The sequence below is a fragment of the Rhinolophus sinicus genome, chromosome 8, assembly GCF_057876585.1.
Source record: "Rhinolophus sinicus isolate RSI-liver-muscle chromosome 8, RSI-T2T, whole genome shotgun sequence".
In the NCBI taxonomy this organism is placed as follows: Eukaryota; Metazoa; Chordata; class Mammalia; order Chiroptera; family Rhinolophidae; genus Rhinolophus; species Rhinolophus sinicus.
The window spans coordinates 33,076,111-33,198,006 of NC_142508.1; the positions used below are offsets into that span (position 1 = coordinate 33,076,111).

General features: G+C 45.3%; 5 protein-coding genes and 1 pseudogene across 11 annotated transcripts; 3 read left to right on the forward strand and 3 right to left on the reverse strand.

Annotated features, from left to right (window-relative positions):
• The first annotated feature begins 58,086 nt into the window (after positions 1–58,086).
• LOC141567659 (olfactory receptor 10A7-like) lies at positions 58,087–59,286 on the forward strand (annotated as a pseudogene).
• A 7,715-nt stretch (positions 59,287–67,001) lies between these two features.
• Positions 67,002–67,946, forward strand: LOC109437567 (olfactory receptor 6Z7). Its single transcript, XM_019716865.1, has one exon. The coding sequence runs from the start codon at positions 67,002–67,004 to the stop codon at positions 67,944–67,946; it is 945 nt and encodes a 314-aa protein (XP_019572424.1).
• A 1,208-nt stretch (positions 67,947–69,154) lies between these two features.
• LOC109437566 (olfactory receptor 10A7-like) lies at positions 69,155–78,997 on the reverse strand. Its single transcript, XM_088800718.1, is given in 7 exon segments — positions 69,155–69,366; positions 69,369–70,014; positions 70,016–70,190; positions 78,177–78,238; positions 78,339–78,438; positions 78,542–78,761; positions 78,931–78,997. Coding segments are annotated over 7 exon segments (1,482 nt in total).
• A 2,514-nt stretch (positions 78,998–81,511) lies between these two features.
• On the reverse strand, positions 81,512–96,020 carry LOC109437565 (olfactory receptor 13H1-like). The gene is given in 5 exon segments (XM_019716863.3): positions 81,512–82,056; positions 82,059–82,216; positions 82,218–82,459; positions 94,787–94,839; positions 95,993–96,020. Coding segments are annotated over 5 exon segments (1,026 nt in total).
• Positions 94,690–99,900, forward strand: ZNF835 (zinc finger protein 835). 7 transcript variants are annotated; one of them, XM_019716910.3, is made up of 4 exons: positions 94,690–94,966; positions 96,045–96,135; positions 96,927–97,017; positions 97,911–99,900. In XM_019716910.3, exon 4 carries the CDS (start codon positions 97,956–97,958, stop codon positions 99,558–99,560), a length of 1,605 nt encoding a protein of 534 aa, XP_019572469.2. In that variant the 5' UTR covers positions 94,690–94,966; positions 96,045–96,135; positions 96,927–97,017; positions 97,911–97,955; the 3' UTR covers positions 99,561–99,900. The 7 variants fall into 7 exon arrangements, with proteins under 7 accessions (XP_019572469.2, XP_019572470.2, XP_019572467.2 ...); XM_019716911.3 differs by having other exon boundaries at positions 94,690–94,937; XM_019716908.3 differs by having other exon boundaries at positions 94,690–94,882.
• A 2,865-nt stretch (positions 99,901–102,765) lies between these two features.
• SMIM17 (small integral membrane protein 17) lies at positions 102,766–115,961 on the reverse strand. Its single transcript, XM_019716927.3, has 4 exons — positions 115,764–115,961; positions 110,276–110,524; positions 108,065–108,141; positions 102,766–104,586 (listed from the first exon to the last, which is right to left on the reverse strand). The coding sequence occupies exons 1-4, from the start codon at positions 115,909–115,911 to the stop codon at positions 104,476–104,478; spliced, it is 585 nt and encodes a 194-aa protein (XP_019572486.1). The 5' UTR covers positions 115,912–115,961; the 3' UTR covers positions 102,766–104,475.
• Between the last annotated feature and the right edge of the window lie 5,935 nt (positions 115,962–121,896).

A 121,896-nucleotide genomic window follows, 5' to 3' on the forward strand; every position in this document is an offset into this window, starting at 1 on the left:
ACAACATCCATTTATGATTAAAACACTTAATAAAATAGGTATAGAAGGAAAATACCTTAACATAATAAAGGCCATATATGACAAGCCCTCAGCTAATCTCATAATTAGTGGTGAAAAACTGAAGCCCTTTGCTCTACGTTCAGGAACACGACAGGGCTGTCCCCTATCACCTCTGCTTTTCAACATAGTGTTGGAATTCCTTGCCAGAGCAATCAGGCAAGAGAAAGAAATAAAAGGCATCCAAATTGGGAATGAAGAAGTTAAATTATCACTCTTTGCAGATGACATGATGCTATATATAGAAAACCCTAAAGACTCCACCAAAAAGCTATTAGAAACAATCATCGAATACAGTAAAGTTGCTGGCTACAAAATCAACGCATAAAAGTCCATTGCCTTCCTATATACTAACAATGAAATCTCAGAAAAAGAAATACAAAAAACAATTCCTTTTGCAATTGCAGCAAAAAGAATAAAATACCTAGGAATAAACTTAACGAAGGATGTGAAAGACCTATATGCTGAAAACTATAAGACATTTTTGAAAGAAATTGAAGAAGACACAAAGAAATGGAAAGACATTCCGTGCTCATGGATTGGAAGAATCAACATAGTTAAAATGGCCATATTACCCAAAGCAATATACAGACTCAATGCAATCCCCATCAAAATCCCAATGGCATATTTTAAAGAAATAGAACAAAAAATCATCAGATTTGTTTGGAACCACAAAAGACCCCGAATAGCCAAAGCAATCTTAAGAAAAAAGAACAATAATGGAGGTATCACACTTCCTGACTGTGGCTTGTACTATAGGGCTACAATAATCAAAACAGCATGGTATTGGCAGAAAAACAGACACATAGACCAATGGAATAGAATTGAGAACCCAGAAATAAAACCACATAAATATGGACAGATGATTTTTGACAAAGAAGCTAAAAACATACAATGGAGGAAAGACAGCCTCTTCAATAAATGGTGCTGGGAGAATTGGATAGCCACGTGCAAAAGAATGAAACTGGACTGCTATTTGTCACCATGTACCAAAGTTAATTCAAAATGGATCAAAGACTTAAGCATAAGACCTGACACAATGAACTGCATAGAAGAAAACATAGGTACTAAACTTATGGACCTTGGGTTCAAAGAGCATTTTATGAACTTGACTCCAAAGGCAATGGAAGTAAAAGCTAAAATAAACGAATGGGACTATATGAAACTTAAAAGCTTTTGCACAGCAAAAGAACCATCGACAAAATAAAGAGGCCACCAACTGAATGGGAGAAGATTTTTGCAAGTAGTGCCTCTGATAAGAGGCATATACAAGGAACTCATGCAACTCAACAACAAAAAGAACAAACAACCCAATTGAAAAATAGGCAGAGGACTTGAAGAGACATTTCTCCAAAGAGGACATACAAATGGCAAATAGACATATGAAAAAATGCTCAACATCACTAATCATCAGAGAAATGCAAATCAAAACCACAATGAGATATCACCTCACCCCAGTCAGAATGGCTATCATCAACAAGACAAATAGTAACAAGTGTTGGAGAGGCTGTGGAGAAAAAGGAACCCTCATACACTGTTGGTGGGAATGCAGACTGGTGCAGCCGTTATGGAAGGCAGTGTGGAGGTTCCTCAAAAAATTACGAATAGAATTGCCATATGACCCAGCAATCCCTCTCCTGGGTATCTACCCAAAAAATCTGAAAACATTTATACATAAAGACACGTGTGCTCCAATGTTCATTGCAGCTTTTTTTACGGTGGCCAAGACGTGGAAACAACCAAAATGTCCTTCGATTCATGAATGGATAAAGAAGTTGTGGTATATATACACAATGGAATACTATTTGGCGGTAAGAAAAGATGATATAGGAACATTTGTGACAATATGGATGGATCTTGAAAGTGTAATGCTGAGCGAAATAAGTCAGACAGAAAAAGAAGAGAACCATGTGATTTCACTGATATGTGGTATATAAACCAAAACAACAAAAGAACAAGACAAACAAATGAGAAACAAAAACTGGTAGACACAGACAATAGTTTAGTGGTTACCAGAGGGTAAGGGGGTTGGGGGGTGGGAGATGAGGGTAAGGGGGATCAAATATATGGTGATGGAAGGAGAACTGACTCTGGGTGGTGAACACACAATGGGATTTATAGATGATGTAATACAGAATTGTACACCTGAAATCTATGTAATTTTACTAACAATTATCACCCCAATAAATTAAAAAAAAAAAATTAAAGTCATAGAAATGTCCATATTGCCTAAGGCAATATACAGGTTCAACGCAATTCCTATCAAACTACCAAGGACATTTTTCACAAAAATAGAACATATAATCCTAAAATTTATATGGAACCATAAGAGACCCGGATAGCCATGACAACCTTGAAAAATAAGAACAAAGTGGGAGGTGTAACAATACCTGACATCAAATTATGCTACAAGGCTATAGTAATCAAAACAGCATGGTACTAGCATAAAAACAGACACATAGATCAATGGAACAGAATAGAGAGCCCAGAAATAAATCCATGCCTATATGGTCATTTAATCTACAACAATGGAAGCAAGAATTTATGGTGCGGTAAAGATAATCTATTCAATAAATGGTGCTGGGAAACCTGGACAGACACATGCAAGAAAATGAAGCTGGACAACCTCCTTACACCATATACAAGAATAAATTCAAAATGGCTTAAAGACTTAAATGTAAGATCTGAAACCATAAAACTCCTAGAAGAAAGTATAGGAAGAAACTTTACAGACATTACCTGGAGTAAGATTTTTACTGATATATCCTCTTGGGCAAGGGAAGTAAGAGAAAAAATAAACATGTGGGATTACATCAAATTAAAAATTCTTTTCAAGCAAAGGAAACCATCAATAAAGCAAAAAGGGATCCTACTGAATGGGAGAAGATATTTGCCAATGATATATCCAATAAGGGGTTAATATCCAAAATTTATAAAAAACTCACTGAACTCAACTCCAAAACAACAAACAACCCAATTAAAAACTGGGCAGAGGACATGAAGAGAAATTTTTCTAAAGAGAACAACATACAGATGGCAAACAGACATATGAAAAAATGCTCAACCTCACTAATCATTAGAGAAATGCAAGTAAAAACCACAATGAGATATCACCTCACCCTAGTCAAAATGGCTATCATCAATAAATCAACAAACAATAAGTGCTGGTGAGGATGTGGAGAAAAGGGAACCCTTGTGCACTGTTGGTGAGATTGCAGATTGGTGCAGCCACTATGGAAAACAGTATGGAAAACAAAAATCTGAAAATGGAACTACCTTATGACCCAGCAATTCCACTCCTAGGTATCTACCCAGAGAAATCCAAAACTCTAATTTGAAAAGATTTATGCACCCCGATGTTTAGTGCAGCACTATACACAATAGCCAAGACATGGAAACAACAGAAATGCCCATCAGCTGGATTAAGAAACTGTGGTACATTTATACAATGGAGTATTACACAGCCATAAAGAAGAATGAAATCTTACCATTTGCAACAATATGGATGGACCTAGAGAACATTATGCTAAGTGAAATAAGTTAGACAGAGAAAGACAAATACCATATGATATCACTTATATGTGGAATCTAAAGAAAAGAATAAATGAACGAACTAATCAGAAACAGTCTCAGAGACATAGAGGAAAAACGGGGGTTGCTAGATGGGAGGGGGGTGGGAATAAGGGGGAAGGTGAGAGGATTAGAAAGCATAAGCGGTAACCACACGATTGCCACAGGCATATGAAAGTCAATTTGGGGAATGTAATCAATAATGTTGTAAAGATTTTGTAGGGTATCCGATGGACACTTGTCTCATTAGGGAGACCACCTCAGGGATGACGTAGATGCCTGATTACAGCACTGTACACCTTAAGCTGAACAATAATGAATGTCAACTACAATTTTATATATATATATATTTACAAGAAGTGGAGCACAACATTAGGAATAGAGACAGTGGAAATGTAATGGCTGTATGCGATGTCAGAGGGGTAGTAGATTGGGGAAGGGGGGTTATTGTGTGAGGGATATAAATGATAAATGTCTAACTATTACATTGTTTTGTACACCTGAAACTAATAAAAAACGTTTTAAAAAGTTGAATATTAGTAAAATGGGCATCACAGTCTTATGTAATCTTCTAATATCTGCTTTTTAAATTCAACCTTAGGTTACCAAGTTTGTTGCGTGTGATTGTACTTAATTAGTTTGTATTGCTGGAGTATTATTCCATTGTATGACTACACCAAAATATATTTATCTCTTCTACTGTATATGGATGTTTGTGCCATTTCCAGATTTTGGATTTTACAAACAGCACTTTTATGAACATTTCTAAGTACACATGAGCAAATATACGTAGGAATAGAATTTCTGGGTCCAAAGTGGTTTACCAATTTACATATTTCTTAGAATCTTATAAGAGATCCTGTGGGCTGACATTCTAGGTAACATTTGGTACAGTGAGACTTCCTAACTTTTGTCAGTTGAATGGGTATAAAATGGTACTTTGTCATTTTGATTTGCATTTCTCTGTTTATTAATAAGACTTAATTAACTATCTCTTAGTATTTATGAGCTTTTTGTGTTTTATGGATGAGTCACTGAGGCTTAACCTACCCACACTCGCAAAGCTTATAAGAAAAAACAGAGCCAGAACTTGAACCTAACTCTCTCTGATTCCTGAGGCTAAGGCGTTCCTCCAACCCAAATTTGTAGTAATTAGCGGCAGGAACTATCTTAGAAATGTTCCCCCTTCTCTCAGACTACAAGACAAGAAAGATACATGGCTAGGTCCCTGTAACCTCCAGATGAGAACACTTGGACTAGAAGCTTTCTGCTGGTCTGAACGTCAACTTCACATTCAGCCCTCTCTCGTCAGGCTGCTTCCCCCCTGGGATAATTTCTGGATTTTGATCATTTGTGATTGTCTTTGGTGTTTTAGGAATTGGTGACATTCCAGGATGTGTTTGTGGACTTCAGCCGGGAGGAATTAGCCTCTCTTAGTACTGCTCAGAGGACCCTCTACAGGAAGGTGATGCTGGAGAATTACAGGAACCTGGTCTCCTTAGGTAAGTCTGCCTTCTCCATGGAACTTGGCTTGTGCCCCTTGGGGCAGTGGTTTTCAACTCTCTTCTGTCCTTTCAGCAGTGTCAGTGGTTCACCATGTTGATGAGTCTCAACCCAGATCAGAGGCAATATTGTAATATCAAATTCACTGTTACTCATAATGTAGCTAGCATTTACTGAGCAGTTAATGTGGGTCAGGTATCAGTCTAAGAACTTTATACGTCTGAACTCCTTTAATCCTTAGACTAGTCCTGTGAAGGGGCTATACTTCTTGTTATTATTATCACCATTTTTCAAATGAGGAAACTGACTCAGAGGCAAGTTATGTTACTTGCCCAAAGCCACTCAGCTACAAAGTGGCAGAGTTGGGATGTCACTCCAGAATCTGCTCCCTTAAACTCTATTGTGCTGCCTGACGGGTTTGCTTCATCAGGTTTCTGCACAATAGGAATTTCAGTTATTTTCTTTGAATGAGTGAAGGAATTGCTGAAAATTCCAGGAGCTCCAAAGGTTTCTATTGACCTTGAAGTTTAAGAGTCAGAGATTGCCAGTCTCTTTTCACATCCAGAGTCAGGGTTGTTTACCTTTCCCCATATGCTAAATGTTTTTGTTGTCAGTTCCAGGATTCTCTTTTCAGTGGTTTTTTGGGGTCCAAAGGGCTCCTGAAAAACACAAAACCAAACACCGTTCCACTGGCAGTAGGCTGGTGCTTTTATCCTTGTGAAGTCAGAGACCTACGTTGGGAAATAGAGCCTTACCTCAAACCTGGGTATGTTAAGTTGAACCACGACTTTTATTGGTCACAAAGAAGGCACAATGGTGTGCCTTTTGCAATATAACTCTTCTCTCAGTTACCACATTTTTGACTTACAATAGAGAGAATAAGTCAGTTTTTGTTTCCAGTCCTCATGCAGTAACCTGGAGGCATTTCTGGCTTCTTGTATCACTGAAGGTTTTGGGTTAATGGAGATTACATATTACCCAGGACATTTTCTTCCCAAGTGCGGAATGAGTACAGTGGGTTATACAGATTATTTTAGGTGGTACATGGACAGTGTGAAATAATCCTTCAGTCAGTTGGTGCGAAAGACACTCCTCTTCTAATTGTCTTTCAAACCTCTGGTTATATCAGGTAGAGAGTGTCATTTTGGTGCTAGCAAGTCTCTGCATCTTGTTGATCTTTTGTTTTGGCAAAGAGAGAGCAGACATCAAGTCTTGAGCCTTTGGTAGCAGAAGCTAGTGACAACTCTTAGTTTCTGCTGTATCTATATTATGTTACCTTCAGTTTTTGTTTGGTTTTGAAAATGACAGTAGTTTCTATTTCTAAGGTTGATATAAAGTTTCCATTTAAATTAAGTGTATTCAAGTTAAAAAGAGAGGCCATCTAAAAAAAAAAAAATTAAATAAATACCAAATACTACTATAAATGGTACATTGATAGGGTCAACATGTGAGGGTCATTCATTCATCAGTGAACTCACAATGTGCCAGGTACTGTTATAGCCAGTGGGGTTATGAAATGGGTGAGAATTCCTGTTCTCGTGGGTGTTACATTCTAGTGGGGTGAGACAGATAATAAACAAGTAAATAATAAGGTGTTGTCTTAGTTTGTTTGGTCTGTTATAACAGAATACCACAGACTGGCTAGCTTCTAAACAACAGAAGTTTATTTCTCACAGTTCTGGAGGCTGGAAGTCCAGGATCAGGGTGCCAGCACAGTTGGGTGAAGGCTGTCTTCCAGGTCTCAGCCTTCTCATTGTGTCCTCACACGGTGGAGGGGCGAGGGAGCTCTCTAAAGCCTTTTCTATAAGAGCACTGATCCCATTCACGAGGGCTCCATCCTTATAACCTCAGCACCTCCCAAAGGCCCCACCTCCGAACACCGTCCCATTGGAGTTTTCAACACAAAATTTTGGGGGTGATACCACCATTCAAACCATAGCAGGTGGTATGCAAATGATTGAAGTTTGGGAAACACACAACTAGCAGAGGGGGAGAAAGAGCGTTTTAAGACTGAGGGAATGAAGGTTGTCAGAGGAAGAGAAGAAGCCTGCGTTGCTCACTTTTTGAGCAGCCGCATCAGCAGATCCCCGTGCTGAAGCAGGGAGCCCACCCAGCACACTGCCCTCAACTCCTGTCTCAGTTTTGACTCTAGAACAGTTTCTCAGCCTCGGCACTATTGACCTTAGGGCCACATCACTCTTTGCCAGGGTGTCCTGTGCACTGCAGGATGCTTAGCAGCACCCCTGGCTGCCACCTATAGACATCAGTAGTACTCCCTCCTCCTCCCAAAGTTGTGACGACCAAAAATGTCTCCAGACATTGCCAAAGGTCTCCTGAGGACAAACTCATTAGGAACAAGTTTTTCTTCTGTGTGAATTTGCATCTTTCTTATTGTCTCAGAGCCCTAAGACCCCAGGCTGGGTGTCACTGTGGGTGCAGCAGAACCCCAAGTCATGAATTTCCTTGTTCAACAGGGTACCAGTTCTCTAAACCTGACATTATCTCACAGCTGGAAGAGGAGGAGTCATGTGCGATGGAGAAAGACAGTGATACAAAGATATGTCCAGGTGAGCAGTGAGGGGTGAGCTGTGGAGACTGGAGTCATGAGAAGACAGTGCCCCCAGCCAGTCTGCAGCGGGTCAGGGAGTGTTCCTCAGAACCCACTCAAGTCAGGGAGAAGGCTGGTCGGTTTCTCACCTCAGGCTCACAAGGCGCCACCACCCCATGTGCACTCAGCACTTTCATCTCTCTGAAGCTCGTCTCTTCCTACAGCATAGGTTCCGCTGCCGCGCAGCTTCGGGGAGGTCAGTTTCACTTTTTTCTAGCGCCCCAAACCCTCCATTCATCCATGACTTTGCTCTTGCAGCTAGAAATCATAGGTCTTTCCTCTTTGAGACAAGCAAGAAACCTTGGTGTGATACCACTTCTCTTTCCAGCTGCCTCTCATTTTCCCTCATGCTAACTCCTCAGACTTGTTGACACCCAAAGGCTCCCTCCCCTCCCTCCTTAACCCTGTAGTCTGGTTTTCATCCCCCTACCTCTCCCCATACACACTCACACACATGCACTCACACTGTGTTCTATAACATCCCCAAAAGTTCCCTCCCAACATCCTTATGGCTCAAAAACAAGAACCTTCTAGATTTTACCTTTTACAAACTCTATGGCTACATGTGATAACGTTTACCATCTTTATGAACTCTCTCCTTTGAGTTGGGTCATCACGTATATCAGCCGGGATCATAGTTGTCCTTCAGTTGCTGTTAGCAGAAAACCACACCCAAACTTGCATAAGCCATAGAGAGTTATTAGCTTCAATACTGGTCTGCTAGGTTTCAGGGATGCTTGGATGTAGGGGCTCTGTGATGTTAGCAAGACCTAGTTTCATTTTCTCTTTTCACTCTGCCAACAAATCCTAAATGTGCTTTCTTGTTCCTGTCTAAAGACAGCATGACAGAGAGCAGGTGTGTCCAAGAAGCATTCTTAAGAGCAAGGAGGCTTCTTTCCTAGAAGCGCTGGACACATCTTTCCTAATTTTTCAGTGTTCCATTTCAGTGGGTTACATTCCTGAAACTGTAGTTGTGTCTAGTGCTAATCGACACAGCCCTCCCGCCATTACCTGTGGCTGGAGAAGCAGGTGCCCAGACAAAATTCAGGGACCGACCAACCGGATTCCTCTACCTGCCTGTCTGTTTCTTTCATTGTCTTCTCTCCTTTACTCTAGTTTGTTCATTCATTCTTTGATTCATTCAATCATTCCACAGATATTTATTGTGTCTCTGCGGTGGTCCAAGCACTGTCCTACAGTAATGGACAAGACAGACACAATCCCTTCCTTCATGGTGCTTGCATTCTAATGGGGGTGAGAGGTGATAAGTAGACAAATAATAGAATATGAGTGTAAAGCAGACAGAGAGCCACAGGAGGCTGTTAACGACGGGAGTCAGGAAAGGAGTCATCGAGGAAGGTTTGAGAAGTCACTGAGCCAGGGAGGAGTTTGAGGAAGGTGTGGCAGGCAGAGGAACAGCAAATACAGAGGCCCTGAGGTCAGAATGAGCTTGGGTGTTCCAGAAACAGGAAGAAGAGGGATATGGTCTGAGTGAAGAGATGAGGTCACAGATAGACCCGAGCCAGCCTGCATGGGGATATGTTAAGGAATGTGGGTTTCATTCCAAGTGAGATGTGAAAAAGGTATTTGAAAGTTTTGAACCAGGGACTGAAATAGTATTATTGACACCTTAGAACTGTGCTGCCTAGCGTGGCAGCCACTAGCCACATGTGATTACTTAAATTTATACTAATCAAAATTACATAAAATTTAAAATTCTGTTCCTCAGTTACACCAGCCATATTTCAAGTGCTCATTAGCTACATGTGGCTAATGGCTACTGTATTGGACATAAAAGTATAGATCATTTATATGACTGCAGGGCATTCTGTTGGGCAGCGCTGTTCTAGAAAGATCCCTCTGACTATTCTATGGGAAATGGGCTTTAGGAAAACCAACCGAGAAGCCAGTTAGGAGGCTGTTGAGGTCCAGCAGGCTAAAGCGAAAGGAAGCTGGAGCCGTGGTTGTGAAGTACTCGGTTTGCAATGTTCCTTGAAAGGGGAACTGGCAGAACATGCTGGAACACTGGCCGGACAGCAGGCAAGGAAAACAGAGGTTTCAGTAAGGACTTTTTCAGAGACCATTTCCTAAAATCTAATCCACTGTGATGGGTCCAGTGTCCCTCTTCTGATGACTTCCTAATCTGTGTTCTTGCTCTGCTGTTTCACCCATACTCTGCTCACTTATCACGAGTGTCTGTGGGATGTTATCACTGTGTTCATTGTTGTCTCTTCTAAGTTACAATCTTGTATTTTATTTCCTTAGCTTCAGTTTCTTTCCCACTCAGGGAGTTCCCTTTATAAAGCACAAACTTTTGACCAGCTTCTTACCCCCTCAAAAGAAAGTCCAAACTTTTAGCAAAACACTTAAATCCCTCTCAATCTCCTTAAGGTCTGTCCTATTATTTTTAATCCCTTTTTTTCTGTCTCTGCTATAATGATGTGTCTCTGTGAGTAAAAAGAGTAGAGGAACTTCTACCTTTCTTTTAGATTGGGAGAAAAGACCTGAGACCAAAGATCTAATTCCAGAGCAAAGCCTGCCTATAGAAAACTCACCCTTGGGGGCAGGAATGGAGGATTTGCAAGTAGGTAACTTTTGGCTTATAGGAGACACAGGAGAGCCTTCTGATGATCCATTGGATCCGTACCAGGTCAACCAGGAGAAGCTTGCAAGCCCTGTAACAATGAGTGAGCCCAAGACCCTCACTCAGGAAGTAAGCCAGGACAGTGAGGAATCTATGAGAAGTCCACATCTTACTGAACAGTCAGAGCATCCTCTAGAAGAGGTTCCCCAGGAATGTGCTGCTTCTGGAATTCGCACCAGTCCCCCACCAGTGGTTGAGCCTTCCCTCCAGGAGAACACACGCAACAGATGTGAATGTTGTGAAAGAACCTTTGGTTCTCAAACAGCCTGTGAGAGATATGAGCAGATCCACACTGGGAGGAAACCCTTTGAAGGTAAACAGTGTAGAGAAGCCTTCTACCTCATGCCATACCTCACCAGACACCAGAGGACTCTTTCCAGTGAAAAGTCCCCTGGAAAGTCTTTCATCCAGCGTGCAAATATCTGTGGCCGTGTAAGAATCCATAGTCAGGGCGACTACTATGAGTGTTTCCAGTGTGGCAAAGCTTTTATCCAGGATATGCATTTTTTTCACCATCTCAAAGCCCACGAGGCAGACGTTCTCTCACCTAGGTTGCCCCGCATCAAGAGGCACTTAATTCGCTATCAGCGGAAACATGACTATGTCGGAGAGCGAGCCTATCAGTGTTGTGACTGCAGCAAAGCCTTCAGTCGGAGTTCATATCTCATTCAACACTATCGGATTCATGCCCACGAGAGGCCTTTCCAGTGTCAGCTATGTGGGAAATGTTTCAGCCGACCCTCATACCTCACCCAACACTATCAACTCCATTCTCAAGAGAAATCCGTTGAGTGTAATTGGTACTGAAAAACCTTCCATCAGAACACTCTGAACCTTTTGCCTTCATCCTGAAGAGAGACGCTCTGAGAGCTCTGAATGTGTGAAGGCCTTCCACCAGCCCTCACAACTTGTTAACAACTTGAAAATTCATTATTGTGTGATCGAAAAACAGGGAATGGTTGCAAGAGTGTAGAACAATCTTTTGCAAAAGGAGATTCAATACATGTGTCAGTAGTCGCACAGGCCAAAAACTTACAAAGAGTATTTTTGTTCCATAGGAGAGAAGCTAATAGATTACACCCCTCTTTAATAGAATTCAGAGAATAGAGAACCTTGATTTTGACATCCTGATAAAAAACTTGTGACCCGTAGTTGGGCTCCACACAGGCAATCTGTTGCCTAAGTTTTTATAGAAGTGTTTCTGTACAGTGTCTTCACACAGGATGTATCAGCACACGGCATGGTAAAAAGATTTTTGAGGTATACCTCTATTGAGTCATCTACAAAGCTGATTTAACTGGTAATACATTTACATAGGACCTCCCAATTTACAGAACATTGCCACACGTATTTTTTTTTTTTTCATCTTTTAAGGAATGTTGCTATGTACCTAGTGAGAATATTTATTCTGTTTTTCAGATAAAGCAAACTTAAAGTTCCCAAGTTGTCAGTTGATTTAACTTAGGTTGTAAGTGATGGAGCAAGAAACTGAACCCAGGTTTTTGGGGTCTTTTTGTTGTTGTTGTTTGTTTTTTGTGAGATTCCATGAGATAACTTATGTTATAGCTTAATGCTCAACCCAGGTTTTTAAAAATCTCTGCCATATCCTCACGGTACCATACTAACTGCAGTCATATTCCTCTATATGCCCAGCATTGTTTCACGTTAAATCAAATAAGGGCACTTACAGTGTCAGATTCAGAAAGCTTTCTTAGGGTGAAGTTCTGATAGCCATTTCTCTTGTGATTTAGGATAAGACGATGACTTTTTGAGACACTAGTTCAGGGAAGTAGATATTTTTGCTAAACACTTTCTTATAATTGTTCTTATAGATCCTAAAGCTGTTACTGATCATGTTTTTTTCTTTTTTTTCTTCTTTTTTTTTTTTTGGCAGCTGTCTGTAGTTATTTGCTTGGGGGTTGGGGTTTCTTATTTTCCTTTTCCCTCCTTTTAAAAGTCCTGTTTGTAAAGAGTAGTTTTGCCATCTTGGACTCTGGCATCATCAGCATAGCCAACTTCACCTAAAATCCTAGTTCTGTGCTGGACATACTTCACGCTTTAAAGATATGAACCCTCAGTTGCACTAAAAATTTCTTTCCTATCATATTGCTATAATGTCAAAAACTTTAGTTACTGACTTGAATGGTGGTCAAATACAAAGATACATGGTAACCAGTTGGACCTGGAGTCCCAGAACCTGATTACTAGCCTGGAAGTACGGGTTGTTGCTCTTGCTATTCACTGCCCTGCTTCTCCTCATCCAGCCATTTTTGAGGTTAAACTATGATGTGGTTCCAAAGCCATGAAATTAACAACAAACGTGACTTGTCAGAACCTACACCAGCCAAATGAGAGTTAGCTACATAACCCCTCTTCTTCGTTTCCAACATTCTTGACCAAAGAGTCCTCATTGGCTGGCCCTGTTTTCTCACCACGGTTCACTCTAACCCAACCCACTATAAATTGGTTTCTGATCCTGAGGGGTCATGCCTTATTGTTGGTGGTGTTAATTAACCTCAATGCTTGGACTTAAAGTGGTATTTGCTGGGTTTTAATGCTGTAAAGTTACTATTTATTTCCCTTTATAATTAATTAATACTTTACAGGAGAAACTTTGAGACCATGCAGCTATCCAGTTTCTCCTCAAATTTTCACCCACTAAATTCTAACACCTCGAAAGTGGATCTTTCCTACAGCTATTACTCTGGTGTGGTAATGGTGATTTTTTATTTCCCTCATTCCTTCTACACTTAGTAATTAGAATTCTGTGAGGAACAGTCATGCTCCCTATTTATTCATTTATTTATTCAGTAATTTATTTATATTGGTATAGATTCATAGATATTTATTCTATGGCTGTAATTCAGTACTAGCATTATTTATTTTGTTGTGCAAATTGTTCCAGCCCTGGGCATTGGGAGCCCTTTCAAGTTGGCTCCCTGCCTTTTCTGAACACTTCTAACTTTCTCTGCCCTCCTTAATTTCTCTCCCTTCACCTCCAGGAAAACCCTGTCATGCCTTTATGATGGTTTCTACCTTGTCACAGGATTACTCAGGCCCTTATCCATCTCAGTCATTTCATTTCTCCCTTCACCATTTTTCCTAATTCTGCATTCTACCCAAATACATTTCCTTTCAGTTGTCTTATCTCTGTTTTCTTAAACTTCAATACATCTACTTAAAAAGGAAAATTTTAAATCACCCTGAGCAAAGGATTTCACTCAGGTCATAATCAAATTTCCCTGAAAACCTTCAAGTTGGTTTATTGCAGTTGGCTCATTTGAATCAGATCCTAACATGGTCCACAGATTGCATTTGGTTGTCTGATCTCTTGAGTCGTTCTTAATCTAAAGCAATCTCCTCTCAATTTTTTAATGCCTTGTGTGACCCCAAGGATAATGTAGGGATACACTTCCTTCCTCTCTCCACCCAATTCCTAATATATCTGTTTTGGCACTTTTCCAATATTCCAATTTTTTTTTTTTTTTAATTTAGAAGCACTTATTTTAAAATAAGTTTTATTTTAAATTGTGATTAAAAAACAACAGCACATAATTTATCATCTCAAACATTTTTAAGTATACAGTTCAGTAGTGTTAAGTGTAGTCACATTGTGCAACAGAACCCCAGCACTTTTTCATCTTGCAAAAACTACAACTCTACCCATTAAACAATAATTCCCTATTTCCCCTTCCCCTCAGTCCTGGCAACCATCATTCTAGCACTAATTTTTTTTTCTTTCAAAGCTTTGTGTGATTATGCAAGTCATACTGGAAGAAACTGGGTCAGTTTAGTTGTCCTGTAGAATGTCCCCCATTCTAAATCTGTTTGCTTCCTGTGGTATCCCTAAGCTCTTTCTTCTCTCCTCTGTATTTTCTGTAAAGGAAAGTTAGTTCTACATAAACCCTAGAGACTTAATTAGATTCAGCTTCAGCTTCTTTGGCGAGAACACCTCACAGGTGGTTTTGTGTGCCTTTTTTATACCGTATCCTGTCGGGAGGCACACAGTTTTGGCTTCTTCCAGAGGCCCAGCCTTTTAAAGTCATTCTCCAAGCAGCTGCACCAGTTTCAGACAATGAGGCTTCAGTTTCTACATGATTGGATTCTTTGGGGGGCCAGCTGCTGTAGTCCCTTCTTCATTACCTCTTCTAAACTTCTCTACATTCTTCCCACTATCACTCCATCTTGGTGGACACTTGAATGAAGAGGTGGAGACTCTTTGAGGGATCTGGGTGAAGAACCTGGGCCAGGGCTTCCAGCTTCTTGAGGAGCCTTTACTAGAGAAAGTCAGGGAGCATCAGATGTGACTAACTTTATCCTGATGCTTCTTTCATACCACAAATAGCAGTGGTGACAACGTGGAAGGTTAGCCCTGCCTGTCACCCCTGGACTATTTGGAATATATGGAAGGTGCACGAGCTGCTGCCTCCATGTTTTACACACATGAGCTGACTGTAGTGGTGGAGCCCCCCAGCCTGTCATTTTGACTTTCAGCTTGCTGCTGTCCTAGTACGTTCCATAGGACCATGGTTCTCTGCTCCCCTGCATTTCTCATCCAATTCCTAACATGTCTGACAGTTTGGGCACTACTCTTATGTTCAGGTTAATTTTTTTTTAATTTGGAAACACTCATTTTTAAAGCTTTGTGATTATGCAAGTAATACATATTCCTTGAAGATTAGCAAATAACATGTTTATTTTTTCTTTGAATATTTGTATTTCCCTTTCCCAGATATACTTGCTGCTAAAAGGGGTATAAAATTATCCATGTTTTCCTATGCATACATCTATATAGATTTTTAAATAAGATAAAGATACATTTTTATGAAATAACATCATACCCTTAACACTGTTTTGAAGGTTGTAGTTTTTATTCTAATACATCATGAATATCTTCCCATACCCATAAATATGCCCTCGATTTCATCTTTCAGGACTGCCTGGTACTTGGTTGCATAGATGTGTCCTAATTTATTTCACTAGCTTTCTAGTATTTGAAAGTGGGGTTACTGTTATTTATCTCTATGTGTACATTGCTGTTGTAGTTATGCTTCCTGTCTCCCTTGGGCCTTAGCATTTCCCTTCTCAATTTGCTCTAATGTCTTTGCAGATGGTCGTGTTTCCTAAGAGGAAATTCCTAGCAGTGGAATTTCTGGGCCAAAAGGTATGTGTATCTGGAAGGCCTTGGAAACACTCCTGACCTCATTCCAGGGAGGTCTAAAAGTTATGCTGATTGTTTCTCAACGGAACAACTAAACTGCGCAACTCTCTCCACACCTCCTTTCTCCTTGATGAATTTGCGCTGTGAACCCATTTTAGAAAATAACTGGACTAAAGTCCGGCCTGTAAAGAGCCACAGATGAAGAAGTTTGTTAGAACCCTAATTTTAACATAGTTTTATTAGGTTAGTTTTCCTCACTAAACAAATAATATTAAGCACATTAAAATTTTAGGAAGCAAAGACAGCTGGTAAACTTCCTAATAGTCGCAGACACTCAAGTCCCAAGCACAGGAACACAGTCATGTTCACGGGCAGAAGGGCCTTGGCAGAGAAGGGAGAGTGTGGGCCAGGCCGCTGAAACCCAATCTCAGCCTCTCCTGAGAAGCTGATTAAACCGTGGTTTCTTGGGAAATGGGGTAACAGTGCCTCCCCCTAGAACTGTGGAAGGGCCTGGAGCTCATCTGTGTGAAAGAGCCTAACAGTGCCTGGTACATAGTAAGCACTCAGTACCCAGTAGCTGATATTACGGAATATTTTGTTTTCATAACCTTTCATTTACTTTTTAAAGTTTTCTTAGTGACAAACATAAACTACAGAATTTTAAATGAGAGCTACACATCAAAACACACCCACATTTTATACTTTAGTATCTCTGTACAATTAAGTCTTTCATATACATGTCACAAATTTGAAGTTCTCTTTTTCTCACTTATTTTCGAATGACAGATTTTAATGACATTATATAAAGGTTTGATTAACAAAACATAAAGCACTGTATTTAGCTTTCTTAGGGTAAATTTCCAGAACCTGTACTACAATGGTATTACTAGGCAAGATGTGATAAACATGTCTATGGTTCCAAAGATCCTGTTGAGTTTGTTTCCTCAGGGGCTCTGCCCCATATGAAATAGGTGGCAAGCTGTCCCTGTCCCATCCTGAGTCAGTGACGGGGCTAATCAGTCACACTCTCTGAGTTCCGTGCACCCGAAGAGTGTTTCTAATAGCTCTTCAGGCTAACAAGACAAGCTGAGCAGTGTTTGTACCTGCAAAGAAATGTCTGCCACGCCTGGTATAAATAAGCACTTTAACGGCTTTACCAGCACTGGACATTTATCACTTAAACCAACAAAAACGTTTGCCTCTTCGATAAGCCAAAAAAGTGATTCTTTGCTTCCTAATGAATTATTTCTCGCTCCCCTTCTCCCGCCCCCGCATGCTTTCAAACTTCTTCGGGTATGATCTAGGCCCTTTGCCTACTTAGCTATTTGTCTTCTTGTTTGTTCTTACTTATTTATATGAACTCTGTTTTCTTTTTTAAAGTATGCATTTCTGAAGGATGAATGTTTATTTTTCATTTTAAAGTATACTTGACTCATTAAAGACAATTTCTGTTTTACCGAAAGGTAGTCCTCTCCCCCTCCTTCTGCACCTCCCACCCCCAAATACACCATGAACACATTAACATTTTGATTTGTTTTCTTGTAATTTAAAAATAATTACCAGAGAGTAGTGGGAAAAAATGTAATTTTCATGGCATCTCTGTGCATTTTCACCTTTTACCCATGTAAAAGGTGTTTAGGTATTACCCATTTAAAGGTGTTTAGTTTTCACATAGCTATGATCATTGTGTGTGCAATAGTATCTTGTTTTTCCACCCAGTCCTACAGTTTACACACTGCTCTATCACCTCCGAGTCTGTCGTTATCAGTTGCCAATATACCCAGAGCTTTGTATGTGTGGCTCTCTCTGTTTGAGTGTTTAATTTAGTTCTGATTTTTCCTAACTATAAACAATACCGTAATGAACATTTTGGTGCTTAAATATTTTTTCAAATTTAGCATTCTTTCCTTAAGATAGATTTAGCCAAAGGGGAATTTCTGAGTCAGGAGGGGTATAATTGTTTTAAGGTTCTTCTTCTTTTTTTTTTTTGAAAGTTTACAAAAAAAATTTTTTTTGTTTTATTGGGGAACAGTGTGTTTTTCCAGGACCCATCAGCTCCAAGTCAAATCGTTTTGTTTTTTTTTTTTTCAATCTAATCGTGGAGCGTGCAGTTCAGCTCCAGGTCAAGTTGTTTTTTTCCAACCTAGTTGTGGAGGGCATCAAACCGGCCCTCCACAGCTCACTGGCCCATGTGGGAATCGAACCGACGACTTTGGTGTTATGAGAACTATACTGTAGCCACTGAGCCAAACGGCCGCCCTTGTTTTAAGGTACTTGATAATATACATCCAAGCCCCTCTGAAAGTTACACCAGTTTGCACTGCTGCCTGGAATGTAGGGTGTGTATTCACACGTCCTCTCTGTGTCTATTGTGATTAGAAGCACTTTCCACCTTTGCTAATTGAATAAGGGGAAGGGCATGTAATTAATAGCATGTATTTGATTGTTAAGGAAGTTGAGCATTTTCCTCTAAGCTTGTTAAATGATTATATCTCCTCCTCCTATCAATTTGAACAATCTCTTTATATAATAAAAATACTCTTTGTCTTCATTTTGTCCATAAATATTTTTCTGTTTGGCATTTTCTTTGAATTATTTTTTTTGACAAGGTTTCCATTTTTATATGGCTCAATCCTTTTCCAAGCCTACAAAATCTAACCTTCTGTAAACATTAGAGTGTTTTATTCTACAGTTTTCATTATTTATGCTTTAAACGTTTTTGCTTTTACTTTTGAGTATTGTGTGAAGAGGATCAAAATTACCCGCCTATTGTTAATTGCCCTAACTCCAATTAGTAAAGGATTTGTACATATTATTTTACAGTGTATGATCTATGTCTGGACCATCTGCTTTGTTTCATTGGCTTGTGGCCCTATTTTATCCTAGATCTATCTTTGAATTTTTATGCCTTATGTTTAATGAGTTTTCCATCATTGTGCCTTTAAAAAGTATATGTATGTTTATATGAAAAAATGTATAATTTTCCGTAATTCCTCCAGAATATTTATGTTTATTCTTTCGGAAAATTTATCAATTAAAAATAGCCTTTTGATGATTATGATTACTGAAATGAACTTATAAATGAATGAGGAAGAATTCATACTATTACACTCGATCTTAGCATCCAGGAACATGATACTGTCCTTTCATGCATCCAAGCTTTTATATCAATCAGTAAGGTTTTGTAGTTTTCTTCTCATAGGGCCACACATTTTCCTTAGTTATTCCTACACATTGTTGCAGTTGTGGGCTTCCTTGTGTAGGGTTTTTCTTTTTTTGTTATATTTCTCATAAAAAGCCAGCATCCCATGAATGGGGTCACTTCAACCCTGCTGCACTGCATGCATTCAAGCCAGCAAAACCCCAGGCTTCCAGAAGTAGTTGGGGGCCACAGATGCTCTTGAAATGTTGATGAAAGCTGGAGACCCTCTCTCCAGGAAAATGCAGGGAAGCCTAGCAGTGTGGGCAGGCCTGTGGGTTGCGAATACCACCTCAAGGGGTCAGCCATGCCCCCATCCAGGCCTCAGCCTGGAATCTCCTCCTGTTGACACTTCCAGATGAGAAGCTCCGGGTCCAGGGCTGGTGCCCAGTCCCTCTGATAATCAGATCTCCTCCAGGTGAGACCTTGCAGGATGGAAGTACAGGACCCACTGCAATGGTACCTGGCCCACTTCAGCCTTTCAGATAAAAAGAGGTTTGGAATGAGGAGAAGGAAGGATGCAAACTCATGCACCCAAGGGAGCCAGGTAGGTAGGTTGGAGATGTGGTGAAGAGGAGGGGTAATTCTATCCAAAGGAACCCTTGTTACCAGATGTTTTGGTTTGTTCAGAGGGTCTGAAATGCTCAATTTTTATGGGAAGTCTCCTAATGTTTTTATGTGGACAACTAATTTTTAAAAAGCCAACTCAGGACTATAAAACGTTTGTGGGCTACATCTGGTCCGTAGCCACCATTTTGGGGCATCTGAACCGCTCTGGGTTTATGTGGTTTCTAATCCCCACATCCAGTTAGGTGGGGACAGTGAACAGGTTGGGAGATGGAGTGGAGTGATTTGCTCAAGAGCACAGGGCTGGAAGTGGTGACTGTCAGACTGAATTCCAGCCAGGTCTGTGTGACTCCCAAGCCTTGCTGTTACCTAGCCTGTGGTTTAAGGCAGTGCTTCTCCATGTGTGGTCCCTGGATCAGCAGTACCGTTACCTGGTATAGTAAGCTAATTGTGGCCTCTAATCCCTGGAACCTGTAAGTGTGACCGTATTTGGAAAAAGGGTCTTTTCAGATGTGATGTATTTTGAGCTAAGATTGTCTTGGATTATCTAGGTGCACACTAATGCCCTTTATACATATCCTTATAGAAGGAAGGGAGAGGGAGATTTCTCTCTCTCTCTCTCTCTCTCTCTCTCTCTCTCTCTCTCTCACACACACACACACACACATACACACACAGATTTGAAAACTGGAAGGATTCAGCCACAAACCAATGAATGCCAGCAGCTACCACAGCTGAAGAGGCAAGGAAAGATCTCCCCCAGAGCCTCCAGAAGGAGTGCAGGCCTGCTGACACCTGGATTTCTGGCCTCCAGAACTGTGAAAAAAAAAATTTCTGTTGTTTTAAGACACCCAGTTTGTGGTATTTTGTTAAAGCAGCAACAGGAAATGAATATGCCTGGGAACATGTTAGAAATTCAGATTCTGAGGCTGCACCCCAGACCTACCGAATCAAATTCCGGGAGTGGGGCCCAGCACCCTGTGTTTTAACAAGCCCTCCCCCAGACTATATTGAAAGCTAAAGTTTCAAAAACACTGGTTTAAGGCAAGGGCTGAAACTCAGGTGACTTGCAGGCGCCAGGCACTTTGTGCAATTGTGTGAATGGGCCTGTGGCAGAATCAGAGAGGTGCTTGACCTAACGGCATTCACACGTTTGCACAAAGTGCCTAGCCCCTGCAGGCATCTGATCTTTTGACCCTCTCCTGAAACCAGTGTTTCTCAAACTTGAGTATGTAATAAAGAAAAAGGCAGTAAGCAAAACAAGGTGGTGGTGCTACAAAGAAAAAGGAAACAGTAAGGAGGAGAGGAAGTGACAGTGGGAGAGCTAATTTTATACTGGGTGATCTAAGAAAAGCTTCCTGAGGAGGTGGCCTTTGAGCAGAGACCAAAGGGTGAAGAGAAGTAAGCCATCAAACACTGGGGAGGAAAGTGTGCTGGGCAGAGGGAAGGCTTTCCCGCACTCGTTACACTGATGGGATTTCTCACCAGTGTGAATTTTATCATGGAAGATGAAGGCTGAGCGTTTGCCAAAGGCTTTCCCACATTTGTTACAGAGAAATGGCTTCTCGCGGCTGTGGATGGTCTGGCGCACCCTGAGGAAGGAGCCCCACCTGAGAGCTGTGGCACAGTCCTCACACTTGTATGGCTCCTTTCCAGAATGGACCCTCTGATGCTGACTGAGCTTTGCCCTCTGGCTGAAGGCCCTCGCACACGTCCCGTGTTTCTAGGGCCTCTCCCCCATTTGGATTCACCGGATTCACTTGGAGCTGAAGGCTCTCCCACACTAAGGACATCCGTAGCCTGTCCTCTCTGGGAGGCTGGTCAGAGATTTCACTGGGGTGGACATCTCTGCAGGCCTTTATGAAGTTCAAGTCCCAAGGTCCTTTCTTTTGGGGCCTAATTTTCGGGGATGGCTCTTGAGAGATGTACTTGGAAGGTGTCCTGTTGTCAGTCCTGCTGCCCCACTCTGCAAGAAACCTTTAAAAAATGCAAATTCTCTTAAGAGACAGGACACTGACAAGAGACAGCTACTCAGTCACCTTAACTCATCAGCCTGGCCAGGCTCTAACACCAGTCATTCAGTCATATACTAATCCAGGTGTTGCTGTGAAGGTGTTTTATAGATGTGGTTAGCATTTACAGTTGATTGACTTTAAGTAAAGGAGAGTACCTTCGATAATGTGGGGTGGGCCTCATCTAATCAGGTGAAGGCCTTAAGAATGAAAACAGGTTTCCCAGACAGGAAATTCTGCCTTCAGACTGCAGCAGCATCTTTTGTCTGAGCTTGCCAGACCCACAAGTGCATAAGGAATTTCTGAAAATAAATCTTTTAATATATATAACTCATTAGTTCTTCTTTGGAGAACTCTGAGTGACATACCAGCTTTCTAGTGAGGCTGGACATCCGGGTCCAGGCTGGGAAAGCAGAAGGCATGCACAGATTATAACATCTGGGAAAGCAGGTTGACCCACAGAGAAACATGGCAGCTCACCGAGGGGTATGAGAAGCAGGAAAGGGCAGGCCAGAGTACTAGGCCCCCAGAAGCCTGTGGACTGAAGTGAGCTGCCACCATCTCACAGCCAGGTCTCAGAGGAGTTGGGCAGACATTCAATTTCAGGCAGTTGGGACTCTTCAATGAGTCACAAAACTAATTTAGTCAGGTTCTCAACTTTGGTACTGCTGACATTCTGGGCCAGGTCATTCTCTGTTGTGGGAACTGCCGTAGGCCCAGCAGGATGTTGAGCGCGTCCCGGGCCACAACCCACTAGGTACCAAAAATACCCTCCCAGCTGTGACAACCAAAAATGTGTTCACATGTTGCTACATGTCTGCTCAGGGCAAAACCACTCTCAGTTGAGACCACTGCTTTAATGGTTCTGATGGGAAGTTTTAAAAAAACGAAATATAGAATGGACTGTAATAGAACATATCAGAGTGCATTGTGTGTAATAAGGCTAAGTATCGTTCTGTAAAATTTTTGTTTCAATTGTATCAGATGTGTACCAAGTCTGTGCAGTGGGCTGGGAAGTAAAATATACTTTTTACCACGGGTTACGGTAGAAACAAGTTTGAAGAACACTGACATAAGGTCAACTCTATCACAGGGACAGAGAGACTGGGAGATGGAGGAGCATAGAGGAGCAGAGACGAGAGGGGGGCAGCGAGAGAAACAGGACTTTACATCGAGCTAAGATGTCCACTCTCTGTGGGCCCCCACAATCAGGTTATTGCTGACCCTGCCAGCCTCATCTGGGCACTCCTTTCCCCTCCCTCTCCCACCCGAGCCGCACAGTGGCACATAAGGAGTGTGGAGTAGCTATCAGCTAGCAGTAACGGCAACCTGGGTGTGGCCGATTAGAGAGCTCCATCCCCTGGCCTCAGCCCAGGATGGTCTGAAGGAACATAGTGTCTAAAATGTTTTTTCAACCAAACAGCCAGTGTTTGGATTCTGTGTGACCTTGGAAAAATACCTTAATCTCTCGAGCCTCAGTTTCCTCGTAGAATGGGAGAAGGCAGTGCTATGACGGTTCCATGAGGTAAGGAAAGGAACGTACTCTCCTTAAAGGTTGGCCATTACTGTTATCGGGTTCTCTGTAATGTGCGTTCCTTACCTTTCTTTGCATTATGGTCCCTGATCTGCTGAGACTGTCAGAAAATAGGCATGAAAACATATCTTTAAACTTAATGGAGAGTACTAGTGCCTTTCTCTCTTCTCCACTCCCTGCCATTTTCACTTCCATGACTGGCAGCTGGGCACTCACCTGGCTTTCCCACTTGAATCTTGGTGGTCTCCTGTGGGACATAAACAGCCTCACTTTGGTGGTGAGAATAATGTCCCCCAAAAGATGTCTATGTCCCAATCTCTGAAACCTGTGAATATGTGACCTCATATGGTGATTAAGTATTTTAATATGGGAAGTTTATTTTGTGTTATGGATTGTGTCCTTCTCCCAAAAAAGATACATTGAAATCCTAACCCCCAGCACCTCAGAATGTAACCTCATTTGGAAATTGGGTCACTGTAGATGTAAACAGTTAAAAGGAGGTCATGCTGGGGTAGGGACCGGTGTCCTTAACAAGAAGACAGCCATGGGAAGACAGTGACACATGGGAAGGGCCATGTGAAGATGGAGGTGGAGACTGAGGTGACGCACCTACAAGTCAGGGGACAGCTAATTGCTGGTACACCACCAGAAGCCAGGAGCAGGCATGAAAGCTTCCCCACAGGCTTCAGAGGGAGCCTAGCCCTGTTGACACCTTGACCTTAGGCTGCTGGCCTCCAGAGCTGTGAGAAAATACATTTCTGTGGTTTAAACCACTCAGTTTGTACCTGGTTATGGCAGCCCAATGTGGGGACAGAGCCCCAGAAAGTAGTTTACAGGCTCTCAGCCTCACGTGGAAAGGTGCTGGCTTGGGTGGTGGATGGCCGTCGGCTGTGGCTGATTGGCCGTCGGCTGTGGCTGGTTAGCCGATTGGCTGCTAGTATAACTGCTGCGGCTACCGAGGAGAGCCGAGGAGAGCGGAACAGAGTAGAGGAACAGAGTCGAGGAGAGTCGTCGGTCGGTTGGCGGAAAGGCAGACAGCAGGTCGCGCGTCCGGTGGGCCCAGCCTCCAGTGAGACCATAGTGGTATGACTCCCCTACCTATGGCTCCGTGGATGTTCCTTTTTGGCCTCACCATATCCTGCGTTCTTATGTGGGGAGCAGGACCGGAGACACCGCAGGCCACCCTGCACGACAAATGGCGCAGCGAGCAGGGTACGGTACCGGCCAAAACCTACCAAAGCATGGTGGAGCGGTTTGTGCGTGTGAGAGCCCAGCTTCGGAACGCCCAGGAGGAGTCACACCGGGAAGGGGAGGCGCGGTCTGCCTGGGAGACTCGAGCCTCCAGCTGGCACACCACCTTCTTGGCCATAGAAGGCATTGTCCTCCTTTTGTTGATCTGCTGCGGCCTTAGGATCCAAGGGTGGTGGACATCTTACACCGAGGCCTCCACCCACTCAGACACCTGGCACAGTGAGCAAGATTCCAACCAGGTAGGAATGGAGTCTGACTCTGGGCAGGAGGACGTGTGGCCCCCACACAGTGTATGGTGTCCGGTGGCCACTGTTCTCAGGAGTTGGAACCCCCAAGGAAAGGTGGGAGGACATGGACGGCTCTCTGGCCAGTGTGGAGAGGGCCCTGCAGGCTCTGGCTGAGCGGTTGCCGGAGGAGGAGAAGGCTACAGCTGGCCGCGCGGGCTGGATGTTCCTCACGGCCTTGAGTCTCAACACGGAAAATGGGCTTAATGAAATGGCCCGGGTGCCGAACCATGTGTCCCGGTTGGAAGCGCTGGAAGCCCGGGTCCGCCTGTTAGAACAGGGGCCCCAAGGTGGAGACTCTGAGGCAGAGGCGGAGGAAGCGAGTGGAGACAAAGTAGCTCCCAACCCCCAAGCCCGGCCAATCTTGAAGCAAAGGGTAAAACGTGAGCAACCTTTGGGCCCCGGGGGCATTGCTGCCGGCAACCCAGCTGTGACTGAGTTCATGACCTACACGCCATACACTCCCACTGAGTTGCAGGAGCTGGGGAGGCAGTACAAACAGCGCCCTGGGGAGCCAGTCTTGGCTTGGCTATTACGTTTATGGGATGAGGGAGCAGACAGCATTCTCTGCTCCCCAGGCGAGATGGAAAAGCTAGCCTTTGTGACAGCGCATCCAACCTTGCGACAAAGGTTACAAAACTGCCATAGATTGGCCAACAACCAGGGCAACCATTCTCTAATGCAGTGGCTCACTGCTGCGTTACGCACAGTATGGGGACAGGCTGGCGAGCTGCCAGACACTGTGAGTCAATGGCAGTCATATACAGAACTTACGCAAATAATCCGTGAAATGGGTATGAGACATGCTATTTTTAACCTCAACATGCAGGGCCCAGATGACAAGCTTTTTACTGCCAGCATGAGAGATCTGGTTTTGGATACTGCACCTGCAAGTGCTTTTGGATCCTTGGTTGCTATTCTTACACTATATGTAGGGCGACGGATCCATGAAGTTACAACTGCCATGGCCACCCTAGGGGATGTTGAAAGCCGGAGGTGAAGGAAGTTAAGACAGGAGGTCTGCACAGTTTAGACCTGGAAGCCCAAAACAAAGGTAAAGGGGCAAGGTCGTGGGCCTCAGAGAGTAACACGCACACAGATGTGGCGTGATCTCGTGGCAGCAGGGGTCGATAGGAAGAAAATAGACTGACAACCCAATGCACTCCTGCTTGAACTTTGGAAACAGTTGCGTCCAGAACAACAATTCCAGAGAAGCATAAAGGAGGAGTCTGGCAAAGCGTGACCCGTGTCCCTCCAGGACTTCATGCAGCCGCTTGAGGCCGACTCCTTTCAGCTTGATTAGGGGTGGGGCCAAGGTACCCGGTCAGAGGGGACAAGCAGGGACTGGAGGACCCACGTGGAACTGTCCATACATTGGTCCCCTTCAAATGTGCAGAGGGTTTTGGCTCTAGTTGACACTGGTGCCGACTGCAGTCTCGTTTATGGGAACCAAGAACTGTTCCCTGGACGAGCAATCTGTATTGATGTCTACAGGGGAAAAACTGTGACTGTGAAAGCCATTTCCTTACCACTGGGTATAGGAAGGCTTCCTCTTCGTACCTACAAGGTTTATGTCTTCCCGGTTCCGGAGTATATTCTAGGGGTGGATGTGCTACATGGCCTCAGCTTACAGACGTCGGTAGGAGAGTTCCGTCTCCAGATCCGGGTGGTGAAAGCGGTGACACGCGGGCATGCTCACCACCCTCCTCAAGTGTTGCCACAGCCCTGGCGCGTGGTTACAGTGCGACAGTACCGCCTGCCAGGAGGACAGGAGGAGATTGGTCGTACAATATTGGAATTGGAGAAGGCACATATTGTGAGGCCAACGCACAGTCCCTTTAACTCCCCAGTATGACCTGTCAAGAAGCCAGATGGGACCTGGCGAATGACTGTGGACTATAGGGAGTTAAATAAGGTGACGCCACCCTTGCACGCTGCAGTGCCTTCAATTCATGATTTAATGGATCGTCTGCCTGTCTGCCTGGGGACATATCACTATGAAATGGACTTGGCCCTGGCAGGTCAAAAGCCCCCACTGTCGGTGGTTGGGTCTGATAGCCCCATGGGGGGCCGGTTTGACTCATGATTTGCAAGTGACGCCAGGGGTGGTGGCTGAGTGACCACCGCCAGTGACTGTAGTATACAGAGGTCCCGATACCAGGATGATTTTGCGAGGAAACTATGTGCTCTCACTATGGCCTATTATGGAGTCCCCTGTTCTGTTACATGTTGAAACTATGCAAGGGACCCCAAGCACTACCATAAAGGTCTGGTACCACAAACTGGGAAAGGTGCCAGTGGCAGCGACCCTCCTTTCCCAGGACAAAATGCTAGCGTGTATCCTCCCAGATGGAAGGGATTTGCCATTGTTGGTTCCTAAGACTACCATTTCTTTTCGTCCGTAGGTGTCAGTAGGCTAATACGGCACAGGGAACCTTGCGGAAGACGCTTGTCACGTAGATTGTGAGGCAAGACCCTGTAGGGGTGGAGTGTGGGGACAGAGCCCCAGAAAGTAGTTTACAGGCTCTTGGCCTCACGTGGAAAGGTGCTGGCTCGGGTGGTGGATGGCCGTTGGCTGTGGCTGATTGGCCGTCGGCTGTGGCCAGTTAGCCGATTGGCCACTAGTATAACTGCTGCGGCTACCGAGGAGAGCCGAGGAGAGCGGAAGACAGTAGAGAAACAGAGTCGAGGAGAGTGGAGGAGAGTCGTTGGTCGGTTGGCGGAAAGGCAGACAGCAGGTCGCGCGTCCGGTGGGCCCAGCCTCCAGTGAGACCATAGTGGTATGACTCCCCTACCTATGGCTCCGTGGGTGTTCCCTTTTGGCCTCACCATATCCTGCGTTCTTGTGTGGGGAGCGGGAGCAGAAACCCCAGAGGCCGCCCTGCCTGAAAAATGGCGCAGCGAGCAGGGTCTCCCGCACGACAAATGGCGCAGCGAGCAGGGTCTCCCGCACGACACCCCAGGACACTAATACACTGGGTGAAACCAATGTAATTACAAGGGTCCTTGAAATATGGGAAAGGGAGGCAAGAGAGAGAAGATGTGACGACAGAGCAGAGACCAGAATCCAAGGAACACGCCGGCCTCCAGAAGCTGGAAAATATAAGGAAATGGATTCTCCCCTGGACCCTTGTCATGTGGGAGACCCTGCTCGCTGCGCCATTTGTCGTGCAAGGTGGCCTATGAGGTCTCTGGTCCTGCTCCCCACATAAGAACACAGGATGTGGTGAGGCCAAAAAGGAACACCCACGGAGCCATAAGTAGGGGAGTCATAACACTATAGTCTCACTGGAGGCTGGAGTCACACGACCTGCAACCTGCTGTTTGCTTCTCTGCCTGCCAACCAACCGACTCAACTCCCGACTCTCTCCCCACTCACCAGCGCAGCAGCGGCAGTTATATCAGTGGCTAATTGGCTAACTGGTAACAGCTGAGGGTCAATTAGCCACAGCTGATGGCCATCTACTACGCAAGCCAGCACCTTTCTACGTGAGGCTGAGAGCCTGGAAACTGCTCTCTGGGACTCTGTCCCCACACTCCACCCCTACAGGGTCTAGCCTCGCAATTTACATGACAAGCGTCTTCCGTGAGGGTCCCTGTGTCATATTAGCCTACAGACACCTACGGACGGAAAGAAATGGTAGTCTTAGGAACCAACAATGGCAAATCCCTTCCATCTGGGAGGATACACGCTAGCTTTTTGTCCTGGGAAAGGAGGGTCGCTGCCACTGGCACCTTTCCCGGTTTGTGGTACCAGACCTTTATGGTAGTGCTTGGGGTCCCTTGCATAGTTTCAACATGTAACAGAACAGGGGACTCCATAATAGGCCATAGTGAGAGCACATAGTTCCCTCGCAAAATCATCCCGGTATCGGGACCTCTGTATACTACAGTCACTTGCGGTAGCCACTCAGCCACCACCCCTGACGTTACTTGCAAATCATGAGTCAAACCGGCCCCCCATGGGGCTATCAGACCCAACCACCGACAGTGGGGGCTTCTGACCTGCCAGGGCCACGTCCATTGCTGCCGTTCCCCTGTTTTCAAGCATGTGGGTGCTGGCAGCAAAATGTTTCCATTTCTGCGGTAGCCTGGCTTTAACAGTCTCCCTTGTGGTAACTTGTAATTGAATGGGAGCAGCTGTTCGATGTAGCAGAGCTTCTACTGGTGCGGGCCCTCCCTTCTGTGGTCTCTCATTCAGGACTCTCAGGATGTCCCATAGATGAGAGGCCCAGTCACGCATCGTGGGAGGGTGTTTTGACACCCAGAGGCCTTGCTTCAAAAGGCCGTTGTAGCGTTCAATCATGCCAGCTGCTTGTGGGTTATACAGGGTATGAAACAACCATTGTACGTCCATCCTGGCAGCCCAGTGTTGCACTTCTTGCCCCATACAATGGGTACCCCTGTCACTTTCAATGACTTGGGGGCGCCCATAGAGGGCGCACAGCCATGTAAGGGCGACCACTGTATGCCTCTGATCCACAGCCGGACACGGCCAAGCAAACATCAACCCCGCAGCAGTGTCCACTGCTGTGAATGCATACATTGCATTGCGGGTCTTAGGCAGTAATCCACCTACCAGCGAGGAAGGGGCACCCTCCGTCGTGTAATCTGCTGTGTCTGCTAGGGGAGCTTCCACCTTTGGGGGCTGTCCTGGGCACAGACCGGACAGTCATAGCAGGCATCTGCTATCTCCTCCATTTCAAAGGCAGACCCCAGCATCTTCTCACCTTCCACATGGTTCTGCCTCCAGCGTGCTGCAATTTCCTATGCAGCCAATGGGCCACATCAGTGGCAGGGGCCCGTTCTAACCATCAGACCCATGCTAGGGCATCTGCTTCATCATTACCTGGGGACACGAAGGGGGAGTGACTTGTGACATGCATTAGGGTCACCTCCTTTCCCTGCCCTAGGTCCCAGAGGTCCTGCCAAATGGCTTGACCCCACAGTGGATGGTGTCCTACCAACCAGTTTTGGTGTTTCCACGTAGGGAGCCACAACATTAGGCCCCGGAACACTGCCCAGCTGTCAGTACAAATAACTAGGGGCCCAGGCTCGTGGCTGATTACCATCCACACAGCCCGTAATTCAGCCCACTGGCTACTCTGGCCCATCCCAGTATCAAACCAAATGGTGTCTGTTTGGGGCTGCACACCAATAGCCGTCCAAATGGCTGCAGCCCCTTGGCTAGAACCATTGGTAAACAAGGCATCCTCAGGAACTGGGGACTGTCCTTTGTAGGGCGAGGGCTCCAAGTCCTCCCCTCTAGGCAGAGCATTTGGCTCAGCCTGGGCTACAAGCTCCACAGGCCCCAGGACCTGTTGTAGCTCTGTGCTCAAAGGCGTTGAACTAAGGGTGCTACGTTGCTCCAAGTAGGCACCCCACTTGGCGAGGGTGGTGATCTGTGCCACCCCCATTTTGGGTCCCTGTGTCCATGTACAGACCCACTCCTGGACAGGATAGGTTGTTCGAATCAACACCCGTGCCATTCCTGTGATGGCTTCTGTGGCCACTAGGGCTGCGTACACAGCAGCCAGCTGTTTCTCTATTAGAGAGTAGCGGACTTCTGCTTCTTTCCACAATTGGGACCAAAATCCCACTGGCAACTGGAGACACTCCTGCCATTGCCAGAGGCCCCAACCATATCTCTCTTGGGTTACGTGAACATCAAGTTCAAATGGGCAGCCGGGGTCTACTATTTGTAGAGCCTGTGCCTGCTGCACTGCCCATTTTGTGGCAACAAAGCCTTGCTCTATAGCCTCTGTCCAATCCCATGAGGCTCCCTTTTTTATCATATTATACAAGGGCCTTGCCATTTGTGCTAAATGGGGTACAAACACCCGCCAATATCCTAGCAGACCCAAATACCTCTGCAGTTGGGAGACCTTGGTCGGCTGGGGAAAGCCTTGTATTTTGTCAATAATTGCCTCAGGTATGTCCTTTGTCTTACCCAACCACACAACACCCAAAAACTTGACGGATAAGCCAGGGCCTTGGAACTTTTCCTCATTCACCGCCCAGCAATGTGACTTCAGGTGGCAGAGAAGAGAGGGAGCTGCTTGCTCTAAATCTGAAAGAGAATTAGAAGTTAGTAATACGTCATCAACATAGTGAAACAAGATCACAGAGGATGGGTGATCCCACTGTGCCAAATCCTGGGGCACGAACCTATGGCAGGTAGTGGGGCTGTGTAAGTATCCTTGCGTAAGGACTTGAAAAGTCCACTGCCGCTGGTCCCAAGTAAAAGCAAACTGCTCTTGACTCTCGCGTGCAATGTCAATGGAAAAAAAAGCATTGGCCAAGTCCACTACATAGTGATATGTTCCCAGGCGGACAGTCAGACGATCCATCAAATCGTGTATTGAAGGCACGGACGCGTGCAAAGGTGGTGTCACCTTATTTAACTCCCTATAGTCCACAGTCATTCTCCAGGTCCCATCTGGCTTCTTGACAGGTCATACTGGGGAGTTAAAGGGACTGTGCGTTGGCCTCACAATATGTGCCTTCTCCAATTCCAATATTGTACGACCAATCTCCTCCTGTCCTCCTGGCAGGCGGTACTGTCGCACTGTAACCATGCGCCAGGGCTGTGGCAACACTTGAGGAGGGTGGTGAGCATGCCCACGTGTCACCGCTTTCACCACCCGGATCCGGAGACGGAACTCTCCTACCGATGTCTGTAAGCTGAGGCCATGTAGCACGTCCACCCCTAGAATATACTCAGGAACGGGGGGGACATAAACCTTGTAGGTACAAGGGGGAAGCCTCCCTATACCCAGTGGTAAGGAAACGGCTTTCACAGTCACAGTTTTTCCCCCCCGTAGCCATCAATGCAGACTGCTGGTCCAGGGAACAGTTCTGGGTTCCCATAAACGAGACTGCAGTCGGCGCCAGTGTCAACTAGGGCCAAAACCTTCTGCACATTCGAAGGGGACCAATGTATGGAGAGTTCCACGTGGGGCCTCCGGTCCCTGCTCGTCCCCTCTGACCGGGTACCTTGGCGCGACCCCTAATCAAGCTGAAAGGAGTCGGCCTCAAGCGGCCGCATGAAGTCCTGGAGGGACACGGGTCACGCTTTGCCAGACTCCTCCTTTAGGCTTCGCCTGAATTGCTGTTCTGGATGCAACTGTTTCCAAAGTTCCAGCAGGAGTGCATTGGGTTGTCGGTCTGTTCTCTCCCGATCAACACCTGCTGCCACGAGATCATGCCACATCTGGGCGCGTGTTACTCTCTGAGGCCCGTGACTTTGCCCCCTTATTTTAAATTTGGGCTTCCAGGTCTCAACTACTCGGACCTCCTGTCTTAACTTCCTTTGCCTCCAGCTTTCAACATCCCCTAGGGTGGCCATGGCAATGGTAACTTCATGGATCCACCGCCCTACATAGGGCGTAAGAATAGCAACCAAGGATCCTAAAGCACTTGCAGGTGCAGTATCCAAAATCAGATCTCTCATGCTGGCTGTAAAAAGCTCGTCATCCGGCCCCTGCATATTAAGGTTAAAATGTCTCATACCCATTTCACGGATGATTTGAGTAAGTTCCATATATGACTGCCATTGACTCACACTGTCTGGCATCTCGCCAGCCTGTCCCCATACTGTGCATACCGCATCAATGAACCACTCGATTAGAGTGTGGTTGCCCTGGTCATGGGCCAACCTATGGCAGTTTTGTAACCTTTGTCGCAGGGACAGATGCATTGTCACAAAGGCTAGCTTTTCCATCTCGCCTGGGGAGCAGAGAATGCTGTCTGCTCCCTCATCCCATAAACGTAGTAGCCAAGCCAAGACTGGCTCTCCAGGGCGCTGTCTGTACTGCCTCCCCAGCTCCTGCAACTCAGTGGGAGTGTATGGCGTGTAGGTCGTGAACTCAGTCACAGCTGGGTTGCCAGCAGCAACGCCCCCAGGGCCCAAAGGTTGCTCACATTTTACCCTTTGCTTCAAGATTGGCCGGGCTTGGGGGTTGGGAGCTACATTGTCTCCACTCGCTTCCTCCGCCTCCGCCCAAGCGTCTCCACTGTGGGTCCCCTCTTCTAACAGGCGGACTCGAGCTTCCAGCACCTCCAACCGGGACACCTGGTCCGCACCTGGGCCACTTCATTAAGCGCTATTTCCATGTTGAGACTCAAGGCTGTGAGGAACATCCAGCCCACACGGCTGGCTGCAGCCTTCGCTTCCTCCGGCAACCGCTCAGCCAGAGCCTGCAGGGCCCTCTCCATGCTGGCCATCCATGACCCCACCTCTCCTTGGGGGTCCAACTCCTGAGAACAGTGGCCACCGGGCACCACACACTGTGTGGGGGCCACACATCCTCCTGCCCTGAGTCAGACTCCATTCCTACCTGGCCGGAATCCTGCTTGCTGTGCCAGGTGTCTGAGTGGGTGGAGGCCTTGGTGTAAGATGTCCGCAACCCTCGGAGCCTACAGCAGCACCCCACCAAAAGGCCAATGATACCTGCTATGGCCAACAGGGCGGCATACCATCCAGATGCTCAAGAGGACCACCAATTCACCGAGGGGTCATGTCTCTCTGTGGGGACAGAGCCCCAGAGAGTAGTTTACAGGCTCTTGGCCTCACGTGGAAAGGTGCTGGCTCGGGTGGTGGATGGCCGTCGGCTGTGGCTGATTGGCCATTGGCTGTGGCCGGTTAGCTGATTGGCCGCTGGTATAACTGCTGCGGCTACGGAGGAGAGCCGAGGAGAGCGGAAGAGAGGGGAGGAACAGAGTCGAGAGAGTGGAGGAGAGTCGTAGGTCGGTTGGTTGGCGGAAAGGCAGACGGCAGGTCGCACGTCCGGTGAACCCAGCCTCCAGTGAGACCGTGGTGGTATGGCTCCCCTACCTATGGCTCCGTGGGTGTTCCTTTTCGGCCTCACCATATCCTGCGTTCTTGTGTGGGGAGCTGGAGCAGAGACCCCGCAGGCCGCCCCTCCTGAAAGATGGCGCGGCGAGAAGGCCTCCCCGCACGACAAATGGCGCAGCGAGCAGGGTCTCCCGCACGACACTCTCCCAGGCAGACTACGCTCCCTGTCTCTGGCGCGGCTCCTCATGGGCTTCCCAAGACTAAGACTCTGTTTTCACACGCACAAACTGCTCCACCATCCCTCGGAGGGTTTTGGCCAGCACCATACCCTGCTCTCTGTGCCATTTGTCATGCAAGAGACCCTACCATTTGTTGTGCAAGGCGGCCTGCCTGGTCTCTGGTCCCGCTCCCTGCATAAGAACACAGGATGTGGTGAGGCCAAAAAGGAACATCTACGGAGCCATAGGTAGAGGAGGCATAACACTATAGTCTCACTGGAGGCTGGAGTCACACGACCTGCAACCTGCTGTCCGCTTCTCTGCCTGCCAACCAACCGACTCGACTCCCGACTCTCTTCCCACTCACCAGCGCAGCAGCGGCAGTTATATCAGTGGCTAATTGGCTAACTGGTAACAGCTGAGGGTCAATTAGCCACAGCTGATGGCCATCTACTACCCAAGCCAGCACCTTTCTACGTGAGGCCGAGAGCCTGGAAACTGCTCTCTGGGATTCTGTCCCCACAACACTCCGGAAGAGGATGCAACCCTGCCAACACCTTCATTTCAGCCCAGAGCAATCCATTTTGGACTCGGGATTTCTAAAACTGTAAGAGAACGTGTGTGTTGTTTTAAGAGACTGTATTTGTGGTAATATGTTCTAGGAAATTGCACAGTCTGCCTCTGTCCTCAGCTCTCCTTTTATTAGCAGGTTCTTTGTCCTCGTCGTGAAGTGGAGCCTTCCCATATGGAAGTAAAAGTAAAAACACAGCCCAGAAATGCTGCTGATGCCATTTCTGCCTCCCCCACTACCATGAGATGGTCGGGAAAGAAACACTGTAACCGGGTTTCCTTCAGCATCATACAGGACCCTGTGAGATAATTTTAAGGGGTAAATGGATGAACACTGCTTATTGTCTAGCTGTGATTTATTTTCAGGTGTGTCAGACTTACTACTTTTCAGATATTATGCTCAGAGAGGAGATAAAATATACATTGATATTCCCAAAACAGCCAATGAAAAGAAACGTGGCAACATCTGTTACTCTCAGAGGATCACCACGTTCCAACAGAATATAGCTTGCGGATTTTATACCGCTCCACCAAATCTAATTCCATACACCTGGGCCTATTCATCTTGCCTTCTCTGCATGTGTTTTCTCATCTCGCTCACATGTTTCTCAGAACTCCCTTAAAAAGAGAGATATGGCATTTTTGCACGTATCACTTGGAAAGGAATGAGGTTGTGCACTGGTACCTGATACTCAACATATAATTGCTAACCCTCAGCCCTTGCACTTATTATTATTATTACTCCTGTTCCGGCTTTCTCACCTGCAAACTGAGGGGCTTGCAAAGTAATTTCCAAACAGCTCCGTGGAGCTTATCTGGCCGGGATCTGACCCTTTTCTTCAGCTGGGGCCAGTCCCATGTTTATCTATGCAATTGTTATTGGATTATTGACTCAGCTTTCATTGGATGACAGGATCCTGCTGTGAAAAAAATGAGTTTGAAAGTCACCAGCGCTGGTACTCACAACCAAGATGCTGGTTGTGTCATGGTTTGTGGCACAGACTCTGAGGGGGACTGCCTGGGTTCAAACCCCAGCCCTGCAACTTGCTAGCTGTGTGACATTAGGTAGGCAGGTCACATAACCAATCTGTGCTTTGGTTTCTTAACAATGACATCTCCCCCATGGGAATGTCATGGGGATTAAATGAAGGTCTTAGAACAGTGCCTGGCACATGAAACACGGTGTGTGTTGTTATTTTCTCCAAATGTATGAGGCTATGTTTGTCAGAACTGTGTAGCATGACCTCTTCCAGGATGTAAGTTAGAATACCACAAACATCATAATCTGAGGCAAGGGAGAGGAGCCAGAGACCCCAGACCTGAGCCGTCAGCCATGGGAGAAATGAGCCTGGCTCATCAGTGACACAGAAGCATCGCTTCCTGTGTAGGATGAGAGTTTAGGATCTGCCTGAGTATCTGCCATTGTGTTTCCACCCTGCAGTCTCATAGCTTCAGCTTACATGCCTCTAGTCACGGGAAGCTCACTTAGAGCAGCGGTTCTTAATTGACGATGATTGTGTCCTCCCCAGGGGACACGTGGCAATGTGTGGAAACATTTTTAGTTGTCCCATCTCAGGAGGTGCTCCTGGCATCTAGTGAGAAGAGCCCAGGATGCTGCTCAACATCCTGCAAAGCACAGGACAGCCCCCAAAGCAAAGAGTGACCTGACCCCAGAATGTCAGCACTGAGGTTGCTTTGAGTCCTTTATACCACATTAGCAGAGTGCCAACCAGCAGTTAGATATCACTTCCTGACAGCCAGACCCTGACCTGAGTGCTTTTTATGCAATCCACATAATTCTCTCAACCACCCTGGAAGTTTGGAGCAGCCTGACCCACCTGGCTGAGTGCCCTGGACACTCCCCCCAGCAGCAGGTGAAGCCCAACATCTTCGAGAAGCTGAGCTGGGCTAGTGGGAGGCCAGTTCCTCCAAGGGACTGAAGTGATAAAGATCCAGGCTGGTATTGCTTGCTGGGGGCTGGCTCCCCACGTCTAAGCTGTGGACAAGGGAAATGTGAGGGATGGGCCAGCATCAGCGACTTTGGGTGGGGTTGGCTCTGAGCCAGCCCATCCCCTGTTGGCCGTTTCTCTCTCATCTTCTTGGGAATTCATCAACGGTTACCTCTGGGACCTTTCTGTTCCACGGTGGCTCCAGGCTCTGAAAAGAAGACTCTTTGACAACCAGGGCAGCAGCCGTGCCTCCTGGTCACAGCCTTTCTAGAGTGTTCTGGTAATATCAAAAGCCATAAGAGTCCATGCTATTGAACATTATTAATACTGTATAGTACCAACAAACATTCTTCTGCAATGTGCATTTTTGCTTTATATGTCTAGGATATATTTCTGTTGAATAAATAGGGATCACATAGAAACATGTCATTCTTTTTGATGGCTTCAGGGTGGGCCATGCTTTGGATGAAAAATTAAAATTAATGTAGCCGTCCTTACATTGGTGGACTTTTAGGTTGTTTTCAACTATTTTTAGCCAAGACAATCCTGTGATTAGCATCCTTGTACCTTCCTCAGACATCTTATTTTAGTCTTTCAAAAAAGTTTTCTTTTTAAAAATAATTTTCTTCATGTCAGTGTTGCATACTTTTTTTCCCCTCAATAACTTAGAGTTTTGGTGGCTCTTGTGAATGAGATCTAATTTCCTATGACTTTTCTAATTGGCTATTGCTGATATTCACAGGTTCCATTAGAGTGAAACTGCCAAATTGAAGGGAATGCCCATTTTAATTCTGGTTAATTATGCAAACTCAGCATAAACAAGCTTTATCAATATATACCAACTATGTAGAAGAGTGTCAATTTTTTTGTCTTTCCAGCCAATAGTGGATATATCAGTTTTAAATTTATATTCATCTGATCACCAAAAATCATCTCATTTTTGTTTTAATTTACATTTTAATGGTTTCCAGAGAGGCTGTCCATCTTTTTATATGTATGGCTATTTGTACGTAGTCTGTGAAATACCTGTGCATGAAATGTTTTCTATTGGCCTCTTTGACTTGCCTTATTGACTTGTAGGAATTGTTTTTTATATATTATGGGTATTGATCTTTTCCACAAATTTTTTTCCCCAGGCTTTCAATTTAAACATTTTTCTTTAGAATAGTTTTTATCTTACTGAATTTTAACAGCTTATATAGTCATATCAGCTTATTGTTTTCTTTCTAGATTTTACATCTTTCTTAAGCAGCAGTGCCCACATGGACATTACAAAAATTATCTCTATTTTCTTCTTGTGTTTCTAAGTTTTCTACATTGCATTTATCACTTTAATCCATCTGAAATTTACTTTTTTTTGTGTGGTGCAAATTAAGACTCTGTTTATTACTTTTTGTCCAAATACAAAACGAAGGTGTGTTAATTATCCGTTGCTGACTAATAAATTACTCCAAAATGTAGTGGTTTAAGACAACAACAGTTATTATCTTATGGCTTCTGTGGTCAGGAATCTGGGACAGCTTAGATAGGGGTGCTCATGGTCTCTCATAAAGTTGAAGTCAAGGTAGAGCTGGTGAAGGATGAGCTCCAAGATCATTCACATGGTTATTGGCAGGATTTCCCGTTGGCTGCTGGACAGAAGGTCTCAGTTCCTCTGGCCACTGACTGGAGGCCCCCCTCAGTTCCTGGTCACATGGATCAGCTGACAACATGGCACCTTCTTTCCTCAGAGTGAGTGAGAAAGAGAGCCCAATATGGAGCCCACAGCATTTTGTAACCTAATCTCGCTAGTAACATCTCATCACTTTTGCTGGGTTCTCTTCATTGTCACAAGTCTGTAGGTCCAGCCCAACCTCAAGGAGCAGGGAATCCCACAAGGAGCAGGGAGGTGCAGGCCAAGAGGCGGAGCTCCTCCGAGCTGTGTTGGAGGCTGCTGACCACACAAGGACAGACCGGTGTTCCCATGCCTGCCTATTTGTTCCCGAGCTCTTCTTCTATTCCCTTGTTCTATTTTTCTTTCCAGCAGCTCTCAGTATGTACCCTTGGGACCCCTGGATACCCCTAAGACTCTTTCGAGGAATAATCAAGATAAAAACTCTCAGTATTGCTGACGAAATTGATGGTGATACTGGTGAACGTGATTTTTTTTTTTTTTTATGTTATATAATGTAAAGTGTTAACATCTGGAAGATCTTCGTGACGCGATGAGTCCATTTTTTTTCTCCCAAATGACCAATGCATGCTGTGACAAAGTCATGCATTGGTAAAAGATCTATTCACATTAGCTCAAACAAGGAAAAAATTATGATAGTGCTTGCTATGACAGCTCTGATGATGAAGATCTGAGAATAACTTTGAAAAGAAATAATGCTTTTTTTCTTTTTGCAAAAAACATCTCTTTCATGTCCTGTAATCTTTGAACATTCCTGCACTCTGCAAAACACTTCACTTATCATTTATTTTTTTGTTTTTACACTATTGACTCAGTGAACAAATACTTTTTGAGCACTTCTGTGTACTAGATAGTTCATTAAGGACCACCATAAACCAGATCTCAGATCTCTTAAATTATGGATGTTATAGTCTTCTTGGGGGTCAGACAGTAAAAAGTAAACAAATCAATATATTTTCAAATTTCAGGTTGTGGTATGTGTATGAAGAAAAATAAAGCACAGTAAGGGGCATAGAAGGACAGGAGGGTGTTTATTGAGTCAGGTTGATTGGGGACAGCTTAATGAGGTGGTGACAACTGAGCTGAGACCTGAATGAAGTGGCAGAATGAGCTGTACAGGGAACTACGGAGAGAATATGGAAGCAGAGGAAACAGCATGTGCAAAGGTCTAGAGGTCAGGAGGCACTTGGCAGGTTTGAGCACTGGAAAGAAAAGCCTGATGTGTCTGGAGCACAGTGGAGGGTGAGGAGTGGCAGGAGATGAGAAGTAGGGAGTAGGGAGACCACCTGGGTCACCTTGGCCATGGCATGGGTTGGAGTGTAAGCATGATAAGGAAGGCTTAGATGAAGGTGTGACATGGTCTGAATTATGTTTTTTAAAGACAGTTGTAATTGTGGTGTAGAGACTTTAAGTGGGTAAGGGTAAAACCAGGGAGTCTGGGTGGTCTGGCAGGGTCTGCTCTGGCAGGGGTCTGGCCAAGGATGATAGTGGCATGGACTAGCATGGAAACAGTAGAGGTGGTGATGGGTGGGCATAAATGTATGTATTTTGAATATGGAGTTGAAAATTCTTGCCAATGGTTGCATATGGGCTGTGGGAGAAATAGTAGTAATATAATACATAACAATATGTAACATAATGGCAATATAGTAATATAATACATAACAATTCATAACAACAATAGTAATATACATAATAGTAACATAATACATAATATAGAACAATAACAATATAGGAATATAATATACATAGTAGTAGTATAATACATAGCAATATATAACACAATAACATTATAGTAATAGGATAAAATAATAGTAATGTAACACCTAACAATCATGAATACATGCTTACGTTGTGCCATACACTTATATACATGACATATATGATTATATACGTATATAGTTACACACACACACACACACACACACACACCCCTTTGGTCCTCACAATAGCCCTATGTGGTAGGTCCTAAAATAGTCCCATTTTACAGATGAGGAAACTGAGGCAGAGAGAAATTGTGTCCAAAACCACAGAGTAAGTGGGGGAGCCAGATTTGAACCCAGCCATGTGACCCCAAACCTTTAACCATCGTGCTTTCGTGTTGGGTGAGTTCTAGGCTTTGGTCTGAGTATCTGGGTGAACAGTGATGCCATTTACTAAGCTGGGGAAAACTGTAGGAAGAGGAGATTTGGGGAACCTAAAGTCAAGATTATACTTTACTAGTATGTTAACTGTGAGATGACTGTGGAGAACAATACACGGGATGGGGGTGATTGGGGAGGTCCTGGTTTGAGTTATAAATCTGGGGGAGTCGTCAGCATATCGATGTGAAGTAAAGCCACGGGGCTGGGTGTTTTGCTTGGGAAATCATGGCAATTAGAGAGTACACATCTTCAGTGTTGCTACTTGGGCTGACTGTTACGTTTAGTCTCTACAGAGAGGCGAAGTAACTCATTAAGAACACAGAAACACAGCTAATGCCAGTTCCTCACTAAGTGGAAGCTGCTGGCGGCTCCCCAAGGATGAGAACTCTGCTAACACACTCAGTGCCCAAGAGGCCCTGCCCAGCGATGTGGAGCTGTGGTCCAGCAGGAGAAGCCAGACAGGATGGGGATAATTGGCCTCCACTCACCTCTGACAGCCACTGGGGACCAGGGCCTCTGAGCTCATTAGGAACAGGTGGCCCAGACTTGCTTGGGAATCCTGAAGGAACTTTCTGACTTGTTGAACTCATTAGTAAGGAACCTGAGGATGTGGCAGGTGCCCCCACCCCCATTTCCCAGGGGCAGCGGTTCTGGCTTTGTGCTGAGGAAACACATCCCAGGGTTGTGAGAGAGGAAAAGATTTTTCAGCATGACCCAGGGTAACACTGTTGCTGTGTGTATTTCAGCTCTTTGAGGAGTAACTGCCTCTTCGTAAAATGAGCATGTAGGTGAGTGAGGGGATTTGATTGTCTGGTTTCCTCTTGGCATGTTCAGTGCCAAGAATGGTGCTGAGCTCCCAGCACAGACTCAGTGAAAACTTGTTGAATGACTAAAGGACCGAAATTATCTTATTTGTTTCTTCACTGCAGTGGCTCTCAGTAGGGGTGACTTTGCTCCCCAGGGGACACTTGGCAATGTTTGGAATACTTTCAGTTGTCACAACTGGAAAGGGGGCTGCTGTGGGCATCTAGTGGGTAGAAGCCAAGGACGCTGCTCAACATCCTATGACACTCAGGACAGTCCCCACAGCAGAGTGACAGCCCCAGATGTCAACAGTGTTGAGAAACTCTGATTCACTAGCTTATAATTCTCATCCCTCCTCAGAGCATAAGATCCACATATTTTTGTCTGATTTACTGCTGCTGTCTTTCCAGCAAGTAGAACCTTGTCTGACATAGTAGATGCTTCATAAATATATACTGAATGGAATGAATAATAAGCCCATCCCCTGCTTCAGAGTTTCACTCTTCCTTCTCTTCTTTCTTTTCTTTTCTTTTTATTTTATTTTAACCTTCTCTCCTTTCAAACATTCATTGAGTGTTTGCTCAAGCAGGTCCAGGCTGTGCTCTGGAGATTTGCAGGTGAGCTAAATATGCCCCATTCTCTTAAGAAGGGCTCATTCTGGTGGGAATATATAACTCCCCATACACGAGCTTCAGAAAAATAGAACTGGAGATAAAAATACATCGCAGTGACAAGGGCATTTAGCTTCCGTGGTGTTTCTTCTCCAAAACACACAGCCCCAATCTGATCATCACAGAACATCAGATCCCGCCAGTGGGCCACCGCACAATGTACCCGACCAGTTCTTCTCAGACCTGTCCAGGTCACCAAACACAAAGAAAGTCTAAGGAACTGTTGCAGCCCAGAGGAGCCTCCAGGGACGTGATGACTAAATGCAATGTGGCATCCTAGATGGGATCCTGGGACAGAAAAAGGACATTAGATTAAAACTTAGCAAATCCCAACAAAGTGTAGACTTTGATTTTGTGTCAACGCAAATGGGCCATGGGATGCCCAGGTGTCCGGTTAAACATGACTTCTGAGTGTTTGTTTGTGAGGGTGTTTTGGGAAGAGATTAGCAACTGAAGTGGTGGACTGAGTAAACCATGCCCCTCCCCGAAGTAGGTGGGCATTGGCCAATATGTAGTCAGTGTTCAAAGTCCCCAGTTGTCAGTTTGATTGTTTGATTAAGTGTTCTAATAAGACCCAGCCATTACACTTGGTATATCTGTCTCTCAAATTTATTTTCTTATTTTTTTTCACCCATCTCACCTGCTCCTCCCCTTTGGCAACCATCAGCTTGTTCTCTGTATCTGTGGGTCTGTTTCTGTTTTGCTTTGTTTTCTTTATTCATTTATTTTGGTTTTTTAGAAGCTACATAGAAGTGAAATCCTACAGGATTTGTCTTTCTTTGTCTCACTTATTTCACTGAGTATACTACCCTCTCAGTCCATCCATGTTGTTGCAAATGGCAAGATTTCATTCCTTTTTATGGCTGAGTACTATTCCATTGTATATATGTACCGTATCTTTATCCATTCCACCTATCGATGGACACCTATGTTGCCTCCATATCTTGGCTGTTGTAAATAACGCTAAATGCATATCTTTTCAAATTAGTGTTTTTGTTTTCTTTGGAAAAATACTCAGAAGTAAAATTTCTCGATCATACAATAATTCTATTTTTAATTTTTTGAGGAACCTCCATACTGTTTTCAATAGTGGCTGCACCAATTTACAATCCCATCAACAGTTCACGAGGGTTCCCTTTTCTCCACATCCTCACCAGTACTTGTTGTTTGTCGACTTTTTGATGTTAGCTACTCTGATAGGTTTAAGGTGGTGTCTTATTTCTTTTAAGTTTCTTTTCATCTATAAGGACTTCCCTCTACAAATTTTCCTCACAATTAATTTATTGAAAATATGGTAAGGCTCTTGCTATCCTGACAGTATAGTGGTGAAGTGCATGGGTTCTCAAATAAAATAGTCTAGTTCATGTTTTAGGAAATTTTTTATGCCAGTGTTACTTACATACAGAAAAGTATATGAACCACAATTGTGCAGCTTGAATCTTCACAAATGAACACACCCAGCAACCAGACCAGGAAACAAATTGGCATCCAGGAGACGCTATTGTTTTACAAAGGTAACCAGAATCCTATCTTAACATCATCAGTTAGTTTTGCCTGTTTTTAAACTTTGTATAAATAGAATCATACAAAATGTTTCCTGCCTTCTTTTGCTCAAATTAGGTTTGTAAATTCATCCATATTGTTGCTTGTAGCAAAAGTTTGTCCTTTCTCATTGCTGTATAGTATTCTATTGTGCGAATACACCACAATTTATTCAAGTACTATATTGTTAACAAGGGCAGTTTCTCATAAAGTTAATTATACAGCTGTCCTATGACCAAGAAATGCCACTTCTCAGGGATAATGATAATAGGATACATCTTGAAAAGTATTTGGGTTGCATTTGTAAAAACTTATCAAAAATTATCTTGAAGATCTCTGCATTTCACTGTAAGTAAATTTTATCTCCAAAAGAAAGAAAAACATCCATGAATATTGAACTATTAACAAATAGCTAATGATGTGCATGCTGAAATACTGGCAGATAGTACACCGATGACTAACTTATTTGGAAATGCATCAAAAATTAAGAGGCATTGATGGGTGGATAGATGATAGACATGTGGTATAACAAGTATAGTAAAATATTAATTGTGGGATCTAGGTTTAAACACGTTTGAACATTTTCATAATAAAATGTTGGAAATGATAATTATGTAATGTGATAGAAGTGCTAACTATCGCTACAATGGCGATCACATTACAATATATAAATGTGTCAAATCAACATGTCATATACCTTAAATTTACACAAAGTTGTATGATAAATATATTTCAATAAAAAATTAATTTAAAAAAATTAAAATTAAAAAAATAAAGATATTTTTAAGAGTTCTCCATGCAGGAAAAGTGTTGGAAATATATTTGTGAATGCACACTCTTTTGAGTGACACAGATAATTAATCAAATGATCATACAGACAGATACAAAAATGCATTTGTGAGGGACGTTCCACTGGAGAGATACATGCTGCAATATGAGCTCCAAACTGAGGGGAAATTAAAATAGTTGGGAGGTCAGCGATGGTGTCCTCGAGAAGGTGATGTGTGTGGAGACTCAGGGATGACTTGGCGTTAACTAAGGGGAGAAGACCAATAAAGAGTTTCAGGATTAGAACAGGAAGCCAGAGTGCCAATGAGATCACTAGTTTAGACAGTGATCAAGAATGGCTTGCTAAGAAACACGTGACATTTGAGGTGAGGATTAAACAAAAAGAAGGAACCATGTTGTCACAAGTGGTCCTATATCATCTTTTCTTACCGCCGAATAGTATTCCATTGTGTATATATACCACAACTTCTTTATCCATTCATCTATCAAAGGACATTTTGGTTGTTTCCATGTCTTGGCCACCGTAAACAAAGCTGCAATGAACATTGGAGCACACTTGTCTTTAGGTATAAATGTTTTCAGATTTTTTTGGTAGATACCCAGGAGAGGGATTGCTGGGTCATATGGCAATTCTATTCGTAATTTTTTGAGGAACCTCCACACTGCCTTCCATAACGGCTGCACCAGTCTGCATTCCCACCAACAGTGTATGGATCTTGAGATTATAGTGCTAAGTGAAATAAGTCAGACAGAAAAAGCAGAGAACCATATGATTTCACTGACATGTGGTATATAAACCAAAAACAACAAAAGAACAAGACAAACAAATGAGAAACAAAAACTCATAGACACAGACAATAGTTTAGTTGTTACTGGAGGGTAAGGGGGGGAGGGGGTAGCAGATGAGGGTAAAGGGGATCAAATATATGGTAATGGAAGGAGAACTGACTCTGGGTGGTGAACACACAATGGGATTTATAGATGATGTAATACAGAATTGTACACCTGAAATCTATGTAACTTTACTAACAATTGTCACCCCAATAAACTTTAATTAAAAAAAAAAAAAGAAGGAACCAGCCACGTGAAGGGGTGGGGAGACAGTTTCATCACAGAGCCACACTTGTTTTGATATGAGTGATATCTCTGATTCTTGAATATTTCTCAAATATTCTGGTGAAGTTGGCACTCTGTGTTTGACCAGGGACTGGCACAGGGCTGCATGTCTTAGCAGAGCTTCAGAGGCTGATAGGAAGGTGGCTTTTCAGTTGTGTAGGGGTTCAAGACCACCTGCTACCCTGTGAGCTGTTGAAGCCTGGGGTGTGTCTGCCAGCATTCCTCGCTGCCATTCTCCATAGTCCCTGTGGTCCAGATCACAGCGTTCTGCCCCACCTGGCTGCAGTTGTGGGCATGTGATCCAGGCTTGGCCAATCATAGCATCTTGTCCATTAGTGACATCTATGGTTCTCAGTGCAGGCCATGATACAGCACAGTTAATTAGTTCTTTGTAGGGTTGACTGAAAGATTCTGGGACAATGAAAATTTTTCCAGAGTTAGGGGAGATGCTAGCCATATTCCTTCATACCTAGCATGTGAGAGATTGAGTTTAATCAATACATAGAAGTAGAGACAGGTATAGGAGATAAAGAGGAGAGGTGGGAGGAGATAGAAAGATGGAGCTATATGGAGAGATAGAGATGGTGAAGGAGATTCAGGGGGAGATATGTAGGTAGGTAGATAGGTAGACAGGGAGACAGATGGACAGACAGATCTCTGGAAGAGTGGATCCCTCGTTCTTCCAGTTACAATCCTTTGCAATCTTTCTTTGATTCTGTGACCTCCCCCATTCTTCCCAGTTACATGATCCAGGAAATTCCTTTTCAGCTTAAGCTTATTTGAGTTGGGTTTTGGTCACATTTGCTGCTAAAAGAAACCCGTCAGTCTTTGTTTTTGTTTTCTTAGGTTTTAATTACTTTATTGTCTTTTTGGGTTTGCTGAATTCCTTTTATTTGTAAATCTTTGCCAGGTCTCTCTCTCTCTCTCTCTCTCTCTCTCTCTCTCTCTCTCTCTCTCTCTTTTTATTAGTTTTAGGTGTACGAAACAACGTAATAGTTAGACATTTATCATTTATATCCCTCACACAGTATTAACCCCTCTCCCCCCATCTACTACCCCTCTGACATCGGACACAGCCATTACATTTCCACTGTCTCTATTCCTAATACTGTACTCCACTTCATATATATATATATATATATATATATATAATTGTAGTTGACATTCATTATTGTTCAGCTTCAGCTTCAGGTGACAGTGCAGTGGTCAGGCATCTACATCATCCCTGAGGTGGTCTCCCTAATGAGACAAGTGTCCATTGGATACCCTACAAAATCTTTACAACATTATTGATTACATTCCCCAAATTGACTTTCATAACCCTGTGGCAATCTTGTGGTTAACGATTGTGCTTTCTAATCCCCTCACCTTCCCCCTTATCCCCACCCCCCTCCCATCTAGCAACCCTCAGTTTTTCCTCTATGTCTCTGAGAAGGCTTCTGATTAGTTCGTTCATTTATTCTTTTCTTTAGATTCCACACATAAGTGAAATCATATGGTATTTGTCTTTCTCTGTCTGACTTATTTCATTTAGCATAATGTTCTCTAGATCGATCCATACTGTTGCAAATGGTAAGATTTCATTCTTCTTTATGGCTGCGTAATACTCCATTGTATAAATGTACCAGAGTTTCTTAATCCAGTCATCTACCGAGGGCATTTCTGTTGTTTCCATGTCTTGGCTATTGTGTATAGTGCTGCAAAAAACATAGGGGTGCAATAATTTTTTCGACTTAGAGTTTTGGATTTCTCTGGATAGATACCTAAGAGTGGAATTGCTGGGTCATAAGGTAGTTCCATTTTCCATTTTTTGAGATACCTCCATACTGTTTTCCATAATGGCTGCACCAATCTGCAATCCCACCAACAGTGCACAAAGGTTCCCTTTTCTCCACATCCTCACCAGCACTTGTTTGTTGATTTATTGATGATAGTCATTTTGACTGGGTGGGGTGATATCTCATTGTGGTTTTTATTTGCATTTCTCTAATGATTAGGGAGGTTGAGCATTTTTTCATATGTCTGTTTGCCATCTGTATGTCCTCTTTAGAAAAATGTCTCTTCATGTCCTCTGCCCATTTTTTAATTGGGTTGTTTGTTTTTTTGGAATAGAGTTGAGTGAGTTTTTTATAAATTTGTGATATTGACCCCTCATCGGATATATCATTGGCAAATATCTTCTTCCATTCAGTAGGATCCCTTTTTGTTTTATTGATGGTTTCCTTTGCTGTGAAAAAACTTTTTAGTTTGATGTAATCCCACATGTTTATTTTTTCTCTTGCCGGAGGAAACCCACCAGTTTTACTACCAAAATATACCCCAACCTCTCCACCTTTTCCCACTTCCACCACTGCCAAGCCATCGCTGTCTCTGCCTGGACACCTGCATTCACCTCCTGTTGGCCTCCCTGCACCCATGCTTGCCCTTGTGCAGTGTCCTCTGCTCTTCCATCAGAGTGAGCCGGCAGCTGTGGAATCTCTAAATGTCAAATACGGTCAGACTTCCAGGCAGATCCTGGGGAGAGAACAGTTTGACCATTATAATGCCATAGATGAGTCAGTGTTTCTAGATCATTCGATTTATTCCCTCACTGTACGTAAAAGGAAAAGTCTCAGAGTGGGTTAGTAACCATATCACCAACTCCAGCGTTTGGTACAAAGATCTAGAGCCTTCTTTCCGACCACCCCCTTCCTTCCTGATTTATTAGCACTGTACCAGATGGGATGCTTTTGCCTACATGGAACAGAAAGCTGCAAAGAAAATCAGCTTAAATAATGAAGGTGCTTGTCTTACTGTATAAGGAATACAGATGTAGGTGATTCCAGAGGAGTGTTGATAGCATATGAATGCCATCGAGGACCCAGGATATTCTTTTTCCAGTTTTCCATCTTTAGTGGTTTGTTTATGGTTTTTCTGGGGAGCCACTGTGGCACCAAACCTCATGAAAATGATCAAAAGCAGGACAGGAGCAGGCAAGGAGGCAAAAGATCTTTCTCGTCACAAAGCTGTTCCCCAAGTACCCAACAAACTTCCCCTTATTTCTTATTGGTCAGAATTGAGTCACATGATCATCCTTGGATGAATTGGCAAAAGGGAAATGAGATTGTTGTGATAGGTTTGGATCAGTTAAATCCTCTGGGATGGGGTATGTTACTGCCTGAGAAAAACTGGAGTTGGTTAGGAAGCGAGGATGGAGAAGTGGATGTTGGGTAGGTAATAGGAATGTCTTCTATGAATCAGAGATTATGATTGGAGCTTGAAGAGAGGGACATAAGAGAGTAGAACACACAAGGGCAGAGAGGATGATGAGGTCAAAGAGAGAAGTGGCATGGAGGAGAAGAGAGAAGAAAAAAATCATTGATAAGGAGGAGAGGAAGGAGAGATGAGATCAGGAGGAGGGGACAAGCAAAGAAAATAGGAAAGAGTCATTTGAGAGGCAACATAAATGTGAGATTTCAGCCTCTGCCAATCAGGATCAGAGACACGGTTCAGGGGTGGAGCATGTGAACTCAATCTTGAATTCAGCATCTTTTTTTTTTCTTTTTAAAAAGATTTTTATTAAGCTAACATACAATGTTCTATTAGTTTCAGGTGTACACCATAGTTATTTAACATTCATATACCTAAACAAGTGATCACCATGATAAGTCCAGCAACCATCTGACACCGTACCACGCTGTCACAATATTGACTATATTCCCTATGCTCTACATTACATCCCCATGACTTATTTGTTTTATACCTGGAAATTTGGACCTCTTTTTCCCCTTCTCCCTTTCCCCCTTTTTTAAAATTTTCAATTACAGTTGACATTCAATATTATTTTATATTAATTTCAGGTGTACAGCATAGTGGTTAGACATTTATATAATTTAAGAAATGATCCCCCTGACTAGTCTAGTAACCAGCTGGCACTATGCATAGTTATTACAATATTATTGACTATATTCCCTATGCTTTATTTTATATCCCATGACTATTTTGTAACTACCAGTTTGTACTTCTTAATCCCTTCACCTTTTCACCCTGCACCCCCAACTCCCACCCATCTATCACCCCAACAAATCTAGTGCCCATCTGACACCATACATAGTTATTACAATATTATTGACTATATTCCTTATGTTATACCCTACATTCCCATATCTACTTTGTAAAAACCAATTTGTACTTCTTAATCCTTTCCCCTTTTTTCACCCACACCCCCAACACCTCTCCTACCTGTCAACCATTAAAATGTGTTCTGTATCTATGAATTTGTTTCCATTTTGTTTGTTTATTTTGTTCTTTAGATTCCATACATACAAATGAAATCTCATTGCATATATCTTTCTCTGACTGACATACTCCACTCCGCGCAATACCTTCCAGTTCCATCCATGCCACCACAGATGGTAAGAACCTTTTCATGGCCGAGCAATATTCCATGTCACCTCCTCTTTCATTGACAAACACCCAGGCTGCCTCCACAATCTCGGCCATTGTAAAATGCTGCAATGAACATATAGATGCACACATCCCCTTGAAGTAATATTTTGAGTTTCTTCCGATAAATACCCAGAAGTGGAATTAACTAGGTCCTTCCTTGTCTCTTGTTATAGCCTTTGTTTTAAAGTCTGTTTTGTCTGGTATAAGTATTGCTACCCCAGTTTGTTTGTTTTTGTTTTGTTTCCATTTTCATGAAATACCTTTTTCATCCCTTTACTTTGTCTTTGTGTGTCTTTCAATATGAAGTGATTCTCTTGTAGGCAGCAAATGTAAGAGTTTTGTTTTCTTATCCATTCACCCCTCCTATGTATTTTTTTTATTGTCCAGTTGGTACAAATTCATAATGAATAATCCCTCTGATATCAAAAAAGGTTAGCAACATCGTTGCAACAAGTTTGTGAACTTAATTGTCCGACCTCATATATATACTCCTAAGCAGTGTATCCTTGAAAATAAAATATTCTGCTCATGATTATATTTTAGGGATATATTAATAAATTACAATCTTAACTAGAGTGCTGTAATAGCCTCCTATTAGGTCTCCCAGACTCACCTCTTGGCCCTTTCCAATCTCTTTTTCACTCCATACAGCAGCCAGAGTGATCTTAAAACTTAAATTAGATTGCATCACTCCTTTTTTCAAAATGTTTCAATGGCTTCCATTAGCACTTAGAATAAAATAAAAGAAGTTGTGGTATATATACACAATGGAATACTATTCAGCAGTAAGAAAAGATGAAATAGGACCATTTGTGACAACATGGATGGATCTTGAGATTATAACGCTAAGCGAAATAAGTCAGACTGAAAAAGCAGAGAACCACATGATTTCATTGATATGTGGTATATAAACCAAAAACAACAAAAGAACTTGACAAACAAATGAGAAACAAAAACTCATAGACACAGACAATAGTTTAGTGGTTACCAGAGGGTAAGGGGGTTGGGGGGTGGTAGATGAGGGTAAGGGGGATCAAATATATGGTGATGGAAGGAGAACTGACTCTGGGTGGTGAACACACAATGGGATTTATAGATGATGTAATACAGAATTGTACACCTGAAATCTATGTAACTTTACTAACAATTGTCACTCCAATAAACTTTATTTAAAAAAAAGAATAAAATGTAAAATCCTCGTTGTTGCCAACAAAGTACTGTGTAATCTGGCTCTCCTACCACCTCTCCCTCAGGCTCCAAATTCACCTGATGTCTCTTTCCTTCTGACTAACTACTTTCTGGCCACACACACAAAAATTTTTTTTCCTGATTTCTGAATGTTCACAGCTTTTTCTTGCAAGTCAAGAAATGAAAGAGGAGCAAGAGTAAGCCAAGAAATGAAGAGTGTAACCTGCCTGTTGAACACATCTGATGCCAGTCTTGTGATCAGAATGCACCTTTCATCCCCCCCCCACTTCCTTTTCAATTTCATTCAGGAGGAATGACTATCCCCACCCACCCCACCCCCAACACACACAAATAAGATAAAGATTCGGGCAGACCTAAAAGTTTTCTGACCACTCTGAGATATTAAAAATTCTTCCAATTACTTTTAGTAATGAAAACCATTTCATTTCAGTAGTTAAAATGTCCTGTTGTGTGTGTCTCCAAGTTCCACCAGAGAAATCGAATCAATAGGCTATATATAATAAGAAATTTATTGTCCAAAATCTACAGGGCATGTCTTCAGGGAGGGAATTCTCAGACACAGGCTGCCCTACCAAGTAGAATTTCATTTTCCTCATCTGTCTTTTGATTGGAGCATTTAATCCATTTACATTTAAAGTAATTGTTGATAGACATGTAGCTATTGCCATTATATTATTCATAATTTTGATCTTTTTTTTCCCATCTTAAAGAAGTTCCTCTAACATTTCTTGTAAAGCTGGTTTGGTGGTGATGAACTCCTTTAGCCTTTTCCTTGGCTGGGATGTTGTCCTGTGAGGATGGGACACTGGCAGCCATTTTGTAACCTTAAGGGGGACACTTAGAGACTCACAGAGAAGTGAATGTCAAGCGCTGGTATCATTGATATGTTGAATTTCCCAATCCTGGAACTACCCATGTACGGTCTTCTCGTTATATGAGGAAGTAGGGTAGCTAGATTTAGCAAATAAAGGTGCAGGACGCCCAGTTAAATTGGAGTTTCAGATAAATAAACTTTTAAAAAAGTATAAGTAGGTCCATGCAATATTTGGGACATACTTGTGCTAAAAACTTATTTGCATAATTATACTGTTGTGTGGGGCGCCCCACATAAGAATGCAGGATATGGTGAGGCCAAAAAGGAACACCCACGGAGCCATAGGTAGGGGAGTCATACCAGTATATTCTCTCTGGCGGCCGGTGGAGACACACACAGTAGTAGCCACAGGATCTGCAGTCTGCCATTCACTTTTCTGCCTGCCAACCAACCAACCACCCAATCAACACAGCCCCACAGTTACATCAGTAGCCAATTGGCCACCTGGTCACAGCTGATGGCCAACCAATCACAGATGATGGTCATTCACTACCATAGCCAGCACCTCTCCACGCCATGCCCAGAGCCTGGAAACTGCTCTCTGGGACTCTGTCCCCACATATACATTAAGGAAAGTTGTTTATATGAAATTGAAATTTAGCTGGGTGTCCTATGTGTTATCTGGCAACCCTGACAGATAGCAAATTCATATTGTTTTGAGAGGCAGTAGAATGTAATGGATGTATGTTCTCTGGAGCAAGACTTTGTGAGTCCAAATCCTGTTTTTTGTTTGTTTGTTTGTTTTGTCTTTTACTGGTTTTGTGGCATTGCACCCGTGACTTATCCTCTCTATGACTCAATTTGCCTCATCTATAAAATGGGGATGATGATGATGATGATGATGATGATGATGATAATCAGCCCACGGTATTGTTTGAGAATTTAATTGACATACATAAAGGCATGCACTAGGCAATGCATGCTTTAATTTTAAGTTGGTTTTTGGCAGCTTGTCCACCAGGGTGACTGTACGTTTGCATTACCACCAGAAGAGCAGGAGAGGACCAACTCACCTACACTCTTGCCAACGTCAATCATTTTTGCCACAAAACTGGGCTTTTCTGTGGTGGAGAGGTGACTCTTCTACACCTGTGTCATAGAAAAAGGGGGTGAATAGAATGGAAGGGCCATTTCCCCACTGCTTGTGGTTGGGCACAGAGGGTAGATAATGAGCCCTGATTCTGAGGTCTTCAGGGAGAATGACAGCCTCAAAGTCCCTGGCCCTAGAAGTTGATACCTCGTTGAGCCTGCCGTTAGCCTCTGAGGTGTGGACACAGTGGGAGCTGGCACTTCCTCTTAGTCCTCCTTCAGACCAGAGCACTTTTTGGTTGTTCAGGGAGAAAAGGGTGGTTCTTCTGAGGAGCTGACTGGGGCAGTATAGATGCCCTTGCTTTGTTTTGTGAGCTGGTGAAGCTACCTGGGCTTCTGTTTCCTGCTTCATCCATCATTTGAAGATAACCTTACAGAACAGAATAATGGTAGGAGCATGGAGGTGGGGAAAGAGGGCTGCTGGGTCATATGGGCAGAGACGGGCCCTCTCATGGCTTCACTTCTTCAGGTCTGAAAATGAAGAGCATTGACTAACCTTCAAGAAAACTTTATACTCCATAACTGTAAAACAATTCCTTCCTGTCTGCCTTCTTCCCTCCCTCCCTCCCTCCCTCCCTCCCTCCCTCCCTCCCTCCCTCCCTCCCTTCCTTTCTTCCTTCCTAACTTTTGTGCTAACTTCTGAACTTCCTCTTTCCCTCTGTCCCTCTGTCCCTCTTCCTTCTTTCATCCCTCCTTGCCTATTTCTCCCTCTCTCAGTTCTTTTTCACCATAATTCACTTTTAAAATAAGACAATCCCAAAGTTTGTCTACAAAGATGTCCATTGTAGCATTCTTTAGAATTCTAAACAACTGGGCACAACATGATCATGTAATAATGATGATAATAAGACAGCACTTGTTAAATTCTTGCTATATGCTAGGACCCTCCATGTTAAGAATTTTAATACGTGAGCTCCATTCATCCCCACCACAAGCCCCTGAGATAAGTACTTTCACTCACCTCATTTGGCTGACAAGAAACTGAAGCTTTTTCATATAACTTAGAATTGGTTAAATATTACATGCCAACGCCATATAACAAGATATGGTGCACCAATTAAACTCACGAACATTTTTATTTAACGTGGAAAAATATTCCATGGATGAAACACACGAAAATGCAAAATATGATTAAAAATCAATTGCAATTTTGTTTTAAAAATGAAATCTATATCCAGTGCATCAAACATTCAAAGGGATGATCTATGGGTAATGGAGATACTGGCAAATTTTCATAAACCTAATTATTTTCTGATTCCAAAGTGTTAGATGGTGTTATACTACAGTAGGAGTCAAATCATATAAAACTTTTCATGAAAATAACAAATATCTGACAGTTATAAGACAAATGATCAACCCTGGAAGCAGGGATTGATTTCTGGGGGATGCTGTCTTTCTATTTTATATATCTCTGTGTTATTTCAAAATACTTAACTTTTTTATTTTATTAATTTGTGGTAAAATACTCATAGCATAAAATTTACCATCTTAATCATTTTTAAGTGTACAGTTCAGTAGTTTAAGTACATTCACATTGTTGTGCAACCAATAACCACCATCCATCTCCAGAACTTTTCCATATTCCCAAACTGGAGCTCTATCCCCATTAAACACTAACTCCCCATTTCTCCCTCCCCCAGCCCCTGGCACTCACCCTTCTACTGACTTTCTGTCTCTATGAGTTTGACTACTCTAGGGACCTCATAGAAGTGGATCAAATATTTTTATAGCAAATTTGTTTGTTTGTTTACAAACACTGTCTACAGTTTTTGCAGAAGCAAAACTTTGAGAAGCAAAATACATGTCCAAGGACAAAATAAAAAATGTTCCAAGGATATATGATGACCAACGTCTCTTCTCTGTCTGACCCCCAGTGAAATTCTCCAAAGGCAACCACTGTTAGCAGAATCTCATGTGTCTTTTCAGACACACTCATTGCATTTATAAATATATACAGAGGGTGCCAAAAAATGTATACACATTTTAAGAAAGGAGAAAACCGTATTATAATTGTGATACTCGATATATGCCAATAACAAGAGATGAATACAAGCCATGTGTATACATTTTTTGTCATCCCCAGTATATATATATATATATATATATATATATATATATATATATATATATACACACACACACACACACACACACACACACACACACACACTGGGGATGCCAATGCATATATATACATATATATGTATATATATATGTGTGTGTGTATATATATATAATAAAATGACAGTGGAGGTTTGAAGAGGAAACAAAAGTGTCCCAAGGTCACACAGCTAGGAATGGGCATCTGGGATTATTATTTTTTTAAATAGTTGATGATAATAACAATTTCTGAGCTCCTACTCGGTGCCAACCCTCGTCCTATTGATTAGTCTAGGTTAACTCTTTTAATCACCATCATGAGGAAAGTATCATATTGTCCCCATTTTGCATGAGATAAAGCTGAGTAGGATATTAATAGTATAGGAACACATTTTCCCTGAAAAACCTTAAAATTTTATGACCAAACTAACATCTCATTTAGCTACAACCCACACGTGTCCTCTGCCACTACCCAGGGTGTGTTCTATGAAGCTGAGTTTGCAGTGCATGCTGGGTGCTGTTCCAAGTCTATGACATGCAACCTCACTGGATCCTCATGACCCTGTGAACTGGGTCTCTAACAAAAAAATTTTCCCCCTCCAGTTTATTCACTAAGGAATGGAAGTTCAGAGATGCAAATGCCCTTGCCCACGATCACATGGTCGGAAAGGGTGGAGCCCAGATTTGAACCCAGCTCTATCTGAGCTCTGCTCATGACCCCAGTTCACAGGGAGTGGAGGACATAATTCGTAATTGTCACTGGGTAAGTGCAAATGACTTCATCTACCAGGACTGAGGGAGGCAAGGGGTGGGGGTGGGGTGTTCTGTGTGGGTTTGGGGGAAATAGGGGTGTACAGGGGGCCAACTCATGTTTTGTGTGTGTGTGTGTGTGTGTGTGTTAAATAAATTATGTATTGTCTACTGTGGGTAGAAGCTGCATGGGATCAAGCTTATCCCAGAGCTGGCTGGACACTCTGGGTTCAGACCCATGTTTTTCCATTGACGTGGGCAAACTCACTTAACTTCCCTGACCCTCAGTTTCCTCCTATAAAAAACAAGGATGATAATAATAGTACTTCATATGGTAGTGAGTGCCCAGTTAGAACACCAATTCTTATGTCCTCCTCTTATTACAGAGGAGAAAATGGAAATTGGGAGGCGTTAAATCAACATCATCTTTCTGAGTCAGCTCATCCAATCCACGACTTTGAAAAGTTTCTCTATGCTGACACTTATCCCCATCCTGAGCTCTCATCTGAACCCAAGATCTGGAAATCCAGCTGTTTCCACTACAACCCAACTGAGTGTCCCACAGAGCTCTCATAATTGTGTCCCAGGCTGAACCCTCATTCTCCTTAGCCCAACCCCAAACTTGACCATCTCTGACTCTTTCCATCTCAGTAAATGATATTATCCCGTTGCTCTGCACAAACATCTCAGCCACCCTTTATTCCCCCTGACCCTCCATTCCTCATATCCACTCCATCATCAACATCTATTGGCTCGACCTCCAAAATTGATCCTGAAAATGGTATGTCTCATCATCTAGGCATCTACCCCTAAGTCCCAGCCACTGTCACCAGCACCAGGACTGCTGCAACTGCCTCCTGATTCTGCTCCCTGGTTCACTCCTGACCCCCAACAGTCTGTTCTCTGGAGAGAAGCCCAGTTAACTAGCACATTTCTGGGATCAGAATAGGTGTTCAGTGAATATCAGTTGAATAAATAAGACTAGGGATAAATTTTCAGAAGAGTGGAGGCAGATATGGGTCTTTGGAGAGTTGATGGGAACCTTTGTTGGTTCGGGTAGCAGAAGACAAATCTAAAATGTGTCCATCAGCAGACTACAGTCTCCTGTCTGGAATGTAGAAGCCATGCTCTGTGCTAGGCACCCAGTTATTTTCCACAATGAGTTAAGTCATATTGCTCTGGTAGGGAGTAGGTTGGGGCTGGTGAGAGCAGAAGCAGAGGGGCCAGGTGTGAGCCCATGACAGCTTTTATGTGAAGAATGATCACAGCCTGGACCAGGGTGGTTGGCATGGAGACACTACCATGTAGGACCATCGTTAGTTGTACACAGTGGCTTTTTCATGGCATCCCCAACTTTGAGAAGGGGGAGTGTCAACCTGGTTGATGGAAAGGCAAGAGCATGAATCTCTAGGCTACTGTTTAACAGCTGTGTGACTCCGGGAAAGTTATTCAATTGCAGAGTACCGGTTTCCTCTTGACATTGAGCCAGACACTTACATTCTCTGGGCTTAATTTTCTTCATCCAGTCCTGAGACACAAGTTTTCTGTTTGTTTGTTTGTTTGTTTGTTTGTTTGTTTGTTTGTTTGACAATGTAACCCACTTATAGATGAGAAAGTGAGGTTCGGAGGAAGTAAGCACACTGCAGCGTTAGTAAATGGCAGACTCAGAGCTTCAACACCTCATCCTTGACTCCAGCCTCATTACAGTGCTTGGGGAAACTATGAAAAGAATGTATTTAAGTGGAGAGGAGCAATGAGAACCTAGAGCCTCTCTTTAGTTAGCCAACAAACACTTTTGTGCCATACGCTGATCTCTGTCCTGGGGAATGTGACATAGTCACATGTGACAAGATTGATATTTATTCAGCACCTACTACAGGCCAAGCATTGTGTTAGGTGCCTGGGATAAAATCATGGGCAAGATAGAGGTTAATGCTTGCAGTAAGTGTTGATGGAGCGTCTCATTGAGCTAGACATGAGCCCGGGGTAAGGGCGCCATTTTAGGAAAACCTCTTTGCCCCCCTTCTGAGGAAGCCATCTCTCTGTTCTCCCAAAGCATCATGAGACCAGGGAACAGCTCTGATTTTCCTGTTCACCCCCGAACCCCAACTCAGTGCCTGTGACAGTGCCCTGTGCAGTGAATACACTGTGGCTGACATAAAAGCATGAATGCATAAAAGCATGAATGCATGGGCTGTGCCTCCAGGAGGCTTGAATGCCATGACAGCATATTTAAGTTTCTTCTTGCAGGTAATAGGAGCATAGAAATGACATGGTGTGGGTTTTGAATTCATTTAATGAACACTGATGCCCATGACATGTTCACCACACTTACTGAGCACCTGTAAGTGCCAGCCCCAGTGCTAAGAACTTGTGTGTGTTCTCTCATTTATTCATCACAAAAACTCCTGTGAGAGAGAAGTTGCAGTACCATGCAATGGAGAATAAAAGCTGCAGGGTATTACATGGAAAAGTGTATAGTCCCATGGTGTTCACGGTCTCTGAGGGAAATAGACTTTATTGAGCACAAACTGAATTCAACTTACTTCCAAATGTAGATAGTGGGGGGGGGGCTGCACACGTTATTTTGGCCATCAGGGGAGGGGATCCTGAAAAGGGGGTATTTGAATGAAGACCTAGAGGAGGAGAAAGGCCAACACCACCAACAGTGAGGGGGATGGGATTGTGCAAGTGCAAAGGGCCTGAGGTGAGAAGGACATGGCAGGTATCACGGTAATGAGGAGGTCTTCCACGCTGGACTTAGTGAGGGAAAAGATTGAGAGGAGATGGGATCAGAGAGGTAGTCAAGAACCAGTCCACCCAGGACCTGTAAAAGGGAAACAGTGATACAAACACCCAGGGGAAAAGCATTTCCAAGGGAGAGAATGGCCAGTGCAAAGGCCCGGAGGCAGAACAAGCCATTGTGGACACACTCAGTGGAGATGAACTCAGAGAGGTGGATGGGGCCCGGCTGGCCAGGGTCCCATGGGCCTTGGAGAGGCTGTTGGCTCTCATTCCAGGTTCACGGGCAGGGGCATTCAAGGAGGCCCAGCCTGCACTGGGGGGACAGGGCGAAGCAGGCGCAATTCTCCACCTGGTGCTTCTCCTTTCCTCTTTCCTCCCCAGGCTCCTCTCCACACTGGGCGCGGTCGCCTCACCCGGGTCCATGCCTCTGGCCCTGGGCCCCCCCGGCGCCCCTGCAGCCCCACCCTGGGCCAACCAGAGCTGGGAGCTTGACTTCGTGCTGCTGGGCTTCGCGCACGTGCCCGCGTTGCGCCCCCTGCTCGCTGCTAACCCTAACCCTAACCCTGACCGCCTTCCTGCTCACGCTGCTGGGCAACACGCTCATCGCGCTGCTCACCGCGCTGGACCCCGCCCTGCGCACGCCCAGGTACTTCTTCCTGCGCCAGCTGGCCCTGGTGGAGATCTGCTTCTCGCTGGACATCGTGCCCTGGCTGCTGGTGACCCTGATGTGGCCCGGGAGGGGCGTGTCGCCCGCGGGCTGTGCCCTGCAGCTGCTCCTGGTGCTGTCCTGCGTCACGTCCGAGTGCTTCCTTCTGACCGCTACGGCCGGGGACCGCTACGTGGCCATCTGCTGGCCCCTGCACTATGGCGCCATCGTGAGCCCACGGCTCTGCCACGTGCTGGCCGCCACGTGCTGGCTGGCCGGGGTCCCCGTGTCGCTGGTCTTCACCATCTGGCTGCTCCGCTTTCCCTTCTGTGGGCCCCGTGGCGTCCGCCACTTCTTCTGTGACGTTGCACCTCTGCTGAGCCTGGTGTGTGAGGACACCCGCGTCTTTGAGGCCAGTGTGTTGGCGGCCACAGTGCTGGTCATCATGGTCCCTTTCTGTCTGATAGCCACGTCCTACACTGGGGTCTTGGCCACTGTCCTGCGGATGCCATCGGCCACTGGGCGCCACGAGGCCCTGTCCACATGTGCCCCCCACCTATGGTGATGGTTCTGTTTTATGGAACAACAGGGGTCATCCACTTGTGGCCCAAAGCCAGCTGCTCCCTGGAGAGCAAGCAGGTGGTGCTCCTGTCCTACACCCTGGTGACCCCCATGCTCAACCCGCTCATCTACAGCCTTCAGAACAAGGAGGTGAAGGCCACCCTGGCGCGTGTGTTTCTTCAAAGAAGAGGGACCCATGGTCCATGGCTTCCATTTCCCTGATGCTCAGTGAAGTTGAGCACCTTCTGCTGCACCTGTTGGCCATTGGTATATCTGTTTGCAAAAACGTCTATTCAGTTACATTTTTCATTGTATCTGTTTGATGACTTGGTTAATGTCTGCCGGTCCCTGCTAAGCTGTAAGGTGGCCATATCTACTTCTACTCATTATTTTATCCTCAGCACCTGGCACTGTCTGGCACATAGTCGTCACTCAATAAATGTGCTCCAAATAATGAATGTCAACTATAATTACATATATGTATAACATATATATGTATAACATATATATATATATATATATATATATATATACACATATATATATATATTTACAAGAAGTGGCGTACAGCATTAGGAATAGATGTGGTGCAAATGTAAGGGCTGTGTGCGATGTCAGAGGGGTAGTGGATGGGGGGAGGGGGTTATCACTGTGGAGGATATAAATGAGGGATATAAATGATAAATGTCTATTGCATTGTTTTGTACACCTGAAACTAATAAAAAATAATAATAACGTGTTCCAAAAGAATGAGTGACTATTCAGATATACCCTCAGGACAGTCCCTCTTTGAGAGGACAGAGTCTCCTGCCAGAGTGCCCACAGGGCAGCAAGCACTGGCATTGGACCTTAAGACGGCTGGAGTAGAAGACATCTGCAGCGATGTTTGCCCATCACTCACTTCCCTTTCTCCTGGCCAATAGCCCCTCCAGTTTTCTGGGGGAACCAGTGCTCCTCACTCTTGCTGCTTCACTTGGCATTGACCCTTCACTGGAGCCACTACTATGTTTTATCTCCATGATCAATTTTTGTCTCTGAGATTAACACAGGACTCAGGCCAGTACAGTCAGAATAAATCTCCATATCTGTGCTGGACCTACTGAGGAAGCCTGGCTGTCTTTCTGCTGTATTTAAGACTGGTGGGATGTAGATCTGGACCTACCAAGAGGCACCTAAAAGGAACATATCTGGAATAAAACCCATATAGAGGCCAGAAGATTCATGAGATGGAGAGACGCACCGAGTCCTGATGTCATTGTAAGAGTATCTGGATTTCTCTAAGCCATATTACCCTGGATGTTCAGTTCATGAATCAATAAATTCCTGTTTTTGTCTTCATTTTGAGTTTTATTTATTTATTTATTTTGGCACCGTACGGAGGCATGCCATGAGGTCAATGAAGACTTGTCAGAGTCCTGAACTGAGTCCATGCCCACCTCCTCCTCCTCCCTGCCTCTTACAAGGCCCCACCTCATGGTCTGCACACAACTAGAGTTTGGAGTTAGTGTTCATCCTTCAAGTCCACTTCCTGTTATGGAAATTCATGCTCACCGTACTCCACATTCTTCTCAGAATAACTCCCTTCATTCTCTCTTTCCCTTCTGTAGTGGTATTTATTCAGTGGTCCCAGTGCTGTGTGCGAAGGATGAAAGACGGACAAGACCATATCTTGTCTTCAAGGAGCTCATGGCATTGTACTAACATCCTTATCTGATGGTGTTCTAATAAGTCTTTATTAAGAATATTCTCTTCTCTCATTCACTATTGATAGGAGGGTACATCAAAACAAATTTCTAGGAAATAATTTGGCAGCATCTCTCAACATTTATACCGTGTACTTCATTTGATCCGAAAAATGCCACAACTAGGAATGTACCTTACAAATACACTTGCACAAACACATAGTACATTTATACAAGAATTTTCATTTTCAAATTGTTTAGAATGGTAAAAAAAGGGGGAAACAACCTAAATTTATATCATTGGAATTGGTAAAATAAGTTATGGTGCTTAATATACAATGTGCTACTATGTAGCTATTAAAAAACATGAGGGAGACCTATATATGGTGATACAGAATGAAGAACTATGATATAGAGTTAAAGAAAGAAATTGTAAAAGAGCATGCATGGTATGATCCCATTTATAAAAACAAAAGCATATATATAAATTTTGTATAGAAAAATTTCTGGAAAGATATATAACAGTTATTTCTTATATTATCTCTGGACAGTTGATTAGGAATGGAAAAGGGCATATTTACTTCTATAAAATTAAAACATTTTATAAAAAGCAAATATTTGTTTTATAATTGAAAATTTCCTTCAAGTACGTTGACATTTCTCCAATATTTTTGTACTGGTAAAAATCCACACCAAGACCTCAACTACTAAAGTATGAAGATATCAACTAAATTTAATACCAAAAAAATACAGATATAGGAGAAATATTTTCACACAACTAGTATCTGGCATAATTAGGATTATAAATTGAGTCTCCCTCCAAAGACCTCACTCTTATGGTTACCTGACTTAGATGTGGATTGCCTATGAATTCTTATTTTGTTGACCCAAATTTTTGAGCTGACATTTTTGGATAAAAACAGGCACCATAATTCTCCTCACCAGAACCCATCAGGTATTCAAAACCACTGTCATGTCCATGAACTCCAAGTAGGTCTGAGTCTAGCCCTACCAGCCCCTGACCTAAAGACATCCAAGTAGCCCCAGGCAGCATTGAATAAAAGGATATTGGGGTCACAAAATAATTGACAGCAGGGTCTTAAAGAGATACTCATACATCCATGTTCATACCAGCAATATTCACAATGACTAAAAGGTGAAAGCAGGCATTTATTGACAGAGGAATGCATAAGCAAAATGTGGTCCATTCGTGCAATGCAATATTACTCAGCCTGAAAGGGAAGGAAACGCTGACACAGGCTACAACATGATGAACCTTGAGGACATTATGCTAAGTAAAATAAGCCAGTCACAAAAGGACAAATACTGTGTGATTCTACTTATATGAGGTCCCTATAGTGATCATATTCATAAAAAGAGAAAGTAGGTTGATGATTTCCAGGGGCTAAAGGGGGAGGAAAATGGGGAGTTATTGTTTAATGGGTACAGAATTTCAATTTTGCAGGATGAAGAGTTCAGGAAGTGGATAGCAGTGATGGTTGCACAGCAGTGTGAATGTAATTAATATCACTGAACTGTAGACCTAAAAATAGTTGATTGCAAATTTTGTGTTATGTATATTTTACCAATTTGAAAAATCCATAAAGAAAGAAAGAGAGGTTGGGGTCAGTAATAAAGGGGGTTAGTGATAGCTTTCCCAAGTATTTTACCTTAAGGGAGGAATCTTTTCTGCAGGAGGACAGGGGACAGGGGAGGGCACTCCTAGCAGAAGGGTCAGAACACACTGAGCTGCAGAAGCATGAAAGGGAACCACGTGTCCCAGGCACAGGGACGAGTCAGAGATAATGGAGACCACATCAAATGAAGCATGGAATCTTGCTTGGGCACATATTGTCTAGGGCCTGAAATACCATACTAAGAAATTCTAAATTCATACTGAGGACAAAGAAGAGAGTATGTTTTAAAAAACTTGCATATGACGTAGCACGTGCCTGCTGTACACAGTTTGGAGTTTCTTGCCCGTGCCAAGGGAAGGTAATCCAACAGGCTTCCGGAAACTTCAACTCAGTTACCATATTCTCTTGAAAGGCCCCTAAAAATTCGTACCAGACTAGTCTCCTTCCTCTGCTTCCTCAATTTCTGACCCTCATCTATTTCCACATCCACCTTTGTCACAGACCTTCGAAGCAGAAGAAAAGTCTGATTTCTTTTTGTATTCCCAGCATATGGAATACATTCTACACCACAGTAAGGTATCAGTGAATGCTTATTGGTATGGCCTAAAGATGGATTCCAAAATAAGTGTGCCTTTCCTAGTAGAGATTCAGAAAAAAAATCATTCTCATCTGCTCTTTAATTCCACAGAGATTAGGGGAGGGAGGTCTCAGAGATCTTGAACATTGGTTTAAGCTGGGTTCTCTGCTTGCCCACTGGCTTTGAGGCAACTTGGCAGTGCCCAGACAATACCCAGTTCAGAGTGTGCAGTGGATAAAAGTGTGAGGTGGCTCTGGTGGAAACTCCAGCTCAGGACCAAGGACAGCTCCTTCCAGGCTGGCTTGAACTCTTTGTCCTCTGACTACTGAATCCTCTGGCTCCATTGCTGAATATTCGGTCCTTGGGTGGATACTCAGGCTATCCAATTACTGACCAGAAACCCTAAGGAAGGAAGAATGTTAACTGTATCCACCGGATAGACCCCTTATACTTAAGCTATTCAGGTAAGAAGACTGGATCGCTCATTTGGGGGGCAAAGGGAAGGGACTAGCAAGATGAAAAGAAAGGAAATGGTAGTTATAACACATATACTCTGGGTCAGGTGCTTTTCTTGTATTGTTTTCTTTAATCCTCTAAGTAATCCTATGATGTAGTTATAAATACAGTCCCTATTTACAGATGGATAAAGTAAAGGTCAGTAAGAGTAAGTAAAAATGCTTGATTTCATACAAGTAGTCAGTAGAGGACGTGGAGTTGGAATCCAGATCCATGTGATTCTAAAGCCTGGATTCTTTCTATCCCACTAAGACATCTCTCAGGGATCAGTGAAAAGGAAACGCTGGAAACTTCGGCTGAAGTTTGCAACTATGTGAGTAACTTAGGTCAAAGTGTGGTCACACTTTTATGTCTTTGCTGGTGCAGTTCCTTCTTCCTGGGTTGCTCATCACTCTACCCATTTTCTAACTTTCAGAATTCTACTAATCCGTCAAGACTCAGTTAAAATGTCAGATCCTTCATGAGGTTTTCTCAGTCTTTCCTTCTATAATAAGTAAATGCTTCTTCATCAAACCTCTGCCCTGCCTTGTTTGCATGACTGCCTCTTCTGTTAGAAGGGATTAGATTAATATGTCAGCACTAAAATCCAGTTTGGAGGTCAGGCCAAAGCACAGCTTCATTGTACAGATTCAAGCATGGGAAACTTCTTTCCCTCAGAGAGGCAGCAACATCTATAAAAATGGTCACTGGCTTCAGAATCAGATAGACCCAGATGTGACTGCTGGATTTGCCCCTGTCTGTGTGGACTGGTCAAGTTTCTCCACCTATCTAAGCTTTAGTTCCTCTTCTGTGAAATGCAGAGTATAATACTTCACTCCCAGAATGGTTACAACCTGGATTCATGAAATAATGTACATATCATAGAGATAATATGTATATTTGGATGGCAAACTACTTAGTAATAATAGTAATATTTATTGTCTATCATGTGTCAGAAACTTGGCACATGGCAATGCTGAGATAAATACTCAAATATTCCCCAACTTTCATATAAGGAAGCTGAATTTCTACGAGGACATGTAACTTGCCCAAAATCTCACAACTATTATGTGGAAGATCCCATATTCAAAGCCAGGTCTATCTGAGTCTTATTTAATAGTGGAGCTATTACAGAATTTGAGATGAAGATAGTTCCATCCATCTTTTTTTTTCTTTTTCAGAAAAGACTATTGAGGGTCAGACAGGTTATTTAACTTGTCTGAGATTAGCTGATAAGAAAGAGTCAGATAGAAAAGTCCCATTGGCAGGCCGTATAATGTTCATTTCCATGTCCCCACGGAGCCTTGCACGCTGTGCAGTACATTCATGCTCACTAAATGTTTACGGGATGAAACAAAATCCTAAATAGTCATTGGGCACCCTGATTTTGGGCTGAATAATTCCAAAGTGGCCTTGGAATTAAATTGATTGGCTCTTACGTGAAATTAGCAAAAACCACCTCTTAGCATCTAAGGTGACTGACTGACTGTAAGGTTTGACACATGGGCGTCTTTATAGCAGAGGTAAGTCTGGTGCAGGGGCAAAGAAAGGAGCAGAAGCAGGAACAGAAATAATGTGGATGACGGAAGAGAAAAGCTCAATGAGGCAAACACAAAGGGAAGAGGACATAGAGGAGTTGTCGTTTGAAACCAAGGGGAGCTCCACCAGCCACAGCTAAAGCTGCTTGGCTGGAGAGTCATGTTCAGAACCACGGACAGCTGCCTTTGGGTGGGGAGATGTTCTCACCAAGGTACTTGTTTCAGTACTGTGGACAGCTCCAACAATTATTGGACTGAAGAGGACAGAGTTGAGCATTAAGCTACTAACCTCATTGCTTCATTTAATCTTCTCTGAAGTTAGATGAGACTCCATTTAGGCAGCTCTCCAACAGACCACGAGTATGCTTTGTAAACAACACAATCTCATGCAGGGCACCGATCGGTAGTAAAAGCGGATAGAACTGGTTTGAAAACTCCCAGTGTTCTTATTTCGTATTTGTAGCCTCTGGAAAATCAGTTTCTTCATATTTAACAATAAGGAAAATGACACTTACTTTTCAGGGTATTGGAAAATGAATGAAATATTTTATTAAAAGGACACACCCTGGACATGGATATATGCAATAAATATTATCTCCATTTTTAAACAAGAGATTTACGAGGGTGAGACCTAGCCCTCTCTAGAATAAATCAGGAATCAAATTTCCATTGCTTTTTCTAGAAAGTTACCATAGCTGACTCTCTTCACTAATAGATGGTGGTAAATTGATAAAATTTGATAAATGTCATCAGATTAATAAAGGAATCTCAGAATAGGGACATAAGGATTTTCCATACTTAAAGATACCCAGGAGAACCACTGAAGTTCACTGTAGAATTTGTTGTTTTAAAATGCCACCTAAATATTAGACTGATCCAATTCTATCAAAATAACTCATATGTCTAGAAATTTAATTTTCATTTCCTTATGTAATCTTCACAACATCTCGTGGGAGCCAGTATCATTCTCCCCATTCCACAGATGGGGAAAAAATGAAGGCTTGCATAAATCAAGCAATGTGCTAAAGACTGTAATAAGCAGGTCAGGCAGAATTTCTGATCCCACGGTGAGTGTTCTTCCAACCACATTCTATTGCCTCTCTTCCAAATAAACAACCATCAGAGATTGACGAGAAGGTCACCTAGGAAGAGTCCCAACACTCCCAGCCAACATCCTTACCGTTTGTTGCTGCACCTACTAAGTGTGAGCCTGGGTCTCCAGCATTGATCACTGAATAAATATGCATTGAATACCTATAATATACTGGACATGTACTTTTTTGCTAGATACTGAGGATAGAGTTCTGAGTCAGACAGACCCAGTGCCCTGCCCCAGACTACAACCCAGATGGAGAGACACTGAATAACTGAACAAACACAAGTAATTTAAATAGTAACAATAACAATCACTCTGAAAGGAAGCAATGGGATATGGGGATAGAGAATAATGACAGGGTTTGATAGAGGATTTTCAAGGAAGGGTTTTTTAAGATAAAAAACCCTTTTAGGAGGAAAAGACATTGAAAAATTCATGCCAAGGATGTTAAGGATTCCCAGAAATGGGAAAAGTGAGAGCAAGGAGAAGGGTGTTCCAAGCAGAATGAACTTCACGTGGAATTCTTTAAGGCTTGAAGGGCCTTGGAGCACTTGGCACCCGTGGGATTCAGTAGATGAGAGAAGAGGATGATGACATGTGTTAAATTGGAAGCAATTGACAGGAATCAGAAAATTGGGGGCTGGAAGGCCATGATAAACAGTATGATGTTTCTTGTAAGAATAATGGGGAAATCTGTCAGTTTTAAACAGGAGAGTGAGCTGTGTGATATATGATTTTGAAAGACCCCACTAGCTGCGTCAGGGGGAAGGACTGTCGAAGGCAGATGGAAGCAGAGAAGCCAGATAAGAGGTTATTTCATTTACTCAAGTGAGACAATGGCTGAATCTAGGGTGAGACAAGGTGTAGAGAGATAGATTTACAACATATTTTGTAGATGTACTTTGTTCTCAGATGGAGAGACCCCTGGAGCTGGGCAACATGACCAGAGTCCAAGAGTTTGTCTTGCTGGGTTTGTCCACACAGCCAGACATAAGGGATGTCCTGTTTGCCGTTTTCCTGACGCTGTACCTGCTGACTCTCTTGGAGAACACACTCATCATCTACCTCATCTGCACTCACAGTGAGCTCCACAAGCCCATGTACTGCTTCCTGGGCAACCTGAGCTGCCTGGAGATGTGCTACGTGTCAGTGACCATGCCCAGCCTGCTTGTGGGGCTGTGGACTGAGCTCTGCCATGTGCCCTTCGCAGCCTGCATGACCCAGCTCTTCTTCTTCATCTCCCTCATCTGTACCGAGTGCACCCTCCTGGCCTCCATGGCCTATGACCGCTATGTGGCCATCTGCCGCCCACTCCACTACCCACTGCTCATGAGGTCCCAGGTCTGCCTGGGCTTGGTCACGTCCTCATGGCTTAGTGGGCTACTGGTCTCAGTGGTGAAGACATCATGCATTGCTAGCCTGTCCTACTGCGGCCCCAATGTCCTCAACCACTTCTTTTGTGATGTCTCCCCTCTGCTCAACCTGTCCTGCACCCACGTGGCCCTGACAGAGCTGGTGGACTTCATCTCTGCCATTGTCGTCCTCTGGGGTTCTCTCCTCGTGGCCATAGCCTCGTACATGGCCATTGGTAGGGCTGTGCTCTGTATGTCATCAGCCACTGCCCGCTACAAAGCTTTCTCCACCTGCACCTCCCATCTGGTAGTGGTGGGCATCTTCTACTCAGCCACTATCTTCATCTATGCCCGTCCCAGTCGCATAGAAGCCATGGATCTCAACAAGGTGTTGTCTGTCATTTACACAGTGGTCACGCCCATGTGCAATCCTATCATCTACTGCCTGCGGAACAAGGAGGTCCAGGCAGCTTTGCATAGAACCCTGCACTGGTCCAGAGGCTGACCAGCTGACCAGGGAATAGGGAAGATCTCAAGCTATCAATATTTTCTATTTTTGTTGATATAATTCACATATCACACATTTCACCTTTTAAAAATGTACAATTCTGTGGTTCTTAGTATATTCACAAAATTATGTGATTGTTACCACTATCTAATTCTACCACATCTCATCACCACCAGAAGAAACTTGTACACATTAGAAGTCACTCCCAATCTCCTGTCCCTTTGTCCTAAGGAACCATTAATCTTTCTGTCTCTGTGAATCTGCCTGTTTTGGCTATTTCATGTCAATGGAGTCATACATGTGGCTTTTTGTGTGGCTCCTTACACTTAGCATAACATTTCCAAGTTCGTGGATGTTGTAGCCTGGATCAGTACTTCATTGCTTTTCATGGCTGCATAGTATCCCATTACATGTATATACCATGTTTTGTTTACCCATTCATTAGTTGATGGATATCTGGGTTTGCACTTTTTAAAAAGATTTTATTGGGGAAGGGGAACCGGACTTTATTGGGGAATGGTGTGTACTTCCGGGACTTTTCCAAGTCCAGTTGTCCTTTCAATCCTACTTGCGGAGGGTGCAGCTCAGCTCCAGGTCCAGTTGCCATTGTTAATTGCAGGGGGCGCAGCCCACTAACCCTCATGGGAGTCAAACCACCAACCTTGTGTTTGAGAGGCTGCGCTCCAACCGACTGAGCCATCTGGCCACCCGGGAACTGAGTGGCAGCTCATTGACTTCATTCTAGTTGTGGAGGGCACAGCTCGCTGGCTCAGGTTGGAATCGAACAGGCAGCCCCACTGCCCATAGCTCGTGCTCTAACCAACTGAGCCAACCGTCTGGCCCTGGGTTTGCACTTTTCTGTTAGGAATAATTCATGAGAATAAATTACATATTTTAAGACACTATATTTTAGGATGCTTTGTTCTACAGCATTCTTATGGCCAATGCTGACTGATACACTCTAGTTGACCCAAATTAAGTTCATTTGTCCACCACTAGCAAATACCAAATAATTGTGACCAAGGACAAAATGCCTGAACAGAAATGTGGAATCAGCACCACCATGAATGAAAGAGGAAAAGGAAAAATTATAGTTCCCTGGGGGAGTGGGGGGGAATCAGAGTGCTACATCACATTTTGCACATAGGTCCTCAGCAAAAACAGACGTCAACAATTCCCGCCTCTAAAAAGTGGTCCTAAAGAGGTTATTCATGGGGTCCACACCCCTGAAGCCCACAGTATGAATGCGCCAGGGCGGCCTTCACCTCCTTGTTCCGAAGGCTGTAGATGAGTGGGTTGAGCATGGGGGTCACCAGGGTGTAGGACCGGAGCACCACCTGCTTGCTCTCCGGGGAGCAGCTGGCTTTGGGCCGCAAGTGGATGACCCCTGTTGTTCCATAAAACAGAACCATCACCATAGGTGGGGGGCACATGTGGACAGGGCCTCGTGGCGCCCAGTGGCCGATGGCATCCGCAGGACAGTGGCCAAGACCCCAGTGTAGGACGTGGCTATCAGACAGAAAGGGACCATGATGACCAGCACTGTGGCCGCCAACACACTGGCCTCAAAGACGCGGGTGTCCTCACACACCAGGCTCAGCAGAGGTGCAACGTCACAGAAGAAGTGGCGGACGCCACGGGGCCCACAGAAGGGAAAGCGGAGCAGCCAGATGGTGAAGACCAGCGACACGGGGACCCCGGCCAGCCAGCACGTGGCGGCCAGCACGTGGCAGAGCCGTGGGCTCACGATGGCGCCATAGTGCAGGGGCCAGCAGATGGCCACGTAGCGGTCCCCGGCCGTAGCGGTCAGAAGGAAGCACTCGGACGTGACGCAGGACAGCACCAGGAGCAGCTGCAGGGCACAGCCCGCGGGCGACACGCCCCTCCCGGGCCACATCAGGGTCACCAGCAGCCAGGGCACGATGTCCAGCGAGAAGCAGATCTCCACCAGGGCCAGCTGGCGCAGGAAGAAGTACCTGGGCGTGCGCAGGGCGGGGTCCAGCACGGTGAGCAGCGCGATGAGCGTGTTGCCCAGCAGCGTGAGCAGGAAGGCGGTCAGGGTTAGGGTTAGGGTTAGCAGCGAGCAGGGGGCGCAACGCGGGCACGTGCGCGAAGCCCAGCAGCACGAAGTCAAGCTCCCAGCTCTGGTTGGCCCAGGGTGGGGCTGCAGGGGCGCCGGGGGGGCCCAGGGCCAGAGGCATGGACCCGGGTGAGGCGACCGCGCCCAGTGTGGAGAGGAGCCTGGGGAGGAAAGAGGAAAGGAGAAGCACCAGGTGGAGAATTGCGCCTGCTTCGCCCTGTCCCCCCAGTGCAGGCTGGGCCTCCTTGAATGCCCCTGCCCGTGAACCTGGAATGAGAGCCAACAGCCTCTCCAAGGCCCATGGGACCCTGGCCAGCCGGGCCCCATCCACCTCTCTGAGTTCATCTCCACTGAGTGTGTCCACAATGGCTTGTTCTGCCTCCGGGCCTTTGCACTGGCCATTCTCTCCCTTGGAAATGCTTTTCCCCTGGGTGTTTGTATCACTGTTTCCCTTTTACAGGTCCTGGGTGGACTGGTTCTTGACTACCTCTCTGATCCCATCTCCTCTCAATCTTTTCCCTCACTAAGTCCAGCGTGGAAGACCTCCTCATTACCGTGATACCTGCCATGTCCTTCTCACCTCAGGCCCTTTGCACTTGCTACTCCCTCTGCTTGAGATTCTTCCCTGGAATTGGTATAAGTTTTTCCTTCTCTTGCTGCAAATATCGGTTAAAATGCCCCTCCCTATCAGATAGTCCTTTGTCAATGACCTGATTTAAAGCAGCCCCCACCCCCCACATACACAGTCACTAGTCACTCTCCATGACATCATTTAGTCTCTAAAAGCACATCTGAAGTCGTCTGGATTGTTTGCTTACTTTCTTATCATCTGTCTGCCCCATTTAATGTTTCACATTATGAGGACTTTCTGCCTGGTTTGCAGCTGTGGTTGCGACATGAGAAAGCATTCCTGGAACATAGTATGAGCTCAATAAAATTCAATCCATTAAATGGTTGAGTTTCTTTTCCAGTAGAAAACAGACAAAATATGTACTTTCTCCCCCACACAATATTTTCTTTCTGTTTGGTTTGAATCTATTCTATCTCATTTTTTAAATGTTGGTTTTGACTGTCTAAATCAGTGGATCTCAAGTGGGGAGGATTTGCCTCCCACACCCGAGGGGACATTTGACAGTATGTGGTGACATTTTGGGTGCTATTGGCACCTAGTAAGTAGAATACAGACATGCTGTTAAACATCCTACAGTGCACAGGACAGCCTCCCCCCCCCAAAAAAAAAAAAAAACCCACACAGAATGATTCTATCCACCATGTGAGTAGAACCAAAGCCAAGAAACCCTGATATAAATTGATCTCAGGATCCACAAATGTCCGTGGCCTGAAATTGGAAAAGAAAAACAGCAAACTAGTAGGAGAGACTGAGCCAGTAAATGGGAAAGTACGATGAAGTGATATTGGGAGGCAGGACAGGGTCTTGGCTGAGAGATGGGGTGATAGAAAACTTAGGATGACTCCTAGCCCTACTGTATGAGCCAGGTAAACTCGGGCGAGTTTCATCACCTCTAAGCCTGTTTTCTTATCTGTGAAGTGGTGATAGTAGTATTTCCCTTGCCTGGAGGACGGCATGAAGTAATCCTACTAAAGCACTTAGCACTCATCTAAAAAGAACTTTTAAAAATAAATGATCATGTCATGCTCTGCTTCAGAATGATGGCCGTAGGAGGGGTTGGATCTTATTCATTTTATTCTAAGTGCCGTGGGAAGTTATTTGAAGCTGGCAGAACCCTGGCAGATTGATGTGGAACATTATGCTGCTGTTAAAAAGGAATGCAGCCTGGATACAATGAAATTAAAGATATTCAGGAAATACTATGTAAAACAAAGCCAGCAACTTATGGAAAAAGAAGTATGATATAACTTATGAAAAACAGCCATCCAGAGCAATACCTCATGTTTTTGTTCGGGTTCATACATATGTGTATAAACAGAGAAAATGTAGGGAAGGACACTTATGTAACCGGACGAAGGTCACTTCAAGGGTGAGGATTGCCATGGGAGGTGAAAGTCAAGGGGAGATTTAGACTTATCCCTTTTACGTTTTATGAAGAGAGTATTCATCGGTTACTGCAAAATTAAACATGAGTTTATTTCATCTACTTTTTATGAACTTGACCTGCAGGACTGGACTCAGAACCATGAGCATCATCAGACGACCTGTTCCTTAAGCCCACATTTGCCAGGTCCAACGGCATGTTTATGGAACGAGTTTTAACCATAATTTTCTTTGCCAGCTGGAATCACTAAGCTAAGAACAGGTTGCACATCAGGGCATGTTGCTCCTTCACGATACGCTTTCTCCTTAAATTTCCTGACACTCAAGAGAAGACATGAATCCTTTCGGTGCCTCAGAACAGTGCTTTCCAAAACTGTGTGTTGTGACCCACTAGTGGATCATGAAACAAGTTTAGGAGAAAGTGTCTGCCATTCTTTTAAGTACTGTAGAATAGAATTTAAAAACGAGGTCATGGCTATAGTACAACAAGGGTGAGAATTGTTTCATGAAACTTGTTTTGGTTTTGCATGTGTGTGTTTGTGTGTGTGTGCGCGCGCGCGTATGCGTGCGTGCAAGCATGTGTGAGAATATTGAAAAAGTAAACTATATTTCTTCCTTGTCCAAAGAAATTTGAGAAACGTAGCTATAGAAATTGCTTTTGATAGGAGACGAAATACACACTAGGACCCCCTTTTGTTTGAGCTACATTTAAAGGCCGAGAAACATTGCTTTAGAACATTGCAAAAAGGAACAAAACACTGGCAGGTGGGGAAAATCTATGGCAGCTCAGAAATGGTTTCAGTTTGTATGAAGGACTGAGCAGTATACTGGTTCCCTCTGGGGTGCTTATTTTCCGATCTACGGAAAGTTCATGTCGTTCCCGGAGGAAGAGAGGGCAGAGCCCCGGCTTCCTCTTCCTGCTACTGCTGTACTCTTGGTTTTCTTTTTAATACAGTATCTGCCAGTTTTAGATTAATTTTCACACATTTTTTAAAAGAAATTCTCTTCCTCCAATAACAGCTACCTCCTGGACCATTTTAGAGCCTCCCCCCAGCCTTCCCTCCTCCTCTACCTGCCCAACATTCATCACATCCATGCTCAGCTAAGTCCACTGCCCCTCCTGTGAAACTGTGTGCAATTTCCTTGCCCTCCTGGGAATGACACAGATAAATCTTCAGGCTGGTGGTTATGCCCGGGAGGGAAAGAGAGGGACTTAGTCTGACATATGCCAAGTAGCCGTGCAGGACCTACTTTGTGCCAGGCACTGCTTTCACACGTTGCTAATGCATTGAGTCCTCATGAACGAGGAACTTTCATCCCCTTTCCCAGAGCAGGGAACTGACTCAAAACATTAAGTAACTTACCCAGTCCCCACAGTTCATAGCGGGCCGTGCCAGCCGAGGTCTGAACCTTGGCCAGAATGATAAACCATTGCCCCCAGGAGATGTTCACATCCGTGGTCTGGTACTCATGGGCTGTTCTGATCACCCCACCTTTGCTTCTGGCTGGGGTGACTGCTGGTAATTTCGGAGGTTTAGCTAGAGTTCCAGAAAGGATTTGCTAGGTGCTGGCTCCTCAAGGGTCAGCATCATCAGCACTGCCTGGGGTTGTTTAAAACACAGAGTCTCAGGCCCCACCCAGACCCACTGAGTCAGAACTTCTAAAAGGAGGGCCGGGGGTTCCGGGTGCCCCTGTGGGCCACAGTGCTTCTCACGCATTGTACTTGTGTGTAATTGTCTTTAATGAGAAGTGTCCATACTCTGCCTGGGGCGGAGGGAGGGTGGGGTGTTTCACTTACAAACAAATGGCCCCCAGTCCTAATGTGTTAATTCCATATTTCTTATAGAAAGAGTAAGAGAGAGACAGAAACGGAGAGAAACAGAAAGAAACAGAGACAGAAAGAGTCAAAGAAATCATTAAAATGCTGGTGAATCTTAGAGAATTTTTTTCAGGGACCTTCAGGATATGCAGAGGAATTTGACCAGTGATCTTGGAACAATGAGAATATTTTTAATCGGATAAAGGGCTCTCCGATTTTCCATTTGGGCCTATCAGATAGGAAAAGTTCACACAAAACCTCTTGATGACCATCTTTGAAGGCAGGGACTTTCTCTGCTTGGTCCCTGCTGAATGCCGGGCCTGACCCAGTACCGGGCACATAGAGGCGACTTCTGTATGTGAGGATGCCTCTCTCTGGAATCATCCTTCTTGCAATATGATTTTCAGGCACCGTGAGGTCCCCACCCCACCCCTGGCTGTGTCAGGGATGACCGGAACATACTATGCAGAATGACGAGTGTCTCTGTTAGTGACCCAGCATCTCCTCCCATGCAGCCCCAGACCCACCTAGGATGCTCACCTCTGGACCTGTCTTGGAGGTATTCTCTGAAACGGAGTTTGAATGCCAACAGCATTAATGGTGGACGGCTTGCTATGGAGGATGGCAGAGCTTAATAACCCACCAAGTACTATAGGGAAAACAGCCCAGAGTGAGATTTCAGAGAAGCTGTGAAACCTTGGGCAAGTGGCTGAACCTTGATGAGATCTTTATTCACTCACCTGAAAAGAGAGGTAACAATACCTAAGGCTCAGGGCTGGTGGGAGGAGAAAGGCCTGGCAAAGAGCAGGTGCCCCCAAATGTTTCAGGGAGCAAACAGACAACAACTTAAACCCAAGCTCTGCCACTGAATAGCTGTGTGAGTGTAAGGAATAGGAAATATGAAGGCCTGCCTGGGAACATTTGGGGATGGAAACTCTCACAGTGGCTGGGGTATGTGCTTGGCCTTGGAAGGATTGGCTACCCTCCCAAGGACCAAGAAAATATTTACAGGATGTGGAGCCTGGCCTTCGCCTTGGCGCAGGTGGGCGAGCTCCGATACATCTAATCTCGTACCAAGGACTGGCCCCCCCCGGCTCCTAGCCAGATCCGAGACCAGTTCCTTGTGTTGCTGACATGTATGCTTATTGGCTCCTTGCCACTGTTGTTAGTGAAGTCCTCAAACCCCAGAAAGCAGGCAGGCAGCAGCAGTAGTTGTTGTTGTTCCCTGGCTGCCTTGGCTGCTGCGAGATATTCCGCCCGTGCTGATGACTTTACTTGACTGGGATTTTGCCCATGCTGATGAAGGGCCGGTGCTGTTTCTGTGACTCTAATTGACTGGGCCCTGGTGGTATGGTGAATTGCCTCTTGTTAGATGTACGATGATATATTCCCCTAATCTCTGTCTTGTCTAACTTACTTTCACTTTGTAATAAAACTCTTTAACCCCTTCAGCCGGGCTTGTGGTGATGTGTCTTGCATATCGGGCCTTGAAATTAAGGCTGTGCACAGCAATCAATAATACTTATCAATACATAGAGCTGATTGTCCGGATAGGTCTTATTTTGGGGGAAATACGGTAGTAACACTGCGTGCCTAATCACATGCCACATCTTCAGGGCCTACATTTGTTCACATCACATTGGGAGCATTCAGTGTGTTTGTAGAATGAATGAATGAGTTGTCAAGTGACCATTGCCATCTTTACATGCCTACTGCATGCCAGATGCCTGCCTAAGTGCTTTACCATCTGTGAATCAGTTCAGTAAGTCACCCATGGCATTAAAAATGGAATGCAGCAGAGAATATTAGCATCTCAGGATGTAAGGATGAGTAAAGCTTCGAATATATCTATGTCTGTATCTATATCTAAATCTATACCTGCAACTATATCCCTTTCTCTCTCTTACATCTATGTCCATTTGTACACATATAATCGATGTCTACATGTATGTCATATCCATGTTGAAATGAATGTTGATGTATCTGTGTGTCAATCATTAGGTCCATGTCCATACCCATATTAATATTTACATCTATATATTTAGGAACGTATGGAAAGGAGAGAATGTATGTATATACACTACACGTACATATATAATTACATGCACATATATATTACATATACAGATATACTATACATATATAATGTATATGTCTTGTCTTATTGCATTGGCTATATAAACACATCATGTTACATATATGTGTGTATTTATATATGTGTATACATACGATGTGTGATCAAACAATACTGTGAATGTTTAAATAAAAAAATTTATTACAGGAAAAGACACATTGCCATTAATCCCCCTCAAAATACTCCCCCTCGCTTAGAACGCACTTATCCCATTGTTCTTGCCACTTTCTGAAGCAGTTCTGGAAGTCCTCTTTTATGAGTGTCTTCAGTTGCGCTGTTGTGGCTGCCTCGATGTCTTGAATCATTTTGACTTTGGTGGAGAGCCAGAAGTTTGCACAGTACCAGATCCGGTGAATAAAGTAGATGAGGACACACAATAATATTTTTGTTTGACAGAAATTGCCATATACCAAAAGCAATGTGTGACACAGAACGTTGCCATGATGGAGGATGATTTATGACACACTTTAAAACACACCTTCTCTCAACTGTAGCTCACACCTGACTGACTGCACTGAACAAGTTGAAACTTGTCACACACTGTTACTAAGGTTCAATGCTCTACTTCCCCTATTGAAGATCCCTGCCTTTCTGTTGGATGGCACTCGGCAGCAGCAGTCACCGTATTTTGTGATCACAATGAAAAGTCTCCACATCACACTTCACTTCTAGTAAGGCAATTTCTGTCAAAAAAACCATTATAGTGTGTCCTCACCCATCTTATTCACTGGATCTGTCACGGTGCGACTTCTGGCTCTTCACCAAAGTCAAAATGACCATGAAAAGTAAATGTTTTGAATTGATTCGGGACATGGAGGCAGCCACGACAGCACAGTTAAAGACACTCACGAAAGAGGACTTCCAGAACTGCTTCAGAAAGTGGACAATGGGATAAGTGTGTTTGAAGCAAGGGGGGGTTTTTTGAGGGGGATTAAAGGCAATGTGTCCTTTACTGTAATAGTTTTTTTTATTGAAACATTCACTGTATTGTTTGATCACACCTTGTATATATGGAGAGAGAATGAATAACAGTGATTAAGCTTGTACCCTTTGACCAACATCCCCCCACTTCCCCTACCCCACCCCAAACCCTTGGCAATCACCATTTTACTATTTGTTTCTATGAGGTTGATATATTTTAGATTCCGCATATAAGGGAGATCATGCAGTATTTGTCTTTCCATGTCTAGCTTGTTTCATTTAGCCTAATTCCTTCCAGGTCCTTCCACGTTGTCATAAATGGCTCCAGAACCTGTTTGACCATCACTCATCCCATACTAAGGTACGTATTACCTAACTTATTTATACCTTTGTTTTCTCACTTGTTAAATGTGTAAACGAAGATCACATACTATTTTCCTCATATGGTTATTCTTCAGCTTGTATTATGTGTATAAAGCCCTTATAAAAATGCTTGGCACACAACAAACTCTAGATAAAGTGTCATTATATCTGGGTGACAATGAAAAATGAGTGTCTTCCATTGGTGCAGTGTCCAAAAAACCACGAAAGTCCATGCCTGGCATGCCTTACTTATTTCATCCTGATAATGATTCTTGGGGCCAGTCTTTTGCCCTATATCAAGGGTCAGCAAACTACAGCCTTTGCTAAAAACGGTTTTCCTCTTATCAAATGGTCAAAAAGAAAATCAAAAACAGAAGTGAGCTCTATATAAAATTCAAATTCCTTTGTCTATGTAAAGGGCTGTTTTGGGAACACGGACCCACCACTCACTCATGTATGGCCTGGGGCGGCTTTCAGGCCTACAATGGCCCAGCTGAGCAGTCACAAAGAGAGCTGGCAAAGCTGAAAATATTTAGCGTCTGGCGTTTTGATAGAAAATGTTGGCGGCCCTTGACGTCTGCACACAGTCGTAGAGACAGCACGCTCCAAGGGGTGTGTGGAGATTCGGAGAGAGAGTGACTTGGGCAAGGTCACAGAGCTGTGTCAGCTCCCAGCTCGCGTTTCCAGCTGCTCTGATCAGCCCAGGACGGGGCGCGACCCTGGCAGCGGGGCAAGGGCACAGCAGGCTGCGGCGTGCACCTTCCGGCCCCGAAGGCTGTAGAAGCATAGATTCAGGACAGGCGTGCTGACAAAATAGAAAAGTTGGCCGCCAGCTTGTGGCACTTAGGAGGGCTCTGGAACCCTTGGGGCGCTGGTACGTGGCGGGGTCACCGTACCATAGGGGAGAGCCACCGCGGCCAGGTGCAAGACGCAGGAGGACAGAGCCTCGAGGCTGCTCCTGGCGAAAGACAGCGTGCGCACAACCGCCAGAGTCAAGGCGCAGGAGGCAGCCGGAAGGCCCAAGGTGCCCAGAGGGTGGGTGCGCCCAAGCCATAGACCAGCCTGTGGTTGGCTGTGGTGGTCGCACACCCCGTCCTCAGCTCGGCGGGCAGCTGGCCCAGGAACTCGTCCACCGGGGGCCTGTCGTGCGGCCGTGGCCTTGGGCACGGACAGCAAAAAGCCCAGCGCCCAGGTGATGGTGGCCAAGGCGGCGCAGCGAGAAGGCGGGCGTCCTGATGACTCGGTAGCTCATGGGTGGCACTCGTCCAGGCTGCGGTCCAGCGCCCTGGCGGCCAGGAGAATGGCCTCGCAGTCTCCCACGTAGAGCTGGGCCACGGGACGCGCCAGCATGGGCACCCGGGCCCGCCGGAGCGTGGTGCTCACGGACGCGGGTCCAACAGCCCCAGGTGAGCGAGCAGGGGTCCATCGCCCGTGCAGCCGTGGGTCCAGGGCGATCGTGCCGCCAGGATTGCCGCACACAGCTGGGGCCGCGGGGGTGGCGGCGCCCCGGGCCCCAGCAGCACGAGGGCTGAGGCTCCCGTCTCATTTCAGGTAACCATTCTGAGGGGAAACGCAGACGTGAGGCTCCACTGTACACACTTCAGGGGCTGGGGGTGTTGGCGTCCTTTTCCTGGGTCTATTCTTTCTCACCTCCCTCTTCCCTTCCCCTCCTCCCCCTTTGTCTGTCGGTGTTCCTCTCCCCCTTTCCCTCCCCCATCTCTCTAGTGCTCTCAGTCTCTCCATTCCCCTTTCCTCCTTCTCTCTTTCCCTTTCCTTTTGCAACACTGTTTTTCTCTTGCACTCCCTTCCTCTGCCTCACCTTTGTCGCTGCCACTTGCGACCTGTGTGACTCTGGGGACATAACTTCCACCTTTGTGAAGCTGACTTTTCTTTCTCTTAACTTTCACTGCGACGTTCGACTGTAGTAGTGATATTTCCACGGCGCTGACTCCGCGTTCAATTTTACCGCACGAACTCAAATTATAAAAAAGTCTTATCAATATTCCAGAAAGGAAATTTAGGAAAACATATGTACATTTTTCTATATTTTCGTGTTTTTAAAAATGAATAACAATGAGAAATTTTTATATTTTAAAGTAATCATTTATTTTAATAAAATGTAACACCTTAACTTTATTTATTTAAAATATAAATACTGTAATTATCTTTTGCGAATTTTTGACACATTTTGGAGAAAAATCTTGAAATCATTTAATGCAGTGAAAGGGTTAAAGTTAGGATCCTGAAAGCCATCTCGCAGGGTTGGGAAGGTTGAAAGAATGCATACACCCAGCTCTGCCTCCCCGGCATTATTATGTTTTTATTCCTTTCCTCTCTCTTCACTCTCTTCACGTGGGGATTCAAACCTAGACAGTCTCACTTTGGAACTAGTCCCCTCTATGCCATTCCAGTAACATTGAAGACCTTATCTTTGCATCACTGGGATAAATGTCACTTGTTTCATGTTGTATAAATATCTCCATAGAATGATGGATTTGTTTAATTAAAAATTATTTACTTTTGTTTCACATTCACAATATATTTTTCTTACACTACATTTCTTATATTTTTGACCAGTTATCAGATCAAAATTAACCATGCCTGATGAAAGGTAGATGAACTATCAATCTTTTGACCAGTTGTCAATCAAAATTATCCATGCCTGAAATAAGTTAAATAGCTTTCTCTTTTTCCATTTCCTGTAACATTTTGCATGAGAATTGCTTTATCAATTACTTGGGAGATTTGGGAAAATGCATTCTGTTCTCCCTCCCTCCCTCGCTCCTACTTTATTTCGTCTCTGTCTTCATCTCTCTTGCTACTCTTCTACTGCTCCCTTGATCTCACATGTAGCAGGGATGTGTGTGTGTGTGAGGGGTCACAGAGCCCATTCCCCCATGGGTCATGACCCTCACACCCAAACATAAGCCCAGGGGTCCTTTACACAACACTCTGCCCAGCTCTGTCCCTCTTTTCTTTCCCCTCTTTTGCTCTTGCTGCCTTCCTTTCTCCACTCTCCTGTCATATTCCTCCATTGCTGAAATCTCCTCTTCCACTCCGTGTACCAAGCGAGCACTGCTAACCTGAGGTCCACAGTTGTGCTTCAGGACTCTGTGAACTCCCAACATTAAGTCACAAGGTGCCCCTGTCCATTGTGTCGGGAGGAGGGTGCGCTCCTCCGAGAGCTCAGGACCAGTGTCAGAGCAGCACCTCCTCTCCCTCTCATTCCCACTTCTCTCTCCTGCATTTCCTCTTGGTATCAAGAGGTCTGTTCATATTCTCGCTCTGTCCTTTGCTTCTGTAGTCCACATTTTTCTTTCATTTCTATTTATCCCTGCTTTATTTTCTCTGCTTGCCGCCCCCACTCTGCCCCACGTCACCTGCTGTAAATCCCTTCACTGAGTCTTTCATTTCTCTGTCTCACTCCCTCTTCCCTCTCTTCCTTCCTTAGTCTCTCACTTTTCTGCTTCCCTTCTATTTTTATTTGTCTCCATGCCTTTCTCCTTCTTTTCCCTCTGCCTAACCCTCATTTTCATGCGTTCTGTCTCCTCTCTTGGCCACCTTTCTTTCCTTCCCTCCCTACCACTCTCATGACCCCTACCATCCTCAGCTTCCCCTCTCCCCACAGGTTTCTCTACTAGTCTCTCCACCTCGTCTCGTGCTGTCCCTCTGCCTCATCTTTCTTCTCCTCAGCTTCCTGCTTTTCTCTCCCGGCATCTCCCATCATCCTCCAACTTTTCCCCTGGCTTCTCTTTCCTTTCCCTCCTTCTCACCCTTCTTCTCCCTCCTCAGGACCAGTGGCTGATGTCAGTCCATTGTGGGAACAGCAGGGCTCAGGACTCTGGTCCCCACCCCTGCTCTCTCAGCACCAGGGCCTGGAATGGACAAGCATGGGGCAGGCCATGAACAGATAAGACCATTCATCCTTTTTCCCCTTCAGCTATTGAGAATTTCTAGAACAGTCTCCTTGACACCACACACACACACACACACACACACACACAAACACACACACACACACACACACACACACACACACACACACACACTGAGCCCAAGCTCTTGTTTCACTTCCTCAGAGAAGATAGTATAGGATCCCTTTTTTAAAGTGTGTGTGCGTGTGTGTATAAAACAGCCTCCATAGAATTGTTGCCAACAAGTAACTCACAGTCACAGCCCAGAGTAGGCAATCTGAATGTAAGTTTGTGTCTCCTCCCCTCAGCACCTCATCTTAGGAGTCAGTCTTCTTCCCCAGGAGCCTCCCGAAAGCCCCTTTCATGTCCTTGTTCTGCAGGCTGTAGATGAAGGGGTTCAGCATAGGGGTGAGGACTCTGTAGGACATGGAAACGACCTTGTCTCTATCACTCATGGTCTTGTTTTGAGGCGTCGTATACATGGAGATGGCCGTGCCATAGAAGAGGGCCACCACCGTGAGGTGAGAGCCACATGTGGAGAAGGCCTTGCCACAGCCCTCCGTGGAGTGCATCCGCAGCATGACCACGAGGATCCTTCCGTAGGAGGCCACAATGAAGGCACAAGGAGCCAGCAGGGTCAGGGCACTGGTGCCTACCACGAGCGATTTGTAGAAGTGCAGGTCAGAGCAAGTGAGCTTGAGCAGGGCCAGGAGCTCACACGAGAAATGGTTGATGACGTGGTGGCCACAGAACTCCAAGGGCATGGTCAGCACGGGGACCACAGTCAGCAGGAAGGCAGCAGTCCACAAGGTCCCAGACAACAGGCAGCACATGCAGGGCCCCATGCGCACAGCGTAGTGCAGGGGTCACCAATGGCCACACAGCGATCATAAGCCATGGCGGCCAGCAGGAGGCATTCCACAATACCCAGATCGAGTCCCCTGGCCATCTGGGCCACGCACTGTCCTAGTGGGATGACGGGACTGGCCACCAAGCAGCTGACAAGTATCTGGGGCACACTGTGTGGTGTAGCACATGTCCAGGAAGGAGAGGCTGCTGAGGAAGAAGTACATGGGCCTGTGGAGCTGGGGATCAGAGCGGATCAGGAGCAGGATGAGGCTGTTCCCCAAAAGCGTGACGACGTGGGACATGAGGAGCAGGCAGAGGAAGGTGGTCTGGGCCCGTGGGTACGGGGAGAGCCTGAGCAGGATGAAGGAGACCTCCTCCGAGCTGTTCTGTCTGCCTATGTCCATCTGAAACACTAGCTGGGCGGGAAGACATGGGTCATCGTGAGAGTGTGTCCAGAAACTGGCTGCTTTGTATATTAATAAAGTTTTGACTCTTTGAAGGCACCAACATACATGTGTCCCGGGGCCCGGCTCCACAGGTTATTCTCCCGCCACCCCTGTGTCACCAGGTCCCTTGCTGGAAATATTGCTTGGTACAGTCTACCATTCAGCAGCACGCATCGGCTTATTCCGTCACATAACCATTCACTGATTTGTAGATGGATGGATTGCGCCATTCATTCATTTGTTCTTTCACATACTGGTGAATGGGGTCTTTCCTTCACTTATTTATAATTGAGTCATTCACTCACGAATCCATCTATGGATAGACTCACTCGTTGCTTCTTCAATGGATTCATTCACTCAATAATTGTGAGCAGCTACTAACCAGGTCCAGACTCTACCCCAGGCAATGGAATTACAATGAAGAACAAGGAAAACAGGCTCTGCCCTGCAGACGTTGACAACCTAAAGAAAAACTTGAAAAGTAACACTAGTGTGCAACGTTGGCTCACATTTATGCTTAATTGGCTTACTTATTCACAATGAAAACACTTAAAATCATTTAGAGATCGCCATATTTAAAATAGAGATATTTAACATAAATTAACAGCACAATGCATATACAAAGGAAACCTAAAAGAAAAAAAAGTAAATTAAATATTAAGAGCAAAGTGGAGACGTAAAGGAAATCAAAAAACAGCAAGGCCTGCCATTCATTCACTCACAGATTCAGCACACAAATGTTTATCACCCATTTCCTAAGAGTCTGTTCTAGGTGTAGGGACAAGTAATAAAGTAATGTGCCTGAGATCACAATGATTCCGTTTAGGAGCAGAGTTGGGAATATAGACAACAGGCATACAAATAAATCAAACCCTCAAACCCTGCCGTGGGATATCACAGGAACTGAGCATGGAAGGGGTACCAGGCTGGTCTTTCTGATGAGGAATTAATTTGAATATCTTTAAGGAAAAGGGTCCCCTAAGAAGGGGGTTGATGGTAGTGCCCACCTCACACAAAGAGTCACCATGCTATGAAGCCATTGTCACCATCACCAACTCTCTTCTCTGCTCCTGGTCTCAGCTCCTCACCGGGAAAATGGGAAGAATTGCCCCAATATGTGGAGAGGCTAGTTGGGGGATCAGGTGAGAGGAGAGCTGCAGGCAGAATAAACCTGCCTCTTCTACCTTTCCCTCTATGAACCAAGGGGCTGCCACTGCTCTCGGAACACCCAGAGACCTTGCTGTGCTCCCACTCTGCTCCCTTCCCTGACAAGCTATATGTAACTTTAACAGTTCCGAACTCCTACAGACGTGATTTGTCCTACAGATGTGATCACACGTGCAAAATGAGAGATTAGCAGGACTAGTTTCAACTACATTAAAAGAAATATGTAAGTACTGGGCTGTATTTCAGAAGGTGGGAAACTATCCTAGGTATCCATAAATAGGGGACCAGGTAAAGAAATTACAGTCTATCCATAACACAGAATACTATGCAGAAATGACAAGGATAAGGAAACTTCCTATGCTGATATAAATGGATTTCTGAGATATTGTTAAATGAAAAGGAAGGAAGAGTGAGTTTGGTGAAGGCAGTAATTAGGGCGAGAATAGTGGGTATGCTACAATGAGGGAGAGAACAGTGAATGGGCTACAATATTTTTTAATGAGGGAGAAAATACGTGTGTACATTTATCTCCTCCTTTGACTTGACATCCAACTCGAACACTCATTTGAAGGGGACGAGAGAGGACATACCTGTAAGTAGGACAAGGGAGTACAATGGGAATACTATAATACCTCCCTAGTACTTGTAGGAATTTGAGTTTCTGATATGAGAGGGAAAAATGCTTGCCTTAATCTGAGGGGACAAAAATGCTTCCTAAGGAAGTGTATTGGGAGGGAAAAAGTGATTCTGTTACCATGGCCAGGAAGGAGACGGAAGGGTATGCCAGGCAGAGGGAAAAGGATGGAAGGATGGATAGATGGATGGATGGATGATGGATGGAAGGAAGGGAGGAAGCATGGATGGGTGGAGAGATGAAGCTGTATCTGGTGTAACATTGTTTCTCACACACCCAACCACATACCTGGCAGGAGCAGGGTCTAATCCAGGAACTTCACCCTTTCCTGCCATGAGGACACCACACACAAACAGGTTTCAGGATTCTCTCCAACTTAGCGGTGAATAAGAAGATAATCCCAAGGAGGCCCATATAGAAAGTCTTGGATCCCAGGACTTCCTCAAGCAGTATCCCTGAGAAAAAGGATCTCTTTATCTTCCCCTCCAGTCTCCCCCTCAATCTCCTAAGGATGGAGCTGAGGCAGGGGAAGAACTGAGGAAGCAGAGAGAACTGGGTAATTGGAAGCCCCTTCCCCTTGCCATCTCTGGAGGTTTCAGGGCACCCCCTCGGGACCCCATGCTCATTAGCAGAAGATTGGACTGAGATTTTGGAAAAATGAAAACTTTCTGGGTCCCTCTAAGTCATTAAAGGGAAAGTTTGGTGAGTGGATTCCCCCCTCCCACCAGAATCTGTGCTGCTGTGTGTATGCAGGTGAGTGCAGGTGGAAACTACGTCTGGATATGTGGATGTCGTCCTAGCTACACCAGGAGAGGGTTATGGGGCCTTTCTGAGAGTCACATCCTTTATGTGTGAAGTGGACAGTGAAATCCCAGCTAGTGTGACCCCAATAGGGTTCCTGCACTGGCAGTGAGAAGATTGCCTGTGACTTTAATCTGAGAAAGACAGATTTAGCCCTTGACACACAGGAGCTGGCCTGGCAGCCAGCTAAATCCTGGTGTTCCCCTGCGGCACATCCATAATTTCACAACACACTGACAAGGCCATTCTGTGACTGTGATGCATGAGACACAAACAAGACGACTCTGTCATGAACGCAGACAAAAATGAGCACTGGCCAAAGAAAAATAAGGCCTCTCCAACATTTAGGGTGACCAACCAGTTTTCCCAAGATGGCCCCCTTTTAGCTAGGGAAGTCCTGTGTCCCAGAAACTTCTCAGCACTGGGAATACCAGGAGGATTGGTCAGCCTATTTGTGACTCTGGGATAGCACATTGCTGTTCTCTGGGCTTTGGTTTGTCCAGAGGTATTGAGAAGGCTGGACTCTACCCCTGGTTTTAAAAAATCCCTCTTTGTAGTTGGTTATTTGGTTGGTTGGGGGCCCCAAAGAAACAAAAGCAAAGCTTTATGAAAGAAGTTGCATGATCTCACTTGTATGTGGAATCTAAAAATGTTGAATATGTAGAAGCAGGGAGTAGAACGGTGGTTGCCGGGGGCGGGACGTGGGAAGGTGCTAGTGGACAGCTGCAGTTACGTAGGATGAATGTCTAAATCTCATGGGCAGCATGAGGACTGCAGTGAATACCAGAAGCTCACTGCGAGAGAAGATTTTAGGTGTTGTCATCACATCCACAAAAAAGTCACTTTATGAGGAGATGATGTGTTAACTAGCTTGACTGGCGTCACCTTTTCTCTGTGGGTGTGTCTATCAAATCACTGTTGTAAGCCTTACATATATACAATTTTTATTTAAAAGTTAAATTAAATTTAGAAGAAGAAATTAAGGAGAACCTACATAAATGGAAGCATGTTGTGAATCTGAATAGTCAATCATTTTCAGTTTTCATTTTTATCTATATTAGTTTGCAGATTTTATGCCATCATAGTCAAAATCCCACAAGTGCATATGTTTGCTTGTATAAGTCTGTGGGAAAGTAGACAAACTGAATTGAAAATTTATGTGGGAATAAAAGGATCAACTCTAATGGAAAGCAGTGCTGGCTTCAAAGCTACAGAAATAACAATGAGGAAATCTGACCAATGAACTAGCAAAGCAACTAACGACATATAAATGTTTCTTTAGTTTATAGGACACAAAACGGCATAACAGAGAAGTGAAGAAAGAATGATGTTTTCAATAAATGGTTTTAGTCCAATTTACTACTATTAAGAGATAACATGAAATATTCTCAGTCTCCAACCGTTCTTAAAATTATGTTCCATCTAAAGAAAAAAGTAAACGTCAAAAAACATCAAAAACAGTAAAAACTCTTAGAGGATAATATGAGATACATTGCTTTGGAGTATGTTTAGACTAAAACCAGTGCAACTGAGAAACTTGACTACATTAAAACCAAGTACTCTATTTATCAAAAAAATAAGGAAATGAAAAGTCAAAATACAGCGTGGGAAATTATTTGCGGCACATATATTTCTGTGTTCATCATCCTGAACATAGAAATAACTCCTTTGAGGCAAAGAAAGAGTGGAAAAAATTTCAACAGAAAACACTGGGGAAGAAATTTAAACTAGCACATCAGAACAGAGGAGGACATTCAATATGTGAAAAAAAAATCCACAAACTCATTAGCAATCTGGGAAATGCAACAGAATAATGCAATGAGATATTACCACAAACCCTCCTAATACAGTTAACATCAAAACAGCGCTTATGACCAAGTTTTGGAATAGAACATATATGGCAATATTCATTCACTATTGCTGGAAATGCTAATTGGTCAGCTATGGCAATAAATCTGGCAGCATCTACGTAAGTTTAACATACACAAATTCTGTGACAAAGTGACTCCATGCCTACGGGTGTAGTTGATGGTAATGCAGGGACCTGAGCCCTGAGACAGGTACGAGAATGTTTATAGCAGCATCAAACAAGAAACCACACAAACGTCCATTAATACAAAAACATATGAAAAATTTGGGCCAAAAAAGCAATAAAAATGACCAAATGACACCTGCGTGCAACAACACAGTTAACTCTCACAAATGTGTTGAACGAAATAATGAAGAGCATCTGGTGTGTGAATCCATGTGTATAAAGTCCAAAAACGGCTAAACGAAATTACAGTTAGACACGGGATTGTGCTAATAATTTTTTGGGAGAGATGCATGGAACCAAAGGAGCCAACCCTGCTGACAGCCCTGTGATCTCAGATTTGCAAGAGAATGAATTTCTGTTGTTTAAGCCACTCCGTTTGCGGGTTTTTGGTACAGCAGCCCTAAGAAACTAACACTCGCCCCACTGATAGTTCTCATGTGAAATTCGTGAGGACTCACGAGACAGGTGGGTTCTGAGTGCTCTTGGCAGCCACCCCAGTGGGGTCCTAGCTCCGCCCACTCTGCTCTCCCTCATGAATATTCATGCACCGTGCTCTCCCAGGGCTATTGTCCTTCCTCCCCATTCTCACTCTCCAGATGAGTTTGCTTTATTATTGGCTAAGAAGCAACTGGAAGACAGTAGGCTCAGGTGCCCCCATGGCTTCAACCCACGTGTGGCCATCTGTCCTGTGTTGAAGTCCTGACCCCCAGCACCACGGGAAGTAGTTGATGTCACACTGGAGAAGGGTGGGCCCTAATCCAACATGACTAGAGTCCTTACAAATTTGGAGGCAGAAACAGGCCCACAGGGAGAATGCCACACAGGGTGAAGATGGGTTGTGCTGCCACAAGCCAAGGGACTACCAGAAGCTGGGAGAGAAGCCTCCAGCACGTCCTTCCCTGGCACCTTCAGAGGGCGAAACGCCCTGCCTGCTGAGACCTTGGTCTCGGGCTTCCGGCCTCCAGAGCTGTGGAACCATAGATTTCTGTTGTTTAAGCCATTTAGTTTGTGGCACTTTGTATGACAGCCCTAGGAAGCTAATAGTTTAAAAATACATGTGTCTCTGAACCACATTCTCTGCTCTTGCCCTATTTTTCTCTATCTTTAAAATGAAATGTTATAATAAAGTATATTGGTTTCAAAAAAAATTTAAAGGCAAAATTTAAGTTAATAAACATTTAATCAAAGGTCTACAGAATATGGCATTATGTCAATTAAGCCATTTTAACTCAACTCGATAAGTTTCCTGGTGGGATGGGGTGCACTTTAGGTAAAGGGGACATCCTACAGGAGGCGTGTCTACGGCCACAGCACCGCAGTGGTTCCTATATGGCACGTCCTCGGACCCCGTTCCAGGTACTTTAATTTGCAGGACACTCGTAAGAGGTGGGTGCCATTGCCAGTCTCATCCTCATTTTACACATAGGGGAAACTAAGGCACAGGAGCTAAGGGAGCTCAACCAAAGTCACACAGCTGTAAATGGACCAGCCAGAAGCTAAAGGACAGCAGACCAGCTCCTTTGTCCGCACTTTCAGCCACAGTGTTGCCCGGCTGTCTCTGAAGCAGTGCCTTTAATCCGTGGGACTGTTTATATTAGGGGTTCATGGAATGGATCTCCTTGATCACCACCAGCATATTTGTAATGAAATAAAATAGGATGGAATGGAATATAATTTTTACATTAGCGGTGAGCATTTCATCCCTGGGGCTATCGCCCTTCCTCTCCCCATAAGAAGGGAGACACAGGAAGGCTAAATAGTGTGTCCAAGGCCGCTCTGCTGGGCGATGGTGGAATCAGGACTTAGGTCCTAGGCAACGCAAGCACCTGGGCTCCTAACCACCAGGCAGCCGCACTGCCTCATTAGCACGCAAGGTGGATCAGCCCTCCACAGGCTAAAGAGAACGCATCAGGACAGCGAAGCCAGACTCATCGCACCCATGTCGTCATGACAACCATTATCTCTTCTACCTTCCCACGCGCTGGACCCAGGCCCTAGAGAGGTGAGGGTACAGGAGCGTGGTGTTCTTTGAAAATCATGTCCCTTTTCACTCTTACAAAATTGTGTTCAGGAAAACGTGTCCATTTCGAGTGTCTTCTTGCGCTTCCAGGAGCCCATTTGCAAAGACTGGGGGAGGGGGACCAAAAACCGCATTTCCTGGGCCTAAGGGACTGAGGACTCCAACCCACGTAGAGTGTCCTCTTTGCCTCCCCTACCCTTTCTCTTGATCTCAGAACCTTCCATTGGAATCGCCCCCTCCCCCCATTTTTAAGGGAAAGGCTTTGAGCAGGTGTTATTCTTTCCAAGATGCCACAGTGCCCTCCTCTGATTCAATCAAGCTTGACACACCACCACATTCGAGAAACTGTGGGGTACACCTCTTTGGAGGTGACTGAAGGTCAAAATTACATTTATCATCGTTCACATTTGGTTTATTTCCTTTTTACTTTTAAATATGACTTACTGGTGATTTTCTAATAATAATTAGAGCTAACATTTATCTCATCTGTCTTTCTCTGTCACTTCTATCTATGCCTCCCCTTTCTACCCACTTTCCCTGGGGGGCTGGGGTGGGGTGGGGTTCCTGTCATGGTTAGTTTTGCACGTTGACTTGGCCAGGCTGTAGCATCAGTATTTAAATCAAATGTTAATTCAGGTATTGCTCTGAAGGTATTTTATAGATGGTCCATTTGCTCTAAGTAATGATTACCCTTGGTAATGTGGGTGGGCCTTGTCCAATCAGATGAAGGTCTTAAGGGTAAAAACTGAGGTTTCCTGGAGGAAGAAGAAATTCTGTCTCAAGACTTCAGCATCAGCTCCTGCCTGAGTTCCCAGCCTGACTGCCAGCCCCACAGACTGTAGACCTTCCAGTTCCCACAGCCATGGGAGCCAATTTGTTAAAATAAACCTTAGTCTTTCCACAGATATTATAGAAAGACAGGTGGATATAAACACCTACATATATAGAGAAGTCTCTATCTATATATTTATATCTATATCTATACTACTGATTCTGTTTCTCTGGAGGATCCTGACCCACCTGACTTATTTTATCACCCATCTTTAAACTGAGGAATGGCTAAGTCAATATAAGGTGTAATTCATTGCACACATCAGCTTTGGATTTCTTTTACCCATAAGGAGTAGAGAGAATCGAATCACACTGAGAAATATCTTTTCCCCCCCACTTTCTTCCGCCTCTCCCCCTCCACTCTGGTTCAAGCCGTTGTTTCTCAGTCTAGTTGTGTAGGACACAGCTCCCTGGCCCATGCTGGTGTTATGAGCCTTGCACTCCCCACGGCTGAGGCCGTTGGTCACTGGGTCAGCCCTCGCCAGCTGCCGGCCACTCATGCTGGCCCGGCTGCTCATGGCAGCACACAGCAGCCCACCTTCAGGAAGAGCCATTTTTCACAATCTTAGCTGTAGAGGATGCAGCTCACTGACCCATGTGGGAATTGAACCGGTGACCTCAGCGCATTAGGAGTACAGTGCTCCAACCACCTGAGTCACTGGGCCGGCCCTTGGGCCAGATTTCAAAGTCAGTCCTTGGTCAGCTACTCACAGCAGCTCACAGCAGCTCTCGCCAGCTACCGGCCACTCATACTGACAGCCGGCCACTCACGTCAGCACACAGCAGCCCATGGCGGCACTCAGCAGCCCTGGCAGCGAGCTGACCTCCAGCTGCTAATGGCAGCCCAGCTACAGGGAGAGCTGTTGTTCACAATCTTAGCTGTAGAGGGTGCAGCTCACTGACCCATGTGGAAATCAAACTGGCAACCTCGGCATTAGGAGCACGGCGCTCCAACCACCTGAGCCACTGGGCCAGCTCCGAGAAATATCTTTTTGACATGATAATAATTGTATCTGAAAGGGGCTGACCCTAATAGGAAAGGTCTGGGAATACACCACTTGAGGAGCAGTTGGAAGAACTTTGCATGTTGTTTTTTTTAAGGAGAGCACAGCTCACAGTGGCCCATGCTGGGATTGAACTGGCAGCCTTGGTGTTACTAGCACCATGTTCTAACCAACTGAGCTAACTGGCCACCCCTTGCACATTTTTTATAGAGGAGGAGGGTGTACAATTACACAAGTGTGTGTGAGCCCAGACTGTATGTGATTCATTATATTTAAGTGTGTGTGTGTGTGTGTGTGTGTGTGTGTGTGTGTGTGTAATAGATTGAAAAAAATGACCCTAATTTTCCACCATTCCTTGAATCCTTTGCAATGTGTCCGTTTTCCCACTCCTTGAATCCGGGCTGGACTAGTAGGTCACTTTGACCAGTAGGGTGCCATGCAAGTGAAAATGTGGCCATGCCGAGCCTGCAGTTCCCACGAGCTCTCTCCAAACCCCACCCAGCAGCCGTGTTACAAGCCCAGGCTGGCCTGTTTGAGGATGAGAGAGCGCATGGAGCAGAACGAGCAGAGTCAGCAGAGGCCAGCTCAAATGAGTCAGTGCCAGATGGCTCAGCAGCGACCACAGGTGCATGAGAGGGCCCAGCCAAGCTAGAAAAACTGCTCAACTGAACCCAGCCCACAGCAAATTAAATAAGAATGCTTGTTATTTATAGCCTCTGAATTAGTTGGCTAGGGCTGCTCTGACAAAGGACTACAGACTGGGCATCTTAAACAACAGAGATGTATCTTCTCCCAGTTCTGGTGGCTGCTAGTCTGACATGGAGGTGTCAGCGGGACTGGTGCCTTCTGAGGGCTGTGAGACTTCCCTGTGCCAGGCCTATTTCCGTGGCTTGTGGATGGATGGCTAACCCCTGTGTGTCTCCATATTGTCTTCCTTCTATGCCTCTCTCTGTATCCATATTTCTCCTTTTTATAAGGATACCGGTCCTAATGCATTAGGCCCCACCCTAAGGACCTCATTTTTACTTGGTTACCTCTGTGAAGGCCGCATCTCCAAATAAGGTCACATTCTAACATACTGAGGGTTACAAAGCCAACACATCATTGGGGCACAATTCAAACCATAACAGGTAAATATAACTTTATGAAGAAATTGGTTGTAAAGATTATATTTAAAGGAATGGAATGTTTGAGCTGTTTCCATTGTCCATTCTTTGAAGACAATGTCCACTCTCCTGATTTCAGCAAGGGTGGACAAGATTCTATAAACCCTTAATCATGACTATACATAATATATCATTGAAGTGAATCATCACTGTTTTCCACTAAAGAAAAAATAGTAATATTTCTCCTAGTATATATCGGGACTATTTCTGCTATTATTTGATATAATCTTACTTCCCACTGTTTTCTATCAACAATAAGACTATTTTTTTTCATGGGGATGTAAAGTACAGCATAAGGAATAAGTCAATAATATTGTAACAACTATGGGTGGTGGCAGGTGGGTGCTAAACTTATGGGTGATCACTTTGTAAGTTATATAAATGCCTCATCACTATGTTTTACACCTGAAACTAATACAATATTACATGTCAACTATAATTTAAAAATTTTAAAAATAATAATACAAAAAAAATAAGGCTATTTTGAATTCCAAACTTACGATGTACTTCTGCTTCTGGCCAAGGGGAGTGACAGGGATCAGATTTTCTCTCCCTTGTGAAACAAGCATAAGAGGGGCAAAATAGAAAACATAGTGGTTTTTAAGGCAGAATACATCAGGCTGCAATGGACAGTGATTACTGAGAAGTACAAAATGAATGAGGTGATCCCTACAGCTGCCCCAGCAAGGGGAGGGGTCTAGGCTGAGCCCTGCAGATCCCCAGAGTTGAAGAGACAGAGCTGAGCATCCAGGAAGACCACTGTGGCCAGGGGTTTAGGAAAGCGTTCTGAAGAGGATAGAGCCACACAGAGAGGGCTCCATAGCTCCACAGAGGGCCCTCTTGAGCACTCAGCAGAGCAGTGACCTGAGCCCAGGGAAAGAATTACCCAAAACATTAGGGAACAGTCCCAGCCCTCACACCAGGCTAGGACACATAGTATCACAAATGCAGACTCTTCCAGCTTAAAAAAGGAAAAGAAAAGAAAAGAAAAGAAAAGAAAAGAAAAGAAAAGAAAAAACACAACAATGATTCCCTACCACCCTCAGGAATGGCCTGCAAGCTCCAGTACGGCCCACAAGAACCTGAATTACGTGGCCTACACCTTCAGCCTCATCTCTTGGCCCTGCCTGTTTCAGTCAGCCATTGCCACAAACCTCCACTCTGTGGCTTGTTTCTGACTACTCCTGTTGAAGCCCTGGACTACCACAGAAGAAGTCCTACACTCTGAGCCCACCATGCTGTGAGGAAGCCCAAACGAGCCACATGGAGATGTCTGGCCAGCCCGAAAGGAACCACGTGGAGAAGAGCCCAGACCCAGACGTATGGCCCCAACTGAGTCATCCTGCCATCTCCAACTGTTCAAGCAACCCCAACATGAAGCCCCACTGTGAAGCAGAAGAAGAAGCCTTCCCCACTGTGTCCTGCCTGACTTTTTAAACCATGGAGTAATGAAATGAGCGTAATAAAACATTTTTCCTCATGATATACCTAAGTATAAAGGTCCTTTCCTATATTTGAATAATTCCTGGTTTTTATTTCCAGAAGCTGGGGGAGGCTTTTTAGTGTTCAAAAATACTGCAGTCTTCTGAGCACGTAAGATATATTTTTAAAATATTCAAAGACTAAACCAGAAAAGAAATATTCAGTGGCTTAAAACTATAATCTTTATTCTCATGCTCACAGGTCTGTGTATTAGCTGGCAGACTGTGCTCCATGAGTCCCAGGCTTGGAGAGACACTGGGCATGTTCTTACCATAGCAAGACCAGAAGCTTCCAGAAGGATGAGAGGAAATACACAATGCCTCTTTAGGTCTACATATAAAATAAAAACTTGATATGTAAAGAAAGCATGTGTGATGGCTTAATGGGCAGCCTTGGGGGTACATAAAATAGTGTGGTGTCTCACAATCCATGATACATTGACTTTGGTGAAATACATCCGTCTTCCCATTCTATGTTCATACGTCCTGTTTTCCCAACGATCTAAAAATGATCTTGTGCCTGTTTTTCTAATGGCCAAGGAAAGAATTTTATAAAGGTAACAGAATTTTCAGAGGAAGCACTTTAAAATAATGGCTAGCCAATAGTAAATCCTACGTACATGTTAACTATTGCAATCATTTGCCCACCTCAATGGATTTGTCATCTTTGCTCTGAACTGGAATTACATCAAATTCTGAGACAAATGACTTCCATGGCTTAATGGTCAACTGTGGGTTGCAAACCCCAGCTCCAACACCTTCTGTGCTGTGTGGCCTGAGGTAAGTCACTTAGCTTCTCTGATCCTCAGATTCTTCTTTTCTAAACCTGCGCCCCCTCCTTGAGGAAGAGTCTCGTCCTCAGATTACTGGCCCAGCCCACCACTCTGAGCCCCGGCCACTGTAAGCGGAGTTCGAGACACGTCCAAGTCCCGCCCCCAGCTGTCCTCCCCTCCTCCGGATTCCTAGGCGCTGGGACCCGTCATCCCACTTCGTGCAGACACACGGCCTTCTGGGAGTTGTAGTTTCTGCGATCTCGGCGCGGCACCTTCTCAGAGTTGTAGTTCTTCGGAGCCGCGCGCTAGTCCTACTCTCAGAGCGCACGCGCAGTCCGCGCCCGCCTGGCGCTACAGCCCTTCCCCGGCGGCCGGCCTTCTTTACCTGTGTGATCTCCACGTCTGCGCCACAGCGGGACGAGAGGTCACCGGAGGGCCCTGCGGGCCAGAGATCGAGGAGAATCTGACCTGAACTCACCAGGTTCGGCAGCAGCCGCCCCAGGCCTCCCGAGCTGGTCTCGGGAGGCGAAGGCGCGGTGTGTGGCACGCGCGAATGAGTTTGCCAGTGAGCATGTGTGCGTGTCTGTGGCTCTCTGTACGTTCGTCATTCCAGCGGCGTGTGCATCTGAGTCTTGCCCCGTATGTCACCGTGTTTGCACCTGCAAGACTCCACAACTTCGTGCTCAGGCCCCGTGCACGTGATTCCTCACACATGTTTGCGTGTGGGTGACTCACAGTTTGTGCCCTTGCGGATGTGTAACTTGTTCCTGCGACCCAGCATAAGAGTCTGTCCCCACGTGTCACTGTGTGTTTGCACCGTGGTGGCATATGCATTAATGAGTGTGTCTGTGCCTTGGGACCTGTGCCCATGTGTGACTTTGGGCATGTGTGGAACTTGTTCTGCGTGTGAGGGGTATGCAAAGGTGTAGGATGGCTCAGTGCATGTGCCTTCCATCCTGGAGCTGGGCGGCGGAGGTGTGCCTGTGTCATTCTGTGTATGCCTGAGTGTGACTGCGTCTGGAGGGCAGTGTAAGTGTGTCACAGGGTGTGTTTATGGCAGACACTGTGCAAGTGTGGCATCACTGCGTGTGTGCTTCTGTGTGTGAGGAAAAAGCTGCACACATGTGGCTTTGAACACCTGTGAAGGTTGACCCACTGGGTGTGACTCCAGGTGTGCCACTGTGGGTGGTGACACAGTGAGTAGCCTGCCTGAGTGGAACAGGGCAGTGTGCCTGTGTGTGTGTAGCTACCTGTGCATGTGCAAGCATGGACTGCAGTGTGCAAGCCTGCCTGCCACCTTGTGTGTGGGGAGGACTGTGTGCCACAGCATATGGGTGGCCGGGTAAGGGCATGTGAGTTCCAGGGCGGGGTGCGGGGCCATGACTGCCCCCAAGGTGTAATTGCATGTGACTCCGTGTGTCTGTGTGACATGATGTGTGTGTCTGTCTCTGAGTGTGTCTATGTCTCCCCTTCAGGTGCCTGTTTGTGTGTGTGACCATCCTGGGTTTACCCCCCACATCCACTTCACACACACACACACACACACACACACACACACACACACACTACCCTGCATTTTGGCTCCACCCACCTGAGTCTGCCCCAGAATCCTTCTTCATGGGTCCTATTTCTTTCTCCCACAGATGCCAACTGGACCCATGGAGGCATGGTGGCTAGAACCGGGACCCCAGCCTAAGTGACACGGACAGGATCTGATGCTCCCAAGACCACAAGGTGGGTACTACTACTGCTCTGGGGACTCAGCTGGGCCCAACACGGGCCTCAGGACTGCCTATGGGCGTGGCACCAAAACTACAGGTGTTTGCTCAGAAGTCATTTTCTCAGTGAGACCTGTGCTATGGGAAGAGCATTCCAGGTAGATGGAACGGCCAATGCAAAAGCTTGAGGCAGGAGCACGCCTGGTGTATTTGTGGAACAGGGAGGTGGCTTGTGGCTGGAGCAGTGCATGTTCCAGGCAGGTGGGGATATTGTAGAGGATGAGGTCTGGTGCCAGGCAGCCCCAGTGTGGTCTGGCATCACCACTTCTGGGGACCTCTGAGGAATAAATGAGCTAATAAGTAGCAAGAGCTTAAAGGGAACCAGGCACATAGCTCTGTGTCCAATGAGTGCCAGTTATTACAGCTGCCATGATAATATTCCTGTGTTGGCTTCAGAGTGGCTGAGACCAGCACAGCTGTTCCTGTGCCCACAAGTCACCTGGGGCTTTTGTTAAGCAGATTCCCAGTCACCCCACCTGGGGAGGGACCAACCTCTGCATGTGCCTGGGCCAGGGTGGAGTGGTTAGCCTTTGCCACATACTTCCATTAACCCAAAAAATAAATGGTCTAGTTTGGCCTGTTTTTAAGTCTAAATTGCATTATACCTGATATATTCTTTTACATTCTACTTTGTTTGCCAACACTGTATTTGAGGTTCTGAACGGGTGCAGTAGCTGACGGTCATTTGTATTTATGCTGTGAGATGTTCGTGTGAATGTACCATTTAGTTGTCCTTTCCCTCATTAGTGGACGGTTGGATTGTTTCTGGTATCTGGCCATTACAGACAATCTCGAGATACGCCTCCTGGCACACACGTGTGCTCACATTCCAGAAAATGTAAGTACTGGGCCACGGGATGTGTTTACAGCTTTCCTGGAAAATGCCAGTGGTTTTTCCAGCAGTGTGTTATGTGTGGAATGTGGGGGCTGCTTTTTCCGCTATGTGTGGAGGGGACTGATTTTTCTACTGAAAAGGAAACCGTCCCTCTTGGTGTGTTAGTCAGCTCAGGCCACCATAACGAAATACCATCGACTTGGTGGCTTAGACAACTGTGTTGCTCACAGTTCTGGAGGCTGGAATTCCGAGATCAGGATGCCAGCACGGCCCAGTTCTGGTGAGAACCCTCCTCCCAGCTTGCAGATGGTCACCCTCTCTCTGTGTCCTCACATGGTGGACAGAGTGAGCTCTGGTCTCTTCCTCTTCTTATGAGGAAGAGCTCTGGTCTCTTCCTCTTCTTATAATCCATCATGGGGAGCCTGCCCTCGTGTCCTCTTCTAACCTTAAATAGCTCCCAAAGGCCCCACCTCTGAACACCCTCAAATTAGGGGTTTGGGCTTCCACATATGGGTTTGGTGGGACACATTTTGGTCCATAGCACCACAGGCTGTATTTAAGAGCTAAAGGATTCATATTTCTGCGGGATCTTTTAAAATTGTTTTCAGTTCCACTTAGTCAGTGATTCTCAACTAGGGGTGGTCTTGTCCCCCCAGAGGACACTTGGCAATGTCTGGAGACATTTTTGGTTGTGGCACCTGGGGTTGGCACAGAGAGGGCAGTACTACTGATGTCCAGTGTGTAGAGTCCAGGGATGCTGCTCAACATCCTACAAGTCCCAGGACGGAAGGATCTGACCCAGACTGTCACCAGTGCGGAGGTTGGGACCCTGCACTGGGCCCTTTCTAGCCCAGGACAAATGACAAACCTCTTTGGTTTTGTTTTCTTTCTTCCAGATCCGGTACCGAAATGTGAAATCGAGGCAGCAGCTCAGTGCAGGAATGGAAAGATTCCTGGCCGTCGCTGCCCCCCAGAGCCCCAAGTTGGGAGAAGCCTGGACACCCAATGGTCAGCTTAAGGACCAGCAGGAAAACCCGGAAAGCTGTGTGAAGCCAGAGGCCCACCAGGAGGACCCTGCCGGCGACGGCGCCCAGGAGCGTGGTGACTTCAGCGGAGTCCTGGGAACCAGACCGACCCCTCCGGTTACTCAGGCCACCCATGGGCCCCCGAGGCGCGGCGCCCAAGGAAAGAGCCCAAAGAGGAAGGGCGCAGATGCTGGAGGCCCCGGGAAGCCTTGGAAGTGTGAGGACTGCGGCAAGGCCTTCAGGTACGGCTCAGCGTTTACCCTGCACCGGAGGACGCACACCGGGGAGAAGCCATTTGCGTGTTTGGAGTGCGGGCGCGCTTTCAGCCAGCACGTGCACCTGACGCTGCACCGGCGCGTGCACACGGGCGAGCGGCCGCACGCCTGCGCCGAGTGCGGCAAGGCGTTCCGCCAGGGCTCCTACCTGGCAGCTCACTGGCGCACGCACACAGGCGAACGGCCTCACGTGTGTCCGGACTGCGGCAAGGCCTTCGTGCGGCCGGCGCACCTGGTGCAGCACCGGCGCATGCACACCGGTGAGCGGCCCTTTGCCTGCGGCCAGTGCGCCAAGGCCTTCCGCGGCCGCGCAGCCCTGCTGGAGCACCAGCGTGTACATACAGGCGAGCGCCCGTTTGCCTGCGTGCAGTGCGCGAAGGCCTTCCGCTTCTCCTCCGCGCTGCTGCGCCACCGGCGCACGCACACGGCTGAGCATCCCTACGCCTGCGGCCAGTGTGCCAAGGCCTTCACGCAGGTGGCGCACCTGGCGCAGCACCGGCGCGTGCACACAGGCAAGAAGCCATACACGTGTGCCGAGTGCGGCGCGCCCTTTAGTCAGAGTGCCTCGGTGGCGGGGCACCGGCGCATCCACACAGGCGAGAAGCCGTTCGCGTGCGCACAGTGCGGCAAGGCCTTCACGCAGGTGGCGCACCTGGCGCAGCACCGGCGTGTGCACACGAGTGAGCGGCCCTATGCGTGTGGGGACTGCGGCCGCGCCTTCAGCAGCCGCTCGCACCTGGCACAGCACCACCTGGCGCACACGGGCGCTCGGCCCTACAAGTGCCTGGAGTGCGGGGCCGCCTTCAGCCGCGTGTCCTCCCTGCTCCAGCACCAGAAGATCCACACCGGCGAGAGGCCCTTCCTGTGCGGGGACTGCGGCAAGGCTTTCAGCCAGGGCTCCGCACTCACGCTGCACCGACGCACGCACACCGGGGAGCGGCCCTACGCGTGCCCCGAGTGTGGCAAGGCCTTCCGCAACCGAGCCTACCTGATCCAGCACCGCATCGTGCACACGGGGGAGCGGCCCTACGAATGCAGTGCCTGCGGCAAGGCCTTTGGCTTCTCCTCCGCCCTCATTCGGCACCAGAGGACGCACACCGACAAGAGGCCTCACGAGCGCCGCCTGTGTGGGGACACCTCTACCTGGCTGCCACACCTGAGTGGAGACCTGAGCTTGCACGGGAAGAAGCCTGTTAGCAGTAGTGACCCTGCAAAAACCGCTGGGGACCAGCAGCATGAGAGATGACTGTGACTGGGGCCTCCTGTACCTGGCACTCTGCTGAGTGAACGCTTTCACGGCTCATTGCCAACCTCACGGCACTAGCGGGAGATACCCTCTCATCCCGGTGCTGCCGGAGAGGAAACTGAGGCTCAGAGAAGCTCTCTGAGTTGCTCTAGGGAGGATGTCACAGGGCTGGGACTGCGCCCCACATCTGCTGGATTCCCCGCCACCTTCCTAATTCAAAATTATAAACGTGACCCACCAAAGTAGACCAAAAGAAGTACCTGTGGGTCTGCGGCTGGCCTTGTAATTGTTGATTTCATGATTGAGCAGGCAATGGTTCAATAAATTAAATTGGATAAAAGGTTCAGTCCCTTTGGCGAGGATCTGGGAGGAGAGATTGTGCCTTTTGTACTTCTGGCACCTCCTGGACAGGCCTCACACAGTAGGTCCTCAGGAAGTGCTGGATGATAAAATGAATAGCAGTACAGCCCAGCATCTAGTCATTCAGGGTCAAGGACCACACAGTTGGTTTCCGCCTGTGCCCCAGACACTGCTCATCCCATGTCTCAGCACATAGTACGCCTTCGGGAGATATAAATTAGTAGGCCAGGTAACTGAGTGAATAGTAGATGAACATCCTTAGCACCAGCCTTGGATCCTCTCAGGGTCAGAGACCACACATTCTGGTTCCTCCTGGAGCCCCAGACATCGCCCAGCTCAGGCCTCCACACACAGTCCTCAAGAAATACTGAGTTGACTGGAAGAATAGTTGAACACGCCCAGCCCTAGAGTCCTTAGGGTCATGGACCACACAGTCTGGCTCCTCCCTCTGATCCAAACTTCACCCAGCTGGGGCCTCAGCACAGAGTAGGTCCTCAGGGAGTGTCGGGGGACTGAATGAATGAGTTAAATGGGACCCTAGTTTACAGATAGGAGGCTGAGTTCCATCACCCAAGTGAACAGGAGAAATGCGCCCTCCCCAACAGAAGGGTTGTGGGTCAGCTGGCGCGGTTGGCGTGGGTCCTCCGAGCCTTTTCACCTGGACTTAGGAGAGCCAGTCTGGTCGGTCATAGTGCGTCAGCGCAGGGGCTTGGGCACCCTCCGAATGCGCAGGCCCGGGGCTGTGTCCAATGGTGAGAGGCTCCCGTGCTGAGTTCTGTTGCGTGTGGACAGTATTGCTCGGGCGCTGTCTCCCATGTTGGCTGATTGCCTGGCTGTGACCTCCAGTCCCTGCAGTGGAGCAGGGATGGGAGGCAGGGGTGTGCGTGACCCTGAGTCCTTCCTGCTGTAGGAGACGCAGGACCCTGAGGGAGATGTGAGTCTGCCCAGAGTCTCTACAGCTGTCGAAGGGTCCGAGCCCCTGGTGGAGGAGTTGGCAAAAATACTGGTTTCGGAGCTTTTGAAATTTAGGGATTACCGACAAGGTAAAGAGGAAAAGGAATTGGCATTCAGCTGCAGCGAACACCACAGCACAGGATGCTGACGCCGCTCCCTGGTGGCAGCATGCAGCAGTCCTGTGGACCCGGAAACCACGCCCACAGTCAGAGTAGGCGGTTTCCTGATAAGAATTACAAGCCAGATGTCACCTGGTAGCCGGAAGGGTATCCCAATTTTTTCCCTATGGTTTTAGATTTCGCATATTTGACACATGTCCCCCTCCACCATGTTCCCAGATACTGCAGCAGTATAGTATCCAACTTGGTCCAACATGTTCTGTTCCAGGAGTGGACAGAACAGGTTCAATCATGTATGGGAGGGGGTTGGAAAAGGTGGGGTCCCACAAGCTGGTGCGGGTGTGCGGGGAGTTCCTGGGAGGCACAGCCTGAACCGCATAACCCCCAACTCAGCCTTCCCAGGATTCAGTTCCTCCAGGGTGAGCCACCAGACGAGGAGAAATGGCCGTTAGGGTCCCAGACGAGAAACGCATTGACCCATAATTTTCAGGTGGCGATGTGGGCTATGGACAAGCAGAGGAAACTTACGAAGCGGGGTGCTACTCCAGGGTAGTCGGGAGAGGGCTCTGTAGGAAGGCGACATTTGAGCGGAGACCCGAAGGCGGTGACAGCTATATGAGCGTTCCAGGCAGAGGGAGCAGCCAGGGCAAAAGCCCTGAGGCGGGCACATGAGGGGCTTGTATGAGGACTGACTTGTATAGTTGAAGTGGGTAGATTATGAATGGTCTTAGTTATGGTTTCATGGGCTCCACCTGGCTGTTAGGTGGAAAACAGCCCATCAGGGGTGTGGTAGATACTTCACCACCAATGTGATGATGTTTCTGGCACGTGATAGCATCCAAACGAATGGCCACTGCTCATATGAGCTCCATGAGCATCATGATTATTTTCAATATCCCACAAATCTGGTTAGGACTGTGGTGCTGTCTGAGCCCAGCACAGCCTCCTCTGTCCCCACACGTACCCGCAGTCCTGGACGTCTAGGATGGTCTTCCCGTGCATCCCGGCGTTTCCACACACCTGGCTGCAGTCCATTCTCTGACTGTTACCCCCATAGCTCCTTCCTAACTCTGGCCTTTACATCTGCTGTTCTCTCTGTCCTTTATTTCAAAAGTCCTGTCCCTGTGGCAGAGCAGCTATGGAGGACGCGGGTGTGTGTGCCTGAGGTCCCCACTTTGCCACATGGAAGAGGTGAGCACAGGGGTGGCAGTAGCCATCCCTCCAGCCATGTGGAGAAACAGGGAGCTCACCCCCAATAGGGAGCATAACTGGGAGGTCAATGGAGAGGAAAGGCACCCCGGTGATAGTTTAGACCCCGAGAATCTGCTATAATTTGAGCCAATTTCATCCCGACCTTTGGTGCAATGTGAATGAATAATTCATGTCTGTGCTTAAGCTCATTTGAATTGAGCTCCACTTATTTGCAGCCAGTAAAATGCTAAGGAATGTAACAGTCAAGATGTGTATTCCTTTAAGGGCCAGTTGTGGCTTGTTGGATGCCATCACCCCAAGAGAGGGATGGGGAGCAAGGATCCCATATTTCTCCCAGCCCTAAGTCCACCAGCAGACTTGGGAGAGGCCATCAGAAATCCTGTTAAACCAAAATGACAGTCTAAACACACACACACACACACACACACACACACACACACCACCCACATACAGGAATTTTAAAAGATAAAAGAAGTTTATCTATTAGACAAGATAAAATTTAAGGCAAAGGATTAAATTGGTTAAAGACAATCATTTGATATTTGACTAAGGATTCAGAATCAGGTTTTTACTAACATTTATTGAGTGTCTACTATATGCCTGGCACTGTGCGTGGTGTTTACATATATTATTTAATTGGCAAAGACATAACAATGCTGTACTATGATACGCATCAAATTACACAGGTTCCAAATACATAAAGCAAAGATTATAAAACTATATTGACAAACATAATCATATTAAGAGATTTTCACTTAACCGTATTGGTTTTTGACAGAGAGGGTAGGCCAAAGTTAAGTAACAAATGACTCTGAACAACATGATAAATAAGACTGAGTTAATTAACAGACATGTAGAGTTTTTAATCCTACAGACAGAAAATGCATATTCCTGTTAAACGTCCATGAAACATGTACAAATTTGGACATGTTCTGGGCCACAATAAAAGCTTTTTAAAAAGGTTTTGAGAGCAAATATATCATAGTCCACTTTCTCTGTTCACAGTGCAGTAAATACAGAAAACAAAGCTATTTTTAAATAAACCCAATCACTAAATTTCAAAGCACTTTTTAGAGACACGCAATCTAATGTTTAGGCAACAACATAAACAAGCAGATGAATGGTCAGACTTTCAGATGTGGTCCAGCCTGTCACCAGAAGTACATTTATACCATTCAGTACAGAATTACAGCGAATAATTCTGTAAAAAGAGAATGTAAATGAATTAAGTACTCAACAATAGAGACAAGGAATAGAAACAATAAAAGATAAAACAATTCCATAGTAAAGGAAAACAAATTACAAAGTAGAGCAATAATGGACATAAATAAATCCTAAGGCTGCCTCTTCAGAAAAAAAATAATAAATTAGATAAGCCTTTGAAAAATTGAATAATGGGTAAACCACAAACAGAAGTTGAAAGGGGTTGGCACCAAAGGAAGATAAGATTTTGTTTAATTTATAAAAAAATATGCATCACTAAGCCGATAATCTGAAAAGTTCAATGGAATGAAGACTATTCCAGGGAATAAAAGAACATTAAAAATCATCAAAATTAGTGACATAAAAAGGAATAATAAACTGACAACACCAGAAAAAAACTGAGAAAACTGTCCAAGCATTAGCAGAGACGTCCCCACAATAGCTATAGGACCTGACTCCTTTACTGGCTAATTCTTTCTCAGTGCCAAGGGATTGACACTTCTCAAGCTACAGAAATTATTTGAAAGCAGAGAAAACGAGAAAAGTTACTCTGGTTCTTCTATGATGCAAGCTTAGCCATGATACCCAAAGTTGGCAAAGAGAGTATGAATCTTATATGTGAAGGTAGAGGCAAAAAGCCCACAGAAAATATCAAGAAATAAAATTCAGTTTCTGAAAAGGGTGGTGCCCCACATCCCATGAAGACAAAGATGATGTGATGTGAAGAAATCTACCAGGTTTCATCGAACCCAACTTACACTTTTTTTTTTTACGTTCTCTGAAGTGAGGATGCATCTCCCAGTTGGTGGCATCTTACAATTAAGTAGCATTTGTTTCTTTCCCAGTGATATACAAAATAACATATTTTACAGTCGATTTTGTCTTAAGTTCAATGCAGTACAGCAATGCAAAGCCTCATACCAAAAGGTTAGATACAAAACAAAATCGTCTCGATGGATGTTTAAAAGGCATTTGATAATATTCAATACCTATTCCTGGTGTTTAATCAGAACCCTTCCTTAACAGGACACAGGGCGTCTCTTTCAAGACAAGAGCCACCGTTAGAGTTAAATGTAAACCATCATAGGCATCCCTGTTAACACCAGGAACAAGAAAAGCACACACAGGACCAAGAGTATGGTCGTTTGTTGTGGGGCTTTTGGCCACTCCACAAAGCCCTGGAACAGAAGAAAAAAAAAGCATAAGTATTGAAAGTGAGGGGTCACCACTGTTACCTGCAGGAAGATGGGACTTTGGGATTGGCGTATCAACTAAAAAGCTGTTTGAATTAAAAACTGTACAGTGACAAGACTAGATTAAGACAAAGGACACACGATGCCTATTCCCCAGCAGAGGAAATATCGGAATAATGGTACATGTGATGGAAATTTCAAAGTGGTAGGTTAGGTCTCACGTTTTAAATCTCATCTTTACTCTCTAATGACCCTTCAGTGTGTGTGTGTGTGTGTCTTGCCCAAGCCCTCTCCTTGCACTCCAGACTTACAAGTCTCACTGTCTATTTGCCATCTTCACTTGGGTATCTCATAAGCACCTTAAACTTGACATGTCCCAAATCCCTCCCCTGCACCCCCAAAAGCTCCTCATGCTGTTTCCCCACATCTCTCCTTCAGGCCCCCATCAGCTATCCAACTGCAGCTTTCATCACCACACTACCACCACCCTGGGCAAAGCCATCATGTTGGTCCTTATTCTGAACTTCACCCTTCCCCTTCCTACTTCTGCCCCATGGGTCAGCTAAAGCTGAGGTCACTCCTGCGTTACTCACTCTGCCCCAGCCCCTGTCACCTCCCAGCCTCCGTAGCTGTGGTTTCTTCTGCGTGAAATGCCTTCCCCCCAGTGTTCTTAAGGCTTTCTCGGCCATAGCTTCCATCTCAGGGTTTCCATCACTTCCTTGAAAACGCTTTCTTCGCCGTTCTATTTAGAACCATATGCCCCAATTCCTTCCCATGGAAGATGCCAGTGCCACCCATCTCCTTCACCCAGCTTTCTTTTCCTCCATGCCCCATGAGGGCAAAGACTTTGGTGTGCTCACGGTTGTACCCCAGGGCCTGGAGCACTGCCTGGCACAGAGTACAAGCTCTGTATTTGCCAAAGGAATGAGTGAGTGGATAGACATACCATGATGAAGACGGGAAGACAAAATGGTTAACGGGGACAGTTCTCCAAATTAATGATGAGTTTAGGGCAACTGCTATTAAAATATCAGGGAAGTTTTAGGGATGGAAATGATGTAATGAGTTATCTGGAAAGCTAGGTAGTGGTGAATATAAAAAAACTCTTGTAAAAGAAGAGAAATGCTGGTTGGATGAGCCATGATGGGGTAGATGAGTGAATGAATAAATGATGCCGCAGAGGCCTCTAGGTGCTTCCCCTGCCCTAGTTTCCTCAGGTTAAAAGGAGGGAAACTGAGGTAACTACCTCACAAAGCTCATGAGTTAATAATGAGAGTGAGTGAGTGCTGAGTTAGTGAATGAGTTAATGATGAGAAGCACTTAGAGTCACGTCTGGCTGGTAGCATCCACCAGGTAAGTGGCAGCTCTCAGCCGTATTAGTCTCACCCATTTGTTCTCTACCTGGAGGTCTCTACATCTCTCTCTCTGCCTCATCTGCTCCCCTTCCTTCCACACAGGCCACCAGAGTGACTGCTATAACCCTCAAACCCCTTCAATGGCTCCCCACTGCCCACAGATGAACCCAACCTCTTGGCATGGAACTTCAGGCAGAGGAGTCCTGTTAAAACACAAGCCGGAGGCTGTCACTCCTCTGCCAGAGTGCTCCTATAGCTCCTACCCCACTCACAGTAAAAACCAACATTTTACTGTGGTCAAAAAAGGCCCTACATCATTTCTCCATCACCTCCATGACCCCATCTCCAATACAGCCTCCTGTCGTCAGCCCTCTCCAGCCACACTGATCCCCCTTGCTGTTCCTCACAGGTGCCAGGCAAGCTCCTGCCTCAGGGCCTTTGCACCTGCTGTGTCCCTCTGCCCAGAACCCCTAGAAATCTCCCAGTCTCACTCTCCCACGTCCTTCACATCTTTACCCCTCTATCTCCCCCTCACTGGGGGACTTCCCTGGATACTCTTCTTAAATCAGCAACACTCACCCCCACCCTGTACTCCTGAAGCCCCTTCCTGCTTTATTTTCTCTGTAGCACTTTACTGCCATCCAGCATGATGTATAGTTCAGCGACGTATTTTGCCTATTGTCTGTCTACCTCAGTGACTATAAGCGCAATGAAGGCAGGCGCCATTCTATCCCATCCACCGTTGTACCCTCAGTGCCTTTAATACTGCTTGGAACATAGCAGGTGCTCAAACAATAGTTGTGGAATGAATGAACGATCTCCTCCCAACCCGATTTTTACCCACATCTCCCGCTGCTCTCCCCTTAACTCCCAAGTTCCCCCAAAGGCATGCTCCGTCCTGCCATGCCTTTGCACGTTCTGTTCCCTCCCCTGCTTTGCCTGGGAAATTCTTGCTCATCCCCAAATCCCAGGTCTGTTGTCTCCAGCTCTCTAGAATGTTCTAGAATAAGCCTCCTGGCCACAGAATTAATGTCTTCTTCTTTGAGCCATCCCATTGTGACAGCAGTTACTTCTGCCCCATCCTGCTTTGCCTCCCTCCTTCCACTGTGAATCAATACATCTCTTTTCTGTCTGACCTGGATTTCAGACACATGACTGGGAGATGGGACACTCATGTGCTACTTAGATTGCTTATGTGATTTTTTAAAGATAACTGTTTAAATAAAAGAACTGTGGTTATTATTTCACATAACTGTGGTTATTATGTTAATGTCTTGTGTCCCCCTCAAAAATAACACATTAGGTCTTTAAATGAAAGGAATGTGCTTGATAATTCTGTTTGGTTTCATTCTCGGTATTTAGATTAAAACCTAGTAGGTGGTTAGTGGATGGATGGATGGATGGATGGATGGATGCTGGATGATGGATGATGGGTGGGTGGATGGATGGATGGATGGATGGATGGATGGATGGATGGATGGATGGATGGATGGATGGATGGATGAATAGCGGATGGGTGGATGGATCAATGAATGGGCTGGTAGATGGGTTGATGAATGGATGGGTGTGTGGGTAGAGATGAATAAATGGATGAGTAGGCATATAGGTGGATGAAAACTAGCCAAATCCTTACCATGGCCAACAAGTAGTATATGGATGAATAGGTGGGTTGAATGGATGGATTGGCTGCATATAGATGGATGGGTGGGTAAGTAGTCCATAGATAACTAGATACATGGATGATGGAATGGGTATGTGGATGCACAGGTGAATGAAATGTTGGGTGAACAAATGAGAGGACAGATGGATAGGTAGATGGATGGATGGATGGACAAATGAAAGTTTGGGTGGTTGAATGAGGGGACAGATGAGTGAATGGTTAAATTACGATGAATTTATGAGTGAAGGCTTGAGGGTATGTGTGGTAGGAGTTATAGACACCACATGGAGACCCTCCACGCCATGTCTGACTAGGAACGTGTCCTGTTTCCTACCTCTTGGAGCTCACAGACTTGTGGCAGGCAAATTCCAAGCTGAGGAATGGAATGTGACAACCCACTGAGTTCTGCAGGGCAGGACACTTGTGAAAGAGGGGGAACACAACTTACCTGAGACTCCTCTGTCTCATAGTCTTCTTCCACCAAGCTCCACTCCTGGGGAAGCCCAGTCTCTTGTGAAGACAGATCTGGGGTGTGAGGAGTGGAGGAGAAAGAAGCTGTGAGTGAATGACCAGGCCAGCTGGGTGGGTGCTGCTTGCTCTTCCCACCTAGCATCCTATCCCTTTTCTGCTAAGACACACACACACACACACACACACACACACACACACACACACACACACACACACACTGGCCCAGGTCGGGCAGAAAGAATCAGAGACCTGAATTCTGATCCCATTTCTACCAGGAGAAGACTTAAAGTGTGTCAACTGATGTGCCACTTGAGCCTCTGTTCCTTCACCTATCCAATGGGTAAGATAGTCCTTCTCCTCAGGCTTCTGGCTAAAACTGAGTGAGGGAGAAGAAGAAAAGGCCACAGAACTAAACCAGGATGGTGGAGGCTTTCCCAGCTCCCAGCTGCACACGGGGAAATTTCCCCACATTCCAGCTCCAATATCATTCTTACCCCGAAATGGCACAGAACTAGTAGGCATCAGGCCAAAAGTGGGTATTTCCCACTCTTCCTGCACCGGGGCCCTTCTAGGGGCCCAATGCCTCCTCATCACTTCCAAACTGGGGTCCATAATACGCTCACTTCTGTCTCAGGTCCCCTTGTCCCTGTGCAAGAAGGATCCTGCCCCTGGTAGAAGCCAGCCTCCATTCTGCTGTGGGGGTGACTTTCAGGGGTCCCCATCTCAGCATGTGGCACCACTCTTTGTCCAGCTGTGTGGACCAAAACCCCAGGACGCATCCTTGCTATTGCTCTAGTCCTCCCCTCGCCCACACCCACCAGTGACAACTCTTGATCCTCAGATCTCTCCGCTTCCGCCATGTCCACCACCACCCCTAGCTAGGTTACCTCTACCCCTGGGCCAGCTGCAGGAGTCTCCTGACTGGCCTCCCAACTTCCACTCTTCACCTCCTCATCCTACAGTTCATCATCACACGCGCTGGACGCAGGGTTTCCCCTCTTTGTGTCATTGGCATTTCGGCTGCATAATTCTTTGTGGTGGGGCTGTCCTATGCCTGTGGGATGTCTGGCAGCATGGCTGGCCTCCACCCACTAGATGACAGTCGCATATTCCCAGTAATGACAACCCAAAATATCTCTAGACTTTGTGACATCCCCTGAGGAGGGGAGGTGGGACGCAATAGCGCCCCTTGTGGAGAACCCCCTCAGTCATAGAAATCTGTTGAAATGAAAGGAGACCCTGTCTTTCTCCCTTCAAAGCCTCCTGGGGTTTCCCAATACTCAAATAACACGCAAACTCCTTGCGAAGGTCTGGGAGTTGCCCACCACTGGCCCAGTCTCCTCCCGTCAGCAAGCTTGATGGCGCTGCTGGGTCCCGGGTCAGGCATGTGCACTATCTCTGCCTGTCCTCAGCACACTTCCCCAGCACTCAGGACACCCGGGTCCTTGTCATGCAGCTCTCACCGTCCTGACCACGTGGAAGTCGCTCTCCATCAACTGTCCTGTTTTACTGTCTTCATCACACATTACTTGTTTATGGTCTGTTTTCTCCACTGAAATCTGAGCTCTCCTAAGGCCCTCTTCCTCACTGCTGGACCCCTCACACCTGACACGTAATAGGTGCTTGTAGTAGATTTTTGCCCCCAATGGCTTCCAACTTGCTCCCTGTGTCTACGCCCTCGGGCAGCTCCTCCCTCACTGATGCTGAGCTTGACCATGTGGCTTATTTTGACTGGGTTGCCAGCAGAGACTTCAAAGTGCTTGTTATTTTGGGCTTTCTCTCTCTTGCTCTGTAAACACTCCGTGAAAATAAGCCTGGGCCAGCCTGCTGGAAACACTAGCCTGAAGTCAGCACCATCAAACCAGCCAGATGTGTGAATAAGGTCGTCTTAGGTCAACCAGCTATCCTGACAGCTCACGGCAGCTGTGTGGGCAGATGCAGGCACAGGCAGTAGGTGACTATCCCTGGAGGCCATCTCACATTGCTTAACTGTAGAATCATGAGCAGAGAAATGATTATCACTTTTAGCCAATATGTTTTGGGGTGACTTGTTGCACAGCAAAAGCTGACTGACACAAGGCTCCATAAAAATTTGTTGAATGAATGAGCGAAGGAATAAATGTCTTGTCCTTCCCAGGCTCTGCCATGACCCTTCTCCCCATTTCCCATGGGGCCTCTGCTCCCTCACCTTTCTCATCACTGTTACAGATGGGGGCCCCAACCTCCACTGACACCCAGTCTTTGGCGAAGGTGGCACGCTTCTCCCAGGCCCTGCTCTCCCTCGGCAGCAGCGTCTTGGTCCTCTCCGGCTCCAGCAGCCCCCGGATCTGCTCGGGCCTGAGATTCTGCATCTTTCCAGGAGGTGGCACTTCTAAGGCAGGCTTCTCCTTCTCCTGTCCAAGGGTCCGTTGGGTTCCCCAGGCACAGGATTTGGATCCTGAGGACGGACAGATATTTAGGCATTCAACAAATATTTACAGAGTGGGCCAAGCACTATTTCAAGGTGCACAGACACAGGAGTGATGGGAACAGGTCTCCCTGCCCTCGTGGAGCCCATGTTCTAGTGGAGGGAGAGAGACAGACAGCAGGTCAAATGGGGATAAGTGCTCCAGAGACAAATAAACCACGGAAGGGAGTATAGCATTTTGAGGTAGGGGCCAGAGAGTGGCACATGTGTGCACACTCACACACGAGACACACACACACATTCCATGTCCTAAAATATATAGCCAGATGTTTCTAGAAAGTGACAGTCACCCCCAGCAGCCCTCTGGCTACAGAGGGAAGGATCCGTTTTCCCTTCAACTCCTGCAGCCCCAACCTTCTGTTTTGTTGTCAAAAACAAAAAAAGCATTTGCCATGTACAGGTTAAAAGTCTAACTTGAAATTAAATATTATTTAATATTCTCATTCTATTCCATATCTTGTCAACCTGAAATTCAGAGGTTGTTGCAAGAAGATATCTGAACTATAATGCCATGATTATGCAGCCCTTTACCTTGAGATTCTAAAGGTGGTTTTAGGAAATTGTCTGTATTACCAACCTGGCATTATATGTATAATCCACTGCCTGCTCTTGTGAGCAGTAATTAAAAGAAAAGAAAAAGAAAAAGAAAAAGGAGTAAATTCTCTTGGTGTAGGAAAAAAAAAAAGCTCTTGTAAGCATTTTCTTCTTGCTAAGGGTTATGCAAATATAAATTGTTATATCAGATTTTTAAAAGCATAGGGCTTCAAAAAGGAGTTCGAGACTCAATAATCAAATGCATGTGAGACCATGTTTTGTGTCAGATTCAAAGAATCCTTCTGTGAAAAATAACATTTTTAAGACACTCAAGGATATTTGATTCTGGATTGGATTATTCAATGATACCAAGGAATTGTCACCGATTGTTTTTGAAATGGCCTCATGGATAGATAAGAAAATATCCACTTTTTTTTTAAAAAAGAGATATTTTTGTAGTGTGTGGGGTGAATTGATGTGATGGTTGAGGTGCACTTTAAAATATTTCTGTGGTGACATAAAGAGAAATAGACGATGGATCCGGGTTGCTTCCTGGTCTTGGGTATTGTAAATAGAACTGCAATTAACATAGGGTGTCGATGGTGGGACGAATTGGTGTGACAGAAGGAGACTAGACTGAGCACACAAGGGAGGACACAGATGTCACAGTATAAAGTTGTGCACCTGAATTTATATAATGTGATTAACCAATGTTACCCCAATCATTTAATTAAAAAGAAATGGATGAAAGAGGGTCACAGCCAACACGCAAATGATGATTGCTGCATCCGGGAAGATGGTGAGTCACAGTGCTATCTTGGCACTTGTAAGTATATGTGAAACTTTTTCATAATAGAAACCAACACATTTATTATGGATATTTAATATGTGTTCTTTTCTCCTACATGACCAATCGTGGAGAGGGGTGTCACACAGGCCCCTGAAACCGAAATTCAAACTCACTTCCCAGACACCACTGCCTGCTCCCCCACCCCAAGCATGTCCTGTGCTCCTGGGTCCCCGCCCTGCAGGCATTATTGTCCACCTGCCTCTCATCCCCACATCCAATGACCACTATATCCACCTGCTCTTGCCCCAGGAAGCGCTGCCCCTGCTCTGGTTCTAGTCTGCCCCCACGAGCCACTCTACCCTTGACCCCGCCAATCAGTCTCCTAACCCCACACCCAGTCCACTAGCTTCATTCTCTTCCAGACCCCCGGAGGTCAAGATGCTTTCAATGCCTCTGGACGGGCAGAGGCCAGGTTCCTCGGGCAGCTTCGAGGCCACCATAGCCATTGTCCCTGCACTCATCCACCCCCTGGGTCAGCCCAGGAGGCCGTTGTAGACACATCCTGGGTTAGGTAATGCTGAGTCCCAGTGAGAGAAAGTACTCCCTCTTCAGCACCCTTTTTGTTATTGAGTTAAAATACACATAATAGAAAACTGACCATCTTAACCAGTTTTAAGGTTACAGTTCAGCAGTATTAAGCACATTCACACTGTTGTGCTGTCATTGCCACCATCCATCCCCAGAGCTCTTTACCCTGCAAAGCTGAAACTCTGTCCCCATCAAACAACTCCCACTTCTCCCCTCCCCAGCCCCTGGCACCCACCATTCTACTTCCTGTCTCTATGACTCTGACTATTCTAAGTACCTCATATAAGTGGGATCACACAATATTTGTATTATTTCACTCAGTATAATGTCCTTAAGTTTCATCCATGTTATAGCGTATTGCACAATTTCCTTCCTTTTAAACCTCTATAATATTCCATTGTATATGTATAGACAACATTTTTTTTATCCATTTATTGGTTGATGGACACTTTTTGCTTCCACATTTTAGCTATTGTGAATAATGCTATGAATATGGGTGTGCAAATAGCTCTTTGAGACCCTGCTTCTATGTCTCTTGCGTATGTACCTAGAAGTGCAATAGCTGGGTCATAAGGTAGTCTATTTTTAATTTTTTGAGGACTCTCCATCAGTGCACAAGGGTTCCCTTTTCTCCACATCCTTGCCAACATTGATTTTGTTTTGTTTTTTGATAGTAGTATTTTCCTAATGGATGTGAAGTGGTTTCAGCACGCTTCTTAGCCCTCTGATTACCTCAAGGAGAAAGTCCCAGCTTGATGCTGACATGCCTTTCATCTCTCTATCCCCCCGACCCCCTCACCCCCGTTCAGGTAGGCAAAGTATCCAGCCAGGATGTAAGGATATTGTTTTACTTTCCCTGTATTTATTTTCATTGGTTACCCTCAATAACTGTAAATAAAATTAAATAAAGTAAAAAGTGGTACTGGATTTCCATTTGTAACAAAGTTTCCCTTTGAAATCATTGAGATAGATTGTAAAAGCAGGCTGACTCACACATGCTAGTTGAAGTGTATATTGGCATAAACACTTTGGCAAAACGATTTGGCAAAATCTTCTCAGGTGGAACACACAGGCACCCTACCACTGCACAGTTCCACTCCTAGACACGCCCCCAAGAGAAGTGAAAACGGGTGTCCACACAAACACTGTCCTCAAATATTGCTGTCAGCTGTATTTGTAACACAAAACTGCCTATATTCAGTCAAAGCTACTCATATTAATAATAAAAACATTAAAAACCCAGATGCTTTTCAACAAGAGAATGGATAAGTGAACCACAGTTTATTCATATAAAGGGGTACTACTCAGGACTAAAAAAACAAACAAAGGAATACATGCAACAACATGGATGGATCTCAAAGTACATATTAGACTGAGTGAAAAGGGCCAGACACAAAGGAGTACATATGTGTGATTTTATTGATGAAAAACAAAGTCTGGTCCAGGCAAAGTTAATCGATGTTGATAGAAGTCAGAACAGTGGTTGTGCCTGGCTGGAGACATGGGGAGAGGCACAGCGAACTTTTGGGGGACAGGACTGGAGGTGTTCTGTATCTTTATCTGAGTGGTGGTTCTGGAGGTGAAGACCTTTGTGCAAATTCATTGAGCTCTACCTTCATTGAACTGGATACTTCACGCCCATTATTCTGTGTATTTTAGACCTCACTAAACAGAACACTGAAACAAAATACAAATTGTTTCAATTTCAGGTAATTTTACGTGGTTTGCTGCGTGTGTCTGTTTCAATATATATGAAGATACATGTTGCCTTTGGGAATTGCACATTGCGTGAATTTTGTTGTGTTGTTTGAACCTGGTTCTGCTGGATTGTAAACACTATTGTTGGGACTTTTATAAAGTGCTGACTTTAAACAGAGAAATACTTCTCTACTGTAGGGAAAACATGAACCAACAGCAAATGATGCATGGTATGGGGAAAGGCAATTGGGAATAGTGGGCATTGTGGAGAGATCTGGTGCCCTGTATGATGAAGTTGCCCTATTCAGCCCAGCCAACATTTGCCATATAAAAACGTGGGCCCAGTGTGTCTCATGTTCTGATTTCTCAAGAACACTGGAAAGTTGTGGTTTTAGATGACATCTGCTTTTCAAAATGCCAATAATTATTCAAATGTTTACAAGGAAGGCACTATGTGAGCCAAATAGCACAGGTGATGGGGCTGGGTCAGACCTTGGGGCTGCCAGTTTGCAATTTCAATGTGGGTTGGGAAGGAGGTAAGGGGTGGAAGGGGGGCATAAAGCACAGTTTCCAAGAAAAAATAAAATGGCCTTCATGGAAATTAATGAGTGAGCACTGGTAGGGCATGCTGTTTTGGTTACTGTTTTTTGTTTTATTTTCAACATGAGACAGAATTAATCAGAATTAATTAGGCAGAGGGATAAGAAGGCATGGGAAGAGGAGAAAATGCAGATGGCAGAGGGAAGAGACGAGAGCCAAGGTATCTAGGTCAGAAGAAGCTGGATCTGTCTGGATGGAAAAGGGAGGAAAGGAGGGGACAGAGAGATCTGTGGGTGTGACAGGGATGCTTGTGTGAGGGAATCGACACCACAGCTTCAGTGTCCTTGGTGAAAAAGCAAGCAGGTCATCGGCTGGGGGAAAAGGACAGAGATACAGTGACAACAACGACGACCAACACAATAATAATCACAGCACCGGTAGCCACTGTTTCCTGAGGGCTCGAGTGTGTCAGGGACCGCCCGGCGCTCCGCGTCCTTTTCTAATCTAACCCTTGCCGTAATTCTCCGCTGGTAGATACGGTTATAATTCCACCATACCGACGAGGAAGGCCATTGATCCAAGCCACACGGCTAATTGCAGCTGGGTAGGGGGGCGAACCCTATCTGACTTCAGCGCCTTTATGCCCAGCCATTGCGGAGGGTACACAGGTGCCCAGACACACATAGCGCCCACAGACACGGAGCCCCCGCGAGACCAGAGCACACTTGTGCACAGCGACCCACAGGAGCGAGCAGACACACGTACGGATGCTCAGCGCAGGGTCATCCTGCTCTCCTCGCGCCAAGGCCGAAATTCAAGTGACATCCACTGGCGGGTGGACAGACCGCGCTTGATGGAGGGCCAGACCCAGCCCAGCCCTCGCCCACCGGATGGATTTGGAGACCCATCCTTAGACCCTCGTCCCTATAGCGTTCCTGCTCCCTCATCCCAGGCACACACACATATTCACACTGTCGTGCGCGTCTCTGCATCACCGCCCGCTCCCCCAGCCCCATTTTCCCGCCCCCTTCCGCCCGCGGAGATCCTGGAAGGACTCACCCTCCCCAACCAGACCCAGTCGGGGCACTGCAGAGCTGGCGCCGCAGCAACTGCGGCTGCGCAGACGCGAAGGCTGCGGGTGGGAGGTCGGGGAGGAGGCTGAGGTAGTAGGAGAGGGTGGGCGGCCTTCTCCCCTCTCTCCCCCCATGCCCAGGGGAGCCTGCGCCTGCTGGAAGGTGGGGAGGGGAGCGGTGGGGCGACAATGACGACGCGCCTGCAGTCATGTGGCGGGGGTGTGGTGCTCTGCTCTCAGTGAGGTTGGCCACAGTGGGAGAGGAGACTTCCATCCCTCGCTGATGGGCATGGAGGTTTGTCCACGTCTCGTTAAGGCAACGCCTTCGCACAGACTCCTAGGCGGTTCTGTGGTCCACAACCGGTGTGCGGGGTGGGTGAGGGAGGAGGAAGGAGCTGGGCAGCGGTGCGGCAGCCTGGAGACCCTAGAGTCAGATTCTGGCTTTGCCGTTTGCCACTAGTGTGTCCTTAGCATCTCCGTGCCTCAGTTTCCCATTCTGTTCAGTGGGAATAATATGCAAACCACCTTCCAAGATTGCTGTGAAGGTGAAAAATAAATAATGCCTATATACTGATTAACAGCTGTTAGCTAATAGCTGCTCTTATTATCATTATAATTCACTTTGACAATGTGACTACCTCCAAATTGCCCTCGTGGAGGCTACATCAAAATTTTAAATTTTTGACAAAACCATAGATGAAGGGGAAAAAACATCTCCCTTTTCAGTCATATTGTCATTTCCCTGCTTACTGGTGAGGGGGAGCAAATTTACGTGTTTGTGGATCAGGGTTTTTTTCTCTTCTGTGAATTGCCTGTTCCCTCCCTGAATTATTCTATTTGTTTCTATAGCTTACTTTTAGGCTTTCTTTATATATTCTGGGTAGTGATCCTTCTCCTGCTTCTCTGTCTGAGGCAGATATTTTCACCTGGCCTGTGTGTCCAGAGTGGTCAGGCAAGGACGCCCAGGGTCCTGAAAGCCACAGTGACATTTTTGAATGTTATTCCAGGTGAGTTGGGAAGCCATGGACCGGTGTAAATCTAATCTAATTTACATTTTCAGGTCATCACTGAAACTGCAGTGTCGGTGTGTTCTAGAAGGGGCAATAGATACAATGGGAAGACCAGTTAAGAAGCTGTTGCAATAAACCAAGTGAGATTGATGGTGGCAGGGAGTGAGGTGATGGCAGTGGGGTTGGAGAGCCGTGGACAGGTTCAGAACACACCGGGGCACCAAAAACAGGTACAAAAGTGGACACTCTGGTCAACGTTGCTCAAGCAGTAGTTCGCCGTAATCAGAAATGTCTGAACGCTGATGGTAACCACTTCAAGCACCTCTTGTAATTGCAGAAGTCAAATGTGATTTGTATTCATCTTTTGTTGTCAATATATATTGAGTATTACAGTTTTAATACAGTTTTCCTTTCTTAAAACGTGTATACATTTTTTTGGCACCCTCTGTACTTTGGAGATGGAGCTGAGAGGACTCACTGGTGGACAGGATGTGAGGGCTGACAGGAAGGGAAGACTTATGGAAGACTTTTGGACTTTGAGCCTGAGCAGCTGAGTGTCCTGTAGTGCACTGAGTAGGGTCAAGTGTTTTTGTGTGTATGGAGACAATCCAGAATTCCCTTTGGGGTATGTTAAGTATTCAATGCCTGCGTTTCTGAGGTTAAAACCAGGAGAGCCTGGATTATTGAGATGCCAGCATTGGGAGATCCTAGGGGAGGCAGGTCAGGGAGGGGGCTCAGGAATCTTCTCAGAAGAGAACATACATCTAGCAGAGGCCATGGGAAAAGGTGATTCCTGGTACTGTCCGTGGTTCTGAACCCAATTGACATAGATCTGTCCATGGTGCCTAACCCCGTTCAGATAAACCTGTCCACGGTGCCGAGTCCGTTCGAATAGATCTGTCTGTGGTGCTGAACGAGTCCAGTCTGACCTGTCCATGGTTCTGAATATCTAGGCAGACTAGATGGTGAGCATGCTCTTTCTCTCTCTCTCTCTCTACCCATCTGCCTGGGAAAAGTCCTGCTGTTGCCTGGAAACAAAACTATCTGGACTATGGGGACTATGGGATGAAAGCAGATGAGAGTAAAAACTGCAGAGTCGTTTTTAAGAGGCATGTTTGTCTCTTAGTTTGTCTCTTAGAACTACAATCCGACTGAAATTATTAACACAGAGTTTCCAAAACATCTCTGACGGGAGAAATGTACAAAAAAATGGAACATAAGAGAAAGGTATGCCCAGGATTCAGGATGATGGTTGCCTTGGGTTGGGTGAAACAGGCGAGTGCTATATATGTACATGTGAGCTATTGGCAAGACTCTCGCTTTTATTCTGCGAGGTGTGGGGGTCACAAGAAAGATGTCATTGTAGATTTATATAAATATAGCATGGCTATATTTCATGCTAACTTGACTTATAAACATTTGAAATCATGAGATTTGGGTGGCACATTTTGAAATGACAAGCTTTGCAATTTAAAAATTCCTCAAAAATCCACGCTTTAAAATATGATCAATTGTGTAAATTATAAACTGTGTTTGTTATCTTAGTATCATTTTAGCTGGTGAAGAGACGTGCCAACCATCTTTTGTTAGGATTAGTCTTGAACTATAATAATGCAAGGTCTTCAAGAATGAGCTCCTGGCATAAAATCTAACCACTCTGGGATTGATGAATGGATAAGTGAGTATGTTCTTCCCAAAGATATGGTCACCAGGGATACCATATCACTCAAGATACAGACATTGATAAAACACCCACTATGTGCTGGATATTGTAAGAGACACCCAGAATGCCTGAGGCATACCCCCTTCCCTTAAGAGGATGATTTCCACACCTCTTCAAGGGTCAGGAGGTTTGAGGCTCTGATTTGAGCTCTTTGATTAGCTAGATCCACTGAAATCTGGCTCTTACCTACTTTTCTATCCTTTCATGGAGTTGTGTGGCACCAAACAAGGACTCCCATTAAGTAAGGATCCCACAAGGAGAAGAATCTACTTAAACTATTGAAAATTAATCCCACTGTGTGAATGCAACTTATTATTGTGACCCTCCCCCAACTGGCAGACATTTAAGTTATTTCCAAAAGGTGATCTTTTGGGAGCCTCAGACCCATTGAGAGAGGTCCAAATTCAACTTGGAAATGGCATTGTCAAAATTTTACTCAGGATAATTAGTCGCCAAAGACCTATTTGTTTCACTACTACTGAAAATTCTTCAGTTTATTCTGCAGGGAAAAAAGTAAAGAAGGATGATTAAACTAAGAAAACTTAATTGGTTGCCTAAAACCTGAAGCATCCAGTCAGTTGGAGTGTATGAAGTAAAATCATAAGAGGGCAGAGAGTTGCCAAGTCTGCTTAGAGAAATACATACCTTCCTGTCCACCCCACCCCACAGGGCTTTTCTGTTGTCTGATTGATGGAGTTAACTTTCTAAAGACAGAATCTTTTTAATTAAGTGACTTTTATTGAGAGTCTGTTGTGTCCTCACAACAGGTGGGTAATGTCATTATCCTCATTTTACAGAACAAAATTGATCTTTATGAACTGATAAGGAAAGGTCTCCAAGACACATCATTGCACGAAAAAAGGCAATTTGTAAAAACACTGATGTAGTGTGACATCACTTACAGGAAAACCCAGCATCACAAAAAAGAAATGTCTGATACTTTCCATAGATGTATGTGTAAAGGCTTACCAATTAAAAATGCAAAAGATATTTAAAATAAAAAGCTCACAGATTACCAAATTTATCAAGGTTGCATCTGTTCATTCATGATGCAAAACCAATAATTATATTGAATGATTATCACAGCCAGAAAGTTCATGACACATCTTCAAATCTCAGCATGGTAAAACTCATGGATAAAGATGGTTTTGCTAAGGATTACAGGCTTACAGAAAAGGATTAATGTTTTATCATTTGGGAACCAGGACTAGGCAGAGTGGCCCTGTCATATTTGGGTCATCTCAAGGTACAAATTAATTTATCTTCCTGACTATGGCATGCATGAATGTGACAATTTTGCTTCCATGTGTATTGCTTATATAATATACAGTGGTACCTCAGTTTTCTAACGTAATCTGTTCCCGAAGATCATTTGAGTTCTGAAACGTTCGAAAACTGAGGCAGGGTTTCCCCATAGAAAGTAATGCAAAATGGATTAATCCGTTCCAGACCTTTAAAATCAACCCCTAAAACTGCCAATTTAGCATGAATTTTACTATCTAATTACACCATGGATCTATAAAATTTACAGCGTTTGTAAACCGACATGTTCATCAACAGAGACGTTCGAAAACCAAGGTACCACTGTAGTTAAAATCTTAAAGAAGAAACAAACTTTAAAAATCCAAAGATATTGATGATTTTAAAACATATTTCAGAGAGGTTAGAATGTAAAAAATAAAATAAAAAGTACACCTTAGCATCAATGAAATATGACATATAGATTTAATTATTACCATTTATTCATTAACAATAATGGAGATTTCACAATAAGAGGCTCATACACATATGGTATTGTAATTATGGGATGGGTACTATTAGCTGGGATAATTCTATGGATAAGAAAAGTGGGGCTCAGTATCAATGCATTCATTTCCAGATGTGCAGACACAAATTAATTCTATTTCTACAGGCACAGATACACATGTAAATGAAAAGGAAAAGTGCCCCCCAGAACACCCCAAATCCACAACAGTCACTCACCTCTAGAGCAGAGATGAGTTGAACACTGAGATCGGCAAGAAAGCTTGCTTTATCGATTTGTTTTGACCTTTGACAAAGAAAATGTACTTACTTATGAACTGTTGAGAAATAAAACAAAGTATTAATTTTTTAAAAAGGAATCAGATAAGCAGGTTAGCCCACCTCTGAGAGGTGAGATGTGAATTGTTTTGCTCACCGCTGATTCCCGGTGGCTGGCAGGCAGCAGGCACCATCCACACAGCCAGTGTGAGCAGTTGTGATTCAGACCTGAGACCGACTGGTTCTAAAGCCTGCCCTTGTCCTGCTTGGCGGGCAGGCAGCTGAATTCTGAAGGCTTCTCAGCACCAGGAGAGACATCTCTCCCCATCCCAGTCAGAGATAGGGGCTGGAGGAGGGATTGGGGAGGCAGTGCCAGATTCCTTCTGCCGGTTCCCTGGTGGCCACTGGACTCCTCTTCTCTGAGAGGATCCAGATCCATTCTAGGGCAGGCAAAACTGTCTTTTCTTAACATCCTTGAGAGATGGTTGATTGCCAGGGAAACCCACACTGCCCTCCTATGGATCCAGACCACCACCAAGAGGAAAGACAGTTCCACCCTTCCCTGTTTGCTAGCCCTGTTAAGATCAGATGAGGTGCATGTTTGTGTGCATGTGTGTGTGTGAACACCTACAGCATTTCTTGAAGGCTCCAAAAGAGACTGATAATTGTGGTTGCCAGAAGAGAACCACTTATTTTTGTCGTATATTCTTTTGTCCCTTTTGAGTGCTTGTATGAAATAAGCTCTTAAGTGAATGATGAATAAATAAAGGGGGGAAATGGGTAAATTTTTTAAAGGATAAGGATAAAACAAACAAATGGAAAAGAATTGGGGTACAATGTTAACATGAGATGTACAGTGGCTTAAAACTTCTTTTTAAAATCAGAAGTCATGTACCCACGTAGTTAAAAAGAATCAAATAGCTCTAAGTGTTAAACACATGGGAGGCAAGCTGTCTTACTTGCTATACTGTCCTGTAGGCTTGCAGTGTTTTGTCATTCCTTTTTGAAAGTTCTCAGTTTCAGGTCTGCTCTGTCTCTCCCACTGAAACATTTCAATAAATTAGCAACCTGTACAGAAGTAGGAGCCATTCCAAGTAATCACCAACAACTAGCATCCTTTTAGTGATATGTAGGAGGGGATATGATAGGGGTCAGGGCCTTCAGCCAGCAGCCATTTACGAACTTTCACAGAAACACCTCACTAGATTAACAACATACAGAAGTAGTAGTGTTCTTTATACTACTGTGTGTGTGTGTGTGTGTATAACTTTTAAAGAACACAAATGAGAATGTACAATATATACTGTTGTCAATTGTTGTTTGTTTTTTATTTAATGCTATAACTCAGAGCTCCTCCCATGTCAG

Coding starts and splice junctions, on each gene's coding strand:
- LOC109437567 (XM_019716865.1), top strand. CDS start 67,002: ATGGAGAGACCCCTGGAGCTGGGCAACATGACCAGAGTCCAAGAGTTT.
- ZNF835 (XM_088800459.1), top strand. CDS start 96,895: ATGTACCATTTAGTTGTCCTTTCCCTCATTAGTGGACGGTTGGATTGT. Junction 97,018..97,910: donor GTGCTCACATTCCAGAAAAT/GTAAGTACTGGG, acceptor TCTTTCTTCCAG/ATCCGGTACCGAAATGTGAA.
- SMIM17 (XM_019716927.3), bottom strand. CDS start 115,911: ATGGGGGGAGAGAGGGGAGAAGGCCGCCCACCCTCTCCTACTACCTCA. Junction 110,525..115,763: donor ACTGGGTCTGGTTGGGGAGG/GTGAGTCCTTCC, acceptor GTCCGTCCTCAG/GATCCAAATCCTGTGCCTGG. Junction 104,587..108,064: donor ATGAGACAGAGGAGTCTCAG/GTAAGTTGTGTT, acceptor CTTCTGTTCCAG/GGCTTTGTGGAGTGGCCAAA.